This window comes from Sphaerodactylus townsendi, linkage group LG09 (genome assembly GCF_021028975.2).
Source record: "Sphaerodactylus townsendi isolate TG3544 linkage group LG09, MPM_Stown_v2.3, whole genome shotgun sequence".
Taxonomy (NCBI): domain Eukaryota; kingdom Metazoa; phylum Chordata; class Lepidosauria; order Squamata; family Sphaerodactylidae; genus Sphaerodactylus; species Sphaerodactylus townsendi.
In genome coordinates this window covers 29313466-29457644 of record NC_059433.1, presented here as the reverse complement: position 1 = coordinate 29457644, position 144179 = coordinate 29313466, and the positions used below count along the sequence as shown (strand labels likewise).

The following is a 144179-nucleotide window of genomic DNA, read 5'->3' as shown; positions in this document are numbered from 1 at the left end:
GGCATACATTGAAAATACTGGGGGGGGGGGGAGAGAGAGAATTAGGACTAATAAAAGGAAACACTTCTTCACGCAACGTGTGATTGGTGTTTGGAATATGCTGCCACAGGAAGTGGTGATGGCCACTAACCTGGATAGCTTTAAAAGGGGCTTGGACAGATTTATGGAGGAGAAGTCGATCTATGGCTACCAATCTTGATCCTTTTTGATCTGAGATTGCAAATGCCTTAGCAGACCAGGTGCTCAGGAGCAGCAGCAGCAGAAGGCCATTGCTTTCACATCCTGCATGTGAGCTCCCAAAGGCATCTGGTGGGCCACTGTGAGTAGCAGAGAGCTGGACTAGATGGACGATGGACTCTGGTCTGACTCTTTCTTATGTTCATAATGAAGCACAATATTCTGTCTCAGGCAAAGATGTTAGTAGAGTTGTATATTCCTCTGCCACAGAACTGAACATGCCAGACCTTCTATGTTGCAGAATGCTCCACCTGGGCCCTTGTGCCTACCAACTCTGCCCCCCCCCCCCATCCGTTTGAAAGTTTCATTGAACTATAAACACTCTTATATCAAAGTACCATGTTCAATAATGCACAGAATAATGGTTTTGACAAAGGCAGTGTGTAAAAATGAATGATAATTCTCATATTCATTTGGGACTATATTGTAATGTGGAAGCTGACAATTTTATCAGCCAATGCACCTCAACTGACCACAGCAACATCATTTTCTGAAACAGTATAGTATACTACTTTATTTGGCTTAGCAATTTATAATTACACATTTTACTAAAAATGCAGAAGGCAGTACTATTGCAGTTTCAGAGTATCTGGTTATTAGTGAAGAGTTGTCTTCCTCAAGTTGCAAAAACATGCATTTTTAATTATTTGTATTCCCCATTTGCATATTTGATTACATGTGCTCTAGTCTGCATGTATATTCCTGCAAAATAAATAGGCTGATTGGAGAAGCTGTAGCCCCATGGAGACCTTTTTTCTAAAATCTAATAACTCAAATGGTAAGGCAAAAGTATTCATTTCTTTAGCAAGTACTTCCACACTTGAAATTATTTAGCCCTTGTGGTTTGAAGAATCGGAATTCTATTTTAACTCTTTTCCTGAAATGGTTTCAGCCAGAGGCACTAACAAATCCATTGATTTCCTCCCTGAATATAATTTATAGCCCACTTGAAAACAAGGAGAATCCTAACCTTGACTGCAAATATGCAAAGAGAAAAATCTGGAACGTTTTCATTCATTCATTCATTACCTTTATTAGGCATAGGATAGAACAACAATCAGACTAATAATAACAACAATAGAAAAGGTTATTAGGCAATCAACAGGAATGCGCAGTTGTTGATAAAGCTGTTGCCAAAAACTTTGCTATGTCTGCAGTTCTTTTAGTGCAGCAGTCATTCAAAAGCAGACGTAGCTTGTCTTGATCAGAAGTGGCAAGACACAAATTAATATGAAGTTCAACGTAGAGACTCCTGAGTTCTATGTGACGAGAATAATACAGGACTATATGAGCAATTGTTTCTACTTGGCCGAACATTGACAAGTCCTTTCTTGTAACGGGACCTGCAGGAATCTGCCGCGGAGAACTGCAGAGGGGAGGCCGTTTAGACGAGCTTGCATAAAGAAGCGTCTCAGTAATGGGGATGAGAGATTTTTGAAGTAGGCTGGAAGGGATCCATCAGGTGGAAGAAGTCCATAGCAAAACGATGAGCAAGGCCTGTTAGTTTCAGATATCAGTTTTTGTCTTAATCGAGAACTAAGAAGGGATGATTTATTATATTTTATCTTTCTTTTCAGCCAAAAATTGATTCTTACATCAGCTCATACGAATACAAATTCATACATGTGACAATTAAAAGGCCAATACAACTGTTCCTTGGGTGGAGTTTCCCTGAAGAGCAGGATCCAGCTGTCAGAATGCTGCTTCCCCCTCCTCCTGTGGGCCTCATCAAAAGAGTTTGGAAGGTGAAGAGTGGGGACTGTCAAGTGGAACTGGGTGGACTTTTGAATCTGTTAACCCCTTGAGTTGGATTTGGGAAGTACACTTCTTGTTCGTTTGGGTGCTGTGTGGTTTCCTGGCTGTATGGCCGTGTTCTAGCAGCATTCTCTCCTGACGTTTCGCCTGCATCTGTGGCTGGCATCTTCAGAGGATCCTCTGAAGATGCCAGCCACAGATGCTCTGAGAACGTCGAGGAAAGAAATACTGCGTAAATACTGCCTTCCCTTAAACAATACAGCATAAGTGATTCCGGCCGTGAAAGCCTTCGACAATACACTTCTTGTTGGATCAAGAGCTCAAATTTTTGCACAGAACTGTAGCCCAAACATCTGTGTGAAAATTCAGAATAATTCTCGAGACAACCGCTTTTTTGCTTTGGTTATGACAGCTGATTTTCAAACTTTCAATATAACTTCATTAATTTTGCATATTACATAAAGCTTTGGTTGCAGTAACTATTCCAGAGTTCTTAAAATAAAACCAAACAACCTTTTTCCTTTCTTTCAGTCTTTTATACTATGTTTGTTTCTTCTTCAGGAGGCAACATCAAGGGAATGCCTCAGCCTCTTTCCCTGGTTGTTGAAATTTTGGCCCGTGTGTGGGACAGGATGTTGGACTAGATTGGGCTGATCCAGCTGCACTCTTATGTTCTTCTCACTGTCTGCATGTTTTCTTCAAATGAATTTTGCTTCCAATTCTCTATATTTTGCAGTTTCTGGGAGGTTTCATGTAAAATAAAAATGACACCAATTTAAATCAGTGTAAATGTATAAAATCCTTTATAAAACTTCTGCTTCAGTTATTATTCCTGTGGCACTTCTAACTTGCACTAGTGTGCTACATAAGCCATTTATGAGAGATGCGAAGTCATAATCAAGTTCACAGTATATTTATTTATTTATCTGAAATAAATTTATATATTTATCCAAAAGCAAAAAACAGACCTGTTCTATAATGGGAATAAAAGGCAGGAAGATGGAAGGTGTACACAGCAATAGGGTAGTGGATGCTGAAATATATGCTTGGTCCACCTACTAAGTTGATTTTACATGCTTCTAAGTCCGTGAACTTTGAAGGATGTAATTCTGCTTAGGACCCCCGTTGAATTCCTACGGAGCAGTCTGATTTTGGATAAGCCACAAGCCCAGCACCGTTCACACAGCCTTCTAATGTGCATCTTGTCTCCTGTTTGTAGGTATGGGTGGTCTTCCACTAATTAAATGAATTATGCAAGCTCTTCCTAGTGTAGGCATCTCTGTAACATCCACTATAATGCAAGAAAGGAGCGGCTTGGACTTACCCTGGCCACCATTACTGGAGGGGAAAAAACAGCCTCCTGACATGGCTGCCTCCTTCCTGGCCTCGCGAGTTCCAATGGCTCGCGAGGCTTGCCCTGCCTGCTGCACAAGCACGTCAGGCAGCAGGCCGAGGGACGACAACGTCAGGTCTCTCTGATGTCATCGGGGGAGGCCAGGCCAGGCAGCCTATATAAGGCCAGGCCCCGACCTCTTACCTCCCCACTCTGCTGAGCCGGACGCTTTGAGGATTGAGGTTTGGGGTGAACAAGCAAAAGGTGGACATGCCCAGACATGGGCTTATATGGCTTATGCCCCTGGCAGCAAGGAGTCTTCAGGAAGTGGCAACTGCCCATCTGGAATCTCAGAAGCTGCTCCAACGTGTGTTAATTTTCCTCAGCAGGTGGGCTGGAGGAAAATTTAGGTGACTGGAAGGCAGCACTTGGGCTGCCCAGCACACAGATCAGACCCCCATGCTGCGCCTTATGCTTTGCTTTGTTCAATTTTACCACTCAAAATGATGTTGTTGTTGCTTGTTTAACTCAGGGTATAGTACTTAGGAGGGTTATCAGCAACTTCCCTCATGCAGCAAAAGGTTATGTATTTGGACCAAAGCTTGACAAGGATAATGTTAATGTACATTGTTTCCTCAAAATCGCTCAGGCACACCTCAATGTGGTGTGGGTGGAATAGACGCTAGCTGAAAATAGGCAGAAAAACTGTAGGTGATAGTATAGAGTTATAATAGCAGTCAGAACAACAGACTGAATCGTGAAGGTTATTAAGCAATAACGAAAATGTGTGGTGCTACTGTTCAGAAAAGAAGCCCCCACACTTCTTTAAAAGTCAGTTGTGTGTTTGTATGTTTAGCAGGCTTCCTCCTATGTGCTAAAATTTCTGTTCACAATGAACATTCACTTTACAGTTTAGAATATGATCCTATTCATCTACTATCCATTCTAGAATATATTGTGTTAGAGCAGGGGTAGGGAACCTGTGGCTCGAGAGCCGCATGCGGCTCTTCTGCCCTTGCACTGTGGCTCCACGAGCCGAGCTGCCGGCCCCATCCTTGCCCATCCTGCAGGCAGCAGGCAGGCGCACCAACTGCCCATGGCCGGCTGGGCTGCGCCGCAGGCTTCCCCTCTCGCCCGCCCCATTGGAGCGGGGTGGGCGCTTTCCTGGCGGCTGGCGAGGCTGAGCCACCGGCTTCATCGTTGCCCACCCTGCAGGCAGCAGGGCGGGCGCACCAGTTGCCCCTGGCCGGCTGGGCCGCACCGCGGGCTTCCCCTCTCGCCCGCCCCGTTTGAGCGGGGCAGGCACTTTCTTGGCGGCCGGCGAGGCTGAGCTGCTGGCCCCATCCTTGCCCGCCCTGCAGGCAGCAGGGCGGGCGCATCCATGAGCTTCTCAGAATGAGCCGAGTAAAAGGTAAAAAAACCCAATATATACAGTGTTATCTTTATTTTAAATGTCAAAAATTATTTGCGGCTCCAAGTGTTTTCTTTTCCTGTGAAAAACGGGTCCAAATGGCTCTTTGAGTGTTAAAGGTTCCCTACCCCTGTGTTAGAGAGTGTGCTGTTTGCTACTATTGTTTGCTACTATTGAGAGTCAGAGTGGTATAGTGGTTAAGAGCAGGTGGATTCTAATCTGGAGAACCGGGTTTGATTCCCCACTCCTCCACCTGTGTGGCAGAGGCTTATCTGATGAACCAGATGTGTTTCTGCACTCCTACATTCTGGCTGGGTGACCTTGAGCTAGTCACAGTTCTTCGGAACTCTCTCAGCCCCACCTGCTTCACAAAGTGTCTGTTGTGGGGAGAGGAAGGGAAAGGAGCTTGTAAGCCACCTTGAGACTTCTTATAGGAGAGAAACGTGGGATATAAATCCAAACTCTTCTTCTTCTTCTTCTTCACTCAAAGGACCGCTCTCCACAGCCATATCAGATTCAATAAACTTTTAACAGGGCAGTCTGTTGCACCCCTGGGCCCTGGCACCAAGCACAGCCCCCTCCTTTTGGGCACCTTTTTTATTCCATCTTTGATCTATTGTTGTTTTACTGATTACAGAAGGTCCATTGCTCCAGTGGTAGATATTCACTGTCATTAGGCGTATCCCCACTCATAGGGATCCCCCCTATGCTGCGCGCTGCTCTCAGCGTGCGGCATCCCTGGCGCACGCCCGGGCGTCCCCACGACCCCATGCTCTGCGCGGGGTCATCAAAAGGTGCCGTTTTCTCCAGCGCCAGGGATGCCGCACGCTGAGGGGGCGCGACAGCGGCAGCATTGGGGTGGCTTCGCTGTCGCCTCCCCTGTCGTGGGGAGTGCAGGGGGACCCCGCGCTACTTGAGGAGAGTAGCGCGGGGCTTAAGTTAAGTGGGGAAAGGCCCATTGTTTTCTGCCTGGAAAACCTGGGTTCTCAACATATTAGTCAGAGACAGCAACTACAAAATTAAGATCTGAGCATTTTGTTGAATCTCTGAGAATGTGTCCAATATGTTTTATATCTACATGCAGTTTAAGTGGAAGGCATGTCAAAGGCTGAGAAACTTGACACTAGGTTTTAGTAGCTTTTCTTCTAGTGCGTGGGTGGGATTCAGCAGGTTCGCACCACTTCGGCAGAACCGGTTGTTAAAATGGTGCATGTACACAACCAGTTGTTAAATTATTTGAATCCCACCACAGGAACCGGTTGTTAAATTATTTGAATCCCACCACTGGAGCCATTAGTAAATTGAAACTATTATTCATTATAAAGATATTATCTCAAATATCTGGCCCTGTCTCTGATAGAAATAAGTGGAAACGTGCAAGGACTTGTAAAAGGCATCTTGTTTCCCCCTCCCCACTATTTCCTCTTTCCCTTTCCTGAAAGCCCCCATATCTTCACCCCTTTTGTGGCTTCCTTCTTTCCTATGGTTACCAACCTTCAGGTGAGGCCTGGAGATCTCCTAGGTTCACAATAGATCTCCCAAATGCAGAGATTAGTTCCCCTTAAAGTTGCCAGTTCCAGGTTGAGAAAGTCCTGGAGATTTGGGGGTGGCGCCTTGAAAGGCGATGTTTTGGGAAGGAAATTACCTCAGCAGAGTACAATTCCATGGAATTTACCCTCCAGAGCAGCCATTTTTCCCAGGGGAGCTGATCTTTGTCATCCTGAGAGCAGCTGTAATTCTGGGGGATCTCAGAAGTTGGCAACCCTTGTTCCTCTGGAAGTAATGGCTGTTTTGGAGCCTGGAGTTTATAACATTATACCTTTCTGAGGACCCTGCCCTTCCCTGGCTCCACTCTCAAATCTCTAGGATTTTCCTAATGCGGAGTTAGCAATCCTGTCCCATTTAATAATCACCCCATCTTTATCTGCCCTTCTCTCCCCAATCCCTGGACCTTCTACCTAGGAAAACTGTAACCGAGTTGTATGGTGTCAGCTCCTGGACCAAGACCACTTGCATGGTAGGAACTCCTTGAAGACTTGCATGGGAGCATCTCACTTTCCCCTGGATTCTCCTTTCCACATTATTTCCTCTTTGCACCATCTCTAGGAATGTTTAAACGTGGAGTTGGCAACCCTAGTCAGCCCTGGCCCCAATGAGTTCTCCCTTAAAAGCTAAAGCAGGCTTGGAAATGGTGTAACACCCTCCCCGTACCTTTTACTCAGAGAAAGCAGGCTGGAATATTGTATTTGCCTAGCAATAGTCATTGAGGGAATCAGTTGCTTAAAGCTGTAGGCATTCATTTTATCATTGTCGGTCTTTTAACCACCCTTCCCCCCATGTTATTTTTTATATTTCAGATTTTACTGCAAGCCTGGACTGTTTTTCAGGTTTGTGGAAAGATCTGTCTTTCCCATTCACAGTCATCAGATTTAATTATCCTCAGATTTGACCAATATGGCTATTTGAATATTGGAGATGTTTGGGGTGACAGATGGTTTTTGCTTTAACTGTGTGTCAATTGACAATATGCTGTAGTGTGGGATATTTAATTACCTGAATTACCTGAGAGTGATTATAGAGTGCATGATTATCATTGGTGTGTATACCTCAAGATAGCAGAAAAAGTAATTATTTGAAATAGAAAGAAAATACCATAAACTACAGTTTTAAGTCGAAGGGCAGGAAAATTTTCATTGGCAAAAAGGAAGGAGAACAATCTAGTATTTAAATCATCGTTAACTTATATTTGAAGATTGTACTTGCGTTACTTTTTTTAGTACAGTGTGTGTAAAGTGTACGAAGACAAAAAATTGCATAGCCATCGAAGACAAAGGTTGAATGAGACTGCAGATAGTTACAGAGAAAAAAATTAATTGGACGTCTTAAATTAGCATTAGAACAAATGTTGATGATTTTGTAAGTTGAACTTGTAATAAGCAGACTTCTTTGTGACAGTAGAAATCTGGGGAGAGGAAGGCAGCAGACATAATAAAGTAGAATAACAATGAATAAAATAAATTTGTGAAATCAGCTGCATCGCACTAAAGGAGAGGCGGTGAATTTTTGATGAAAACTTTTTTAAAATGCTCCTTGAACTAGAAAAGACATTCATGTCACTAAAGCCATTGATCGGGTTTCCTTGGCCGCCTTTTCTGCACAAATAAGAGATGGGAACAGGGTAGAGACACAGCAGCAACGACCTGATTTTCTAAGGTGACTAGTGTGTCAAATAGCATTCCCTAGCAGCAAACTTGGCTTTTCAAGGGGAGTGTAGTCCCATCCAACACAGGGGAGATCTGAAGTCTGTGGTCTGCCTTTCCACTAACCTATAGCACCTCGGACTTGTCAGGATTAAGTTTCAACTTTTTCACCCTTATCCAGATTGTTACTGACTCCAAGCACTGATTTACAACAACAACGACTTCCTAGGAATTAGGTGAGAAAAAAGGTAGAACTGGACATCACTTGTTGATTGGTGACACCACAGCCTCCCAGATAAAATGAGAATCACCATAACATGGTGCCCTAGTCCCGAGAGGCAGCCCAGTAGGATATCTTGGTCAACGGTATTGAAGGCTGCTGAGTGATTCAGCAGAATTAGCAGGCTCATATTCTCCCTGTCTGGTTCTCGGTGGGGGCCATCAACCGAGGCAACCAAACCAGTTTCTGTTCCAAATCCTGACCTAAACCCAGACTGAAATGGGTCCAGAAAATTAGCCTCTTCCAAGAACTCCTGGAGCTGAGATGCAACCACCTGCTCTGGCACTTTGCCCAAGAATGGAATGGAAGACTGGCTAGAAGTGCTCCAACATAGTAGGACTCAGGGAGGGTTTTTCAGAATAGGTCTAATCACTGCCTTCGTGACCACAGGTGGTACAACTCTGGCTTTCAAGTAAGCATTAGCCATTCCCCTTACCCTCTTGAACACACCCTTCTGGTGGCTTTTGTCAGTCAGGAAAGGCAATGGTCAAGGACACAGACGGTAGGTTTCGCCGATCTACACTCTCGCGTGCCACAAGCTGAAAGTTATCCATATAAATTGAACAAGCAGATTCCAGAGGTATATAAACAAACATGCATCCATGTCAGCATCTAATCCAGAGTGGATCTGGGTCCACAAAGTAAGAAGCAAATTGATCACAATGAGATGTAAGAGCCTCTGAACCACACAGACTAGCTCTGCTGGACAATTACATGTAGTTTGGTCAGCCTCAATTTGAGTTTTCTGAGGTGATGAAACTCTTAAACATATTCAGGAAATCATCAGGCGCCATGAAGCGCCTGGACTCAAATGATCACCGTTTCAAACAGTTATTATTTTTATGTACTTACCAAATTCCTCAACTTTTTATTTTAAAACAAGTGAGGGAACCTAGTGAATTGCAGTGAGCAAAAGCCGTCCCCCCCCCCTTACCACTTCCTCCCCATCCTTGCCACTGACTCTCCTCTCGCTTTGCTGTTGCCTCCTCCTCTTCCCTCTTGTCCTGGCTGCCTCCTTGAAAACCCTGTGAAAATTCTTGAGCTTCACATCTCTGTGTATTGTGGTTGTTATGGCAACACAAAATAGAATCTAAACCTTGGACAGTTCGCTATTTTTTATATATTACTGGTAATTATTCGAGGGAGGGGATACCCCCAATATGGGTTTTTAAAAAACAAAGTTAAAAAAATTGAACCCCCATGTTTGCAGAACCTTTATTCATTTTTGTGGTTTGTTCTATCCTGTGTTTTGTTTTGTTTTTACTTTTTGCACAGGGACACCAATCACAGTTACAGATAGGCATATTCAAAGTGATTTACCAAAGAATAAACAATTGCATTGAAGGCATCAATCCAAGCAAACAATAGCAGAAAAATATTGTTACAAAAACAAATCAGATTTGAGTTCTGCAAGATACCGATTCAGTCACTGGTGCCACAAATGCATGTTAGAAATTTGCATGATTCAGTATGCACAGATGTCTCATTGATTTTTCAGTTACGGTTCCCAATTCAGCTAGACAGCACAAATAGTATCTATGGAAAAAACAAACATTGTTAATATAATGCCATTGGAGACTGTTTAAACTTCATTATTTGTTGACCTTCTCTGCAATACAGGAGAGTCCCTTTCTCATGCAGTAGCTGAGGTTTTATCCTTTTATCTGTTACACATAAATATTATATTGATTTGTTAGGAACCAAATTTAGGCAGAGAGCTTCCAGTTGAAGTTAGTAACTACAGCATATTCTTTGGAGGTGTGGTTGGGAGGGAGTTTATTTTGCATTCTTGTCAAATTTTAGACAAATGGCACCAGCAGGAATACATGATAACTCTAGGCTGTAATTTGCAAAAGATCCTTAGTGGAATTATGGTTTAATCACTGCAGTCTCACACTTTATTAAGATGCGAGCTGCAACTAGGGTAACCAGTCCTAGCTTCGGAAATTCCCAGAGATTTAGGGGTGAAGCCTGAAGATAACAGAATTTGGGGAGGGGCAGGCCTTCAACAGGAATGATTCCATAGAGTCCACCCACCGAAGTTGCCCATTCCTCCAAGGAACTGTTCTTTGTTGTCTGGAAATCAGTTGCAGATCCTGGAGATCTCCAGCAACCATCTGGAAATTTACAGCACTAGCTGCAGCCCAGATAGTTTAATCCTAAATGTATCCAGCATAATTTCCCCTCCTGCATATCTTGCAGATAAAGACATGTCTGCCCCTTCTTCGCCCATTTTCTGCTTATCTCCATTCAAAACTTTTCCTTTGTTAATTCTCCTCTCTGAGAGCATTTGGGCAAATTCCTTCTTTATTTCCTTCTTTATTTCCTTGTGCATAATTCTGTGAGTGCCAATTAACATCCAAATTATTTGCTTATTAGCCTGTTATTGAAAATATTCCATTTTGTAGTCTGTGGCTTACCTGGAAAGGTTTATTAGAATTCTCTGTCTCCCCACTCTCCTTCATAATAGCTTCCCCCCACTCTCCTTCTTGCTTTTATCCAATGTTTGTTTCACACTTTGAATCTCTCAAAGCTCTTATGACTATCGTTTATCACTACAAAAATGCCCCCATAAGCACTACAGACTAGCACTGTACTGTATGAGTTACATGGATTTTAAAAAATGCAGGAAAGCAACTGCATCCTTTGTTTAAAGGCAGATGTTTCTGCTGGCACTGTGTGTACCACCTTCCCAATATGGGCCAAACTAGACTTTTTTTAAGTTCCACATAGTCACACAGCAGCTCTGGGGAATGGCCCATTTGGACTTGGAAAGAAGTTTCATGGGAGAAAGAGTTTCTGCCTCCCCCCTCTCCCACTACCATTTTTTCTTTACCAAAAAAATGCTAGGGGAGTGATTTTCCCTGGCACTTTTTGCTCCACATAGACTATTCTGGCCACTCAGAGCAACAAAAATAGGAAAATCCTCCCCCCCCCCTCCAAATGCTGTTATGATATGAAAAATAGTTGGGGGGGGGGTGAAGGCAGGATTCTTTCCTCCTTCTGCAGCAGTGTTTTGACCCTAAATGAACTCTGTTTTCCTTTAAACCCGAGTCCAGGTAACCTGGACCCAACTGCTTAAAAAGAGCAAGGCTCTAGTTTGGCTTTAGGTGTTGCTAGCATCAGAGCAGAAGGAGGTTTGGAGTTCTTTTATAATCATACTGCATTTCAGGGAAGATGGAGGAGCACAACACTTGCAGGCAATTTGCTCCTGAATAAAGTTATTCATCTACATATCTGACGTTTGTATTTCAATTTAAGCCCAGTCAGCTGCCCACTTGAAGTGAGGCATTCAGATAGGAGTGCCAGTCTTCAGGTGAGAACTGGGGATACCCTGGAGTCACAACTCACCTCCAGACTACAGAAACCAGCTCCCCTGAAGAAAATGGATGCTTAGGAGGGTGGAATCGAGGGCATTGTGCCCCACTGAGGCCCCTGTCCCCCACAGGTTCCATCACCAAACATCCAGGAGTTTCTCAGTCTGAATCTGGCACCCTTACCCCATCCCTGCTGCTGGCCAAGGGGGACCTGACAACCCTATGTTCAGAATCTGAAATATAACAAGAATAAAAACTGGATAACTTGATACCACACAACTAGGCCTGACTGCTTGCAACTGTTCAACAGAAGCAAGTGTGGCATAGCAGTTAGAGCTTCAGAGTAGGATCTTGGGAGACCCTGGTTGCTGAGGGAGCTCATTGGGAGCCATCTCGCTGAGGGAGCTCACTGGGTGATTTGGGGCCAGTCACATACTTTCAGAATAACCTACCTCATAAGGTTGCTGCAAGGATTGAAAAGGAGGAGAGGAGGAGAGGATAATAATGTAATCTGTGTTGGTGTCCACTGTGGAGACAGGTGGGGCACACATGAAGTAAATAAGTAACATATAGCTGAAGATGGGAGGCAGATAAAAGGTGGGTTGAGGAATGGGTGAGGAGAGAAGGAGGCAGGGAAAAAAGAAAGGATATGTGGGCTGCCAGGAAGACGGAAAAAGGGGGAAATGATGGGAGGGGGTACAGGAGAAAATGAGGTGCTACTTTGCAAGCCCTTCAGGGCTCTTTACCATGCAAGTGTGCCTGGCCTAGTGATCATTCAGCACCACACAACTGGGATACAGTTTTTCTAGGTAGATGCTGCTTGGGAGGAGGAAAGCTTAAGACTGTGGCGTTTTCCCCACGGCCAGCATATCCTGGGATAAGGAGGTGAAACATTCCGGTTTGGCCATAGCTTCCGCATGGCTTCCAGGTCTAACTCAGGCCCACCTCACGAGATTTCCCCTATCCCGCGCCTTTCAAAAAACAATAAAATTGGCTGTTCTTTTTTTAAAAAAACGTGCGATCCTGCTCCACCTTGCCACCTTCAGCCAATCAGAACGACGGAAAAATGGGACAGTTCGCGCATGCGCAGCAATGTCAGCAAGGAAAATGTAACTAAACTGGGGGCTATGCAAGTTCTTCCTTCTGGCCTGAACACACTGATGGGCTGCCGTGCAGAGGGAGAAACCAAGATAGAAACATTCCAGTACGTATGATCCCTGTTTTCCCCTGGGATATTTTGTCTGTCTGGAAAATGCCTGAGAGGCAGATAAAGGTTGGTTGACTGTTGGGCAGGAAGGAGTGAAAGAAGGAGGAATAGGGGAGGGGCTATTGGGATTTTCAGGAAAGGAACAAGGAAATGGTGGTGGAAAGGGAAATGAGATGCCCTTATAAGTCCTTTTGGGTTCCCCTTGTACCACGTATTAGTGAAACCACAAACAGCTCCAAAATAGTTAGTAAATAGTGAGGAAGTCTACACTAGGTAAGAGGAGTTCCTGAAGAAAATTAAAAAGAGCACGATTGGTAAAATGGTAAAAGTGAACTCAAAGCTTTGAAAAGGATGGAACTTTTAAAAATATCCACTGATTTTCTCTGTGCCTCCCTAGTTAATTAACAGGCAACATAATGTGATTGTATGTAGTCACAGGGGTCCGTAATTTGGAATGAAAAACTAAAATTACTTAACCATGTCTTGCGTGGGTGGAGCCTTCTGCGGATTTGCTCCAGTCAGCTTTCTCACTGGTGAAAAAGTGAGAAAGCAATTCCCTTCGACCAGCTAAAGAGGCTGTGCTGCAGATCATATGGGATAGAGGCTGTGGTAAGGAGACAAAAGCTGCTTGCATCTGGATCGATGTTTGCGAGCCAGCGTGGTGTAATGGTTAAGGGCAGATGGTGTAAGGAATCAGTACAGTGCAGACCAACAGTAACCGTAACAGTTCATTTATTGGTAGGCAATCATGATCTTCTACAGACAATGCGAAATCTGACCAAACTCCCCCCCAGCCGCTGCTTTTACGGGCGAAATCTTTCCCGTGAAAATCCCAATCCCAATCCAAAACAACCCAGCTTTCCCATCCCACCGTTTCCACCAAGATAGAGATTCACACAGAACAGAAGCCAAAGATGGCAAGCACGCAGCTATGTTGAGACAGAGATAAAGAGTGACCTGGGCACAACGCCCGGAAGAAGGAATGCAGACTCAAGGTTAACTTCGGGCTTGTCAAGAAACCGAAGCAACCTTACAGATGGCCTCTAATCTGGAGAATTGGGTTTGATTCCCTGCTCCTCCACATGAGCGACAGAATCTTATCTGGTGAACCAGATTTGTTTCCCCATTCCAACACATTTCTGCTGGGTGACCTTGGGCTAGTCACAGTTCTTCAGAACTCTCTCAGCCCCACCTGCTTCACAAGGTGTCATGGCAAGAGGAAGGGAAAAGGAGTTTGCGTCTCCTTACCAGGAGAGAAAGGGGGGATAAAAATCCCAACTTCTTTAGTTTCAGGCATTTACTCCAATACAGTTTCAATTATGCATTTATAAACAGGGAGAAAAACTGTGTTTTAGAACCGTTGAGAGGTTTTTACATTATGTAGTTTGCGATTATCTAGGCCACAGTAACTGAATGGATATAAATTCCTTTGAATCAATCTTTTTTTTTAAAGATTGCATATTAGACCTCAGGTACAGTGTATCTCTCAACAGCATCTGTTCAAAAGAATGGCTGGTTTTTGTTCAGAGCAGTTGAAAGCCCAGATTATTTTTTCCAATAATAATAGGTTTTTTTTAAAAAATAACACCAATTGATGGAACGAGAGGAATAAAAACCTTGGCAAGCCAGAAGCATGTTTAAGAACATAGTAGTTTTAATATATGTGGCAAGCCCTGCAGAACAATGCACGCTTTGTGAGCAATACCTTGTCCTTTGTACCATGAAAATAAATGCTTAGATGAAAAAAGTCATTTATAAAATAGTTAGGGTTTTTACCAAAAAAATCCTGACAGTTTCGAGTCTGTGACGGCATTTCAAAAAGTGTGTGGCAGGCAATTTGACAGAAAGTCGTGTGTCTCCAAAAACAGAAATGCTCGTCATATAGAGGACACTGACCCTCCATAATAAAGTCTTGTAACTTGTATGTGAAATGTGAATAATCGCTCCCTGTGCAATGAAAGGTCTTGATTAATTATTGAACCTGAAGATTTGCTTCTGAGCACATCCACTGCTCAGCCACTTCCCTATTTCAGGGGTCCCTGGAGAATATGTCATGCTGGTTTCCAATGCCCTGGTGTTATTGTTACATCAATTGCAATAAGCTCCTTGTCTGGAAATGCCCATTCAAAGCAGGTTCTTTTGACCTCTGTCCTCCTGATATTTTGCAGAAACACACTGGTGATTTGTTCTTACTTCTTATGCAAATTAGTAATTAGCCTTTGATTCCATCTCAACCCGTTATTCTAAGCGCTGTGGCTACATGTAGCCCAGGGGTAGGGAACCTGCGGCTCTCCAGATGTTCAGGAACTACAATTCCCATCAGCCCCTACCAGCATGGCCAATTGTGTGACAGAAAACTGATGGGAATTGGATTCCTAATTTTATCTGGAAAACACAGGTTCAACAACTACTTTGGGATAGGAATTTTTTTTTTAATGGGTTAAGCCATACAAAGCAAAACAGCAGGAGGCTGTGTTTACTGTACCATAAATCCACAGTACAAACTCACAATCACACAGTGCTCCAAAGTCTTGTCTTTATTCTTCTAGTTTTGAATACTTTCTAAAGCAGTGGTTCTCAACCTGTGGGTCGCGACCCCTTTGGGGGTTGAACGACCCTTTCACACGGGTCGCCTAAGACCATTGGAAAACGTGATGACATCATCGCACCAACCCCATCAGATACACTCCATAAAAATATGGGGGTCACCACAACATGAGGAACTGTATTAAAGGGTTACGGCATTAGGAAGGTTGAGAACCACTGCTTGAGAGCATATTTCTCAACAATTGGAACTCCTTCCAAATGGACCATCCATACTTAGCAGGGCTTGTTTTCAGCAGGTGGCCAGGCAAAGATCCTTGCAGGGGGTGCCAAATTTTTCTTGCTTCAAATGTCAAATAATGGCTTATACATACAAATGCAGCAAATGAAGCTTTTTCCACCCTGGAAATACAGTGATGGGAGAAAGTTTCACCTGCTTAATTTCTACATGCTGAGCTGCTATTAAAGCAAATGCACATGTTTCTATGACCCTGAGTCTCAGCATGAAAAAACGGAAAGTCAGCATGGCGTAGTGTTAAGTGCAGGTAGACTGTAATCTGGAGAACCGGGTTTGATTCCACACTGCTCCACATGGACTCTAATCTAGAGAACCGGGTTTGATTCCCCGCTCCTCCACATGAACGGTAGACTCTAAGGTTTGTTTTCCCACTCTTACACATGAAACCTGCTGGGTGACTTTGGGCTAGCTTTCTCCAAACACTCTCAGCCCCACTTACCACACAGGATGACTGTTGCAGGTAGAGGAAGGGAAGGCACTAGTAAGCTATTTTGAGACTCTTTACAGTTAAGAAAAGGGGGGGGGTATAAATTCAGACTCTTAGTTTTCAAGTTATATTTATTGCTGTAGATGACTGTTTATTTTAGTCTTCATTGATTCATCAGAGAACCATCTCAATACCAATTTACTTGGTAAGATAATGTGTATGTTCGTATGCATTTTTTTTTACTTTTTCTGGAACTATAAACATTGATCATGGGGCAGGACTGGGCTCAGTGGCAGAGCATCTATCTGCTTTGCATGTACAAGGTCACAGGTTCAATCACTGGCATCTCCAGTCCAAAGGAGCAGGTGATCCAGAAGATCTCTACTTGAGACCTTGGAGAGCGGCTGCTGGTCAGAATAAACAATATTAACCTTGATAAACCATAGGTGTCAAACTCGTGGCCCTCCATATGTTAGGACTACAGTTCCCATCATCCCCTGCCAGCATGCTGGCAGGGGATGATGGGGACTGTAGTCCATAACATATGGAGGACCACGAGTTTGACACCTGTGCACTAGTCTGACACAGTGTAAGGCAGCTTCATGTGTCTATGTGTGCTCATTATTAATGAATGCCAATTGATGTGGCTGGTAAAATGCTGATGCAGCTAGTAAAGTATACTTCAGTGTCACTGCACAATAATGAGGGGAGGAAAGGAAAGCACATGTTACCCGTAGCTATGGGCAGAGGACAGTCAAGATGTTTCAGTCAGTACCATGCAAGCTCACATTTGCTTGGCTGGCTAGCAGTTCTCTAATAATGACACTGCTAGCCAGGGAGCAGGTACATACTCACAAAGTGCAGACTCATCCACGTGTGCCATCGCCCTTGATTCCTCACAGTCGCCAGTAGGAACGGTCCCCCTCCCACTTCATTGTCTAACATCAAAGTATACCTGCCAGTGGGCAGACAAGTATATTGGTCACTGCTTCATAGCCTCACTGACCACCATGTTTGTTTCAAGAACAGACAAACAGGCATCCTTGAAAATGTCGTTGTTTTTTGGAACAGCTTTATAATTTCCCTGCAGCGAAAGAGCTATAAACAGTGGTGACTATTTCTCTTCTACATCACTCAGTGTTATGCTCAGGCACTTGTCCATTTATTTCCATATAAGTTTGAGCTCCCAAGTAACCCTTTTTTAAAAAAGGTAAGTTCTGTAGCAATTAATGGAACGTGGTTAGCAGAGCATATGTTAGCTGTGACACTTGATTGGAATGTGTTCCTGTGTTTCAAGGTCAGTCTCCATGTCTCTCTTCTTGAGGTTGCAAATACCCCTGCCCCCAAAAATAGTCTGCAGCGGGAAAGGGCAATTGGTGAAAATTGCTCACTTTTTCTGCTGGCAGGAGTGTCTTCGTGGCTGAGGAAACGGACCATAAAATTTAACTCATAGTGCAGCTGTATCTGGGAAATAATGTTCGTAGGTCATATTGAAGGTGGGTGATGTATGAGATTATTGTACCTACTTCTACTTGTAATCCAGGTGGAACCTTCTTGATGGAACTGTGAACTGAACTGGAGCTGTGAACTTTGTTTCCAAGATGAATGATGCACCCTCAATGCTATGTTTCTCCCTTTAGTTCATTCTGTGCTGTTTTGCTAACCAGCTATGAATTAATAATGTACAACAGAGTGACATGACAAACGCTTAAGGTGAATAATGAGGTTTCCTAGCTTATCCTCTTAACTGTCACTGATCATTTTAAACTACCAGATACTTTGTTTGAACTCCCTGTTGACTCTAGAGGGAACAGTTTGCATTCCATTTTATCTGTGTTCCATATCTGTGGCTATAAAATACAACACAATAGTTTGTGCTCTGAAAAGATGTGTTGTGTTTTATGGGAGTTTCACATTCAAGGTCATTGCTGCAAACACAGTAACTGAAGTGCCCTGTTTTATGGGAACATTAACTGTTCACAAGCCTTAGACTCTTTTTTGCAGGATGGTATCAGAAGATGACTTAAAAAAACACCTTATTAAGCACTTACTGTCCTAAGTAGTGGTTTAGAGGAATAAAATTGCTCTGAGGCAAAGGCTGTGAAAGCAAAGGCTGTCGTGGGTTTTCCAAATCGTGTGACTATGGTCTGGTAGTTTTAGCTCCTAAAGTATCACCCATATCTGTGGCTGGTATCTTCAGAATTATCTTCAGACATGCCTCTGAAGATGCCAGCCATAGATGTAGGTCAGTGATGGTGAACCTTTTAGAGACCGAGTGCCAGGGCGGAGCAAGGGGAAACTTCACCTGGGGCACATGTGCACCCCGCGCCCCTGCCATACCCCTGTCCTGTCCTGGAATGCCCCCAAACTCCACCGCCACACCCCCAGAATGCCCTTGCCACACCCCCACAGGGGCCCATGCCCAGTGCATCGCGCACCCCTCACCCTCTTGGTGCTATGCCACTGTTGATTGCCCAAACTGGGGCGACAGAATGTGTGCCCACAAAGAGGGCTCTGAGTGCCACCTCTGGCACGCGTGCCATAGGTTCGCCACCATTGATGTAGGTGAAACTTTAGGCGCTAAAGCTACCAGACCATGGTCTCGCAGCCCGGAGAACCCACAACAGCCGACAAAACCTCTGTCCCTGGTTTAGTAAAGCACCTCCTTATGTAGAGGCATAGTTCCATGAATTCAACTGACATGTATAGCAGTGCAAATACAACTGATTCATCTTTTGATGTAGAGAAGATTCCTGTCAGAGGCCACTCCCTGTGCCTAACCAAAAATGGATTGAAGCAATTACTGTAACTATTGGTTTCAGAGTTCTGATGAGGAAGGGAGACACAGATAAATGGATGCGATAGTAATTATCTCTTTAATTGCCTCGTGTGTCAATTGTCCTTATAGATCTCTTTAAAGAGCAGCAGAGGAGGTTTACTCTGGGGATTCAGTTGTATATCTTTACCCGTATGGTAACCATTTGTATCCTTCAGGATACAATTAGCATGTTAAATAAGTATGTGGAGCTGTGGGCGCCATGATTCATGGTAGTCAAAACAGTCTCTGAACAGATACCCTTGTATTACTTCTGGAGAGTTCATGGTTTTTATGTTGTTCAACGAGTGATAAAGGTTTAGTTTTTTTCCTCTTCAAATTGAGAAAAATTATCTGCTGAACTGTTATCTATAGCAATTCTACGGGTTTCACAATCAGTGTTTATTTACTGAATGGAGAAAATGAAAGCACTCCATCTTCAGTGCAAAGAAAGCCAGGGACAGAGGGTTGCAATTGGTGAGAGGACCTTTGCCCGCCAACCAATGGTATGTGGAGTCCCTCAGGGAGCATTCCTCTTGCCAATGTTATTTAACATCTATGTGCGTCCCCTTCCTGGATTAATCCAGAGGTTTGGGTTAGGGTGTCATTAATATGCAGATGACACCCGACAGTTTCTGTTAATAGACGGCCACCCAGACTCCACCCCAGATACTCTGCCTGTTGTCTGGGGGCTGTGGTGAATTGGTTGAGGGAAAGCTGATTGAAACTGAATCTAGTGAGGTTCTGTGGCTGCAGTGGCAGAGGGCAGGTTTGTCAGTTGCTGGCTCTGGACACAAACCATAAAGACCCTAAGTGTGTACCTGGAGGCCCAGGTGATACACATGGCTCAATGGCCTTTTGTCATCTATGCTGTATGAAGCAGCTGATGTTTTACCTTTCCCAGGCTGACCTCTCACAGTAATCCATACAACAGTTCCCTCTTGGTTAACTACTGCCACTTGTTCTACACAGGGCTTCCCTTGGGCTTGATCCAGAAACTCCAGCTGTTCCAAAATGCAGCAGCTCAGGTCCTTACGGGAACCCCATAGCATGCGTATGTACAACTACGTCAACTGCATTGCTCTACGTGGAGTACCAGATCAAGTTCAAGGTTTGGGGTTTAACCTTCAAAGCCCAAATGGACTGGGACCTGCATATCTACAGGATTGCCTCTTTTGCTATGTCCCTCAAAGGCTGTTAAATTCAGCAAACAAAAATCTGCTGGTGATTCCGAGTCCAAGGGACATCCAGTTTGCCTCAGCCACGGCCATCTTGGCCCTGACCCTTGCCTGGTGTAGCACTTTGTCCGGACGACCTGTGCCCTGTGGGATCTGATGCAGTTCCTCAGGGCCTGTAAGATGGAGCTGTTCCACCAGGCATATGGTTGGGGCAACTATGTTGATACATCTATGGTCCCCACCTCCCCTCCCTATTTTCCCTCCCCTTTCCCCCTCCCCTTTTCCCTTCCTTTTTTTCCTTCAGACAATTTCCTCTTTTCTTCCCTCCCCCTGTTTGCTGATACTTCTGAAGGGTGGCCTCAAAAATCAACGATCCAATGGGAGAGGGAGAGATTTAGCCACCTATAGTCTAATGGCTGTGACAGTTTTAAGTTTTAGATTTAGATACACTTTAGAGCAGTGATGGCGAACCTCTGGCACCCGGAGCCCTCTCTGTGGGCATGCGCACACAGAGTTTGTCATGTGGGGGTGGAAAATCACCAACCAACCAAACCCCCCCCCACACACACACACACATCTAGGCTGACCTGGGCCACTGAGCACAAGGTGCGGGCACTACGGTGAGCAGGGAGGACTCAGCTGGCGTGCCTGGTGCCTGTGCTCCGGGTGGCTGTTGCCTGAAGTGGGGCAGAGGAGGCAGAGATGCTAGAGAGGCACAGAGCGGTGTGCGCGGGACTTGCTGGAGGCTAGAGCAGGCTGGCTCCTTCTCAAGCGGGTGGGGCAGAGGAAGAGGGAGCCAACCGTTTTTTTCTAAACTAAAACCTCAGCATTCAGGTTAAATTGCCAGGTTGGCACTTTGTGATAAATAAGTGGGGTTTGGGTTGCAATTTGGGCACTCAGTCTCAAAAAGGTTCGCCATCACTGCTTTAGAGTGTGACTTTTAGTGTATTTATTGTTGACTTGTATAGTATTAATGAAGGTTGTAAGTTGCCCTGAGCGTTCCATGGAAGGGCAATTAAGAAATAAATAGATAAATAAGAATTTTTAAGAAAGAAATAGAATCTCAAGATTCTATTATCATTTGTTAGGTGTCTTGATACTGTGACAAAAGCATGGTCCTGATTATGAAGTGGAACAGTAAGACTGAAAGAAACCAAAATCTCATCCAGTCCAGTCTACTCTGATGCTGGACCATCCATACCTTAATGCCCCCAAACTGGTCAAGTCATAAAATATCAACTAGTACGAATAGAGACTGTAAACATTCTTTTCCACTGTGGGTCAAATAGATACAGAAAATTCATATAAGGCAAAAACACTGTTAGTAGCAGAACAAAATCTGACAAGCATTTTCCAAAGTATAAGCTTTCATGAGTCAAAGCTTACTTTGTGAATTGCCAGATGCTAACATGGCTAATTACCTGAAACTGTTAGCAGTACTGCATGTTTCACAGGCTATAATACTTTGTTTGATAAAATAAAATATTCACAGCTCAAGATGTGGGCACCACATTTGCCTTCAATGATTTACTTATTGTCCAAAGCTTAAATTTTGGAGCAAGAGGCCAGAATGTGATTTTCCCCTCCTTTCTCAGTTCATCTGGAACAAGCATTGAGATGTTTTTAAATACTAAAATATTCTGGCAAAGGTTTCGTTGGAAAGCATGATGTGGTGAATGTGTTAAGCCATACAAAGCATTGCTGCAGGGGGGTACGTTTATTGTACCATAAATCCACAGTACAAACTCATAATCAGACAGTTCTCCGAAGTCTTATCTTTATTTCTTCTAGTTTTGAATACTCTCTAGAGCAAATCTCTCAACAGTTGGAGCTCCTTCCAAATGGACCATCCATACTTAGCAGGGCTCCCTCATCCTTGTTTTCAGCAGGTGAGCATGAAAAGATCCTTGTAAAGGTTGCCGGCTTTTTCATTGGCTTAGATCTTAAATAATGGCTTATACATACACATATAGCAAGTGAAGGTTTTTCCACCCTGCAAATAAAGTGATGGGGGGAAATTTCACCTTCTTAATTTCTACATGCCAAGCTGCTGTTAAAGCAAATGCATATGTTTCCATGACCCTGTGTCTCAACACAAAAGAACTCAGAGACAGTGCAGTGGTTAAGAACAAGGTGGACTATCATCTGGAGAACTGGGTTTGATTCCCCACTTCTCCACATGAGCAGCAGATTCTAATGTGGTGAACCAGGTTTGTTTCCCCAATCCTACACAGGAAGCCTGCTTGGTGACCTTGGGCTAGTCCAGGGGTAGGGAACCTGCGGCTCTCCAGATGTTCAGGAACTACAATTCCCATCAGCCTCTGTCAGCATGGCCAATTGGCCATGCTGGTAGGGGCTGATGGGAATTGTAGTTCCTGAACATCTGGAGAGCCGCAGGTTCCCTACCCCTGGGCTAGTCAAAGGTTTTTTGGAGGGGGGTGGCAAATGGTCATCCACTTTCCCTTAAAACCATCTTTTTCTTTTGTAGCTGAAATTACATGGCTTGCCTGTGTTAACTAAAGGTGTGTGTGGGGGGGCTGCTGCTGGGAGGGATGTCTTACTGAGCAGGTAGATATCACACTTTAGAAAGGCTAACACCATCACCTCAAAATCTGAGAGCTCCAGCTCATCTAGCAAAACAACTTCTGAGGGATTTTCATCCTTTAGGGTTCTCTATTGGCCTACCTGAAGGAGGAGAGTGGGATGGTCCCTAGTTTCCCACTGGAAATAGAGCCAGTGGGGTAACTGGACACCGGTACTCTATAAAAGGAAATTCTCCAAATCATTGTACTTCATTTTTCCTTGATAAGCTCTGGAAGAATTAGAAGAACTGGATCATAGTTCTCATCATACCAACCGTAAGGTATCTGGGATGATCGCTTCTTAGCTGATACATTGTGTTATCTTTTTTCACCTTTGTGGGTTCTGATTGAATCTGCTTACTTTCATTTTGATTTGCACTTAATTCAGCCACACACACACCCCTTCATCCTTTTCCCCTCTGTAGTAAATAAAATTTATTGTTGTTTTTCTTTTGAGCTCAGCACATTTCTAAAGACACCTCAGCTATCATAAAGAGTAGAGAGGAGTTACCCTTCAGTCAAGATAGGGCCTGTCTTGTGATAATAATGTGACTGAGCTCACCTGGATTTGGTCCCAGTAGCTCCTTGAGTAATTCACACAATAAAGCAAAATAAAGTTTTATTAAGGAAGTTTTACAAGTGCTAAGAACAGTCGTACACTTCAGTGTCAGTGGAATGCAATAAAAGAACAAAGCTGACTGGATGTCCTACTTACTGGAATCTCAATACGGTGCAGATGATGCATAAGGCAAAGGCAGTGGTGGGATTCTAATAATTTAACAATTGGTTGTTTACAAGCGCCATTTTAACAACTGGTTCTGCTGAAGTGGTGCGAACCTGCTGAATCCCACCACTGGGCAAAGGGTTTCCAAAGTATAGTACAAATACCTTCCTTCAGCAAGGGAGGTGTCAATCGGTCGCTGAGGGGTAGCCCCGACCCTCTCCCCGGCCTTGGGCGCCGGACAGAGGGGTAAGGGGAAAGTTAATGAGGATAAGGGATTCTTCTGTCTCGCTCCATTTATGGGGAAAGCTGACCATAACTTCCTGACTCGATTAACCAATTGTAGGACAGTATTGACAGAACTGTCCAGGGTAAGAGCAGTCTCTCCCTTCCAAATTAGATTCACAGCTGAAATACATACGTTAATTAGTTTGCAAACCCTCCTTGAAGAGTAGCTGCTGAGTGGGAGGAGTGAGCTTACACCTGCAAAGCGTCACAACTCCTGCCCTTAAGCTGGAGGATTCCTTTGGATGGTCTCTCTCGCTTGACACCTTCCATCCCCTTTTTCCTCGAGTGCTCAGGAACCGCTGTCCAAGGTCCTGCAGCAAGCGGACAGGTATAGCCAGGGACATCTGGGCCCATTATGCTTGTGAACGCTTACCATGGGGCTTTTCGCTGCACAGTGAGGTTGTAGTGGGGTCTCCCTCCAAGGAGGCACTCACTTCCTACTGCGCAGCTTGCTTGCTAGAGTTTTCAGGGCCTCTTTACTCTGCCTATCAACTTACACTTAAAGGCACACAGTCACAAGATTGCTGGCTTTGTTAAAGCTCTTTAATATACTATTCCATCAATATTGTTGTTATTGCAGTTATTTCAATATTCCATCCTGAGCTCTTTTATATAGTATTCTATTGATATTGCTGTTATTGCAGTTATATCAATATTCTAGTCCCTTTCCAAAAATAATCCCCCCAAAATGAAATAGGCAAAGCAGTTCCCTGGACCACACTCTGCTGAAGAAGGGGACTATGCCCTAGAACTGATATTCTTCCCCCCCACACACACACACACATTCTTACTGCTATTGCTGCTGCCATGGGAGGAGAGAGAGGCTTTTTATTTCGATATTCCTGCATTAGATTTACCCAAACATTCACTCTCTGACACCCTGTAGTGGGTGGGGGGAGATTCACTATCCCTAGAAAAGGGAGAGACTGAGTGCACAGGAATATTGGTGTATGGTGGAAACAAGCATTCTCTGTTAATTATTGTATTGAGATTTTGATTTGAGAATGTAGAGAACAGTGTGTGTTATCTAAGTCCGTGTGGTTGATCTTGTTTTTTTTGACTTCCACTTGTTGGCAGAACTAGGAAGCAGGAAGGAGCCGGCGACATGGAAGGGGGTGAAGCTTATGAGGCCCTGACAGTGCGAGGGGGTAGGAAGGGTGAAGCTAGGTAGGCTGGCTGTGGGTAATGGGAAAATGTCTGGGGCAAAGCTGTGCTCACTGACAAGTCTGCCCTGCTCTGGCGGCGAAGCAAATTAAAGTCATGCTAGAAGTGGTGTCACTTGCCGTGGAGAGAATGGAAAGTGAAAGCAGGGCTCAAGAAAATGCATCTGTACAAGAAATCTTACCATGATGGACGTTCACCCCAGCAGTGCCACAGACATCTTGTACATAATCAGCCCTGATCTGGTTAGGATCAGCTGGTGGCAGCAACCCTTTCTACCACAGATTTTTGAGCAGTTCCTAGTTCTTTTTTACTCTGTGCTTGAACTGAGGGCCATGATTAATATATTCTCTATTTGATAATTCTGAGCTGTATTCACAGAACATTGAGATTCTGCCCTTTTCTATAAGATACAGTAACAGAGGAAAAATTCTCAAAAGAGAAATGGTGAGCAAGAAAATGAGAAGAGTTTTGTTTTGCTTTAAGAAAAATTCTAACTCATGTTCTATCATTTTTTTTAGGCTAGCCTTTCATATCCCTCAGAAAGGAAGAATCTACTATTTCATTGATTAGGCTGGGCACCCCCATGAATGTGACAGATGTATCAGGAAATGGCACTTCTCCCTGGGCCTGCAGATCCCGAGTTTACCTCATATTCTTACAACAACTTGGACACACTTTGCGAAGTGCAAACCAAGAAAGGATTATTCTACAAAAAAGCCAGACTTCTGCATCCCGGGGAAGACTTGTGTTGCCTAGCCCATCGAGAGGATCAAACAAGGTATGTGATTATCAATGTAGGTGGCATCAAGTACAAGATTCCCTGGACCACGTTGGAGAATTGCCCCTTGGCCAGGCTTGGAAAACTAAAATCGTGCAACAATTACGATGAAATCATGGACATCTGTGATGATTACGATGTCAGCTGCAATGAGTTTTTTTTCGACCGCAACCCTTGTGCCTTCAGGACCATCATGACTTTTTTGACAGCCGGGAAGCTGAGACTCCTCAGGGAAATGTGTGCTCTGTCTTTCCAAGATGAACTGATTTACTGGGGAATAGAAGAACAACATTTGGAGTGGTGTTGCCAGAAGAGACTGCGACTGAAAGAGGAAGAGATGGCTGAGGCTGCATTGTATGAAGGAGAAATGGTATCTAATGAAGAGCCGCCATGTGCCTTTGAGGATAGCAGCCGTATGAGTCTGTGCATGAGAAAGCTCAGGGATATGGTGGAGAATCCTCATTCGGGGATCCCAGGAAAGCTCTTTGCTTTCATATCTGTATCATTTGTCATCATCACTGCAGTTAGTCTCTGCATTAGTACCATGCCCGATCTCAGAGCAGAAGAAGATCGGGTAAGTACAAACTTAATGAAAACAACATTTACTCAACTCTGTCTCTTAATTCCAGAAATATGCATACAAGAAGATTTTTTTTGTTACTAGCACCCATTCATTTTGAGTCTGTTGCTGAAAAATTGCATGAGAAGCTGGTGGGGTTTACACCACATCTTCTGCTTATGTTCTGACTGTCCCTGCTGAATGCATTGATTCCCACTCCTTTCATATGAAAGTGAATATCATTCTAGAACAGGGGTAGGGAACCTGCGGCTCTCCAGATGTTCAGGAACTACAATTCCCATCAGCCCCTACCAGCATGGCCAATTGGCCATGCTGACAGAGGCTGATGGGAATTGTAGTTCCTGAACATCTGGAGAGCCGCAGGTTCCCTACCCCTGTTCTAGAAGTACCAATTTCCTTGTAATTTACTGTTGACAGATCTCACTCAGTATTCTGTATCCTGACCATTGCACGAATTCTTTCCTTTCTTTATCATTGTTTTAATGTTTTAATCTGGCTCCAGAAGCAGTCACCTATTTATTATAGTCAATTTACTAACTATGCTGCTTCTTTATTTTTGGGAAAGGGAGAAGGACCTTGGCTTTGATGGAGCATTTTTTGTGGAGGGGGGGGGGATAATTTTCACCAATTTTCTGTGTCCTGCTACAAACCTCTTTCACACACACTCACTATTCCTGGAGGCTCCCAGTTCCCCAGAAGTAGCATTTAAAGGAACAGCGTGGAGGTTCAGTGGAATCCTAGAGTGGTGCCCCAACACAATGACATCATTTTGGGGTTTGCACCAGAATTGACACCACACTGTCAGAGCAATGGCATTTCACATGTTTCTGCTCCCTCAAACCTCCCGAGGATAGCTTGAGTTTTAGTGGGAGGAGAAGTTACACTGCATAGATAGAAATCCTGCCAATCCATGCTACTTACTTGTGGATGTAAACTGGGATGTGTTTGACAAGCCTGATAGATCATTACTTTGCAAAAAAAAATTCCAGAATTTCTTGCTGTTTGCACTTCACATCCAAACTATTGGTGTAACTATCGGAGGGCCCATATTTGCACATATTTATCAAATTACACAATTCACTTTTTAATTAATTTGATCCAGGTCTCTAGGACCCAACTTGCTTTCCCTGCAGCCATACGGTAGCAGCAAGGAACGTTTTTAAAGCCTGGTCTGGGGGCAGCTGCGGAGTTATGCAAATAACTCTCCACCAGGGCTGTTTTGTCTTGGAAAATCTTAGGGGTGGGAGAGTCAGGAGCCCCTCCCTCTCTGCAGAACCAAGCCTAAGGACCTGCAGGCTTTAAAAATAACTTGAACCAAACTAATTTAAAAGGGAAGGTATTTGGTTTACTGTGTTACAGCTATGTCAGACCTCGGGTCTGGAAACAACGGAAACTGTAGATTTGTTCTAAAGCCTTTATTTCAGAGCATAGGTAACATTGTCAAAGAGGAATCTGGCGATTCACACACAAACCGACCACCTATATCCTGTTGCCTTCTCCCACCAAGCCAAGCGGCTCTTACTGTCCCTCTACAAACTACAAAGCATTTACTACAAAGCATTGGGAGCCTGGGAACAGTTCACACCTCCCTTTGATAAGATCTGTGTCCGGGAGGTCCTGGGGCGCTGAGGGGAAGACACCAGACTTTCACCCCATATCAGGGCATGGTAAACCCCCCCCCCCCCCCCCCCCGCTCTGCCTGCCATCTGTCACTGACAGGCTCAGTCCTGACAAGCTATTAAAATGTGCTGTTTGCATGGCAGACTAAAAGCTAGATCAAAAAACATGTTCAGTGGTGGTTTGGGGTTAACTCTTGAGCATTCACAAGGTAGAAATCTATATTTATTTTGTAAAGTTGTAAACTTTTTCGCAGATAACGGTGATGAAGTGTCATTCTACTGCACTTTGTATCTTCCAAGATCTACAATAGCCTGTGTGTATTGCAGCAGATACATTGCAGTTCAGTGTAACCTTGTGGTTGATTTTGTTGACAAAAAGAGAAAAGTGTAATAGAGATTATTATCCTTATTATTAAGTTTTGTTTAATATCACACCTGCCAGTTCTTTAGCTGGTTGTTGGCCGTTCATTACAAGTCTGGTGTCTTCCCCTCAGCCCTGCCCAGAGGCTAGGACATTATAATGTATTGACATAGTATTCGTGCGGATCCCAGCAGGGCTGCCTTTTGAATCTGACAGATGTTGATTTTGAAGGTGTTTCAGGTGCCGTCCTAGTGTTTTCAGAATGGTGCCCAGGGTGCTGATTACCACTGGAACAATCTCAGCTGGTTTGTGCCACAGTTGCTGAATCTCAATCTGCAAACCATGATATTCAGTGACCTTCTCATGTTCTTTTTTCCCGACCCTGCTATCGCTAGGTATTGTTATGTCAATGATGGTCACTTTCTTGTCCTTGATCACTGTGATGTCCAGTGTGTTATGAACCAACCCTTTATCCATTTTGATTCACAATTATTATTTATTATTATTATTATTACATTTATAGGCCATCATTCCCTTACAGGCTCAGGGCAGTTTCTGCCAATACGTATATTCAGTATCAATATGAATACAATGAAACAGAAGTTAAAAACAATGTCATTATCAAAAAAATGTACTTAAGCCCTGCGGCAACTAGCACTTACCATTAAAAACCTGTTTTCTGAGCTGCAAAATAGGATGGAAGAGATGGAAAGAAAGAGGAGAGGGAGGGAGGCCATTAAATGGTGCACAGTTGCTGTCTCAACCATAAGCCTGGAGGAATAGCTCTGTCTTATAGATCCTGTGACAGTGTATCAGCTCCTGCAAGGCCTGGGTCTCATCAGAGCGTTTCATCAGACTGGGGCCAGGGCCAAAAATGTCCTGGCCCCGGTTGAGGCCAGCTGGATCTCTTTCAGGCCAGGGACCACCAGCAAGTTGTTATTCGCCAACTGCAGTGTTCTTCAGGAGATGTGGCCTGAAAAAAACACAGAAACATAATCTTTTTCCCTGAAGCCTTTTTTCCCCAGTTTCTTTGGCAGAAAAAATGGAAATGTTGGGTAGTACTGCAGAAACAACAACCCCCTCCTATAAAACATTTTCTCCATCAGAAGTAGAATTCTTTTAAAGACAAGGTGGGCATGCCATAGACATATACAGCTCTTAAATCCAAGATGCATTTCTGCATCTTGAAGAATTCATAGTCTTCAGGAGGTGATCATACAGGGCTTTCAATGCTTCTCAACTGTTTCAAGAGCTCTATGGTGCTTTTGATCTGACTTTTCCCTTGAACTTTTCATGTATGCCCACAGATTTCTGGAAACTTTACATGTCTACTTTGCAGATTTGTATAGAATACAGAGCACGGTTTAGAATAAGACCCAGGGGGTTGCTATATGATAACTATTTCTCTAGGAACAGATTCTTTGCTATAGCAATTGGGCTGGTCTGTTTTATGTGGATATTGAACTTAGATTTTAGCATTTACTGATGGAAATGATGATTGGAGTGCCATGATATGTCACATCATTATCTAAGAGGTCAAGGCAGTGCAATCTACGGGAGATTGTTGTAGCACCGAGGACAGTGCCACCATGGCATCACCTCCAAAAGGGTTTCAGGCAACGCAGGACATCAGAAAAACACTAGAAATTCTCAGCTGCCCCACAAAGCCAATGGACTGTGCCACACCAGCCAAACGGAGCATTCCCACGCCCCTGGAATGCACTCAGTAGTGGCAGAGGAGTACAGGCACCGTGGCAGCTTCTGCATTTGGCTGCTGCAGAGCCGTGCAGCACCCTGCTGGCAGAGCTGATGCCCCTCCCTCAGACATATTTGTCCCTTGCACCAGCATGTGAGGCACCCATGCTGGCGTACCGTCACACCACTTCTACAGCCCTTTCATCTCCCCACCCCTCTAAATCTTCCACTTCTTTACAAAATAGTTTCTTATATTAAGTATATTTAGATTTTCATGATAGCATGGCACATTTTAAAGGGATTGGTCTTATTTTCAGCATCCTTTCTATTTTCTGCAGAAAAGTACTTATTTTTAAGAAAAAAAGATTACTATTACAATCACAATCACACAATCACAATAACCTTTATTGGCATTAGATATTAGACAGTGGTTATACACTATTATGAAATTATTAAATTATTAAATTTAAAATCATATGTTACATCTATGGATTTTGCTTTCCAACTTGACAGTTCATTTGTAAAAATATAAAATGGATTAAAAGGGTTTAGCCATTCAATTCAAAGACAAATTTGTAAAACAGATACCATTTGACTATATTTAAGGTCCAACGCCAGGAAATATCTGGCACTTCCCAATTTAGTTCTATTTGCTAAAAGGATATATCCACTCCTCAGGCTCTGGAGAATTACTAATTAAAACAACAGGATAATTAAATTTTCCTAATATTAAATTAAGTAAATAAATAACATTGAGCCTTTACATATGCATTTTATAATAACCCGAGGTGCCATGGCTGAAGAATATTACTCATTTATTACCCAGTTTTCCCTGCTCCGTGAAGCCGCTGTCGACAGGACCTTAGCTGCTGTTAGACCTACTACCTGTCCTCTGGATCTGTGCCCGTCTTGGCTTGTGAAAGCCTGCCGAGCGGAGCTACGGCCCCATCTGTTGAGCATTGTCAACAACTCCCTTGAGCAAGGAGTTTTCCCGGATGGGCTGAAGGAGGCAGTGGTCCACCCACTCTTAAAAAGACCATCATTAGATCCTGGAGATCTGGCCAATTACCGCTCCGTCTCGAATCTTTCGTTTCTGGGGAAGGTAATTGAGAGAGTGGTGTTGGAGCAGCTTCAAGGTTTCCCTGGATGGGCGCGCCGGCTTTTGACGGCCCTTCAGTCCAGCTTCCGTGCTGGGCATGGGGACGAGAAGACTGTTCGTCGCCCGTCACAGACCGCGCTCCGTATGCAGCTTGACCAAACGGATCGGCGCTGCTGGTATTGTTAGACCTTACGCAGCGTTTGATGTGCAGTGGAAACCCGCGACCTTTTTTGGCCCACCGCCCTGGCTGCCTCTGGAGTCGCGAGGGCATTGTCCTTCAATGGATTGCCCTGCCACCACCGTTTCTCGAGCCCGGACTCAGCAGAAGAGTGAGTGCGGGGCTGAGGCCTCCAGGAAGTTCCAGCTTCCATTGCGGTGGTACCCCCAGGGGCATTGCTATCCCGCTGTTATTTAACATCTACATCGCGACCCCTTGCTCCAGCTGAATTACGGAGTTTTGGGCTGTCCCTGTCATCCAGTATGCAGATGACACTCAGCTCCCATTCTGTTGATGGAGGGAACAGCTACACCGCCCCTCGCGGCTCTACAGCATTGTTTGGAGGCGGTTGCTGGTTGGTTGCGACAGAGCAGGTTAAAGCTGGGAATCCATCGAAGAGCGGAGATCCTCTGGCTGGGCGGAGAGGGATGTTTCCAGCCGCCCGGTGTGGGAGGGTCACATTGACACCGACCCCCTCCGTGTCACGCCAACCTGGGGTCCACCTGGATTCGTCTCTATCAATGGAGACCCAGGTGGCCCTATATAACACGGGTTGCTTTTTTCCACCTCCGTCAGGCCCAGTGGTTGGCCCCCTTCCTCTCCCAGACCGACCTGGCCACAGTGATCCCTGCAACGGTCATCTCCAGATTAGACCATTGTAGCACTTAAGCTCTCACGTGGAGCCTTCCCTTGCGTTTGATTGGGAGGGTTTTAAAACTGGTCCAAAGAAATGCAGCTGCGCGTTTGCTTTCGCCAGGTATTGCCATCTGGGATCACATCCAGCCTGTGCTTCACGCCAGCTGCATTGGCTTCCAGTAGAGTTCTGAATCATCTTCAAAGGGTGTTGGTACTGACCTTTAAAGCCTTACGCCATAGCCTGGGACCTTCGTATCTTAGGGACCGCATCACCCCACCGCGTCCCAACCGCGGCCTCTTACGGCTCAGCAGGGAGGCCAATCTACTGATGGTCCCCTGGCCCCTTGATGATACGGCTGGCCTCACACCTTGCGGGCCAGGAACGCTACAGCCCTGGCCCCAGCCTGGTGGAGGCAGCTCTTCCACCAGCTGTCCGGGCCCCTCTTGAGGGACCTTATGGAATTTCATAGGGCCTGTAAAGGGGCGAACTGTTCCGCCAGGCTTTTGGAGGTACCAGCCATTGATGGTGCCCCAATGGCCATACATCTGGGCCTTATCATCCTGGGATTGCTGTCCTTCCCTCCGGCAAGAGGGTTTGAAATTGAGACTGCGGACGCCATTCTATGAATTAGTTTAACTATTATAGTTAGTTTCCTATTTTACTGCTGCTTTTAAAGGTTTTAGTTGTTTTTAGCTGTACACGGTGGTTACTGTGTTGTACACCGCCCAGAGCCCCTAGGGGATGGGGCGGTCTAGAAATCTGAAAAATAAATAAATAAATAAATAAATTTATATATAGTTTATGTTTGCATGATAACTGATTTCATTCAACTTTGCGTTCAGTATCTTTGGCTGAAAAATTATCATATTGAATTTCAATGCAAAAAGTTCCATTCATAAAGTTACACATCTCTTAGGTACATGACCTTTAACAAGTAGCTGGCTAATCTCCCAAGCATATCAGTTAATATTGAATTGGTTTTACAACGGTTGTGTTCTTTCTCCTTCAAAGTGAAATTCCCATTGTCCCATTTCCGAGCATCTCCTTTCTAAAATAACAATAATCTTCTCCATAGCCTCTGAGACTTTTGCCTGTAGATCTTTACCTTAAACCCTTATTACTAAACAGATGACAACTGAAGATGAATTATGGCAGAACTTAAGATCAGATATGGCTTTTTGGAAAATGCCCCATAACTGTACGTTTGGAGGCTCATCATTCACATGTAAGCAGAAGACTTTAATTTTCCACATCAGCAACCACTTGACAGAAGAGGTGAACCATCACTGTCAACAACACTTTCTTCATAATCTATAGTATTGTGGTAGGACTGCTTAGATCCATTCCTATCTGTTTTCAGGTCTGGTTACAGAAATGAAAAGTCTTTGGTCGCCTTGGTGGATGGCATGGACAGGGGGATACTGTTAATTCTCTTGGACATCTTGGTGGCTTTTGGTACCATCAGTTGTGGTATCCTTCTTGATCCCCTTTTGGGACTGAAACTGGGAGGCAGTGCTCTGGGGTGGTTCTTGTTCCATCCTGAGGGTAGTTTTCAGAGTGTGGTGCTAGGGGACTGCTCTGCCCTTCGCTTCTATCCTGTGGGTTCTCTAAGGTTCCATTTTGCTCCCATGCATTTCAAAATCTATGTAGAGCTGCAGGGAGAGGCCATCCAGAGATTTGGGCTGAGTGTCCACCAAGGTGCCGCTGATAGGGAAACCATGGACACTGGAAACAGCTCCCTGGAGATAGTTTTTGAATGGATGAGAGCTAGCAAGCTGAAACTCAGTGCTGACAAAATGGAAATCCTACTGATGTGCGGGGGTGGAGGGACTGGTCTAAAAAATAGGCTATCCCCTGTTCTGGAGGTGGTTGCACATCCTCTGAAGGAACAAGTTCATAGCTGGGGGTTGCTGCTAGACCTGAGCCTTCTCTTGGATGCACATACAGCACTAGTGGCCAGAATGCCTTTAACAGCTGCATGCTTCGATAATATCTAGATTAGATTATTGCAATGTGCTGTATATGGGGCTCCCCTTGAAAACTACCCCAAAGCCACAATTGGTACAGAATGCTGTGGCCAGAGTGCTGACCAGATTGGGTTGTAGGAACCATATCACTCCAGTCTTCCTCCCAGAGGCGTAGCTATAAGGGGACAGGGTGGGGACTGGTGCACTGGGTGCGCACTGGTGAGTCACGTGGGGGCATAAAATCACCTCCCAGACCCCTCCCCCTTTTCCCACCCTGCCCAGCAAAGGCCACTGCTGGGCCAGCCTCACATCCCTGCCCCAGCATAGCTATAAGGGGATGGGGTGGGGAGGGCCAGAGAACCCCATCCCCTTATAGCTACGCCTCGCGTCCGTGCCAGCCAAGTAAGTGGGGGTGGGAGGCAGTGCAGGGATCCATGGGGAGGGGGTTGGAAAATTTTGAGTCTGCTCCAGGCTCCATTTTGCCCAGCTACGCCTCTGCTTGCTCCACATATACTGCCTTCCATTTTCCCTTCAGGCTCAATTCAATATGCTGTTGTTGACTTTTAAAATCTTTTATGGCCTGGGACCACCTTATTCCATATAAACCTATCCATATACTCAGAAGTTCTGCTTCAGTTGCCTCCACCCTCTGAGGCTAGTTTGTTGGTAACCTGAGAAAGGGCTTTCTTGGTTATGGCACCAAAACTTTGGAACTTCGAAGAATAGATTCATCTTCTTGCCTCTATGGTTGTCTTCCACCTGCAAGTGAAGATATTTTTATTTCATTTGGCACTGTACATATGCTAACTATAGACCCCTTTAAATCACCCGGGCCAAATTTCTGAGAGCCATTCTTGCAGTCTCCCACTATGTTCCTAATGCAGCTTTGAATCTAGAAGGTTTAATTTCTCCAGAAGCTCTTGCATGGATACAGAGGATGAAATTAGTTTTCTCTTCTGTGGGTCTTTCACTGTTGACACTGACACCTTTGAGTCAAAATGGAAAAGGTCCTTTCAGAGAAACTATGAACCATTGGATATTCTCCCAGCAGTTTAATAGCCTTGGGTTATTCCAAAGCCAAATCTGAAATCAAGTCAAGAATTTGGGACACTGACTTCCAACACTGTTTAAGTTCTGCTGCAAAATACCTTCGCTTCAGGGGCAAGGCATTGGTGTTGCCAAACTATTTAGCTAATTTATTGATTCCAAAACACAGGATAGCTTTCACTTTGACCTAGCATGGTTTAAAAGGGACATATGACATCACAGGAAGTTCATAAACAGATTGGTGGGGGAGCTTCTCCCCTTTTAGGTTTCCTCTTGCAAAGACAGACTGGCATTGGGGTGGGGGCAACTTACATCCCCAGTAGCTAGCTGTACCCCCTGGGAAGGCTACCCTCCCCACTAGCAGCCCTGTATGCCTCAATGGCGCCACAGCTCTTTCTCTTTATGTCTTAAATGTGCGTTCATTTTGAGTCTTTTTAAATTCAGCCATGATACTGATATAAGCAAGTGCAAAAATAAAAATTGTTTTATTTTATTTTATTTTATTGGATTTATATCCTCCCCTCCCCAACAAAGCCAGGCTCAGGGCGGCCTACAATACGTTTAGAACAATTCACACACACATAAAAATTTACTAAACATATTTATCTAAAACAACCCAAGATGAAGAAGAAGAAGAAGAAGAAGAAGAAGAAGAAGAAGAGGAGGAGGAGGAGGAGGAGGAGGAGGAGGAGGAGGAGGAGGAGTTTGGATTTATATCCCCCCTTTCTCTCCTGCAGGAGACTCAAAGGGGCTTAACAATCTCCTTGCCCTTCCCGCCTCACAACAAACACCCTGTGAGGTAGGTTGGGCTGAGAGAGCTCCAAGAAGCTGTGACTAGCCCAAGGTCACCCAGCTGGCGTGTGTGGGAGTGTACAGGCTAATCTGAATTCCCCAGATAAGCCTCCACAGTTCAGGCGGCAGAGCTGGGAATCAAACCCGGTTCCTCCAGATTAGATACACGAGCTCTTAACCTCCTACGCCACTGTTGCTCCCATATTTATACCCGTAAGTAGCCTACAAAAACCATCTGGCCCAGCTCACATAAAAACTTTTATTACAGTCATCTAAGCATGGATGAAGTCGGGTGTGTATGTGTGTAAAAAGGGGGTCCTGTGACTCCACCAATGATGCCAGGACCCTCTGTTGAAAATCCTGATTGTTTAAGGCATATGCAGAAGAAAATAAATTGATTCCACAATTATGATAGTGCAGCAGGAGAGCAAACATGCAGAAGAACTGTGCCCAAACAGCTCCCAGTGCTTGTAGATCAGCTGCCAAGAAAATCAGGAGTAGGTCAAGCATGAGGAAAAGCCCTTAGTCATGAAGATGTTTCACATCAAAGTGGAGCCAGGTAATGGGTGGTTGATTTCCTTCAGAGGAATCTTCCATCAAAGATGCTGTATACCCTCATTTGACTATCTCAGTGCTCTCAGACGACAACTACTTTTGACCTTAATTTTTTGGGGCAGACAATGTTTTATTAATCAGTGAATTGCTGCAAAGTTATTTCAGAGTGTTATCAAAAATTAATATAACCATTGGTGAAATTAAATCTAAGCTGGCAATATTTAAGAAATTGTATGACTCTCCCATAGTATAAGTTAGCTCAAAAGAAGAAGGTAGATGCTTAGGAGATTCACCCCATTATCACATCATAAAAGGTTTGGTATACTAGCAACAACAATATTATTTATCTGGGGGCAGTTTTTTATAGTTTTATTTTTTATAGTGGTATAAGTCTCTTAGGAATCCCCTAGCATTTTCAACATTTTCACTATCAAATGACCGTATTCCAAGGTGGAGGTCAAAATTTCAGTACAGAGCATGTGATAACCTTTGCTTCAACCAAGTTGCCTTCAATTATTTCAGGATGTCATGACTTAACTTTTACAGAAAAATGTGTGTTACATGTATATTTATGAACAGGATGGTCACTCAGTAAATGAGGAAAGTTATAGATTAGTTGGCAAGCAAGTTGATAGCAAGGTATCTAATGCTTGGTTTTCACAAAATAAGGATCTTGATGGTAAAAATACGGTGCAATATCATTTAACAGAGAACTAAGTGATTGGATGGGAGGAATCTTAAAGCTATGGTAGTGATGAATATGGTAACTCCATCCCAAGAGATTCAGGGCGGATAAGATAAAATTATTGATCTGATTTATCCCCAGGATAGGACAGATTTTTCCAACTCCTTTACTACCTAAATCTAAACTAACCTAAGCCTAAATTCAAGTAGATGATGTTTTAGATCTATTCTTCTATGTAACTGGTAATTTTATGCCTGATAAAGTTCCACTGTTTGCATGAATAGTATCAAAAGCAATATTTTTGTTTGAATGTTCAAATATTGTAAGGAAATTAAACCTTACACCCATCACCTATTTGGTTTCAATATTATGGTACTTCATTTTGCCATGTCTGATTCAAGCACCTGTATGTTTTTTAAAAAACTTTTGTGGGGGGATCATGTTCTATTGCTTTGTTAGGTAACAACAACTTTCCTCCATTTTACTATTTATAAATACTTTATCAAAGGGGAAGGATTAGACTTTTCTGCAGAGAAAAAAAGGAAAAAAGGAATGGGAACGCCATGTTCAAAAACCATGTGGAATCGGAGCTGTAATAAGGAGAGAAAATGAGATTGCATTAAAAAGCTGGCTAGATCCAGTCATTGAATTGTGGTCTATTAGATGAACCTCCTTTATGTTTAGTATTACACTTCAGGTTGCTTTTTGATTGCAATAGAAAGACATTGGACTCAGTCCAGCCCGTCATGGGCACAGTTCCCCACGTACATAAATAATCCATAAAATAACATAGCCCTGTTTTCCCCCTTCCCCTTCCTCCCTCAACAGATAGAATCATACATGGTCACAATATGGTCCATTGCTGAAATGCGAATGTGTGTACCTCTCTCTCTCTGCTCAGTCCAGGAGTTTTTAGCTTGTATTCCTTGACTGAGCCTAGAGGAAAGGGCTGGATGCGGGCAGTAGTCACGCTCTGTCATTCTGTTTTCTGTAATGGCCTTGTGAACAGAGTAGTTATGCATGAATGCCACATAGGGAAAGAAAATAGGGCATGCATACAGATGCTTTGCCTGCATTAGGACTGTAACGCTGAAGACTCTTCACCTTCACAGAACCACTTGAGTTTAACAACATATTTTGTCATAGAGAGTAACATGTAGGATATGTTTTCTCCAATCTAGCACAACTGTAAATTTCCTAAAAATATGCTTTCAATACTACTACTCAGCCTAATGAATGTCAGCTTCTTTTGCTTCTATTGGTTGCTGTTATGCACATTCAAAGGTGCAAGAGGAATCCTTGGAAAAGGCTGTCTTTTTTTCAGAGTTACCTCTGTGCTTATTCTAGGAGGCTGATTGACTGTTTTGTAGACTCCCTAGCCATTATTCAGTTGCTCATCCAGAGATATATGGACTGCAGCTCCACCCACCCACCTCTCTCTCTGCTGTGGGCCATATAACATTTGGTTTTCACAAGAAGCACAGTGTGGAAGGGCACAAATCAGTAGGTATATTCACAGCGTGCAAAGAGTAACAGTGCACCCTAAGCAAAGTTACAATTTTCTAAGCCCCTTGATTTTGGTGGATTTAGACTCTGCTTAGGATGGCACTGGTATAATTTTGACTGATGTCAGCTATAGAAGGTCAAACATTGGGTCTCAACTGAATGAAATGAATCGCCTTAAAATCTCATTAATTTGGGAATCCTTAGATCCCTCCTGTTGAAATCTGTGGGACTTTAGAAGATGTGTATGTGTAGTTGAATCGTGCCTTATATTTTCTCAGCATAAATCATTCTGGCAGCTTGCAGCGTTATACTGGTGATATTGTGATATGTCTTTTGAGGTTCACAAAGCAGCAGTCTTGTTCATGGTTGATAACTAAGAATGAAAGGTTTATTTGTCACACCAAGAACAAAACACTTTGATAGCTACAAAGCATCCAGCTTACTAATGTTCCTAGGGAACGGATAAGCAGGGAAACAATAATGTAGACCAGTTACCAGTCTAGAAGCTAGAGCATGATATATGAACAAAAGCGTATGTGAAATAATGTAGAAATTAATATCTTGCAAAGCAATTGAGAGAGACAGAAAGGTGGTCCCAACAGGAATTAGCCTTCCAAGAGAATGTAACCCTATATGAGTAATAAATACACAACGATATATCTGTTACCAAAACATGTATATCTCCAGCCAGCTTTTCAGTAGTGACAATTGGAAAAAGAGTTCCCCAAAATACCATGCTACACATTATGGAGCCTGCAGGGACAAAAGTAGGGTTGTCAGCTCCAGGTTGGCAAATACCTAGGCCGTTTCCGCGACTGACCTCCCCTCTGTCGCCTCCCGCGCCGGCAAGAATTCGCTCACTTGGCGTGGAGGCGAGATAATACGCTCGCGATGCACGCATGCGGGTGGCTCCTCAGCAGAGGCCGACAAAAAGCGGCAGAGGCGGCTCCGCGACGGAGCCGCTTTCTTCGTGCCTTATTCATACCGTCGCCTGTTGACAAAGAAGTTCTCTTCCCCTACCCTGTCCCACTCACCTTGTCCCGTCATTAGCCTGCTGGCGGACTGAAGCCCATACGCTGCCCCTCCCGACCTCCAGGGGTCGGAGGGACAGCTGATATGGGCCCGAGGGAGCTTCGGCGGCACCAGTAGGCGGCCTACAGGGACAAGGTGAGTGGAAGACGGGCTGAGAGACAGCGTGTTGTTGGCCCGGTCGGTCGCGGTTCGCGACTGCGCCGCCGAGGAAGATCGCCTTTCCCAACAACAACCCTTTAAAGGGTTGTTGTTTAAAGGGTTTAAAGGGTTGTTTAAAGGGTTTAAAGGGTTGTTGTTTAAAGGGTTGTTGTTTAAAGGGTTGTTGTTTAAAGGGGTTGTTGTTTTAGGCCTGGACCCTGCCTTGCCACAGGGGGAGGGGGAGCGGTCAGGTGGGCGCATTGCCCAAGTGCTGCAGCAGTCGACCACTGTCTGTGCGAACAGCGGCCTGGGGGCGGCGTTTTTACCGCCCCCAGGCCGTCGTTTTTGGCCCATGCGGAAAGGGCCCTAGAGATTTTGGAGGTGGAGGCTGTAGAGAGTGGGGTTTGGGAAGGGGGGAGACTTCAATGGGGTATAATTCCATAGATTCTACCTTTTAAAATAGCCATTTTCACCTGAAAATCAGTTGTAATAGTGGGAGTCTCAAGCCACCACCTGGAGGTTGGCAGCCCCAGGAAAAAAGACATTAAGAGGAGGGACATGGTAAGGAGAAGAATTCAATGACAATGAGTGTAAAAGTTGCACAAATCCAACCCACAAAGAGCCACAGTGGAAACATAGGCTGATTCCGCATGGGCCAAAAACAGTGGTGTGAAAACGGTGTGAAAACAGTATAAACCCTTTTACACCGTTTTAAGAACATAAGAACATAAGAACTAGCCTGCTGGATCAGACCAGAGTCCATCTAGTCCAGCATTCTGCTACTCGCAGTGGCCCACCAGGTGCCTTTGGGAGCTCACATGCAGGATGTGAAAGCAATGGCCTTCTGCTGCTGCTGCTCCTGAGCACCTGGTCTGCTAAGGCATTAGCAATCTGAGATCAAGGAGGATCAAGATTGGTAGCCATAGATTGACTTCTCCTCCATAAATCTGTCCAAGCCCTTTTTAAAGCTATCCAGGTTTTAAACCCTTTTACACCATTTTCACATCATTTTCACACTGCTGTTTTTGGCCCATGCGGAATCAGCCATAGATACTTAAACGATGTGGTTTATAAATCCAGATCCTTGCAAAGCCTAATATATTATCATGTAATCATTATACTGTTGAATATATCGTCTTAGCCTAAACTCTGGGTGACATGATGAGCACTAACAAAATGTTAGAAAGCTGAATAAAGATACAGATGTTATTTTGTGTGTGTGTGTGGGGGGTTGTTACACATATATGTAACTTGTTGCTAAAATTGGCCACTGTGTTAGGATGACTGGGAAATAGCAAATGACATCCTAATGTTTATAAAAGTGTAAGGAGGGATCCAGGAAATTATGGGTCAGTTAGCCTAACATTTATTGTAGGTGAACTATTAGAAATAGTTATTGAGGAGAGAATCATTAGGGAAATCAAGGAATAAACTCTGCTGAGGTAAAAGCAACATGGCATCTGCAGAGGGAAACTTTGCCTCTTGGAGTTCTTTGAGCAGGTCAACAAGCATGTGGATAAGGGTGATCCAGTAATCATCATATAGTTGGACCTCCAAAAGGGTTTTTGGCAAGGTACTTCACCAAAGATGCCTAAGTACCATATATACTCGAGTATAAGACAACCCGAATATAATCTGAGGCACCTACGGTAAGTTTAGCAGTCATGGGATATGAGGTCTAGTCTTCTCATGGATTAAAAGTTCACTAAGTGCTAGGAAGCAGAATGTAGGATTAAATTGATAGTTCTCACAATGGAGGGAAGTGAGCGGGGTCCCACAAGGATCACTACTGACACTGGTGCTATTCAATGCTATTCAATATTGAGACTGGATCTATTCAATGAGACAAATTGAAGCAATAATAAGGCAAACCTCAGCCCTTGTAAAGCAGCCTGCTAACAACTCTCTTGCTTCCCTTGGGTGAACAACAATGGCTTGCTTTCAGCAGGTGTGAAATAATACCTTTGGTACTGAATGGCCAATATCAGAGGAAACAGAGGCCCTTTCCGCACAGACCTTTAAAAACGTTTTGAGGCAAGAAGTAAAACATATCCTCCATGGAGTTCCCCATTGTTTTTACCACCAAATGTTTTATTTGCAGACTAGAACCTTTTAAATGAACGTCCTTTTAAAACACTTCCTTGGTTGAAACATTTTCAAAACATCTTCAGTTGCCTGTGCCATCCCCATACTTCCTTGCTGGCAACATTTTCTGAGCTCACCCTGTTCCCCTTCACCTGTTTATTTGCACTATTTATGTTGGGTTTTTTATTTGCGGAGGGCGGGGGGTTATCTTCGTTGCAGTGAGTATTTGACGTGCAGAGAATCACAGCCTGAGGCTGTGAGGTACTGAAGCATTGATTCAACATCTACCTCAAAAAAAAAGAGAGGAAAAAAATCATGTAGTGGCGACCATGGTTTGTTGCAAGGGACCTACATCATGGTAAAGGGTGGGGATTGAAAATAAGAACATTAGAACAAGCTAGCTGGATCAGACCAAAGTCCATCTAGTCCAGCTCTCTGCTACCTGCAGTGGCCCACCAGGTTTTAGGAAATGTTTTAGGAAAATGTTTTGGGAATTGTTTTAGGTGATTTGTGCAGAAAGGGACACACTTACCTCCCTGTTGTTGTTGTTGTTGTTGTTGTTGTTGTTGTTGTTGTTGTTGTTGTTGTTGTTGTTGTTTTAACTCAAATTAGTTTATAATTTTAATTCATGAGTTTTGGGGGTGAGGTTAATGATTTGGCCTTGACTGCTTGCGTTTTTCCAAGAAGTCTAGGAATTAAGGGAGAAGAGCAAGAATGTTAAAGCCAGAGATGTGAGCTGATTTATGGAAGAAACTCAGCCTTTAACATGCAGCATTCTTTTACTTCTTACCCCAGTTAAAGAGGATATACAAACCAATAGTTCGTTGGACATGCAATTAAAATATTATATGTCCATACAACTCCTCATTCTCATTTTTTTTAAATAATCCAAGAAGCAATGGACTTTATAAAATATCAGCTTCATGTACTTTGGTTACTGCTGTGCAAAGCTAGGAAGGAAAACACTTTGCTGTTATTCTGCTCCATGTTGCAAAGTGAAGAACTTTCGCAATGAAGGAAATGTAATAGGAATTTTAACTCAGTAGTCTTGAACCGGAGATCACATTAGAGAAGAGTCTTATAAATAATGAAATTAATCTTCATAGTTCATACTGTTAGACCTTTTCAAAATTTATACATTTTTGTCCCCCTTTTCCTCATTCCTGTTTTTACTGCAGCAAACGTTAGAGATGAACATAAAGTTTTTTGTTCATTTATTTGTTTAGTTTGGGGGATTTAAAAGCCTTATTTTGCAAAACTAGCACAGCATATACCTTATTTTACACTCAGATAGCAATTCCAGCATAATGGCTTCTAAGTATATTTACTTTGATATATATAATTTCCATGAAACTAAATGTAATTAAGTAAAAGAAAGAGTTCAGAGAATCATTTTCAGATGCAAAAACAGCCAAGTGCAAATGATTCATATCCTGTAAGCCTTATAACACTGGACTGCAATTAGCTGATCGTCCCCTGCTATTTTTGGAACGAAGCACTTATTTACTTTTAATGAAAAAGTGATGCATAAAAGAGGCGGTAGTGATTTCCTTTGGCACATTCCAGCCTAAGGGGACAGGCTATCTCGGACTTCGTTGATCTCATGTTCTTTGAGTAACAGATGTGCTCTATCATGCTGTATCCAGAGCTATTAATAACAGTTCCCCATCCTGCTGTGAAATACTTTTCTGAATGAACATCTTATTGAGAGCGCAACATTTTCTATCCTCTTTCTTATTTAGAAAAACATGGTAAACAGAAGCTCTTTTGAATGGGCTGGCTATAATATTTTGAATGTATGTGAACCGAGTAGTTCCATTCTCAATGTTCTTATCAGAAAAACTGCAATGGATGTCAGTGGAACTATTAATAAATAAGTTTGCTTAGATTCATAACTTATATAAGGATACTGAACAAACATTAAAGATACAGTCCTAGAGGCATTTATATAGGTGTTAAATGCCATTGATGTCCGTGGAGTTTGCTTCTAGTTAAAATTGAATATTCAACATCCTGAGCACAGCCAACACCATAGGTGTAACAGCAGTGGCGTAGCACCAAGGAGAAGGGAGGGTGCAACACACCAGGCGCGCACCAGTGCAGGAGTGTGGCAGGGGCATTCCGGGGCGGGGCGGGGCGGGGGCATGGCAGGGATGCAGTGGGCACGCTTGCCCCGGGTGCAGTTCCCCCTTGCTCCAGCCCTGTGCAACAGAATTCAATCATGACCACAATGTGCCAGTTGAAACAATACACAGACATGCAGCCTTAAGACCATGAAAAATTCTAACTAATTTTAACATTCGCTGTACTCTCATCCATGTTCTACTATGGCTAACCACACAAGTTTTTTATTTTATGCTTGTATTGATGTGCTTGGTTTCTGGCCCATTCAATTTTTTTCTTCAGCTAGGGGAAGAATATGACTTTGATTGATGGGATAATTCCTTCTGTTGGGATAAGAAACAGGGATGAATTGCAGCTTCCTGGGGCCATCAGAAGGAGGCACTCCCTTCTTCCTTTGGGGTTGGAAGACTTCAGGAGCACATAATAACAGGCAACGTAAAAGAATTCATGGAAAACTGCAACAAGTTAAATGTCTCTGCACCACAGGCATAAACAGTTTAACTATGTGCAGAAGCTAGTTTGCAGACAATAGATTAGCAGACTATAATTTAGAGTTACAATGAAGATAAGTGAATGGGATGCCATTGAAATGGTAAAGGACACAACATTTCTTGGTTAACAATGGGGATGATTCCATCCATCCTTTAAAGGGGGTGAGACGGATCCCCACGTATTAAGTCAGATGTTACATTCCCATTCAAAGGAAGAGGAGATCTTTGGCTGATAGGATATCTAAAAATAGTATACCCACTTTAGATGCATTGACTGTAAATAAAGAAGTGCTACAACTACCTAAAAAGAACATAACAGCCAAGATAACGGAGTCAGTCATATAGTGCCTAACCGGTGTCGATAGAAATGCTCATGTAGCTGTTTTGTGAACTGTCTTTGATGGAGGCAGTGGTGTGAAATGCTGCTGACATAGTTGTATATCTGATGGAATGTGTTAGAACGCTCTCTGGAGCTGCCTTCTCTTTATTCCATTTGCAATACTGATGTATTCTTGAAACTACCTGCTGAAGGATGCCTTGGAAACTTTCCTTCCCTTTTATGGAGGAGTGAAACCCTGCAGATAAAAAAATCTGTTTTCATTTAACTGGCAGTCCTGTGTGTACCGATGTGCAAGTCTCGGCTGTGCCAGGTCCTTTCTATCTGATGATATCACAGCATGAGGGAAGATTGAGCTCTTGAGCCCTGTGCAAGGTGAAATATGCTTTCGGCAGGAAAGTCTGATGAGTTCTTAAAATTACTGCATCCTTGCGGAAAGTACAAATGTTGCTTTCCCTTCTCCATTTTATTCTCACAACAGCAACCCTGGCTGGACTATGAGAGAGTAACTGCCCCAAGGTCACTCAGTGAGCTTCTGTTGCAGAGTGAGGATTTGAACCTGAGTTTCTTAGATCCTGGACTGACACTCTAACCCCTGTACCAAGCTAGCCCTAATTAAAATTATTGGGGCCTAGTTTTGAGATGTTCTTAGAGAAGGTGACAGCTGCCAGGAAGCTTCAGGAGGGTAGCCAGGGTGGTCTGCAGTAGAAGAACAAGAACTGAGTGGTAGCTCCTTAAAGATCCACTAGATTTCTAGGGCATAAACTTTCAAGAGTGAAAGCTTGTATCAGATATTTAATAAAGAGAGCGTTGACTGTTGAAAGTTTATGTCCTGGAATTCCTGTTGCTCTTTTTGGTGCTTTTGGCCATGAATCTTGATTTACCAGAAAGAAAACCTTTAGGGATCTACATCTTAATCGGAATCCCATGCATGATGGAGGTCAATAATCAACATGTGGTCTTCTATATGCCTAAGTCAAAGGAATGACCATAAGTCTAATGTTCTATCTGCCAGTTCCATCTTGTATAGCCTCTGAAGCAAATAGCAGTGCAAACTTAATAAAGGAATGACTGTAGACCAGTGGTTCTCAACCTGTGGGTCGGGACCCCTTTGGGGGTCGAATGACCCTTTCACAGGGGTCGCCTAAGACTCTCTGCATCAGTGTTCTCCATCTGTAAAATGGATAAATGTTAGGTTTGGGGGTCACCACAACATGAGGAACTGTATTAAAGGAACTGTATTAAAGGGTATTAGGAAGGTTGAGAACCACTGCTGTAGACATATGCATTTTTATCTACATGGATTTCATGTGACAGTTACAGCAGTTGGGTATGGAAAATCTTAGCTAAATAATATGCCTCAAAGTAGTCAAGAAAGTTGTGTTTTTAGTTGCAAGCTCACTTCTAAGTCTAGGCAGAAATACTACAGAGCTGACAGCCATATGTTCTTTCCCAGCTTTGCCTGCCTTCTCACGTCTTTGCTTTTTTCTTTTGTCAGTCTTTGGCAGAGGTTACAGCTCTCTAGTTGGGATGTAGCTATTGCTAATGGCTAAGCAAGCAAAAAACAACAACACAGTTGTACAGCCACACAAAATCCCAAAACAACAAAATCTGTTCATACCGTTTTTTTGTAAGACCAACCAAATAGACAGTGTGCAAGCTTTTGAGGACGCTAGAAGCGTTCATCGAACTGAATGTTATGAAATTTTAAGAAGGGTGAGAAGTAGATTCTTCCAGTCATGATGTTACGACTTGATCTTGCACTTATCTTTTGTCAGCTGCATGCAAGCAAGTAGCTTAAGATTACTAGTGGTATTAGATTACACCTCATTCCCTGGGAAAACAGTATTCATCTATATATATATATAAATCTATCAGTGCATTTTTCTGCTGACAGGTCATCTCCCAAACTACTGGACCGATTGCTTTGAAATTTTCACACAACGTCGCATTTGCGTGCGGCCAGGCTTCCATACTGTTTCCACACCTCCTGTTGTGTACATGTCACAACTGTGCCAGTTATTGTGTACATGCCTCACCTGTGATAGTTGGAGCCACAGTTCTGTTCCGCAACAGCGCCATCTGCTGGCCATAAAAGCAACACCCTCTGATACAAGGGAACCAACCATGCCTTCCTTGAAAATCACTGCCTTATGGAGTGAAAGGAATGGGGCCCGCCATCTGGACATGACCCACCCACCCTAGCAGAGGAAGGGGAAGGTGAGGGAGGGTCCGGGGGTTTGCTGGACCAAACGCTCTGAAATTTGAACACAACGTACCTCATGCCTCCCAGCGTGTTTTATGCTAGATAATTCGCCTGCAAGGGAAGGGAGTGAAAGGGACAGGACCAGCCACCTGCACAAGGCCCACCCACCCTAACAGAGGAAGGAAAACGTTAGGGAGGGAGCAGCCGGGTTACCATGCAAGGGAACGGGAGAGAGGGAGGGGAACGAGGGGCCCCTTGCCCCTCCCCTGCAAGCATTGTCAATGACACATGTGCGAACTGTTCGCTTCCCCTTTTCTTTTTTTTCCACTTCACCAGACTCAGCCACAGCAACACGTGGCCAGGCCCGCTAGTTTCATATAATACACTGCTGTTTCACTGCAATCAGGGTTCCTTCGCAACTTGCACCATGAATCTGGACCTGAGCTGGTAGTTGACAGTACTGTCGTTTACCACCGTCCAACCACCTTTGTTCATCAATTGTGTTACCATAGATTTGCTAGAATTACCATAGATTTGCTAGAATTTTTTTTTACTGAAGGTGAGGGGATGATTAAAAGCAGCACAAGTAAACCACTCACAAACAGTAAAAGAATATATTCAGCAATTGTTTAGCAACTAACCTTGAAGCCACTTCTACTTTCTTCCTTTCCCTTGGAGTGGATCTCACAGAGCATTTCACACAGATGGATTTCAGCCCATGGATCCTGGGTTTCTTAGCCCCCCACCGCCACCCAACCTTTGTCACAACCCAAAATGTTGTTAACAGGGGGATAGGGGAGACAGCATTTCACTGGGCATTTTGGGCTGCAACAAGAAAGGAGAGTTGAGAAAATCAGGCAGAAATCCTTCAGTCAGTGAAAACATTCCATAGGATCCACCCCAATATCTGGTTAGGAGAGAGAAAGAGAGCACTGGTATATGATGTGACATGGGGTATAAATAGCAAAAGTGGCAATATCTGTAGTATTAATATTTTTATTTAAAATATTTAATTCTACATTTCCAAGAATCAAGTCAACTAATATAATGAAAAAGGAAACATTCCAACAATAAAAATCAACACAACAAAAGTAGTAAAAGTATTTTTAGCAACATAAGCATGAAGTTGCTGAGAGTGGGAAAGGTTTTTTTTTTCTTCCACTAGCAGGCACAATCAGAAAGAATACAAATATTGTCAGATCTTTTGTGCATAATAGGAACAGATTGAGCTAATACTCTGTTACAGTGGACCAGTGGCATAGCTCCAAGGGGACGAGGGGGTGCACAATGCACTGGGCACGTGCCGGTATGGGAGCAGGTGCGGGTGGGCGGGGCATGGCAGGAGCACAGGGCACATATGTGTCCTGGGCACAGTTTCCCCTTGCTCCGGCCCTGCAGTGGACACATGACTGTATCATGTCATGTCTAGATTGACAGTGATTGGAAGCTATTTTATTCTCCAAAGCCTCCCATTGTACTTACTACGAGAAACCATATTTTGAGACATCAGCAACTTTTCTGTGTAAATGTGCTCTGTTGTGCTCTCAAGATCACTGCTTTGCAGGACCCAGTACGCTTTTCCCCCAGAATGGATTAAGATCATTCTTTGTTGCCACATCCATCCTTTATGCTGTTTGCTCTTGTGCTCTTGTTGAGATGGAGAACATCCAATGGCTTAAAACATTATGAGCAGCATTAAACATGTGCTGATTGGCAGATAGCAGAACAGAAATATTAGAAATGAATTTTTCTGAGAAAATTGCTTTAAGGCTGTAACAAAAGGCTGTAAAAAGTATGACCTACAATTATTTAAAATGTCATCAGTATACAAATGCTGGCCCATAATATTTCTGAGTGGATATATTGGCTTGGATCCCATGGACCATTTCTGCCAATGGAAGCATTTCTGTCAGTGGAACTTCCTCACCTTTCCACCCTCCCCCACACACACTGTAAAGTGAGAAAGAAGTCTTGCCCTGCTGATGGAAATTAGATATTTATGCCCCACCTTTCTATCCAGTGGAGAGCCAAAGTGACTGACAACATCACTTTCTCCTTCTCCATTTTAGCCTCACAAAAATCCTGTGAGATAATGCTGGAAGAGTGTGAGTGGCCCAAAGTCAATCTTACAAAAAAGAGCTGAAACAAAAATCAAAACCAAAAAAACAGAGAAACACAAAGAAACAATACCATATAGATATACAAAATTCCTGAGATGAAAAGTAAAAAGGCTGGGAAACCTGTTCCTGATATTATGGATGCATCATAAAAAAAACGCAACCCTGTGTACATTTCAAAAGCAGAAGTAGTAAAAATAGCATACATGTTTAAGTAAACACAAAATGTTGTTGACTTACAAAGCATAAATAAAAGACTAAATGCATTTCAACAGTCCACTTCCTTGGGGGTCCTAACATAAACAGCAACACATAACGATAAAACATCACAAACAATGCAAGGAATGTATTTGACAGGGCCATGGCTGGTCTGTATTAATGTAAAAATCTGAAGAATATACCGGTAGTTGAAAACTTTTAAAATACATGATATATATATTTCTAAACAAAAATTATTAGCCAATCAAATCAATTAATAACCTCATCCTGGAGGCATTATATATTGTGAACCACATTGCTTCAAATTCTTCTTTGTATAATATTGTGCACATATAAATTAATAAATAAATTAACACATAATTCAATTAAAATGATTACAAGTTAAATGTATACAGATACATGAGAATATATATAAATTCAGACCTGTCGTGGCTTGAAAAGACATACAATCATCTTTCTTTCCCAACCCAAAGTTCAGCAAAAACTCTTAACACAGCCCACTTAATTAAATGTAAACAATTAAATTAAAAACTCTAACACAGTACTCTTAATTACTCTTAAATTATAGTACTCTTAATTACTTTTAACACAGCCCTCTTAATTGAAGTACTTTTAAGTACTCTTAATTACCTCCACAGGAACATCTGTGGTAGCTCATAGGATTGAGTATATTAAAGGAGGGTAGTCTCTTTATTTCCTTACATTTAAGCTGAGGTCTTAACAAGAGCGACCTATCAGTGTTCCTAGCTTTATGTAGGGCCTGCTTCAGAATTCTAGATGAATAGCTCCTCATTTTAAATTCTTCCATCAGTACATGGGCTTGTCTTTAAAAGTCTGTGATATCGCTACAGTTTCACATAGCCTCAACGACTGGGAATAAGTTCAGTTCCATTTCAGATGTTGAGGAAGAGAACTATCACAAGCCAACAGAGAATTAACATATGTAGGCTTCTTATAAAGATCAGGGCATATAGAGAATCCATCCCAACCAGTTCAAACATCCAAAAATCAAATTTGGTGATAAAATTAAATATTCTTGGATAGATTTGTGGACCTAACTAACCTATTCTCCAAATTGTATTAACAATTCTTCAAAACCCTTTCAAATCGTACCCTTTCAAATCCCTGTCACAAAAAAAACCTGTTGTCCAATATTTTATGGCCTGATTAACTATATTCAAAAAAATCTATAACGTTCCTCAACTGTGATCTAGTCTAAGGAATAAGAGCCTTCCAAAAGTGATCCACATTAGAAGCTAGAGGCTCAAGGATAGAGCTACACACTGAAACAATGGGTCTGCCTGGTATAGGGATAACATCTGGGTATGAATCTTGGGTAACAGGTAAAAGTGAGGTATCTTTCTGTCAGATCCCAGAAGGAATTCATACGTACATGGGGAGATATATCCTCCCAGTTACACCTCTTCTAGGATGTTAATAATGTCCTTCTTGATCAACTGATCAGGATTGGATGTGAACTTGGAATAATGTGAAGTATTTCTCAATTATCTTGACACTTCCTTCAAATAGTCACCTTTATCAAAAACAAAATGGCACCTCCCCCTTATCAGCAGGTTTTTAAATGATATTGTCACATGCACAAAGAGTCACCTTTTCCTGTCTGTTTAAATTATGTTGAACAGGTACTTTCTGATCTGCCAAACCATAGATGTTCCTAATAACAAAATTTTCAAACCCTGCACCCTAGGATTATTGGGAGTTGGATTAAAAGTAGATTTAGGTCAAAATGTATTTCTGCAATTTTATAAAGATGCCTCTTCCCCCTTGAAAAAAAATCAGCCAACTTGATCTTTCTAAACATTCATGGAAATTCTACCATATAATTGAACAGATTATGTGTAGGAGTAGGGACAGAAGACAAGCCATTCTGAAGTACTGAAAAGTCATAGTCTTGTGAATTCCACCTTAGATTAACTACTATTGAGTTTTTAAGATCTTTTTGTGATTTTCTGAAGGCCATGTCATCTCTTGTTTCCCAAATTTCTTTTCCTTGTGGGTTCCTAAAAAAGAACAGATTGAGAATCCGAATTCCTGTTTCCAGTGTCCAATCTAGAGCCAAAGCTTCTGTCCTTATAGAGCAGGGGTAGGGAACCTGCGGCTCTCCAGATGTTCAGGAACTACAATTCCCATCAGCCCCTACCAGCATGGCCAATTGGCCATTTTCTTCATACTCCCTAAAGTCCCTCTAAAACTTCTTGAATTGTATTTCTTTAAGGGCAAACTTACTTTCTCCATTTCCTTATCTAACATAGCTGGTTTTCCCTGAAACAGCATATTCTCCAAATTCACCATCAAATCTTTAAGATCTGACAGCTCATAACTCACCTACTTAATTTCTTCCATGGAGGTTTCAATTAACAAAGTCATTATGTCCATGGAGCATTTATTTAAAATAGCAAGCCATTTAGTTTTAAAACATCCATGTTGAGAAAACATCACTGGGTCCTTTCTTATTCTTAAACTACTAAAAATTTTGCAATTCTTACAATATTTTCAAAGGACTCCTGCGTGTGACTCTATTTTCACTTTTTCAATATTTGAACGCTTATATTTATCCCAAATATTTGAATAATCCTAACAAAATTAAATATTGGCCTTGACTTAATAGCTTTGTTAATTGAAACTTCCATGGAAGGGAATAAGAAATTAAGAAATTGAATTATGAATATTCAGATCTTAAGGATAATTAAAAGGTACATATAGAGGATAAGTTGTTTCACGAAAAATTAGCTAGTGGACCAAAGTCACCCAGTGAGTTTCTGTGGCACCTGGGAGGATTTGAACCTGGGTCTTTCAGAGCTGCTTCAGTACTCTGAACATACTGCATGGTACCCCAGAAAATATACCAACACTCCTTTCTTCAGCAATACAATACCACTATACCAGTGATGGTGAACCTTTTCGAGACCGAATGCCCAATTGCAACCTAAAACCCACTTATTTATCACAAAGTGCCCCGTGTTGGTAATTTAACCTGAATACTGAGGTTTTAGTTTAGAAAAAATGGTTGGCTTTAAGGCATGCGTTACTCAGGAGTAAGCTTAGTGAAGCAACCATGCAATGCTTCAAATGGGTAAATCACGATCCTAGGAGGATTTACTCAGAAGCAAGTCCCGTTGCCAGCAACCGAGCTTACTCCCAGGTAAAGGATCATGCCCAGGCCAGCCTAGATATGTGTGTGTGTGTGGGGGTGTGATTTTCCACCCCCCCCACATGATGAACTCTGTGCGCGAGTGCCCACAGAGAGGGCTCTGAGTGCCACCTCTGGCACCCGTGCTATAGGTTCGCCACCACCGCACTATACCATGCTAGCTCTCAAATCCTTTTGTGAATAGAAACACTCTGTGGGATCCAATCCATTATGTTCAGTAACATGTACCCACTATGTTTTGCCTATTCTCAAGTGTGAGTACACAAACAATCACATTTATCACATTGTACACTCATCTTCCAGTTATGAGGAAAGCAGCATGACAGACTGGGCACCTTTTCTGCCTGCGGATCTACTGGGGACAGAGCCGTTAAGCCCATGTAGAAAAATATGGCACTGTGCACTTATTTTTTAAAGAGACGTGTAAAAGGAAGACAGTAATTCTGGTATCCGTCAATACAGGCTCAGTGGATTATTCCCCAATAGTATTTCTTCATGGGAAATTGTAAAATGGATGCTTTGGTCACTACTCTGCCTTTCCTCCACCAGTACTAACTTGTTGCAGGAGGGAATTATAGGTGATATAGCTCCCTGCCTCATTCCTCTCTACTCCCTCTGCTGCCTTGAGCTCCTCTTCACTGGCGGACAATTCACTTGGCTTCTGTATTTGCAGCAGTGTCTTTTGAAGCATTGGCCCCTTCCGCACATGCAGAATAATGCACTTTCAATCCACTTTCAATGCACTTTGAAGCTGGGTTTTTCTGTGCAAAATCCACTTTCAAACAATTGTGAAGGTGGATTGAAGTGCGGAAGGGGCCATTGTTTCCCACTGGATTTCTGCAAGTGCGGAAGGGGCCATTGTTTCCCACTGGATTGGGACTTAAATGTGGGTTGTGAAACCTCTGAAACTGTGTCACAGGCGAACCCTCTGTATTGGCAGTTGCTGCCTTTTGCACCCTTCTCTTTCATTCTTCCTTACCAACTTCTGACATTCTCATCCCCCCTCCCCGCTTTGTGTCAGTCATGGGGGGAGGGGAAGCTGCCCACCAAGTAGTAATTTCACTTAGTAGTTGAAAGAAAGGAGGAAGGTTGGAGAGTAGGTGGGAGCTGTTGAGTATGCCATGGCAAAACCATACATGTGTATGTATGGGCTCTGGCTTAGTACTGCTCCTTCAGCAGCCTCTTTCCTCTCTACCAGCAGGGGGGAACCTACTGCTCCAACCCCCTTGCCACCAGCCTCTTCACCACCACCTGCCATCTTCACGTATCTCCTCAACTCAACTCCTCCCTCCAACTGCACCTCCTCAAACTCCAGCGCTGTCCCAGCTGGCTAAGGAGGAGAAAGAGAATGAGATGACCTCCTGCTTACCTGGCTGCAGTTCATGGAGGGGGAATCCTTTGGGTAATGCTTGTTGGATTCTTAAAAGCACCTAGTTGGGCTCTATAGAAAATGAAATGCTGGAATGGGTGGACATGAAGGTCATAGTTTGCCTAGCATGCGTATGCACACACGCACGCGTGCACAAATCCCTTAGGCCATCCCTGGATGGGTCACCATACAAAGTAAATTTGGACTTGTAGGCCACGATTTCACAAAGTTTGGGAACGACTCCTTTAAAGGCATTGACTTCTACTTTTGCCAGTCAGTCTCGTTCCTTAATTTCTGCTCTGTGGTTACAGCATAGCAGAAGAATGTGAAGGTCTATTCAACATGACAGTGATTCTTTGGGGCGTCTCTGCACTGCTGCCCCAGTCCCAGTGCTGACCTCCCATCATCCATTACCGGGGTCTTTCTCTGTGTGTAACTGACATATCGTTGTATCAATGCACCAATAACTGATTTAAATAAAGGAAACCTCAAACAAAGTGCCGATTTCGGTGGGACCAAAAAAATGTGGACTTCTCAAGCATACAGCAGCCATAACAGCTTTGTTGCAATTTATACCAGAATATCAGAATAAAAATGGTTTGACAAAGATTACGAAAATACTGGAAAACCACAGGAGGTGTATGGAAACACCGTGATGCTATGAGGAAGCAAAATGCTTCCCAATGGTAGTTGTTCCAGGGCAAAAAAGTTGCATGTAAGAACGCCATGACTGAGGTACAATAGTGCAGTGAAATGAATTGTTTGATAGGTTCCAGGAATACTCTATGCATGCAAGATTTTAAAACGACCCTCCTCCCAATCTGAATATAGTCTCTTGAAGAATTCTGACATAGGGCTTCGTTAAGCTTCCATCTGTGCCTATTAGTAATCTTTCTTGCTCATCCACAGAGTCCTTCTCTTTCCCCTAATGGGATATAGATAAATTAGGCTTTCAACTGATTAAAGGTTTTTAGCCAATTAGGTGCCTTGCTTTTATCACTGGAGACAATCTACGTACATTTATCTATTGCAAAAAAAAATCAATACTTTTTGAAAATCCTGAATGAAAGTCACCATTTATCTACGCATAAAGTTTTAAAAATAATTAAGAGTTAAAAATAATTAAAAGTCCTTTGTATGTTCAACAACTGTGATGCTCACCTTTCCCTGGCTTGCTTATATTTGTGCATTTAATTAGTGAGCGATATGTGAAAGAAAATAATTTTAATAGCGCTGTACTTCTGCAAATATTTTAAACATTATCAGTCTCAAGAATTGGGTATAGCCTCTTCACAGTTTCTAGCTATTTCCAAAAGACTTTGGCTTGGATCATATTATGCTGTTTGTTCCAGCAGTAGCAACTCCTCTGACAGAATGGTTTTTCCCATTTGTGGAGGTGGAGAGAGAGATTTTTTGCCAATTTCCTCCTCCTCTAGCTGTTGACTTCTAGTCAGCCCTCTACACTGTTCCTTCTGGCTAACCATCTCAAAGAAGCATGACTTTAGGGGCCAAAGTAGAGGGGTGGGGTTTTCAGGAAAGTTGCCTTCTTCTAGGATAACTCTGATGCTGTTGCCTGGGATCCAAACTTCTGTGGTTGGGATGTGCAGGTTTTCTTTACAAAAGTTCACAATGAAACCTCAGTAAGAGCCTATTTTTCATGGTTGTCTTAGCATGTGGCAGCCATTATTTTCAGTCAGCTGATATTACCTCCAATTGCGTTATTAGAAGTTGGGATAGCAGTGGTAACAGCATACCCAAGAACAGAAAGTAAGATGAAAATTAAGCATCACTAGAATCAGACTAAATTATGGAGCATGTATTTACTGGTGCAACCATCTTGTTTACCCATTGCCTGAATTCTAGTTCCCACAAGACCACTCTTGGGGTTCCCATGGATATTCGCTCCTCATCATCCTGTACCAGTTCCTTTTGGTCTTTTCATTGGACCTTTGCTCAGTTCTAGAACACACTATTGCTTCTGTTGACAGTTTGTGGAAGTAGCTCTACTATCAGTTGAACCAATTATCTTAGAACATGACATGTTCTACAGCAGTGATCTTAGAACATGATATGTTCTACAGCAATAGGCATAGTGAAGCGGGAAATCATATATTCTGCCTTTTGGTCGTAAGAGGAACGGTGAGGTAAAAGTGAAGCTGATAGATACTTGAATATATTTAATACTTATGTGTGGCTTGTAATTTGGATAAAGCAATCTATGCAACAGGACCACCAAGGGCAAGGGTATTGCTTTTTGCAAAACCAACAGAAGTCGCAGATTTTGCACAAAAAAAACCCTGAAAGTTAGAAAAGGGACACAGGAAATACCCTCCCCCTAAAATTAAATAAATGATATCTGCACCTGGGAATTCCACAGGGTTCACAGAAAACACATGTACTGGCATATCAAAAAGAAAAATCAGTTCATTTGATACCCACTATTTCAGGTGCCATTTTGGGTTGCTAAGGCAAGCCAAGAAATCAGTGTTGAAGCTCTCTTTTCATGTAGTGTTCTGTAAAATAATGTGCCTTCTTGCAAGCATTAGGGAAGCCACTAGGCACACAATCCTTGGAGAAGAATACTAATCCCTTCTGCAACACTGTTTACACCTGGGAGAAATGCAGCCAGCCACAGGAGCAGAGCAAGTGGGGGAATGAGGTTTTCCTTCCTTTTCAGCCAGGTCTGAAACTTTTTAAAAAATGTCTAATTCTGTGGATTGACCATGAAATCTAATAAGAGAATTTTTTTTAGGTCATTACTATTTGCTTGGCAAATAGTGCCTCAAGATCTACTGTAAGGTTATTGGGTGTGTCTTACTGTATATGTTTACAACCTATATTTCTGTAGTCTTTTCCATCTCAGCAATACATTGGTTATATTAAGAATATAAGAATCACCTTGCTGATTCAGACCTGGGTCTATTTAGTAGTGCTCTGTCTCTAATAGTAGCCAGCTTCATGTCCCTGGAAAACTTAAGGGTAGGTACAAAATGACAGAGTGACTTCCTGTTGTTTTATTTAGCTTCCTGTAATCAAACATTTATGTTCTGTGAATGTGGAGTTCTTGCTCTTAATTGTGATGGGCAATCACATCTCACAGATTCATCCTCCATGCATTTATCTAATTTTTTTCCAAAAAGTCCTGTTCTGCTTGAATGTCTGCTTCCCACACTATTACTGACTCATCCTCTGCCATAGTTGCAGGGGGTTAGAGGAAGTACTGAGGATTAAATACTGGCTTTTTAAAATATCTGAGTCAAAGCTTTTCCCCAACAGTCTGAAAAGGGAATGGATTAGTCTCATGAAAGATGCTTGCCATTTGTAGTAGCAAAAACAAAAAGAGAGCCAAATGCTAGGCATGGACTCAAATGACACTGGCTTTGCTTTTTAAAAAATTTCTCAGCAGCTTCCTTGGCAATGCAGTAGCTTCTAGAAGAGAGGTTGTGATTGGCCTTGTTTCAGCAAAACTGTAAATCTTGATCTGGCAATTAAACTGTTGTTCTGAATATTACTTGGTTAATAGTCTGGACATAAATTACGAGAAATCTAAGGGTGTTTTTTTTCATTAAAACCTGGAAACGCAGTAAATGGAAAATACATAGTCATAAATTGGAGCAGGTTAAACAATTTAAATATCTAGTAATTCTGTTCCAGTATAACACATTCTGGACTATTCATTGTAGGTCAGCAAAAGCCATTGCTAATGCATGTTCCTCAGCGATTACCCATTTTTTCTATAACAGGCGCAACCAATATATTCCCGCAGCCTTGAAATTCTTTAACACTAAAACAGGTGCTCATTTATCATATGGAATCCCTCTATGGATTGCAGCAGTTAATCGTTCCCTTGATTGTGTCCAATCCAAATTCTTGAATAAAATCATGGGGATACTGAGATGTGTTTTCTGATAGTTCCAAGCTGATCCTCCTATTGAATAGCTCCATCTTAGAAATGTGTGAGAGTGTAGCTAAATTTCTGCAGGAAGCCATTAAACCCCATCTTCCAAAGAAAGGGTGCTAAATTTTGCTCTGGTCCTTTCTACAGTTGTATTAGCTCTTTTCTTTTTAACTCCATGCAGTGTTGTATTGCACAATGCCATTTATTTTACATCTCTGTATATTTTAAATTAGTGTCTATTATGTATTACTTTACATCCTAGATGCCAATAAAGGCATTGGATTGGATTGGATTGTAAGCCTTGATGAAAGATTTTGCTAAGGAATGGGACATTTTCCCAGCCTGGGTCCTCTGACTGTCCAACTCATAGGTATTTTCCCCACGGCCAGTATATCCTGGGGTAAGGAAATGAACCATCCCAGTTTGGGCCATTAATTCCACATGGCTTACGGGTCAGGCCTGCCCTGCGAGATTTCCCTTATTCTGTGCCTTTCAAAAAAACTATTAAATTGGGGGTTCTTTAGGAGGGGAAAAGGTGCTGATCCCACTCCCATGCAAACATCGCAGGAGATGGACCAGTTTATTTTTCCTGCCTTGCTGGCTGCAGCCAATCAGAATGGTGGAAAAACGGGACAGTGCGCGCATGCATGGCAACATCAGTGAGGAAAATGAAAGTGAATTGGGGGCCGTGTGTAATCACCTGGAGTTCTTCCTCCCGGCCTGAACACGCTGCCGGGCTGCCGTGCGGAGGGAGGAACCAAGATGGAAACATCTCTATATGTATGATCCCAGTTTTCCCCCAGGATGTTTTGGCCAAGGGGAAAATGCCATAGACTCCAGGATCCCTGTCTTATGAAAGGACATATAAGCCCATTATACATGGAACACTTGCCTTGAGGCTCTTCGCTGCACAGTGGACTTCTAGTGGGGTCTCCTCATATTTCTCTGTTTACACATGAGGAGGCAGCCCAAAGCCTGCAGCACAGTTTGTCTGCTGAATTTGGCACATTTTTGGATACAAATCTGGTGATTGGGGCTGTGAATAGGGAGGACAGATCTTTCTACAAACCTGAAAGGGGCTTCAGATTTACCAAAAAATCTGAAATTTAAAAAAAATACAGTGAGGGATTAAAAGATCTGAAAATGATAAAAGGGAGCACCTGTAACTTTAAGCAATGGATTCCCTTACTCCAGGACTTGGTGTAAGGTGTGAGGTATACAATAAATAAACTTTGCTCAGTGGAATGTTAGGGTAGGATTAGGATCTACCCTAGTAAATCCAGAATTTTATAGATCAGTTTAAAGATGTATAAGTAAACAGAAGTTATTTTATCTCACCCATGGGTAAAGAATTGTTATCATATAATCGCAGCATATGGACTCTTCCGTTCAGTCTGATTTCCTGAACACAAGCCCATTTTCCTTCTTCCAGAGCTTGAACAATGGTACAATATGTCATGAAATACATAAATGAAGAAAAGAAGGTGGCCACACCAAGGCAAAACAAAGGCAAGGAACAGTGTAGGAGATGAATTCTTTAATATCAAAAATCTGTTTCCCTCTGCGCCATATATTTTCTTGCCTTCATGAGAAATATAAAGGCAAATTACTCATGCTTGCCCTAATAGTCTGCATCTAGCCCGTACTTTGGTGTAATGCATTCATTAAAAGCAGAGCTAGATTTAAGTCCAGTAGCACCTCAGAGACCAACAAGATTTGGAGGGATGGAGGTGGGGATATAAGTTTTCAAAAATCAAAATTCTGGAGCTTATGCCCCCCCTCCCCCCCAATCTCTGAGTCTGCCACTGGACTCAAATTTAATTCTTCTACTGCAGACGAACACAGCTATCCTTCTGATACTGTCTTTAATCATTCACCCATGGGACTGTGGGCTCACACAGTGTTTTGTTTAAACTGGGTACCACCCGGGTAAAAAAACCTCTGCCAAGTGCAGAGCTGCTTTGCAAGGTAGAAGCCCAATTTCAGTGAGTCACTGGGCAGGTACAAAGTCCTTTGGCTGAGTGCTTTTAACCCATGCTACGCATTTAAATCAAGCCTCTGTTCCCTTGACAGAGGTGGTTAACATTTACAAGGAGTTTAATACCAGAAAGATAATACCAAAAAAGCCAAAATTAATGGTTCTGTGGCTGTATTTGGAAGTGGAATAAAGGAGGAAAAGCCTGTCATGTTTTTATTGTTGCTCACCAGTTGAAGTGTTGAGAAAGTATGCTTGTAAGTGAAAAAGGTGATAAAATCATCTTGTCCTATTAAGGAACAGACAGTCACTCTTTGTTGTGGTTTTTCTGGTCGTGGTCTGGTAGACCTTGTTCCTAACGTTTCACCTGCATCTGTGGCTGGCATCTTCAGAGGTGCATCACAGAGAGAAGTGTGTTATACATTGTGTCCAGTGTGAAGGGAATGTTTAGTGGGGTATATATTGTCCATGTCCCGGGGTGGGGAACCAATCAGTAAGTGTTTTGGGTGGGACTTGTAGCAATATATACCCCACTAAACATTCCCTTCTCACAAGACACAGTGTGTAACAGACTTCTCTCTGTGATACACCTCTGAAGATGCCAGCCACAGATGCAGGCAAAAGGTTAGGAATAAGATCTACCAGACCACGGCCACGCAGCCCGGAAAACCCACAACAGCCACTTGAATCCAGCCATGAAAGCCATTGACAAGACAATCACCCATTAAACAATTTTCTATCCCTAAAGGCTTAGCTCTAACGTAGGTATTTAGATATAGAAATGGGAAAATAGTTTCAGAGAATTGCTTTGTTTGCTTTTCATACAAAAAGAACTTATCCGTTTGCAATCTGTTCTATATGGCATGCGATCTCAATTTATTCTCACAAAGAATGGGGATCCACGTGGGGGTTTCAAACACTAATGTGGAAGTCGTGCTCATGATGTCTCTTTGTTGATTTGGCAAGGTTATAACACCTATCAGTGGGATTTTGATCTGATCAGTAGAAACAGCTACTGTAATGACATAGAAAGGACTGAGGAGTGTCTGAACATCTATTTTTGTCAGGTTTTTCTAAAATTATTGTCCCCAGATTCAGCGCAGAGAATGTGGGACACAAAGGAGTTGAAATGGCTTCTCAAGGAAGAGGCTTCTAGTAATATGTCCCCCGATGCCACGGCATCGCACTCAGTTTCTGTTTTGGGTTTCTAATTATGGATTTTAATACAAAGCAAATGACTTGTGTGCGAAATCGAAACAAACTGACATTAAATGGGCATGTCTTCATGCGCTCAAAAATACTTCTGCTAGCTTGCTAAATGTCTGCTCTGCCTTCCCCTCAGGGTGAATGTTCCCAGAAGTGCCGCGACATCTTTGTGTTGGAGACTGTCTGTGTGGCCTGGTTTTCCTTTGAGTTTGTCTTGCGCTCCATCCAGGCAGAGAGCAAGTGCGCCTTCTTGAAGACCCCACTCAACATTATAGACATTTTGGCTATCTTACCTTTCTACATCTCTTTGTTTGTGGACATGGCCTCTTCCAAAAACAACAGCAAGCCTGGGGGGAGCGGAGTTGGAAATAAGTATCTGGAGAGAGTGGGTCTGGTCCTCCGATTTTTGCGAGCCCTGCGTATCCTGTACGTCATGCGGTTGGCGCGGCATTCCTTGGGGCTGCAGACTCTGGGACTTACCGTGCGCCGCTGCACACGGGAATTCGGACTCCTCCTCCTTTTCCTTTGTGTTGCTATGGCGCTTTTTTCCCCATTGGTTTACCTGGCAGAGAGTGAAATGGGAGCCAAGCATGAATTCACTAGCGTTCCTAGCAGTTATTGGTGGGCTGTAATATCCATGACAACTGTTGGTTACGGCGACATGGTGCCTCGTAGCATTCCAGGACAAGTGGTAGCCCTGAGTAGTATCTTGAGTGGCATTTTGCTGATGGCTTTTCCCGTCACTTCCATATTTCACACTTTTTCCCGGTCGTACACAGAGCTTAAAGAGCAGCAGCAGCGAGCTGCAACTCAACAGTTTCATCAGGTAGAAGAAAGCACCCAAATCAATAATGACGACAACACTCAGGGAGAAGGAGCCTCAGGGCCACAAGGGCTTAATGAAGAGATGCTCCAGACTGACACTGAACAGGGAACAAAGAGTTATTGACGTCAACCAAATGAAAATCTTGCAGCAACACTATTGGAAAAGTAGGCATGGATATGGAGATATCGGAATTGCCTAAATCAGAGGAGTTCTGAACCACAGTGAAGGAGAAAGGCCTGCCTCTGGAGCAATGGCGTAAATGACAGCTGAACAAGATGCTGAGGACAATTCAGTTTCATCTTTCTTAGAACACAGAGACATTTCAGCACCAACATGTTGCTGCTTGGTCTTTTTTTTTAAAAAAAAGCGGCTAAGACACATTTCCACTGTACGGGTGTAGTGAGACATAATAAAATTGCTAAAGAAGATGTTTATTTTTTACTAACAGGCCCAAATTCAGGGTGAAGTACGTGTTATTGACTGCAAAAACATTGGCAGCAAAGGAGAGATTGCACAAGAATACTTTCCCCCAAACCCTGTACCACTGATGGGTCCGTGGTGTTACCCTTCCAAACTGTGTGCTGAACAGGGAAAGAATTCACTTATGTCAAGGGTTATGTTATCGGCAAATGCCCTGCAAGTCCATCTCTAGTTTACTTTTCTGTTTTATTGCCTTTCTGTTTATTAAAGAAAAAAAGCCCAAACTACTATTTTGGCTGCCTGGTTACAGGTGCTTTAGCTTTTTATGCATTACTTAGTGAACATGCATATTTGTTCCACAATAAGCTTTTCCTAGTTTGGATGGTAGACCTAAACAGTGTTTCCTTTGCTCAGATCTGGATGAACATTATTTTCAAAATATCATTCTTTTCTTTCAATATGTCTGGTATCTTGTAGCATCCCATACCCAAAATTTTCAAAGGGGGGGCATTTCTAAGGGAGCTCAGTGGCTGGGTAAAGGAGGTAAAATGTTCTACCTAGCCCCAGAACCAAAAGGCAAAATTGTGTCTCTCCAACAGCAAACAGAGATGTTGGCCATAGGTGGAAAGGTTGTGACCAGCAGGTAAGAAGGCATCAGCTGCTTCTGTGCTCACAAAGAAATGCTGAATTGCATAGTATGTTACATAATGCAGAGATAACAGGAAGGACAAAAGGGATTACAACTGACCCACCTGACTCTGGGACAGGGAGAAGAAGATGTTGACGCTGAACTGTGCATAAACCAGAAAGAAACCTACTACACCACTGCTACTGGCATTAAAGAATGAAGTGTCAATTTTTAATACAGTGTTTTAAATAGTGAATAAGTGTACAGTAACAAAAATGAACAAAGTCACATTCAGCAGGCTCAACAATCCCACATAAATAGCACAATAAATATAGACAAACAAAACCTGTATCAACATGGTGGAGCAGTCCCTTCAAGAAGGAACTGAGTCCTACATTACTGTCAGGTAAAGTCCTTTGATCTTTGTGTTGTAAAGATCCACTGGCCATAGCCAGTGTGAATTCTTCCAAAAAGCCAGAAAGCAACAGAAGTCGGGGCTCCCGGTGACTGCCTGTTTCACATAAAGCTTGATCACTTTGTAGTGACACACAATGTCTGCCTTTTATTAGGATATCCAAGCTGAGCATCTAACAACAGAGAGCATTTAGATAAGTAGAAAACTTTCTTCTACGATAAATAATAACTAATATGCCCATATGAATAATTGTAACATTGTGGTTTTGTATATTTTGAATGCTGCTTTGTTCTTTTTTGTTATAGTACACTTATTCCACTTAGATGTACAATTTTCAAACACTGTATTAAAATTTGACACTTCCTTAATGCCAGCAGCAGTGATGTAGTAGGTTTCTTTCTAGTTTAGGCTTAGTTCCGCTAAACCTTCGCATTTATTCTATTTTGGAACCTGAACTTTGGACAGTAAAAAGGCACTCAAAGGAGAAACACAAGTTACCTTCGCTTCCTTGATCCTTTTGTGTTATGCAACAAATCATGCTGCTCCACAGATGTAGACCAAAGTCTCCACACAGCTTCTAGTCTGCTGGGTGCAAGAGCCAGGTATTTAAAGCAAAGAAACTAATGGGGGGAACTTCCCCATGGACTCCATGACTCAACATGGGAGCACCAGCAAATTACCTGCGCTGGGCAAGAGGAACAGGAAGGGAAAAGCAGCAGGGGTGAAGGCAGCACTGTGATCCATTCAGCTGTTTTCTTTCTACATTCAGGTAGGAATTTGTTCCAGCAAACAACTGTAGTAAGCACCCTTCCATCTTTCCTAAACAAGTGCTTTTTATCTGAGCAAAACTTAAAAGCCACCGTCAGCAGAGCAGAAATCTGTTGTTCAGGTTACCTTTAAATGGTCAGGGAAATTAATGAGGGAACAACTTAAATTCAGACCATATTTAAACAAGCAGCACTCTTAAATTCAGGTTTGGGGGTTAGCTGCCAAAATACTGACTTTTTAAAAAACCATTTTGCTTTTGTCCATCAATGGATCCTTTTGAACATGGCTTACAATTGCTATTTTCTTCTTATTACTTGTTCCAAAACATTTGAAAATAAAACTGACCATATAAATCTTAAGACATAAAATTGAAATCTTGTTTCTTGTTTTACTGATTTCAAGCAATTCTGCATCATATATACCACCACCATAATCCATGTGTTCTCCCTGCTCTGTCTTCTGAGTGGTTGCTGCTTTAGCTTAATATGTAATTGACAGCATTTATTAATTACATTTATATGCTTCCTTTCTTTCATCAGAAAACTCAAGGAAAGAGTACATGAGGGGTCCCAGGAGATCTCACATCCAGTCACTGACACAAACCTGCTTAGCACCAGTAAAATACATGGACTGTTACCACAGTGCCTCCATTTTCTTCCTGACCCTTCCATAATTAGTGTGGAGACATGCTGTATTTTGTTTTAAATTAAAGCAAGTAAACAAATTTCCGGCCATCAAAACAAACACACAAACCACACATGGGTTAGTACCGTTAGCTGGGAATGCACAGGTGGTTTCTGGATAATCCTGGGTGGGAAGGACAATTAGCTAAATTGATAATAAAGCGGTAATTAAATCAAGGAACACCAGATCTCAGCAATGAACATTTTGACACAACAGACTCTGTCACTATACTATATCCAATTAGTTTGTCCAGGAGTTGTGCTACCTGTGTTCAAGATCCTACCTTCATTCTGGTTTGAATAACCTGCCCCCTTCTCTGGCTTTACAATCCCTTTCTAGTCAGCTCAATTTTTATTTATTTAGTTAAGCAACCACCCCACCATTCCTGAATGCCCAGCACTTACCCCTACCCCTTCCGTTCCCAAGCCACCAACATTTTTGCCCTAAAACTGGGAACAGAATTTCCCCCCCAAAGCATGCATTGTGTCTGCTCCAAGGCTACCCTTTTCTTATGAGTTACTGAATTCACAATATGTGGCTCTCTTCTTTTCCCTCAGGATTATTAGCTACCTTTGCCCCAGTACTGAACTTTTTTCAATCAGCAGCTATATCTCATCACCCTTCTCTTTCCTTTCCTCCTTCTCTGCTCTGCCCAAGTGGGAAAAAGTTGTTCACCACTTGATATTGTTACTATTGCTGATTTCCCTGCCCTAAGATTGTACCATTTCCTTTAGGGTCAAACTAGAGATGATGGCATTTTTGTTGCTGACATGAAGATGGTGAAGCCACTTTAAAGGGATTTTAAAATGCCCCCAACAGCATACAGGAGGGCTAAGTTGCTTGTTTCCCCATTTCTTATCAAACTGGCCATTCCCACAAATGTTTTGGCATTTGGTAAGAAATGGGAAGTGGAAACAAGTTTACTATGCTGGGCACCCAGTTGGGATTGGGCCCTCGTGGCATTTTAAAATCACTTCAAAATGTCAAGTTGGCAGTGGCATCCTTGTGGTGGCCACAAGGACACTGTCAAGTCTTTTTCTGGCCTTGAATAAACTCATTTCTGATTTCACCCTTAGTGGGTTTGAGTATTTTTTCCAAACTTTTACTGGCACACACACACACACACACACACACACACACACATCCCACATGCTACTGTGTTGGCTATTGGCTAGGATAGAGAATTTCTTCCAGCCAGTGGTAAAGCCAAAACCTAATCAAGGATAACGGAACAGCACTAGTTTCCTTATTTGACTTTAATACCTTAGAAAATTGTAACTCAGATTAGGATTTCACTGCTGGTGTGGCAGTAGGCTTCAGCTGCAGAAAGACATCATATTCATCCAGACATATGTCTAGACTACGTGTGTACGCTGACGACAAACAGTAGCAGAGTCTACTATGTCATCTGATGTACATATCCCAATGTTCTGTGGAAGACAATCTTTGGCTGAAAAAAGTTCTAACATATGGTTTTAGAAGCAACTTCTGCTACAACTTGAAATCAGCACAACATACTAACATAATATGTGTACATTTTTAAAAAACCTAGCCCTCTTGTGTTTCCTCTGCTGATCATTTCATATGGGGTAGTATCTGATGAAGTCTACTAACAATTGTGTGGAGCCTCAAAACATCAGTACTACATATCTATCTGGGATTACTGGTTCATGTGACTAGATTGAGCTGACTCTCATGATAAGATGTGGGTTACCAACCCTGGAGGTCTTCCTGAATTACCAGACAAAAAGAGGTAACTTCCCCCTGAGGAGATAGCAGTTTTACAGGGCAACTGTGTTGTTTCACAGCCCCAGTAAACTCTCTCCCAAAATTGCCAAGAATTTACCAAGCAAGCATTGGCAGCCCTGGGCTTAATATGAAAAGTTATAGACAAAGAGTTATGCTGTTCCATTTAACTTTCAACCTCTCCGATATTTTATTTATTTCATTTAGTGGATTTCTATCCCACCCTTCAAATACATCCCTGGGAGGGTTACACAATATAAAAAAGGATTCAAAACATTTCTATAAAAACATCGTCATAAACATATAAATGATCTCTTAAAAACAATCAAAACTAGTATCCAAAAACCCACCCTCTCCCTAACCCCCAGGTGCAGGTGGAGGGCAAGATCCAAAAAGTCAGTGGTTTGTGGGTAGTTGACATAAATCAGTCCAATGCCCAGGTGAAAATGGAGGTCTTAACCAGGGCTGTTTCCGCACGGGCGGATAACAGCAACCCAGGGACGATAAAAACTGCATCCCTGGGGAGGGGTTCGCATGGCCGACGCTGCTGCAACCCTCGAGCGGCGCAAAGGCGCTGCTTCCGAACCTCGCTCCCTGAGCGAGGTTTTTCAGAAGCAGTGTCTTCCAACCGCTGCCATGCAAAATGGAAGGTGCCATCCCCCCCCCTCCCGCACCGTTGCAGAATGCCGTACCTCTCCTTCTGGCTTCCGGCGCATTGCAGAGGCCAGGGGACACGCCCCCCTGGCCTGCAACTCCAGAACTGCCACTCCAGCCTGTGGGGGAAGGGTGTCCCCTGGCCTCTGCGACACGCTGGAAGCCAGGAGGAGAGGTACAGTGGCCACCGCCTGCCGCCCTGCGAGGACCGCCTGTGCGAACGGTCCCGGGGGGGGGGTGTCGGCATTGTTTATTGCCTGTCAGACCTCTAATGGCAGGGCATTCCATAAAGTGGGGCCTATCACAGAGAAATGCCTCTGCGCAGCCCCCACCCCTCACCTCAGTGAAACTCCGTGGGCTCCAAACACATTCTGCGTGAAATTGGTGCTTTGAGTCACCAACGAACTACATGTGTCCCCTGCTGAGCTCTGAGTGGCCTCAATTAGCATGATCAGATCAGGCAAACTGTGTCCTGAAAGTTAAACAACTTCCTTGGTGCCAAACCATATGCCAATCAAATGTTCCTACCCTCATTTTCATTTTTGGGACTGTTGTGAATTTACTGGTCAACACGGAAGCACCATCTGTACACTTCCAGAAAAAGCGATTAATATTTCTGTTGACACTACCTACAGCTTCTTGCATCTTTCAAACACATTTGCAGAACATTAACTTTGACCGTCCATCTGTCTATGCGATTATACATGCTGTCTTCTCTTGAAATTCAGTCAAGATATAATTATGTCTCGGAGCAACAAGCTTGCCTTGCTTTTAGCTTTGGAAGAATCACCATCCACCACTTCTATTTCAGGTAACTGTAGGCTTTCGTATTTTTGTGTTTCCACCAGGCACTTGCTGCTGGAGAAATCTAATAAAATATTATAATTTCCACAGTAAAATAGCATCAGCTGGCGCTTTAATCCATTTACTACTATGCCAGCGGGAGCCTTAGATAATGGCAGTTAGCACAAGCAGAGCTGTCTCGGTTGCATTTGCTGTCCTAGATAAATGAAATGTCATTTTTCTACTTTACACCCCCAAAAAATTGTTGGCTGGATTAAAGACAATACTGTGGCATTTGGTAAAAGTCAAGGGAAATGAAACAACAGGCCAAGCTGGTGTACAAGCCGATTTCATATGGAACCTTTTGAATCTTTAGATTATCGGTCTTTCGGAGAGCAAATCATCAAGCACAGAGTCTAGGATTGGCTCAGGTTTTAGACCTTAGCAACACATAAATTAGGAAGGGACTGTAGAGGGATTCTAAACCATGAGTGCAAATGAATTTAATCCAGGATTGAATTGCTGGAGATTTGGCCCATGTAGCCAAGTAGAAACTCCCCCCCCCCCCCAACGCACACACACACAATTTCTTTTTACTGCAGTAGCATTCTTACATATACGTTCTGCTATACAAGACAGGCAGATGCTTTAAAACATCTTCAATTTTTTCCAGGTGCACCAATAATTTTATATGTTTTTGTTGTTGTCCGGTGACCTGAGTGCTGAGAAAGACAGCCAGGCCTACTGATTTAAAGAGGCTTTAAACATGACTGACTGGATCAAGTTCAACTTGTTGATCAGAGATATTCAAATCAAATACCTTTACTGACATGCAGAAAATAAGTTAGGATTGATTGTGTTAAAACTACAAAATTAAAAAGTAAAAGTTCAATAAATGAACAGCCAATTTCAAGTTTTTTCACAGGCCTTCATTTTTAGCACCAGTGAGAAATTTAGCAACAGAGCCAGTAAGTACTGAGTCTTTGTCCGACAGAAGAAAAGTTAGTTGCTTTTTTTTAACATAAAGATGTCTTGGTTTTGCTGGTGTGATTAATTTCTCTTGCAGGTCATTATAAAGCTGACATGAAAGAGTAGGTGGGAAATTGAATTTGGGGTTTCCCCTCCACGGGAGCAGAGTATTTCAGAGGGAGGAACACGGAGGAATTTTTCAGAGAGGACAGACAATGGAAAAGAGTTCAGTTTAGCCAACATGAAGTCATGTCTATAAGTCAACAGCAGACAAATAAGATAGAGTAGTAGTATGGTTAAACTGTATACCTAGATATTGGGGAGAACAAATTTTTGGTTCATGAGGGAATACAGTTACTATTTCATGATCTTGCATGCTTAGTGTTATTGCTCTCAAGATGCTAGCTTGGTCAGGCTATATCAAAAGATCAAGGTCAACACCAATGGATCGAATCATACGTAGAATTTTTCTGTGCCAACTGGATTGATAAGTATCTTCTAACATGGAAAAGAGTAAACTCAGAGGCTGAGAATTAAAAAGCACATGCAGCCAGTATTTGATGGTGGTTATCCAGGCATTTGCTTCCACAAGAGATTGCTTGTTTTCTGCGCAAATGGTAACCAACACATCTGGGCATTCTCACTATTTGTCAAAGAAAATGAGTCTCTGGATGTTCGATTGTGCTACTATATGCATGAATCCACACAGGAATGCTGTAAAGAGGTTGTGGGACGACTTTCACTCTACAGATGGTCATAATGGCAGGGAAAAGTTGGTTTCCTTGATGGAAACAAAATTTTGTAATTTGCCAAAGCTAGGCAAAGCTAGGTTAACAACTCGGGCTCTTTGGAGTGTCCAGCTAAAATTACAATTAAAGTTCAGTCCCAAGTACTTGAACTTTTTAACTTGCCCAATCTCTGTATCCTCAACTTCCCATTTGAAGCACTTCCACCTCTTTGAGAAGACCATCTTTTTAGATTTATCAAAATTAATAGTGAGAAAACTAAGTTGTGAATGCATGAAGGTAGCATTTGAGGCCATCACTGGTACAAGGAAAAAGTAGGGCATCGTCTGCATAGAGAAGTACGGGGACATTTTATTTTTCCATTTTGGGAGAATGGCAGGGCTAAGGCATTGATACAGAGATGGAATAGATGAGGGGGTAGAACACAGCCTTGTTTGACTTCCAGGGATATTCAAGATCTGGTAGTGAAGACCCATTTACCTTCCATAGTTCCATGCTTGGGACTGTCCTCATCCAGCCCCCCTTCCCAAAATCTTTTCTGAAGGATTTCACTATCATTAATGCTGCTGCTAAAGAAGAAGGATGTTTCAGGACCTAGGAAAGATTCATTTACCTTAAGGGGACCGTCGGAGATTGCATCGTCCCTAATCCTGGGATTGAGCCCTTCTAAATTAAAATTATATCTATTTATTTAGACTGAACGCTTTGGAGATGGAAATATATTTGAAAAAAACAACAGTTTTGAACACACAAGATAGTGCAAGATATAAATCAAATGAATACTTTTTTAAATTTATGGAGAACAGCAGAGCAGTGATGTAGCAATTCTTTTCTTTGCTACATAAACTAGTGGACTACATTTATTAAACAGAATGTGCCTTAAAAGAATCAGTTACTTTTACCAAATTGGCCAATTTGTTGCTTGAATTAACATGAGAACTGATGTGGTTCAATGAAGAGATTTTCAATCTTGGTTCAAAGCACTGCTCAGGCTTACACAATGTCTTAAGCAGAAGCGTAGCTCCAAGGGAATGGGGGGGGGGCGCAACGCACCGGGGTGTGGCGAGGGCATTCTGGGGGAATGGTGGAGCATTCCAGGGCAGGGCAGAGGCCGCACTAGCACACCGGGCACTTTTCCCCCTTGCTACGCCTCTGGTTTTAGCCAAAGAACTTGGCTTCAGCGATCCATATGCAAAATACATATTTAAAGTACCAGATTTTAAAAGCGGTCTGCAAATAATAAAGAAGTAACTTTGGTGTTTTGGACAGACTGAGCAGTGCAGAAGGGGACATGATGCTGTTGAAGATGTGAAGATTCTGTAATACCTGCCATAAATCGAGGCCAAACATTTAAAGACCTACTGTCCTGGAAACCTTAGCGTAAATTCTGGTTTGTCTCTATGTAAATATGAAGGAGCATGCACATACACACGCGCACGCACACACACGGATATCCTCAATTTTGTAAAAAAAGTGACTCTGATTTCTACTAACATTCTACAATTATTTCAACCTCCACTTCCTTCCCATCTTACAATGAAAGAACAAAAACAAATAATAAAAGAGGTGCATAATTGATCCATTTATTTTTTAAAAAAATCATTGTAACTGATAAACAGAGTGCAACTGTCATCAAAATATACCATACATTCAACAAAGATGCAGTTAAAATTATTGACATCTAAACTGCGATGATCACTATTAACAGAGATTTCTTTTACACATTAAAAAAAATGTAACTTTAAAAGGGATCAGCTGGCTGCCGAGGTGCCATTTAGATATTCTTCCAACACAGCTACTGCTTATCCAACAGCAACTCCACTTGGTTGGGAGAATATTTAAATGACAAATAGGAGTCCTTTCCACTGAATCAACATCCAATGGGAATGCCAACTCTGTGAGAAAAGCCTCAGCAAGTCAGACCCAGTCACACAGTTGGGATATTTAAACATTCTCCCGGCTATATAGGAGATGGATACAAAACTGCCCACATGATTGAGAATCTTCTAAAAGGCACCTTAGATATCTGCGATCTCACTGGAGTTAAATGATGTTGATCAATGGCATATGTCTTAAAAGAGGTATTTGACTCTTCCCCTAAATCTTTTGCAATCTTAAAATCAGTGAAGTTTGCTGCCATGAGCCCCAGCTTTTTCAATGCTGCACAATAAAAGTACCTTTCTGTCACAAACCTACTCTCTTTTCACCTGGCATTTGCAGCAATTCTGGGAAGGACATGTATCCATAGAGCCTGCATTCTGGATAATCAACATGTAAGAACCTGCCCACAACATCCAAGAAGAAGGAAGAAAAACGGAAAGAGGGGATACTATTAATTTTACCTCAGATAATACTTGTTTTTACACAAAGAGGCATCAGAGATATATGCATTTTCACAGGCAAAGCAAATGCATACACACTAGCTTAATTATTTTCACTCCCTTTTCAAAGATAAATGGCGGGAGCAAGGAGGCCATTTCATAAAATAGAAACCCCAGCATTGCAAGCTATTGTAAGAAATCTTGTAGAAATACAGTCCTCGTTACAGCTGCATACCAGGGAAACAGAACCATGGTGGAAACTTACAATTTAGAAAAGAAATGCCCAGATGCTCCTACAGCCAGAACATCTGTGCAAAAGGAAAGCAATGGAACATTCGTATTCTGCCATGCCACGCAACATTAGCTTGGTAAGGTCACTTCAGGCATAAGGAAATAAGCAAAGGAGCCAAAGGTCAACCATCATGGTCAAAGGTCAACCATCGTGCTTCACACCAAGCTCTCAATGAACCAGCTTTCCTGAGATTTGGTTTATTTGCCAGTTACAGGCAGGGAAAGAGCCGCTACCTGCTGCTGCAGAGCAGGAGATGCCCACCCTTCATTGTAAGACAGGCTGATCTCCTTTTTATCCAGCTGCCATATTGGCAAAATTTGCCCCTTGGACATGGCGGATTTCACTTGTAGAAGAGGAAGCCCAGCCAGCGTGAGGTTTTTCTGTACTTGACAAATGAAACGTCTGGAAAGAAAATCTATTAAAATGCAGAAGGCAAACGATTCTTTGCAAACAAAAGCTCCTGATAGGTTTTCTCATTGCACTGCAGTGATGAAATCTTGCTGTCTCTTTGGCAGAGAGAGGAATTTGGCGCAGCCAAATGCATCAGGCAGGGAAGAGGTCCAGCTGAGGGCAGTTCAGCTTTTAGTAGATCAGAGCTGCAGGTGCACAAAGTAAAATATCCTTTGGACCAGTTACAAATAATAAGAACAGCCATTCAGCAGATATCTACTGCTGACCTAAATTGCCATCCTGTAGCGGAATTTCTGGAGCAGTGAAGAATATACATTTCTGGGCCACCACAGATTTCTTTGAAGATGATGGAATACTTCCTGAAGCGGAACACAACTGAAAAGTCAGCTTGCATCTTAGAAGGTCAGAGCAAGCTCTTCTTGGAAACTAGCCAAACAGCTTCAAAATTCAACTCTGCGGTTCTTGAGTTTTCAAGTCCAAAGTTGCAGAAAGCGACATGCAGACCTCTGAAAGGATGCTTTACACACGCACCCTCCCTGTCCCTCATATGCGCCACACACAATTCATATGTGGTCCCCCTGCTACTGTTTCATTCTCACCTTCTTAGGGAGTCTTCGTGGACTTCCTTAAGCGACGGGCATAGGAATACAACAATCGGCTACTGCAAAAGTTTTGTCCAAGAGCACAAAATGACCTGATTTGGCCTTAAATAATATGTAAAGAAATGTCAAGGTTCAGCTTCCTTTTTAGAAAAAGAAGAGGCCAGCCCTATATAAAAATTCCTCAAAATGGCCACCTTCTCCATTACCCTGCTCTCTCTTTCTCAGAACCAGGTAGTGTTTCCTAGTTTAAGATGCACTTATACTGACAATATTCCCAATGCAGCCAATGCCTCACTGGTATGAGCCATTTCACTGTGCCTATATTGAAGAGTCGTAAGCTATGTAACTTTGCTGTTTTTTATCTGATATAAATATTCTGGCACAAGGAGTGTACATAAGGCCTAAACTACAAATTGTATTTCTTTCCATCTTTGTCACTTTTATATAGTCCCTGTCATAAACCTTACTTTTAACACTGTTTGCTAGACATTATTCCCTCAGCCCTCTATTTCAGAAAAAAGAGTACTACCACGTGATGTTAAACTTCTTCCTTCCCTCCGTTCTTACGTCACCAAGTTAACATCTAATTTATACTTCTGATTTTACCACACACCGCATCTGACTAATTGTGAACTATCTCCCGGTCACACTGGTCCAGCAGTGTACATGGGAATGTTCTTATCAATACGTTTATAACTGATAAAATAGGATTCTTTCTGCCATTCACTACTCCTCTTTTCCCAGCTCCAGTCTCTTCCCACCCCAGTAACTCACCCATCTTTGATCAATTGCACCCACCATTTTAAAAGCCAGCTTCGTATTTATACTGTTGATGAATACATCCCCTTCGTCAGCTCTATCAGAAATACTTAACAGATATTCCAAAAGCTCTAAACATACCCATATTTTATATAAATAGATAAAAGGTTCAGACAAAATATTCTCTGATTCTTATGGCTGAACTGTTCTTTTTAAATAGCAACGAAAACACAAAAATCCAGCCTTTGCGAGTATGCTTGTGCGCATACATACATGCACATACTTATAGATACAGGCAATTAAAACTCATAGTTATATACATAGATACAAAAATGACACCCCTCACTGGAACTCCAAAGGGAAAAATCCACTCCAATGGGCTTGCAACCCAAGGAACACCAGTGCTTCGAAATAATGCCAGATATGATACCCTTTCCATGTATTCTTCTTCTTCTTCTTCCAGCCCTTTAGAAATGCAGTATTTAAAAGCTGAAGCTGAAACACTGGTTCCGAACTCTGCTGACTTACAGACGCCTCCACCTTGTGTTTCAAAGAGCCTTTGTACTGGCTGGGTGTGTTGGGTGTGAAGTTGGCTTCTGGGGGTAGCAGCTGAAGAAGTAAACCTGCATCAGGATGGCCATATCCACAAAGACCTGGAGAAGTCCACAAATGGAGAACTGGAAAGGAGCTTGGTTGAGAAGGAAGTACACAGTCTTGAAAGTGTCGCCACTGGTCCACATCAGTACCATCTTCACACTGAAAGGAACAAGAAAGAAAAGCATTTTTTAAGAGAGGAGAAGAAATGGAAAATTAAAAATAAAATCATCTGGGTAACAAAAGAACTGTTGCACTGTGACTATCAAGCCAAATGAATGCCAGCGCCCATAAAGAAAAACGCTCATCACAAACCTTTATGATCTCCTATGTAATGTGTGCTAACTCTCTTAACACAAACCAAAGTACAAGTGGTTGCAGTTCATTTCTGAGCATGGTCCATTGCTGTCTGAACCCTGTGGAATGGACTGCCAGAAGATATGCGAAGAGACCCATTATAGACAGTCTGCCTTTCGGAAGCATTGGTATAACCAAGTTGTAATTGACATTTAATTAAGCCTTCCTGTTCAGCCACCACCACTGTCATGCCCCTAGAAAAGCTCTTATTATTTTCTTTATTAAGTCTCAGTTGTCCCTATAGTTACAATGGGTTTAGTTATTTCGTATAGTGTTCTAAGGGAGGGAACTATAGTTAGACCCTGTCCCTTTAAGAAATCCCCCTAGAGACAGTCTTCCTTTCATTACCCAGTAGTCCCCCTGTTTAGCTCAGTCTGAGGTGCCAGTGGAGTTGGAAGGCTGCATTATCTCTTACGTCTATGGTGCATAGTCTATGGTGTATAGTCCATAGAACATTAAGTTTAAGCTGTTAACACAAAGTAGAATCCAGATAAAGGACAATGAAGGAACCAAGAGAAAGCACAAAGTGGACTTTCTTGGAAAAATTTAAGAAAGAATAAAAGTCTCAAGCTTCAAGTTGTTCCAGTCAAGTTGTTCCAGTCAAGCAAGTACTGGAAAGAGTTAGGGTCTCAATTCTTCTAAACAATAAACTTTGGGGGGGGGGGGGGAACCGTTACACCTTGCTTATGAGTCTCCCACTCTGTTCTGGCCAAATACAGGGCACCTAAGACTGTTTTACTTGGGGAACAGAACAACCACTATGCTTTACATTAGTTTACAGCCAGTACCAAACCACCAGAAAATAGCATCATGCATACATAGGAAAGAAATAAGATAGGTGCCTCTAACTGTGCAAGTTACAATATGGCTTATTCCTTGTCAATCTTCTTTGTAATCTCTAAGCACACTATTATTCTGGTTTCCCTCCAATTTATGTGTGAGGATAAAACGAACAGAGTCTAAGACAGAATTTATAATATAAAAGCAAACAGATGTTTTCATTAATGCAATCTCCATAGTGTCATTTTGTAAGTGGCTGCAAGTGTCTTACTGTATTATAAATGGATAGACTTTTAATGGAATGGTAAGGAGTGCCCAGTAAAAGCTTTGGACTGTAATAACCTAAAAAGATAATAATACTTAAAAAGATATTATGCAATATGTATGGAGAGACAGCTATAACTGAATTAATGCATGTGACAAAATAAGGCCACAAGACCCAACCACCATCTAACCAAAATGAGAGCAAAGGGCAGCAGAGACATAAACTAAACATGTCCAGTTTATATTCTGGTCAGCAAAGAGCTATGAAGAACGGAACAATTCTAAGCATGGTTACTCAGAAAAAGAGCCACCGAGTCCCACAGACCCTAATCCTTTGTAACGTTGCTCACAATCAATGCTCCCTGTAAGCCACGCAGTCACACAGACACCACATTGGTGCTGCACAGATTGGGCAGCCATCTGGCAGGGAGAGCTCTCACAGGTGGCAAAGTTCCACTCGGTCGTATGGAACTTCCGCCCAGAGGTGGGGAACAGTTAGAGGGCCTATTGCTCACAATCACGGCTAAAGCACAGCAGCCAACCCCGAGCTTAATGAAGACTGCAAAGATATCTGCTACTTATCTATACATTTCCAAAGGCTTCATGGCAAATCTTTGGCAGAGGGAGCAGCAATTTCTGATTCCCGCTGCAGAGACTCCAAGAAACAAAATGTTGGGGAGCTCGATGGACTGCAGTGGGAGTGGAACACCCTCTTTCACATGTATGTACATATATGGCAGAGGGAGCAGCAATTTCTGATTCCCACCTCCCTCTGCAGAGACTCCAAGAAACAAAATGTTGGGGAGCTCGATGGACTGCAGTGGGAGTGGAACACCCTCTTCCACACGTATGTACATATATCTATCTGCTGCAAGAACTGCAACCAAACATAGTGATCAAAAGGTGCACATAAATTTCTGACCAAAGAAAGCTTCCAGTGCTGTATATATCAAGCATTTCCCAACATCATAACAGGAAACTCTTGCTTGCGGCTGACTCCTGAATATACTTTCAAACTTCATGTGCACACTGGAGATATGGACTGAGAGACAGAGCATAATCTGCAAGCCAGAGGTCCACAACGTCCACAGCGCCCAGTGACAGTTTTCTTGGTGCCCACCAAGTATTTTTAGAAAGCAGGCAGTGCCAAGTGGGACTTCTGCCCAGCAATCATTGTGATTGCCACTGAAGGTCTGATCTGCTGTGCAGATTTTTTTTTAATCTTGCTTTGGCAGGAGCTGCCACTCCAGCATGAGACTTTTACTGTGTGACTAAAGAAAAGTGGCAGCAGCCATTTTGTTCTGGCTCTGCTTGCTCAGCAAGCATTTTATGGCAGCCATTTTGCGACTGCGCCCACCATGATGTATCAGACTTCCAAATGTGTCTGCTGGCACAAAAAGTTGGGGACCTCGGCTCTAAGATAAAAAGAAAATTGTTTTAAAATAATGGCATGTATCCAAGCACACAGTTCCAAAGACTTAAGGGCACTTAAAGTGAGGCCATGCCTTCATCCATTCAGTCTTTTGAAATTCTGTTCCTGACCCCCAGGAACAACAGAGGCAAGCAGATGGGGAATCAACAGATCATCACACTTCTCGTAAGAAATCTTAAGTTTAATTAAATCTTCAGATTGTGTGAATGAATGGGTAAAACACACTATTCATCGCCTGCCCCTGACAACAGACTTCGGCGACAAAACTCTTTACATTGCTCTCACTGCTCTGCTCAAATGTTGTTTTCAAAATGTCGCATGCAAACCCTTGCTCAGCCCTGCTGCAAAAAGAAAAAGCAAAGGTTGCCAGATGGTTTTGGAAAGACCTACATTTTTTACAGCAGGTTGAGATTGCCTGTCCTCGTTTAGCAATCTTTTGTGTTTCCAAGCCCATTTCAAAAGGGAGAAAGAGACAGAAGCAAAACAGTTGCGACAGTCCCAATTTAACAAAGTGCATCTTGTCCGGAGGGCAAGGAAAAAACCCAGAAGCTCATCCGCTACAATTAACGACACTGGAAAATTTCTGCTTCATGTACGCTCCCATTTACAAAATTATTGTCTCTTCACTGCACTACCTTCAGACTAACGGAACTTTTGGCACATTGTCAAGGAAAGCGCTGACCAGCTTTACATGCACCAGGTTCTTTCTCCTGCTCAGTCTTTTCAAAGTTGCATACAGGAGAAGGAGGAGAACTCCTCCTAATACAGGACAGCTTTCCATAAAGTCCGAGGGCTGCTCAGTATTAATCTTTTTTTTTAGTAGAATGAAACCCCCAGAGAGACAGGAAGCTAGAAGTAGCACACAATCTGCCTGGAAGGAAGGAAGCAAATTCATGGCCAGATAAGAAGGATTTCATTATGCAAAGGTTATTTTTCCCATTTCAAGCAGCTGTTCTGCAGGAACAGTTTCCCTCTCAGTTCAGGAAAAGGGGAAGAGATATACAACAACATAACGGTTTCATGAAAGATACAGGAGGCATTTTAACAAGCAGGAAATATGCTAAGGAGACTCTGAGATCCCAGCCAAAGACCTCAGCTAACTTCAATAAAAAGTAGGGCCACCATTCTAAAAGTCACAGTTTAGCTCCCGAACATTGTGGCACTGGTAGTGTGCATAGAACATACACAAGGCTGTACTGATGATACATTTCAACAGGGAAATTTTTGACATCCAAGTAAAAGCATAAGCATAAGCATTTATTGTCATTGTGCACGCACAACGAAATTTACAGCAGCATTCCTCGATGCACACAATTTCAGACTCATACCCCATCCTCACTTTCCCCTTCCTCCACCCATCCCTACACAGCCCCAAACACATCAACACAAAGCCGCGGAGTTTAGCATAGCCACAGCTCTAGAGTAGAAGCTGTCTCTAAGCCTCTTTGTCCTAGTTTTGATAGACCTGTATCGTCTGCCGGATGGTAACAGTTCAAAAAGAGAGTGTGCTGGATGAGACGGGTCTCTCAGAATATTTTGGGCTTTCTTTAGGCTTCGGGAATTATAAAAGCTTCTGGATTCTTTAGATTCTGGAAGGGGCTCACCTTTTGAAGAATCTGTAAGTCACAGAATGTAGTTTCACTTAAAAGAATGAAAAGAGCTTCACGGCACATTAAAGACTAACACGTTTATTGTGGCATCAGCTTTTGTGAGGTTAAGTCCCCTTTGTCAGAGGTGAGGGCCCATGCCCACTAAAGTGTACATTACAGTAAATTTGCTAGTTTTTAGAAGCCACAGAGTTTCCCCTTTTGTTTTAGCTTCCACATACTAACTTGGCAATCCCTCTAGAATAAGTTTTATTATAAAGAAAGGAAAGCCTCGTTCATGGTTAATATCAAGGCAGGTTCTGACTCTTGGCAGCTGCCGACAACTGGAACTATGCACAGTTGGCCTTCACAGGCTACAGAATGACCACCCTGTTTTAATGCAGAAACACAAAGCAAATGTTGAGTGCAAAATTACTTAAATCCAGGGTAAACTGGATTTAAATCACAATTTAAATCACTAGTTAGCAAGATTTGATTTCAATCATAGTTTTCTACACAGAGGCGTATCTGGACAAACTGGAGCCCAGTGACAAAACCTGAGTTTGGTGCGCCCTGAGTTTGGTGAGCACTCCACTAGGGGGCGCCCGGGGACATAGGGTACCCCATGTTCCCTAGGCAAATACGTCACTGTTTCTACATAAAGACTCATTTTTACTGGTATAATCTTAATATTTAAAACCAGGTGACAGTTTCATTTTTTAAAATAATATCTGCCTTGCCTGTAGCTAGAGGAACTTCAAAATATTCTCAAATTTGGTCTTTTTAATGGCATGCTGCCAGTATAGATTTTCTCCTCCAGGGAGAGAATGGTCCTTTCTATACAAGAAACTTACAGTGTTTTCAAGATGGAAATAAAATGTTTCCTCTGTGGAGGTCCGCACTGTTTTTCACCCATCGTTCTGAAAATGTTTCCAAGCAACTTTTTCTACATTTTTTTAAAAAAACAACAACTTTACAATGATTTATTGGACTGAAACATTTCCAAGCTGTCTTCTCTCACTTTGCTGTCATATTTATGGCCCCTTCCGCAGAGCAAGAGTACAGTGGGTTGCAGTCAAGATAAAGCAGCCTGCTGTCCAGTCGGTGCGTTCGCATGCCTCCGTGCAGGCAGCGAACAGAACCCACAGAAGCAATGCGGGTTGCCGTCGTGCCTTTGCACAGAGGTGCATTATTTTAAAACCTACCTCCCACTACGGAGGAATGCACAGCTGGACCCCCACAGCCATGCTGATGCATGTTACGACCCTGTGCACCTGTGTGGCTATACAGATGCCCGGCAGGGAAGAAAAGAAAAATGGAACACGCAGCCACATTATGAACCCCTCCTGCCCAGCTGTTCACTCAGAACCGGCTACAACCTGGGCTATTTAAAAAGAATTGTGGATAGTGCGATTCTTGAAAAACCTGATGTGGGGAGGGAACACAGGGAGTCTCCCCCCAAAATGGGTTTTATACTGTCATTAACCCATTAACCCATTTATTGACCTGTGCAGAAGGAACCTATGTTTTATTTTTCCCGCAGCCATTTTTCACACCTCTGTGATGTTGCCCAACTTCCTCCTGGCGCCACTTTTTCACATCCCTGACTTCACTCCTTTCCTCCTCCCCTCTTTATTTTTCTCAATCCTGTGGGGTTTTTTGGTTGTTGCTTGATGGAATCTACAATGCATCAGTTAAGATGGAGCCACGGAGAATCGAAGCCAAGAATCAATGAAGTGTCATTTCTACGAATAGTCCAAAATAATTTTCTTAAACCCCTTATGGCAGCCATGAGACAGTTGGGGAAGGTGAGTGAAGACAAACATCATGGTAAAGGGGTGGGGATTGTAAACTTCTGGAATCATTCTAGGTGACTTGTTCAGAAAGGGTTAATCATATAATAAACCCTTACCCAGACTATATGCACAAAACTCCCAAGACTTGTGGAATATTCTGCTTCACTTTCATTTTTACTGCTTGCCCCTCCATCCTCACACTTGTGCCGATTTAGTCCACTCAAAGCAATAATTGAACTTCTTGAAAATTAGCACTTAAAGAGGGAAAGGGTTGATTCTGTGTAAATAGATTTGCAAAGGGAAAATGGGATAAAGGTCTTTTTTGCAACTCTGTGTGTTTTATTTTATAACATTTGTACTGTGAAGAAGAGGCATGTTATCTCTGCAGACACAAATTCACAGTTCTGAGAACTGCAAAAACCATGCATGAGTGATAAGATCTTCTAGGTGGAAAAACTGCTCAAAATAATCTTACAGAAATCTCTGGAAGAGCATGGTAGTTTGAATGGATTGCTGGAATTCATTTACCCCCCAAAATTAAACATTGCATGAATATACATTCTCATGCTACATAATTCAAAATTAATCCCTGTTAACCCTTGGATTATAATGCATTAAATAGAATAACCCTTGGATTTTAATGCATCAAATAGAAAACTATTTAAACATCTTTAGATAATTTTTTTCCTCAAAAGGCCTTTTAAAAATCTGATTTAAATTAAAAAATCGTATTATTTTAAAAATAATTTTTTGTCATCCAACTTGCTTAAATCCCATAACATTTACCCAACAGCCTATGTGCTCTTAATGTACACAAATCCTTACACTATAGGGACCTTTCCCCACAGAATCTATATTTCTGTTGTAAAGTTAATACATTTTGCTGTAGATGTTCAGTGGACTTGCATAGCCCACATATTTTGGGTCACCTAAGGAGCTACCAATTAGAGAACTGTTAACAGCTTCATAGATGTAAGGAAAACAAATGAAGTGTGATACGGAAGTGTGGTGAACCACCCTGCAACATGGCTAGTTAGCTAGCACGAGGGGCAAGAGGAACATAAGGTTCTGCAACTACGTATACGCCAGAGGTAACGAAGGAAACAGGAGCTGATCCGAAAAAGATGTTATTGCCAGGGGCTCAAGAAACAAAAATAGCACTTCCCAGCGATGTAATTCACTACCATGGTATCTAGTGACAACACGCCTCCCTAACGCGAGTGTCTTTCTTATAGTTGAGCTTTTCAAATTGCTAGTTTAAACAATGGTATGCAAATGCAATGTTCCAGCTATGCAATGCATAAAACGGCATTTACCGCAAATAAAGGATTTTCCAGCAGTAATGACATGTAAATTGAAAATATGACAGAATGAATATTTTTGATGCTCTGGCAATTGGTGCTGAGGGGGAGCCCTTTGCCCCCCTCACTTCAGATTAGACTCCTCCTTACTCAAGAGTTTTGAAAACATAGTACACAATATCTAGGGTACTCAAGTACTGGTAACAAACATTAAACAAAGGAAACGCATTTTCTTTCTTATACTTTGGCCTTGTTATATTGCGAAGCAGATTAAAGACAATGTTAACTGGCACGACAAGCGAGTTTTACACTTGAGAGATTCCTAAAGGTTTCTCAGACATGCTTGGATTTTCTAGACCTAACCAAGAAATAACAGACACTCATTCAAGGGCTTCTACAGAGATCGGGGGGGGGGGGCGGACGGACGGGGGGACACTTTATTGCATGGCTTTCCCTTTTTTCCTAAGCATTTAACACATTTTCCCAATGAGGTGTTGGGGGTGGGAGAGCTTGCTTACACAGCCCCTCCTGCAAGCATGCCAACCACAACAATCATAATCTCCAGACCTGATCTCAACTGCGGTTGATCCAGAACACAGTGGTAAGGCTGGTGACGACAGCTGGACATTGGGAACATGTCTGGTCCATTCTGAAAGACCTTTACTGGCTTCCTCTTGATCTTCAGGAACAATTCAAAATATTGGTTTCTTACCTTTGCAGAGGTGTAGCTAAGAAAAAATGGAGCCCGGGGCAAAATCTGAGTTTGATGCCCCCACCCCCCGTGTAGGCAACTGCCCTCCCCCATCACAGCCAAACAACATTTTTTTTTGCACCAGGTCATTTCAAAGTCACCATCACATTATAGAACATGCCCCAACTCACAAATCTGAACACAGCAATGGTCCTGCGATCCATGGGCAGGGAGGCATGCTGGGGATGAGGGGGAGGCTGGGGATGAGGGGGAGGCTGGGAGAACTTGCTCTGTCCTGCATCCTGTGATCTATGGGCAGGGAAGTGTTCTGGGGATGGGCGGGGGAGGCTGGGAGAGCTTGCTCTGCCTATGGATCCTGTGATTCATGGGCAGGGAGGCATACTGGGAATGGGTGGGAGGCTGAGAGAGCCAGGGGAGAGCCAGTGATGGGCCTTTACAAGCCATGGACCAGGGGAGAGCCAGTGATGTACCTTTCCCCCCGAATCTGTGCTGGTGGGCCAGAGAGACGGCAAGCACGCCCATGGCTGGAGGCCAGCTAACGAGTGCGAGCCTAATCCTGGGCTTGGCTCAGGCGGCATGCACACGTTACGTCAAGGCCCAGCCACTTCCAGGAAGGAGGAGGGGCGTGGCTGGGCCTCATACTTCCTGGAAGTGTGGGGGCAATTTTTCCACCCCCCCATGTGACTCCCACAGGGGAACCCGGGGCATTTGTCCCCGGATGTCCCTGTGGCAGCTACAGCACTGTGCCTTTGAAGCCTAACTTGGCCTTAGACAAAGAACCTGAGAGGGAACCAGAACAAGACCTTCTCCACTGCAGCACCCCAATTTTATCCCATTACCTCTCTCCTGGCTTCTCTTTCAAGTTTTAGACATATTTTTATTCTCCTGGACCTGTGGTCAGAGGTCCTGCCCTCCCCAGATCACTGTCTGACTATTACGTTTCCAAGTTTCCTGTTACTTGGTTTGTTGCTAACTACCATATAAATGTCCTTATTCAGTTTGTGGATTATTTTTAGGATGTTTGGATAGTTTTGTCCATTATGGTTTTATTATATGATGCTAGCATAAATGTATTTTAATATACATTTCTACAGCATCCTTATCTTATGCCTTCGTGACTAGGGAGATAACTTCCCCACTTCATTTTGTTACCTCTTCATTTACACTTACTTCTTTACTTCCAATTGTACCATTTGAAAGTATGCTCTAAGTCATGAACACTGGCAAGTCTGAACTTTCGGGGCCTATTGCTTTGTGCAGTTTTTAAAACTGCTGAAAAATAAAATCTGTGGAGGTTTTATGTTCTCCTTATCCAGCGAGGAGACAGGGGGTTACAATTCCTTTTACAGTGTCAAAACCAGCAGAAAGACTACCTTCTCTGTAGCAAATCACTCTGCAGGAATAGGAGAATCTTGTCATTAGCTTCAGATCAGGCTTCGCATGAAGAATATAATTTCCCCCTGTAGTCTTACACTAAAGCTTTATAAACAAAGTTGTTCTTTCAAGTAGCTGCATAGTTACATGAAAAATGTGCCCCGTCCTTGCTCTCTCTGAGAGAACTAGGAAACACATTCTACTATTTGATTTCATTTTCCGACTTGATCAAATAGAAGACTGTCCTCAAACAACGATATGCGGCACAGCATTCATGAATGTTAGCACATGACTCAAGGAACTTGACCTCAGCTGATGTTCCAGCAACCTTCTACATTCTGTTCCACCATATCAATTACCTAGTGTTGTCATTGTTTTATTTAGCCAAACGAAAATATTTCAAATGGGAACAAGCAAACTCAAGAGTGGACTTATAGTGCTGCAAAGCCAACCAGAAGAGGAATAGTTCATGAGGAAAGGCCATTCACAAAAGCAAATTCAAAAGGTGATAAGAGCAGTGAGAAACTAGCAATATAAACTAAAATGTTAGTTCCAAAGCCAGGTTGTACCTTTTAATGACCAACTCGATTTGATCCATATTCCTGTATTTAAAAGGGCATCTTTAACAGGAGGTAGAGGCATAACTCAAGGAAGGGTCAGATGTAACGCCAAACTACAGTTTGTTCACATAGTGCTGAACTTGGTGCACATGGGCTCCCTTTTCTCCACTGTCACCCTGCCAATCTAGGATTGCAAACCAGATTCAAGCCAGACTGGAATCCTGATGTAGATGGGATGTGCAAACTACCACTTGCCAACAAGAATGTAATGACAAAGTACGGCAACTTGGGGCTAAAATGGAAGTCACTGATAACCTGGAAACTGCTCCAAGCCATGGTTTACTGAAATATCTAAACTATTGCAGTGTGCCTCTGCCACAGTAGTATTCTACAACATAACAAAATGGATTCCATCCAATAGAGCAATCACCTAGTCTGGAAGGGGCATAGTCTTTTGCTAGACATAAGAAGTATGGATGCAATACCAAGCAGGAGAAGATTACTGAAAGATTAAGTTATTGCATGCTATTCACTACACTTGAAAAATGCCCATGGCTCTTCAACCAAAAAGGCCTGTCCGTTATTTAAAGCATGGTAGTCACTTTCTCAACAGATTATAACATCAGTAAAGCTGAACTATATATGCCCAGCTTGCTAGAGTGAGTATTCATTTAAGGGTTTTAGGAGCTTCTCTCCCATACTCAGATTGCCTTTAGTTTTTCAACAACAACAAAATGTGGGGATTTGCCTCTCTTTGCAGCTATAAACACTACAGCAGCAAACATTTTCTGAATGCATAGTTAACTAAAAGGCAAAGGAACTCCACTGGGTCAGGTTTGTGAGCCCAGAATACAGGCAAAATGGCATTATCCTTGGTTCCAAATTGGATGCCATAGGAATGACAAAGATAAAGACAAAATTGTTTCTACAAAAGAGCGATGGAAACATGAGTTTACAAACATGCCATCTCCAGCACTTCTACCTATCCCATCCCAAACAGATAAGCAAGCCTGCCTTTCTCCTCAGGTGGGTCATTACTCCAATATGTGTTATATCTCACTGTGTAAAATGTTCATTTTTGCAGTCTCCGCTCCAAACATTTACTGACTAATAAAATTCACAGTGGATTTTCTCCTTTTATTAGTGTCATCCGTCTGTGGTCCAACTGCTTATGCTACGTTGCCCTGTTCCAGAACAAGTCATTTTACCCTCTGTTCTGCAAACTTCCATGACACCTATTACTTGAGCTTTTCTGCTTATTCAAGGTATCGGCTACACAGTTACTCCCCATCTAAAGTCAAACATTCAGAGACACTCACAAGCAGAGAAAGGCAAAAAAGACAGTCAAGAATTATACAGTGATTCCCTTTCTCAAATTACAGAGTGGTGTGGCTACACAAACCAGTAACAAATAATGTTTAAAAACTGACTACCTCGCTCCTCTGGTTGCAATTACATCCTTGCCATAAGCCGCAGAGACCATTACCGATATTATTCCTGTACAGTCACTAGATGTCAAAATATTAAAGGTCTTTCTCCATATATGAACACAGATGAAGATGCCTTACATTGGTACATCAGGATTAGTATTGTCTACTCCAGGTGTGTCCAACTCTGGCCCTCCAAATGTTCATGGACTACGATTCCCATCAGTCCCTGCCTGCATGTTTAAAAACTATTTTGCAAGTTTATTTCACCATTATTGTTTGCCACCTTAATTTTTAAACGGTGCAAGCACCAGGTCATTACTGAACCACCGGGTGACGTCACATCATGACGTTTACTAGCCAGACTGTGTTTATGGGGTGGTTTGCCATTGCCTTCCCCAGTCCTCTACACTTTACCCCCAGCAAGTTGGGTATTCATTTTACCAGCCAAAGAAGGACGGAAGGCGGAGTCAACCTTGTGCTGACTACCTGAAAGTGATTTTAGTCGGGATCCAACTCATCTTGTGAATAGAGAGCTTTTGACTGCAGTACTGTAGCTTATAACTCGGCACAACAGGGCTCCTGCCATCTTAATTTAAGGGCTTTTCTCCAATTCATATTTATGTTTTGATGTAGCAACTGTAGGATAATATTACCATTATAAAAGGTAGACTTGTATCCAGCAATGCTTTGTGGCAGAGGAAAATATAAAGGAGTGAAACCCAAGGCATCATTAGCAATCTAATAGCAATAAAGAATTATGACTGGCATCTTGGCAATTCACATTCCAAATCTCCAAGTATCATTCTTGCTAAAGAGATACCGTTCAAAGCACGGGTAGCTCATAAACCCTTCCCATCAGATGATTTCATTTTGCACATTAAAATATGGACTGTCTGAATAAGCCAGCTTTACTGCCTCTTCAAAAGCTGAGAGTGTAAATGTTGGTCAGCCATTAGGAGCTCTAAATTTAAAATTCATTCCAGCATGCCTATGTGTACAACCTCTGGAAGGAATGTCTTATGTCATTTTGTAGCAATCTCGGTGGCATTACTGCAGCGCTGACAACTTCAAGAGTAAGCAATATGGACAGCCTTCATCTATATAGGAAAAAATAAGTTCACTACAATTGGGAAGGAAGAGCTCCAGGGGGCTATTTTGGGAACTTCGGCATGAAGCAGAAACTGTATCCCTGAGCGAATGGATAACGTAATCCCAATGGTTTCTTGCATCCAACTATGTAGGGGGCAGAGAAGAACACCCATCAACAGTAAGATATGATGAGGTTTCAGAGAAAGAGGATCCAGAGTGAACTCTATGCTGCGTGCTTCAAACAAATACAGCATCATCTTGGAATGTGCTGCTTGCAGCTCAACCTTTAAAAAAGGAACAACCGCTTCATGTAGCAAAAGGCGCAGGCGTGCGAGTGCATCCAGGACCGAAGTGCATAAAAGCATCTTTCTGGAAGGCACAAAAGAATTACGTAAAAAGCAGATGGTTTAAATGTACTCATACCCTTGACACCTGCCTCAAAGTTTAGCCTCTCTCACTGATCCTCGTAAGCCACACCCGATTCTGTTCTTTCAGAGTGTGTACAAATTATTCATATAGAACACATGTGATTGTGGAATGCCTCCCAAGTGTCGCACAGGGTCCTGTTTTTGGCCGTGGATGTGCCTTCAGAAACCACTGTTTTAGAAAGAGTGGCTATGTTAAACGTGTCTCGATCAGCTCTGCCAAAAGAGAGGAAACCCTGCTGGGATTTCTTTTTCAAGCAGTGGAGAATCCCTCCTCTCAAACACAAGATGCAAATAGACGAGGAAGCTGACTTGAAAAACAGTGGAGGCGCTGCTTTTCATTTCATTGTGAGCCAGGTTTATCAGGACACTTGCACAACCATCAGAAAAACCTTGTGCCTTTTTCATTTCAGGCTACAGAGAGTGACAAAACCAAAAACCTCCAACTCCTGCTCACCTGCACTGAATGGAAGAACAAAGGCTTTGTTCTTACACACACAATTTTAAGTTCCTCATTTACCCACCCCAAAACCAGCCCCAGACATTAAACACTAACTCTTTCTTCTATTTGTTCTTACTATGGGGACCAGAAAGGGCATACCTGCCTAGCAGACTTCCCCAAGGAAGGCCTTACAGGATGGATAGCACAGGGCACCAATGAAGAATATCAGATTATTCCTCTCAATAAACAAATTCTGCTGAGCCAGTGAAATCTCTACACATGTTCTGGTTTGGAATCTCTCCTGGCCACCCTCAGTTGAAGCATGGAACTTACAGGCTTTTCTTCTTTACTTTAATTCTCCGTTCCTGAACTTCATGAAGCAAACATACCAGCTCGTCGTTAACCTTTATTCTCAGGCAGTTCTGCTTTTTCCTCCCTCCCCAGTAGGGCCTCCAGTCAGTGGTGGGATTCAAATAATTTAACAACTGGTTCTGGTGATGGAATTTAAATAATTTAACAACTGGTTGTTCGCAAGCACCATTTTAACAACCGGTTCTGCCGAAGTGGTGTGAACCTGCTGAATCCCACCACTGCCTCCAGTCCAAACAAACAGGACCCAGCCTTTTTGACTGACATCTGAATTGGCCTTCCTCAGCCCTCTCCATTCCCCAGCTGAAGTGCAAAAATATAAACTCCTTCCCTTGGGAGCAGGCTTCTTTAGGATGCTAACATTGCCCCAGGAATAAAGGAAGTTTTAAAGGGCTGCAAATTTATTTGTTTATTCGTTTGTTTGTTTGTCTGACTGACTGACTGACTGACTGACAGCATCATATCTCAGCAAGTATATCTAGTAGAGACTGGACAGACTGTCGAGGTGGGGGGGGGGACCAGGGGTGCAGATGGAATATCTGACTGAACCAGGTGTGGGTTAGGGGCAGGCAGATAGGCAGCTCAATAAAGAGAGCTCCTATGTAGGCCATAACATGAGTGAATATGGACAGAGTAAACAAAGCACTGGAAGTCAGACCACTCTCCTCAGCCAGAATTACAGCCCAAAAAAACATAGCAGAGAACAGTTGAAATAGGAGGGGCTCTTGAATAGGAGAGCCATCTAAAACAGTAGTTAAGCAGTCCATCCACAAGAGAAAGGGAATACGGACCCCTTGCAATTCAAGCACCTTCTATGAACTCTTGAATGGAGTGCACACACAAGCCCTCGAAACATGTCACTATATCTATTAAAATCTTAGGGGCATACAGGGGTGTGTGGGCATGTGTGCTGGTTCCACCCCTGAATACACATAAATGATGGCTCATGTACATAGATTGTATATGCAAGGGCTTTCTCCTTGTGCCTGGGAATGCTGCATTTTCAAACATTCCTGATCACAAACACAGAGTCCACATACATAGGTTGACTGTGTGAGCAGACTCTGTGCTCACAAACCAGTGATCATGTGTAGAAGAGATCAGGGCCAGCGTGTTTATCCCTGTTCCCCACTACACTGTTGTGCATAAAGTTGTGCGTAGAGGGGCTATGACTTGAACAGATTTCTAAAACTGTCAATAAATATTTCATTTCAGCAGTTTCTCTGGCAATGTTTGAATCTGCATGAGTCACGTGAGAGTTGCCAATCAAAGAAAAAGGCACCCATGTGATTTAAGTTTCCAGCAGCAACCACACTGACAACCACACTAACAAAAGAAGCAGGCCTTAAGGTTGCAAAAGGGTTGATACTACAAAATGATTTTTTAAAACTATTTGTGTTATGGTCTGCATCCTACAGCATGTGTGGCTTCTCACACAGGGCATGTAGTGGAACTCACTCAAGTGGAGATGTGTCACAGCACTTCCACATGGATGATACATGTATGCAAGGAACAAGGTTATTGTATGGCATTTGCTTTTTTTTTTCCAAGGAACTGGCATCAAGGCAATCTTGGCAGTCTACAGATTTTCTGAATAGAGGTTTTGATTTACACAGTTATGATTCCATAGGGCTGGATCTAAAGGGGGTGAGGGTGGCATGTTATGCCCCCACAGAGGCTTTTGTTATTTCCCCATTAAGGTTTAGTTTCCCCATAGTTAGCATGGTTTTAGTTCATTGTTAAGTCTTCTATGGGAGGGTATTTAGTTAGCCCCTGTCCGTTTAAGACATTTCCCAATAGGCAGCTTCCTTTCTTTACCCAGCAATCCCCTGTTTTATTTCTAGCCAGTCAGTCAGAGTGAGGTGTTAAGGGTAGTTGGATACCAGAATATCCATGATGTCCATATGATTATATGGTGGTCCACAGAGAAGTCAAGCCATGCTGACAGAGGCTGATGGGAATTGTAGTTCCTGAACTGTAGTTCCCTACCCCTGAACTAGACAAAGAATGAAAGAACTGAAAGGAAGCAAGACACAATGGACTTTCTTGAAAGCAACCAAGAGAAGACACAGCCTACAGCTTCAAACCTGCTCAAGACAAGCAAGTACTCTTAGATAGACCCAAGGGAGGAGTTAGGGTCTTGTTTCTCTCAAGTAATAAACCCACTGTAAGAACTGTTGAACCTGGCTTGTGTCTCCCCCACTCCATCCTAGCCAAGTACAGGGCACCTCAAACAGATTCACTTGGGGGGCAGAACATGGCAGGTGCTCCAGAGAGTGGGCAGAGAGGAGGTGGTGGCAAGGTTGGGGAAGGCTCAATTGCCCAGATTAGATGGCTTGTTCTGCAGTGCGTGCACTCCGTTCCGGCTGCTAGGAGGTGGGGGAGGCTCAACTGCCCAGCAGAGATAGATCCTTCTGCAGTTTGTGCTCTCATTCCCTCAATTAGGTTGCTGCTAGGAGGTAGGGGAGACCCAACTGCAAAGAAGAGATGGCTTGTTCTGCAGCATGGATACCCCCTCCCCTGATTAGGCTGCTGCTAGGCCAGAAGGGGTCTGCAACCTGCAGATCTCCAGATGTTCATGGACTACAATTCCCATCAGCCCCTGCCAGCATGGTCAATTGGCCATGCTGGCAGAGGCTGATGGGATTTGTAGTCCATGAACATCTGGAGAGCTGCAGGTTGCAGACCCTGTAGAGGATGGGGTAGGCTGAATTGCCCAGAAGAGCTGGCTTAAAGGCACATGAAGTATGATTGGTGTTTCCCAAGTTATGTGTAATGTATTTTTTAAAAAATGGTTGGGAAAGGCTGGGCTAAACAATTTTCTCCTTCAGATAGTTTTTAATGTGTGTAGACGAATTGAGGGAATATTCAAGCATTATAGATCAAATGTAAAAGTGTAATTATTTATTAATAGTTCATAGAGGTCAACATAATTTATTCTATTGTCTAAAAGAACTGGATTATACACACATAAATCAAGAAAAAATAGGTATATATGGGGGGGGGCATAATTTTGTACTTTGATCCACTTTTAAAAATGCAGATCTGGCACTATGATTCCATAATGGCAGGTGGGACGACTGTTATTTGTGAACCAGATTAATGACAAAGGACATCCTGACAACACTGTACGCTGACTTCCAAGCAATGGTACACATAAATACTCATGATTCCCTGTTTATTTCTTTTTTTTAATTCACAGCAGCAACTCACAACCACTGAGCCCAATAACATTCTGTGCGTATTCTGGAATTCTACAAACAAGTTAATAAGAGAGATTATTATGGCTTTAGGGGATAATTCTTGCCGGCTAAGGGTTATAACAGAACCCACTATTATTAATATAAATTTCTTTAATCCTTTTTCCTGCAATCCCCTCTGGAAAATATGAATTTATAGTAGCAATAAAATATTTAAACCCCTCATTCAATTTCGCTAAGATCATGTCAGTGATTTATATCTTCATTTTATTAAACTAGCTCAGTGATCTGCCTTTGTTATTTAAATATTAGGAGAATTTCAATTACTGTAGTTACTATGGAAGCCATCCCACCCTTGTAAATACAAATATGCATTAAAGGTCTCTTAGTGTAGCTCTAAAACTCTTTATGGCCTGAACCAATTGCCTTAAAATACGTTTTGTACAAGTACCAGTGCAAATCTTGTTAGAGAAGTTAATTTTCATGCTTTAATCACATCCTTCAGCTCGGGAAAGCCTCTTGCACACTAAGAAAATACCAGAGATATCTATAACTCATGTGGCAGCTCTCCTCTATCCTTTTTATGTTCTTCCATGGCTGTCACTGAAAGTGAGCTGTTTCCTATCAAGAACTACTTTCGAGCTACCGAAAGTCCTGTGCTTCACAACACAGGCAAGAAAAAACAAGTCCCCTTGCTTCATTTATAATCTAGTGTTTAATGGCAGGGAGACCTGCATATGTGCAATCCTAGAATGCTGCCATTCTTCTTTATATACAATGAAAGGGGGAGTTAAAGCTGAATTATATCAAGCCAAAGAGCAATTGCTGCAACTCTTATCTATTTAACATGCTTTATTATGCCACCTTTTCACCAGATCAGGGTATGCAAGACAACAAACATGAAAAATAATACATTTAAACAAAACTTAATCAAAATTATAATTAAAATATAAAAACAAACAATACAAGATGGAGGACCAGTAACCATTATTAGGGAGTATGCCAGATGAAGCAAAAAAGTATTTTCCTGCTGGCAAAAGACACCAACAGAAGGAGACAGACAAATCTCCCTGGAAGAGAGTTCCAAAGTTTTGTTGCCAAGGCAGAGAAGACCCTTGCTTAGATTAGCTTCCATATAGCTGGGACAACCAAAGCAGTCCCCCCCCCCCTGCCCAATGATGGCCAAACTGTACAAGCAGGTTTATACTGGAAGAAGAGCTTGGATTTATACTCCCCCTTTCTCTCCTGGAAAGAGACTCAAATGGCTTACAAACTTTTTTTCCCTTCTCCCCACAACAGACACCTTATGAAGTAGGCAGGGCTGAGAGAGTTCAGAGAGAACTGTGACTAGCCCAAAGTCAAGGTGACTAGCCCAAGGTTTCATGTGTAAGACTGAGAAAACAAATCCAGCTCATCAGGTAAGAGTTTGCTGTTCATGTGAAGTGGGGAATAAAACCTGGTTCTCCAGATTAGAGACCACCTGCTCTTAACCATTACACCCTGTGACCCTCTCAACACTCTGGCTGCAGGATTCTGTACCAGCTGTAGCTTCTGGACAGTCAAGATCAGCTCCACATAGAGCACATCTATATTAGCTGTTATCAGGGCATGCATCACATTCACATGATCTTTTCTGTCCATGAAGGACAGCTGCTGGCTCACAAACCTTTAGGGATTCAGAGGTGATATAACAGAGCTATCATTTGCCAAAGAATACTTTACACTTGTTTGGGCCTTGTCATGGGGTCTAATCAAAATGGTACTGCAAATTTTCACTAGCATTTTTGCTGAGACAGACTATCCTATACAAGTACTTGAATGTATGTATGATTTGCATCAGGAAAATGGTCCAAGTAGGGAAAAATTACATAATCCCTTCCATGGACCTGATCCAAATGGGGGGTGAGGGGGAATCTGAGAACGCCATCACTTAAAAAGCCAGTGTGGTATAACAGAGTATATGAATATATGCTACAACTGTTGGTTGACCTTTGACACCCAACTCTCTCTCTCTCAGCCAAACCTTCCTTTCAGAGCTGTAAGAAGGATGAAATATACTTATGCTGCCCTGAGCTCATTGGAAAATGAACAGGATAAACATCTAGTACGTAAATAAAGGGGGAGATCCTCCTCACAGATTTCCTATGTCACCTGTGGTTCTGCTCAAGTTGTGAACAGAAATTAAAAACCTTCTCAGGAAGCAGTTCTGCACTAATACTAGATCCTGTATAAATTTCACAGAACTTCCTGCAGGTCGGTTTTGCACTTAGCATTTAACAAAATTGGAAAGATACATTTTAAATGGCCACTGTGGTATTCCAGGCTGGCAATGAAAGAAAAGAAAGCAGAGCCATAGTGCAGAAGAACTTTCAAAAGCATACATAATCTCTTCTTGCTGAAATGCATGCCCCTTCCCTTCTTGGAAGTATAACTGAAAAAAAAAACACAAGGATTTCTACTGAAAGTCTGCAACATTCACTCCTGCTTCAGAAGATAATTTTCTAGCAGAAAATTGAAGAAAAGAAACTATTCTAAAAGGGTTGACATTTTCCATTTTTCTCCCATTTTGTGCTGACCAGATGAGCAACAAAAGCAGACGTTTCAGCCATTCGATTTTCTTGCAAGTACTGCCAAGAAGCATTAAAGCTCTCTTCCCCATGACTCATCAGCTTCTGCCTGTGCACCTAATTCATAACCATGATCCATTCATCAGCACCATTACAGCATTTAGTGATTAAGTGGGACCTTTTGTATTTCCTCTTTAGAAGGAAAGGCCTGAAGTGATAGGGGGAAAAAATAAATGGAAAGTCCCTCAGCTTGCATTAACCTTTGTAATGTGCAAGATTTGACTTTTTAAACAACAGATAAAATATTTCTCGATGGACACATTTCTATGCTCATATTCTCCAGAATAGATTAGCAGTAATCTCAGAGTGTCAGAAGAGTCTACGTAGGCACACGAGAGACCACCAGAACACTAATGATAATGCACTCACAAAATACGTCTCTCACCTCAACATAAGAAATAGAATGTGATTTTAAATATTGCTATCCAGTTCTTTGACAGGGAGAAGGCCTGATCCAATCAAACTAGATTTAGAAAGAATGAATATGGGCCATGAGCCTTTTAGAGAAGGGCGGTGCATAAATCCAATAATAAGTACACAAACAAACAAATAAAAGAATCATCTCTTTAAATCATATCAGCTAATGGCTGCTGCTTTTATCAACTTATTAAATATTAGTCTTAAATGCGCTACGAGACTCTTGTCTATGTTATCATTACGTTTCCTGTTAAGGTTGCCAGCTCCTACTTGGGAAATAACGGGAGATTTTGGGGGTGGAGCCTGAGAAGAGGGGGATTTGGGGAGGGGTGGGACTTCAGTGGGGTATGATGTCATAGAGTCCACCTTCCAAAGCAGCCATTTTCTCCAGGTGAACCAATCTCTGTTGCCCGGAGATCGGTTGTAATAACAGGAGATTGGCAACCCTATTCCCTGTACGTATAAGGAAATTGAGAAGGAATCCTTTAACAAAGCTGGTTAAATAGCTGGAGTAGTGCAGTATTTCTAGTTCAGTTACTAGGTCAAAGGGCACCTCCACCAAAGAACCATAACCCTCAAAGCCACTGGTCTAAATACGGTTACACTTATGGAGTCCTGATAAAACCTTTAAACAGAAAAAACTGAGATGTTTAGTAGAATCTTCTCCAGTGATCTTGTTGTAGGGATGAAGGATGACGTGATGTCCAGGGAGCAGGAGAAGCAACTAAGCAAATTTCTCAAGAGGTAAAGTAGGAATGGGACTGAAAACGTAATATAAACACTGGTAACTCTGGGGTGTAGGAGTTATGGAAAGATGTTGAAATCTGATCTCACTGTCCAAGGAATGCTATTATTTGCAGTCTTCTAATTTGGCCCAAACTTTTTTGGTGTTTGGTCTGAAAAAGCTTCTGCTTCCTTTATACCTGCATATTAGATAAATTATTGGTTTCCCTTGGAATGGAGTATGAGTTTGGATATTCATTCTCAGGTCTCTTGTAATTGGGTTATTGATTATCAACTGTGGGAATCAGAGAATTTCAGCATTCCTTTAACTCCAGGATACTCAGCCAGCTGTGAACACTATTGTCGCCTTACACAATTCTATGAAGCACCTGTGATCCTTTCCTTAGATGATATATTCTTCCATTATGGTAACATCCAAGAACTTTGAAATGATGCATGTATCTCTTGGATTTTTTAAATCAGATGATGTAAAAGATATTAAAAATCATCTGATCATTAATCATAAATTGAATTCCTTTTATGAAACAATTAGCTACTATTAAAATAATCATTTATAAGTAGTAAAGACTGCTGCATTTCAGGAATCCTGAATTAAACAGAAAATCATTCTCTCCTTGATAGACATTGTTAATGTACTATTTTAGGAGGTCGTGTACTTGGAAGTCAAGATTAGAATGGTCATTAATAGATTTAGACCTGCACTGCCTGGATTTTTTTTTTTTTTGCTGTACAACGTCTTTTCAGCAGAACAGAGCTGTATATTACTATTAAGTGGCAAGATGGAAAAAGTCTGAAGATACAATGAGCCTCTGCAGATTAACAGCCCAATTCGTGGGGGGAGGGGGGAATCATTGTGGAATCAGTGCAGGGTTGTGAGAGAAGCAGTGGCGTAGGAGGTTAAGAGCTCGTGTATCTAATCAGGAGGAACCGGGTTTGATTCCCAGCTCTGCCGCCTGAGCTGTGGAGGCTTATCTGGGGAATGCAGATTAGCCTGGGCACTCCCACACACGCCAGCTGGGTGACCTTGGGCTAGTCACAGTTCTTCTGAGCTCTCTCAGCCCCACCTACCTCACAGGGTGTTTGTTGTGAGGGGGGAAGGGCAAGGAGATTGTCAGCCCCTTTGAGTCTCCTGCAGGAGAGAAAGGGGGGATATAAATCCAAACTCCTCCTCCTCCTCCTCCTCCTCCTCCTTCTTGATGCCTTGACAGCCGTAAAGGGCAAATATGCTGGCAGGGTAGGTGAATACATGGGCGGTGAGGCGCTGCATGGATTCTCAGCAAATGAATCCGGAAGTCCAAGTTTTGATGGCACACATCAGGTCCAAAATCTCATGCCAGTGGGGGTGAGGGGTGTCCAGGGGTATTCTCAGAGGCAGAGCTGACTATAGTTGGCCTCCAAGGGCATTCAACCCAGGAATGCCTCCCCCCACATGATGGCAGACTGGCAACACTAAAAAGTATGTCATAACTCTGTTGCTTCAATGGGGTTTTTGGGTGGTGGAACTTTTCCTATGTTTTCACCCTTTCAGCACCTCCCAGAATTCCTTTGGAGATGACTATGCTGTGCTGTGCTGTGCTGTTGTGGCGCCATCCTCAGCCACCTCACACTCCCCCCCGCCCGGATTGGGCTTTCCAAATCTGTTACAACCCAATATAAACATGGACATTTTAAAAACTGCTTACAACGTTAAATAGTCATGCTAACCAATGTTTGCTGGATGAGGACTGTTGTGTCAAAAAAAATGCCTTGCAACATCAGGCCAAAAAGCCATTTACTTCAGTGCACCATCTACAACAGGGACCAGACAGGAACCTTTGAGGATATGACATATTGAGGATATGGCATATGTTGACATCCCGTGTCAGATATCCCTCCCATCTTCTCATCAAGCAACCTACTGTCTCTGAACATGGTAAATTCATTTCTTTCTTCTTTATGTGACTAACAACAGTGACTAACGACTTTATGTGACTAACAACAATTTTCTGCATTTTGCACCAAGATATATTTTCTTTTGTTCATTCTGAGTCTACCGGAAATAAATTTAACTGGTTCCAGCAATTTAAAATAAAGGGGAAATGTTTTTATTCACCAAATTTGTAACTGTCTACTGGGTATCTCCCTACCCTACCCTCAACTTTCTTTCCCCTTCCAAAATAAGTGACTGCGCCTCAGGGACAGCAAAAATGCCATCCCTGGGGAAGCGTTCGTTTTTGAAAAGTGGCTGCCACTTTTCCCATCGCCTCCACTGACCTTCCTGTCCAGCGTCACTCTGGACGGCTGCAGAGACCCACCCATGTGCCCTCCGATCCCTGGAGGACAGAGGGCAGCGTGGGCAGGTCCCTGCAGCCCTCCAGAACGACGCTGGACAGGAAGGTCAGTGGAAGGGGCCAACCCAGAGGCGGCTCCGTGCGGACCCACCTCTCCAGCTGGGGAGCAAGTTGGGGCCTCTCACACGATAGCGTGCGAACGACCTCCGAGCCTCCACCAGCACAATTCATGCCGGTGGAGCTGCATTTCTGCCGCCGTGCGGAAACAGCCATAAACACGTCTTTTATCCAGTTAGAAATGTCTGAAAGCTTCTTGTTTATGCTATGCAAACATGGACTGCCAAATTAAAAGGTTTAGTCAGTGGGATCTATACACAACTTATATCAGTACAGCCCCAGTACATATTAACACAGTATCAAATTTTAAAACTATTTCTTTGATGCTTTCAAAGCTATCTTAGTGCTTCATTGAGAGCTGTAAAAACAGATAACTTTATTAGACTTGCTTGTAAAGCCTAGTTTCAAATATAATATTGAGTTTATGTTTCCCTCTCCTGTTTTCAAAACATGTATTTTTATAAAGGAAGCAATGTTTTATTTACACAGAGAGACCTATGGAGGTACCAGAATTCCATTCAAACAGGTAAAATCCAGTGAGTGATATATTCACAATGGGAGGTAGGATATAGATGTTAGAGAGCAATCACAAAAGAACCTCCTATATGTTGTAACTATGGAAAAGGAACCACAGGAGAGAAGAAACCACTGGGGGAGGAATAAATGGAAGGAAGGAAGGGCAATCAGAGGATACAATGAAGAGAATGAAGGAAATTTTGCTGATGTAAGCACCATTGTAGCATCAGGACCTACCCCCCACCCTCCACACACAGACAAATGCTGAAAGGGCTTTCTTTTCCATTTGGGCAGATGTTGCTGTATGCCAGGACTGAATGTGTTTGTGGTAAACAGGTGACAGGAAGCCATACACGGAGACCCATCTGACTCCTCATATGCAAAGGTGAGTGACAACTGTCTGACAGCGTCTGAGTTCTGGGAAACCTGCCCTATTGGAGATGACTTTGAGCGGAGAAGTGGTACAAGGGAGGGTGAACAAGGCTCCCCGTTGTCAGTTTCCTCACTCCACCCCCTCTTCAAGTGTTTCCCTTCCCTTGCAGAACTTCAAAGGTATGGTGAGAGAGTTAGAGAAAGTGCTTGGGGATGAGATTTGGAGCTGCAAACCTGTGTATGGAAAAGGGATGCATCTATATCGCCCCTGTTTCTACACTCCCAGTTGCCCTGACCAGAACCAGTATCCTCTGCTCTACAAATGACCATTACAATACAATTACATGTTGGTATATAACATGGACATTTGGACTCGGAAATTTATTGTGAGCCATTTCTGTAAAGCAACACTGTAAAGCAATACTTCAGCTTATTAAGAGAAAGCCAGCAGATTTTACTATGCTGAGCCAATGGATGTAAAAATCACAGGATTTCTAACATTCAGTCCAGGCAGAGAAGAAGAAAAATGTTGGTCTATTCTATGGCATATTCTGACCCCATGGACAGACCTGGTGAAGCTTGCAGGATGACCTTGGCCTGCTCAGTTCCTTTCAGCCTGACCTACCTTACAGGGTTATTGTGAGCATAAAGTGGAGGAAGAGAAAACCATGTATGCTGTCCTTGGAGAAGGGGCAGGATAAAAACGAACGAGTTCAGAAAGGAATGTGCCTGAATGCATGGCCCACTGTGCTGATCAGAAGGGCCCATTTTTAATAAATCAAAGCAAAAATAAAAAATAATTGTTCCTTCTGACACTGACATTACATTAAAGGGGCCAGCTCCTACAAACACTTTCCCAAACCAGAGGTGTTCGGTTGTAATGCTCTTCAACTGCTAACATCAATAGAGATGAAAATTTTTCTGCTAAAAAGACCTGCATGTTCTTTTGCTGCATAGAGGAACAAGCTGGGCTGCTTTCATTAAACAGTACATATGGATAAGTGAGAAGGGTGTTAACTTAGGTCCCAACAGTGTTATGAAGGAAAGGGAAGCATAAAGTTACCCAGCAGTGAGTTACTGAATGACAAAATTAAGACGTTGCACTTGAAAGGGAGAGCCAAGTTACAGCAACCACAGAACTGAGGGCCGGCTGTGAAAATCCCCATTTCTCCCTGCTGCCAATGACAGAATAGATGCAAAATAAACATTTCAAGGGCAACATGGAATTCGTTCAGTTTTATGGGGACTACCAAACTTTTAAAAGACATGGCTTTGGGGGAGAGAGAGGACAGGCAGCCAAAAATCATTACTTCAAAAACGTCTCTCTCACTGGAAAAGAACTGTAATTAAGTATAATGAAACCTAGCAAGAAAAAGAACAATTCCATCAGAAATGCTTTCTATTTAAAAAAGAGCAGCAAAGCAAATTCATAGATCGACAGCACCCAGTGCTTCCCAAACACCATGTGCATCTTTTCTTCAGCTGTTTCATACACAACACATTCTGTACCTGGAAAACTCTTCAGAGTACAAAAAAAGTATGCTTGGCTGTCTACATGAGGTGTGTGTGCTGTTTCATATGCCGAAGGGCCTTTCCGTGGAAGAAATGTGCCATGTTTGAAACAGCCCACGCAACTCCACAAAGACTTATCCAACTCATAGTCATGGTGGGATGGGCTGCAAGCAGAGGCGTACCTAGGCAAACTGGAGCCTTGGGCAAAACCTGAGTTTGATGCCCCCCCCCATGGGCGGCCACCCTCCCCCACCGTGACCAAACAATGATTTTTTTCCGCCAGGTTGTTTCAAAGTCACCATCACATTATAGAACATCCCCCAACTCACAAATCTGAACACAACAATGGGCCATGCCACACAGCAGAAATAATTTTTGGAAAACATTTTCAAAATGCTTTCAAAATGTTTTATTACTGCTATGAAAACATTTTGTGGTGTTGTATCCAGTCTCCCCAACTGGGGGAAACAGCATCACTTTCAATGTTATTTAAACTGGGGACCCCAGATTCTCCCTTTAAGGTGGATTTAAAAGGAGAATCTGGGCTCCCTAGTTTAAATAAGTGATGCTGGAATCCACCCCCAAACAGCATCATTTTCAATGGTGTTTAAACTAGGGAGCCCAGATTCTCCTTTTAAAACCACCTTAAAGGGAGAATCTGGGGTCCCCAGTTTAAACAACATTGAAAGTGATGCTATTTTGGGGTGGATTCTCCCCCACCCTGAAACAGCATCCCTTTCAATGTTAAAGCTGGGGACCTCAGATTCTCCCTTTAAATCCATGCCAAAGGGGGTGGATTTAATAATAATAATAATAATAATAATAATAATAATAATAATAATAATAATAATAATAATAATAATAATAATAATAATAATAATAATAACAACAACTTTTATTAGGCATTGAGAGAATAAAAGAAAGAAAGAAAACAAGCATTGGCAGGAAGGGAGTAGATTTAAAAAGAGAATCTGGGGAAATTTAGAGGGTGCCTGTTGTCAGGAGTGCAATTATTAAGATAGCAGCACCAAAATTTCAGAGTATCTTCATGAGACCCTACTAATGATACCACCCAGGAGTCCAAAGTTATGGACCCTCAAAGGTGTAGCCCCCATTTTCTATTAGCTCCCATTGGAAACAATGGGGGATGGGGCACTCCCTTTGGGAGTCCATAACTTTGGACTCCCTAAACCAAACCTCACCAAACCCGGGTCATATAATCAGAAGAGTCTCCCAAAAAATCAGTGAAATTTTGGTGCTGCTAGCCTAAAGTCTGTGCCCCCTGCAGGCCAAAAACGGAAAAAACACTGAAAATACAAAATCCCCACAAACGAACCTGCAAATTTGTCGCCCACCACAAGGTGGCGTCCTGGGCAGCTGCCCATTTGCCCAATGGGAGGAACACCCCTGGCTGCAAGTGTCTCTTGGTAGGGGCACAATACTGCAGCTTCTTAGGAAATGAACACTGTACACACAAGTAGCAAAACGGATATAAACAATCATCGCCTGCCACCACCTGCACAACACTTGCAAGCTTTTTTCTACAAAGCACTTTCCATATGAGAGAGATTGGCCAAGTTCGAAAGACTCTTGTGTGTGTGATGGTGATCACTAGATAGTTCTTTTTTAGAAAGTCAAAGGAATGCTGCCCTACAAATATAGGCGGCGGGGAAGGGGGGGGGGTAGCAGTTGCCCGGCTGGAAGATTTAGAGCGAGAACGTGATTTTGAAAGGCAGATGCGCAATGCCATGCATCTTGGAATACCGCATTTGTCAGAGTTTCTGATGACATCAAGGACAGAAGCTATATACGAGGCATGATTAATCAGTGTCCAAGTCAAACAGGAAAATGTGAAAAAAGTCTTTCAGCAATCTCCACCGGTGACCCCAGATAACTGAGATTTAACTATAGGCTGGATGCCCATCTTATAAAATCCATCATGCTTCCCATTGTTCAAACCCTCTCACACACCCAGTTTTGTGGGTATAATGTAACAAACTCAACAGAAAAGAGGATAACCACTGCAGTCTAGATGCTGAGCGAAACTACTCAGAGCAAGCACTAAAATGAACAGTGTGATTTAACGAACAACTAAAGAGGAGAAGAAGAAGAAGAGGAGGAGTTTGGATTTATATACCTCCTTTCTCTCCTGCAAGAAGACTCAAGGAGGCTTACAAGTTCCTTTCCCTTCCTCTCCTCACAACAGTTGCCTTATGAGGTAGGTGGGGCTGACATTAGCCCAAGGTCACCCAGCAGGAATGTAGGAGTGGGGAAAAATCTGGTTCACCAGATAAGCCTCTGCCACTCGGGTGGAGGAATGGGGAATCAAACCCAGTTCTCCAGATTAGAATCCACCTGCTCTTAACCACTACATCACGCTGGCTCTCACGTGCAATAACAGTGCAATGTAATACAGAACACCAAGTAGCATTTTAAAGTTCCCTATCTACAATGCTATAAACAACAATAGAGAGTCTCAGCACAAGCATAATAAGCAACTATCGTCAGAAATACTGATGCCAAGGTCCAGGGTATGCTCAGCATCAAAACTCCAAGAGTAACAGTCAAAGTTGTAGTCCCATGGCTTTATGGGTAAATTAATGTAGGAATGTGTTCTGCAGTAGAATCACGTTGCTTCTTCATCAGCAAATCATAACTTAAATCTCGCCATAGTCTCTTTCAGGGTAAGTGAAAGACACCAGCTTTAATGTATCCCCGTTGACCGCCCAAGCTGTACGTATCATTTTGTGTTTCTGCAACTTATATCATTTGTGCAAAGTAAGCATACGGGTTTGGTTTCTGTTTTTGTTTTGCTTAACTGATTCAATTTATGCTAGTCATGGAGAGGGATGGTAAACTTCCAGCGCAAACTGAATGATGAAAATTCCTCTCAGCCTTCCAGCTCTTAAGAAAAACCCAGGAGACATCATGTTCATGTCTGCAGGCAGTGGCCATTTGGAAGCAACTGTCTCCACTGTGAAGGGACATTTGGCTTGGAACTTTGAAGTCATTTATGACCAGCCCCATCTCCCTTGGCAGCCATTATGGGGAGGCATCCATCACACTGTCTCAGAATTCTAGAAGTGTCCTCGGGCTCAACAAGGTTAAATTCTACTGTGCTAGTCACTTGCCTTTATTTTATTCTTTTAAACCAAATATAAAATTCTCAAGATGCTTAATTCCGCATCTAATAAACTCTGGTGCGGAATATAAAACACAAAGCTCAGAATTTATCACACTTCCTAGCCCAGGAAATCCTTTTCAAAGTACTCACGCACCCATAATCCTATTACTATATAATGTTCTGCTTGGCTCTCCTCAGCTTCTCAAACTTTCTCAACCGTCAAGACTCCCACACTGGAAACATGGGGTCAAATCCCATGGGACACTTATTGTGCAAGCGAAAAAACAATGAAATACCATCTCAAGTGGTCCTTGAGTTAAGTCAATTTGACTGTGTCAAGCTCTGCATTTTTGCTTGATCAAGGTATAGTGTTAGGTATACTTCCATCAAAAACAAAAATCCCAGTAATTACCCTCTTTGATCAGCTCACATTGCACCTCCAAACTAGGGGGTTTGTCTTTTGATTTTTGTGCTCAGCAACACTGATGGAACCTGGAAAACCAGTCCTTGGACCAGAGGCGTAGCTCCGGTGCACATTCTAATTTTCTGCCCCCATGGCCCCCCACGGTGTGCCCATTTCCCACACTTACCTTAGTTCCTTTCCTTTTTCAGAACTTTTTCAGGCTGCACAAGGCCTGTTCACAGTAAAAATGGCCTGATGGGAACTATACTTCCCAGGAGACCTTCTGAGCCCCCCAGGCGTGCGCCCGGTGCACAGCGCATTCCCCCCCCCGCCCCCTTGTAGCTCTGCGACTGCCTTGGACCTACAGCAGCTGGTGTGCGGTATCTTGTACAAACATAACTCCATTAAGTAAAACATCTCTTCCACTACTGCATGAGAAGGATCCAACACACTGACTTCTCCCATTCTTTTTTTATGAATGCACTAGAAAAAACAAAAAATATATACACATATATCTAAAGAAAAGGGGGGAAATCATACACAATAAACAGAATAATCGACAATGAATCATAAAAGGCAAGTGGATAAATCCTGTCACCTATTTTCTCATTCCAGAATGTAATAAACAGTGTCCAGTGTTTATTACATTTATCAGTCTTTTTTAGTGTTCTTTCCGATTCTCTGATAATATGCTAGTCTTCTCAATAAAGCAGGTCACCAAACTGTTATTAAACCATTCATTTAGAGAAAGTGGGCTCTACCTTTGGTGAAATTACCCATTTTAATCAGAGTCGTTCTTAGATTCTTGAGGAGGAAAACAACAACAAAATGAATACAGCCAAAATTTCACTGAAACGCTTTAGTCACAGACGCACAATCTTACCTCATTCCTTCAGTTGACCTATTCTGATAGTTACGGTAGAGCTGCGGGATGCCCAGCATGGCTTCAGTGAACACAGCAAGGAAGCCCAATGTTTCCACAAAGATAATGGAGTCGAGAGAAAGGTAAGTAATGTATCCTGTTACTCCAGTGAAAGCCAGAACACACTGTACATAATCTGTAAACTTGCTCCAGTGCCAGAAATAGATCAAGTCAAAATCTGAAAGACAATATTTATAAATAATAAACAAAAGTGATAGTTTTATCAGATTGGTTACTTGCAAAAACAGAAGGAAATGACTCCAAATACCTGTTACGGTACATTGAAAGCATAGCATTATACAGCTCGTGTCAATTAGCAAAAACAATGAGAAATATCAGTGGTAAACCAAAAAAATTCCAATGTATTGCAGTATTTAAAACTGAATATATAATCACAGCATATAACAAGGCAGGAGAATGAGGCCTGTGAAAATTTCACCATACTTCCAAAAGCTACTTATAACAAACTGAAACCGTGTCTGAGAAAAAGAAAGCAGCAAAAGGGTTGGAACAGAAACAAAGCTGAGGGCATGCAGCAATAAAACATAGCCAACAAAACTGAATCTTAAATCTCAAGACTGATTCACACGATTATTCTCTGCTAAGTCAGTTTCATCAGTAACTGTGGAAACACTCAATATTCCTACCTTGTAAATAGTTAAAGATGTGACCCAATCTGTCCTTTTGGGCACTGTGTGAAGGAGGAATTAAATAATTGGCTTTACAAAAATATGTATATTCTTGATGTGAGTATTGCTTCATTTAATACCAGGGTAATTTATAGGGAGGAAAAATAAATCATTTCAAAGTCTTGCTATAAATGATTGAATGAATAATCAACTGTGCAATTGTACAGCTGTATTTTCTAAAAACAGATGTTTATTTGGTACATAATGAAATTTTGGTTACATTTAGGACATCAACTCTACCCTTCTCCCAATATCAAATAATTAATGTCAATTCCCCTCCAAAAAAATTCTGCCATTACTCCCTAATTTTACTGTCCTTTCCCCTCAGATGGCCAACTAGTGTTTCATATTATCATATACCTTCAAAAGTTCTGCAAAGCAGAGTTCTACATAAGTCACACTGGTCAAATAACTAGTTCCAAATGCCTCGGCAAAGTTATACATGAAAGTATTAAAAGGACAGAACAATCCTGTGTTGCTTCCAAAACAATGTGAATGCCTAATCTCCTTTAAAACTGCTAACTTCGTTAGATTGGGGCTATCGCTTGTTAATATTCTGTTATATAGCCATGGCTTTCTCCAAAAATGTTTGGAGACTCTAGGTCTAGGGTCCCACTTAAAATTTCTGCAGGCACAAGAAAGGAGGCAATTTTATGATTCCTCCTTCTCACAGAAGTCCAAAGCAACCCTCCCCAAGCTGCTCTGGGCAAATAGGGACAGAATGAGGAGAGGATCAGAGGTCCCCAGCAAGAATCAACACAATTGCCCCTCCTTGCACCAACAGAAATCCTAGAGAGTATCCAAGGCTAGATGAATACGTATAATTCAGATGTGCACAAAGATTGTGAACGGCCTGTTAAAGTATGATGCAGATTTTTAACATAAAGCATTTGAAAGCAAAGTTAGGTCACTCCAACACTTTAAGTTCTACATTTTAAAATTATAACACATTGAAAAGCAAGGAAAAAGCAAATAATAAAATAATGTGGTCTCAGTAAAATTTATTTATTTTATTTAAAGGAAGATAACAGATTACTAACGTTGTAACCTAACTATAATCGCAGTTCTCCTTATGCCTTCATTTCTACCTTTTCCTTCCAAGGAAGCCTCAAAATACCTCAAGGCAAAGTCTGGGTGCACAACAATGAGAGCCAGTGTGGTATACAGATCAGAATATTGGGTCTATGTTCTGGGAGACTCAGCTTCAATGGATGAAGCTGGGCTCAACCTAACTTTCCTCACAGGGCTATAATAAAAATAAAACAGGAATGGAGAACAATGCAGGTAGCCTTGAGTCCCCTCTGGAGAGAGAGGTGGGGTTCAAATGTAGCAAAATTAATAAAATTAGTAAAAATGTTTTCTGAACAGAAGAAAGCTGTAGTACAGCAGCATCCCTGGCTGACCAAAAGCCAAACAATCTGTCCCCAAGGATTTAAAACTGGATTCACTAATTTACTTAGACTGTTTTATCCAATTTTCTCACAGATAATCAAATAAGCTTCCAACAAAATGCCTCAGAGTATTAATAAAATATTTTGCTGCTGATTCATATTAAACTCTTCTCTTGCTGCTCAGTGCATTTTTCTTCATGTCTTCCTTCGTCCAGTGATTTTACTGCAAACTTCCCATGTGGCTGTTTGACTCCTCCGACAAAACCCCTGTAAATGGCTTCCCACCAGATCAAGGCAGTTATGATTAAAACAATACTGGCTGGACAGGGAATGGCGCAGAATTAGTTCCGCTGTTGACAATCTGGCAGGTGGGAAGACATTACTTATCACCTCCTTTCCTTCCCATGATCAGAAACGTGTAGGAAAGGAACAAATTCAAGGCCAAAACAGATTTGTTTTTGTTTTTCCTGAAGGTAAGGATGGATAGGCAGAGAAAATCGGGGGGGGGGGGGTGTTGTTCCTGAGAGGCTTGCTTTGTCGTGGCCAGCAAGCTATCAGAGACACTGCCCTTTTCCCCGTGAAAGTGGCCCAGCAGCACAATGGGTTGTCCCACTGATTTTGCTGCGGTAAGTCTACACCAGTAAATGAGGGTATATTCCTGGGCTGAAAGGGCTCAGGAAACTGACGAAAGCTGGCCCCGCCCCAGGAACAACCTCTTTGGTGCTGGCACAGGCTCCTGCGCTGAAGCAGCACTTCCGCCATGGTTGCACTGCCACCCAGGTTCCTCAGCACTAACCTAAGCGACTCTTATGTTGGCATAAGTGGCATTTACACAATTACCACACCGCCTACTACGCAGATTCAGCCCTCCCGCCTCAGGATTGCACTGTAAATCCCAAGGACAACTGTAGTTTGGATGTAAACCTTAATGTTTAGTTGCTAACAGCTGTTAACGCAGGGGAAAGCATCATTTACAGATCAAGTGTCATATCTGCTAAACAGATCAGGAAGCTGTACTGCAGTACCACATCACAAATACCAGAAAGGGTTTTCAGTCAGCTCATTAAAACTGAAGCGGCTTTATTCTTTTTCCCCTTGAAGTCCTATGCAGATGGATGTTAACTTTTATAGAACGACCATAATGGAACTCCCCACCCTGTAAGAGGCTGGTTAACAGCTGGCTAGATGCTCTAATGATATTTCAGAAAGCAACATGGTAAACTCTGTGTGCTTGTAATCGAAAACCAGGCTTGAGGGGTCTGGTGAAGCACCAGTTTAATTGTTGACAAGCGGTCTGTGTTTGCGGCACTCATCAAATACTGAGGCAGTTACTGCAGTACTTTCATTGCCCAAAAAGGAAGAAGCATTAATGAAAAAAGTGAGACATGACACACAATGAGCTTTACACCTATCTTAGGTGTCCTCGTGTATGATCCATGTTTGAGAAGCTGATTAAGGCTTCGCTCCTTCTACTGGAAAGAGAATTTTAGCACCAGAAACTTTTGGGAGGTCTGATCCTATCATAGAATGTTGCTTATTCTTCTCTTCTCCAGCAGTTTATTCCCCCTGTCTCAATGGTGAAACAAGACTGCAATTTCCCATCAAAAAAAGTCTGCCGCATCCAAGCATCATTTGCAGACATCATGTTTCTATAGCACCTAACTGCACTGGATTTTATACATAAGACAATTACCCATCCGCACTCTGGCACGCAGTGCGACCGGAAGCACTTTGGGGCAAGAAATCTTGTCCTGATGTGCTTCCTCTTTGGGGTGTGCAGAGAGAGAAGGTAAGATTTCTTCTCCTGGCATGCTTCCTCTTTCCCCTCGTATGCTTCTCACTTTCTGTGGGGAAAGCGAGAGCACTTCTGGCACCGCTCCAGAGTGGGGCGAAGGCAGGGAGGATGGGGTGGGTAATTAACCATAGTGAAGCAAAACTTGCCTATTAGCTGTTGATAGCCCTGCCCTCCATCAGTCATCTAACCCATTTTTTAAACCGTCCATGTTTGCAGTCAAATCTACATCTACTGGAAGTGAATTCTACAACGTAAAACAGTCTTTACAATTGTTTATTTATTTATTGCTTTCTGTAGAAAGTCATTTTCCTTACAGGCCATTGACAAACGTACCATTCCTTACTTGTCCGCTTGATTTTCTTAAGGCTTTCTATCTCAAAAATTTCTCAGGACTAAATGTTAACACCCCTCAAAAAAAAACTGTCCTGAAATTAGCAACATCGCCACTAATTTTTCAGTTTCACTCTATTATGTACTCCAGTTTCTGTGGGCCACTTTTAGCACTATATTCTGTGGTTCCAAGTGGTGGTTTTAGACAGATTCACAACATAATTCTGCATGAGGTTAGCTGTAGCTTTTCAGGCTCAATCTACAATTGGTAATCTGGACCAATTTGGATTTTTTTGGGCTCAATCTAGAACAGGTGAATGGGTAATCTGGACACCCGCAAGAGAATGACAATTTCTATTCCAAATTAAAATATCAAGATAACCAACGGATTTTTTTAAAAAAACCCATAATACTAAAAGTGATCAATGTTACTAGAAATTTGATATAGTGCACTGATGAACTGGTTTCAGGAAGTGCAATGAAAAAAGCAGATAATCTTTCATACCTGTTTTGTTTTGAAAAACCAACCCAAAATGGAGAAATGCAAAACAATCTGATTACCAGCTGTGTAAAATGGGCAAGTTAACAATGGCTGTGCTTATTCTTTCCAATGCCATCTCTTTCACACAGCACAAAGGGGAAAATGGTAATGGAGTAAAGAGGAACATCAAATAACTAAGGTCAATTCCAAACGTCCCTTTGAAGAATGACACACCAGGTACAGTTGCTGTACACCAGCATTTATTACAAGCCTCTAATGGTACAATTATACCCTCTCAAATACATAGGTGCAGAAGATTACCAGTAGCTAGTTAGCTCAATCTTGCACTGTGGCTTGACCAGTAGCTAGTTAGCTCAACCTTTCACTGTGGCTTGACATCCAATCCTAGGATACAATACACAAAGCAATGAAAACCTTCACACTAATGCTTGGTAAGGACTTGTATATTTTAGGAAACACCTTATTAAATATTAGACAAGCCACAGCAATTAGGAATTTCCAGATTATCATTCTGCAAACCAGTCTCTGCCTTGTGCAAAATAAGGGCATTGAGACTTGGAAAATCAGACAGCTCAGAAGGCACGTCTTCACTGCAGGACTGAACTCATATTTATCTGATGCCTTTAAATCTCTGTGAATGGCGGGTAGCTTTGTGCTATCACAGAGTTCTCAAGGTTAAGGCAGTGCTGGCACAGTACTCATCACTGTCAGGTGTAAAATAATTGGGTAGCAGGGAAGAGTGTATTAGGAGGGTTAGATTAGGGGAAAGGAGGGGGCCTGTATGATAGCATAATTAATATCGCAGCAGGAGGAAATGAACTTTGTGCTCTCTAATAAACTTTAAACAAAATTTAGGTGCTTCAAATGCTTTTGTACAGATTGCCATAAACCCCTATCAGCTCCAATGGACAGCATTTTTGCAACTGCATGTCTGCAAACACACTTTGGTAGCAGGAAGGACTAAATAAGTAGCTGCTCCAGGAAACCATAACCGTATTCTGGAAGTCCTGTCCCCATTTTTGGATCTGCAATTGTGTTCACATACACACCCCTTTGTTCAAACTAGAGCACCACAGGATACAGCAACTAAACATGCACTTTTAGGGAAGATTCATGATTTATCAAGTCCATGTGAATGGTTTCTGGGTTTTCAGACTCAAATCCCAGGTAAGTGAGAACCTGATTCAAATTAAGGACATGACATGGAGGGGGAAGGATTTTGAGAAGGATCAATAGCAATCAATTTTTTAAAAAATAAAAAAATTGGATTTCTTTGCATCAGATTTTTTAAAATTTAAATGCTTTTCAAGGAAAAATCTATCTAAAATATTTAAATAGTTTTCAGCTTAAGATATATTATAGTCCAAAGGTTATTCATCATAAAAAAGGATTATTTTTAATTATGTAGCATGAAACTATATATTCATGCCATGTTTAAAAAAAAATTGGTAAACAAATTCCATTAATCCAGTCACAATAGTGGATTCTGCACAGCATATGTATTTGAAGTTCATTCATAATGATTGCAACTCATTATAAATATGCTGTGTGGAAACCACTAGTCATGCTCTTCAAGAGGTTTCTGTGAGATTGTTTGGGGTAATTTGCCATTACTACTTTATAGCAGAGGTGTAGCTCCAAGGGAACGGGGGGAGGGGGCGCAACGCACCAGGCATGTGCCCCTGTGGGGACGTGGTGAGGGCTTTCTGGGGGGACGGGGGCATTCTGGGGTGGGATAGGGGTGGACAGTGGCATGGCAGGGGCAGAAGACGCACCAGTGCACCAGGCACTTTCCCACCTTGCTACGCCTCTGCTTTATAGTAGTAAACAAATTGCAACAACAATTAATCTGTCTTCTAGTGTCCACTGCTAGCTCTCTGAAAGTGACCCTGGAGACTTTCTTAAGGTGAAAGATCTGCAGGACTAGGATGCTGGAAACAGGAAGCCTGAGCCATCATTCTGGCTCTCGTCTCCTAGGTCTCTAAACTTTTCACGTTATCTGTTACTTACCAAGGATGAGTTCTAGTAGAGTTTTTTTCATTTACAAAAGTCAAACCAGTTATCCAGCTTGTGCTTTAGACAAACTATGCTTCAAATTAAGCCCTGTTAACCAAACATGAAGAAAACCATTCTTTCTTTCTCAATAAAACTAGCCGACAAACCGGTATCTTTCTAAAGGATTCCAAATGAAAGAGTTCATTTTTAACTTTTACTGACAGTCTAATTAATTATCCAGTTTTTTATAAACTGTCAGGTCACGCCTGATGGAAACCATGTGGCGTTTTCAGGGCAAGCGCCTGGTCTGCCATTACCTGCGTCTACACAGCAACCCTAGTATTTCTTGGTAGTCTCCCATCTAAATACTAACCAGAACAGACCTTCCTTAGCTTGTGAGACCTGATGAGATCGGGTGAACCTGAGTAATCCAGATCAGGGCAACAAGTTCTGTGAGGACCATGTAATTCATAACCACCTTGTTAAAGAAAATGAAAAGCAAAGTACAGCAGCTATAAATGGCAAACAGCGTTTTTAAAAAGAATAAGCAAAATTTCACTAATTAGGCAAAAAAACTGGACTACGAATTATGCATCAATTTATTATGCTTGTTACACATGCTGCTTTTGCTTCAGGGTGGGGAGAAGGAATCACCACAGATGTATTTATTATTAGAAAGATGTATGCAAAAGACATATGTCTATTGTACACTGGATTTTAATTAGGTACAGTTCCCTGCATAATGAGTTGCATATTGTTTTATTATGACATTTTTCACAGCAAGCTATCTAGAACTATAAAAACTGTGAAAATACAGAAGCCAGGCAACACCACAAAGAGCAAGGAAGTGCAGAGGCAAGATAAATTGCTCAGTGTTTACTGTCAGGCTTTAAGCATGGGAGGTCTGGAATATCTGTAGAGTGAACAAAAGATCTAAAAGATCAGCCACTGAGGCCTTCCAGTCATTATCCGTCTGAGAGCTTCTCCTGCTCCCCTGGGAAGAGAGCAGAGTGCCCAGACTTCGTAGTACGATGTTCTGCATACAGAACAGCCCACAGTAGACCGATAAAAGTAGACTGAGTCTGAACCTTTAAACTTCTTGGTGATGTTTCAATTTACATAATAGCAGGTACCTGGCCTGCTCTTCACCGGGGCTATTCTTACAGCAGCTGATAGTGGCTTTCCTGCATTAGCAACTTTTCATTTCCCTGGTGCATCTTTTTTGCTTGGACAATTCCAGTTCCAGTGACCTTTCCCCCCACAGATATTGTTTGGCTCAGGACTCCTTGGGGAACTGCTGCTGCTTTTCCCCCCTCCAAAAAGGATTGTGAATTGTTTGCAAGTGGATCTTTCCCAAACACTTGGACACCACTGCAGCAAGTTTTTCCCCCCTGGAAGGCTGCTGATTGACAGCAGATACTGTTAAGAAAACACTTATTTCTGCTTCCATACTTTGTACGCTGTGCACAATATAAAATAGCATCTTCCTGAACAAGCAGGCTATGAAGCTCCGCTGTTAACCCAGTTAAAAGCTGGCTTTTCCCATAGGATTCCTGTCACTGGATATAAGCCCCTCTCCGCATTGCAAGCTCCACATTTAATTGGGCTTCATTTAAATTGTCACTTAGACTGGGACGAGTAGGGGAAACTCTTATCAAATAGGCTTCTCAGATCATGCAAATAAAAATGCAGAGGTTCCCCTCCTCCGTGCTTGCCATTACGTTCTGTATTTCAGAACAGTATCCTCATATAGGCCGTTTAAGTGTTTGAAGAGCAGTTTGCAGGAACCACATTCAGCACAACGAAGCAGCAGGCACAATACCTTGGCACCTCCCTCTAAAAACACTGCCAGGTACAATGCTGCCCTCTGTTCCCTCCACTCATTCATGTCTGCAAGGTACTTGCTGATTCCAGGCCCTTCCGAGTGAATGGTACATTTCTTCTCGGGCAATAAGACTTTTGCCATCTTGAGGTCGCTGCCGCCAAGTGTAACGTGCTTGTTAAAGAACACGCTTCAGTAAAAGGTTTCCAGATAGTCTCCAGCATGGATCTTAAAAACAGTTACTGCAGTTAAAGCAGTCAGAATACAGAACAATTAGAACCAATACAGAATCTGTCCAAGGACTCAGATATGCAACAGCAGATATGCAACAATCCACTGGTCGAGACAGTTATGTAACTATTACATATCTTTGACATTCTAGGACCCTCCAAGTTCTGTTTGCCTCTGTTCTTTAAAGGGTGTTAATACGAGATGATTTTCAAATGCTCTTCTTCCACTTACAGGCTCGTAGTAGTTCACAGTCCACAATAAATAGCAGTGTCCTATCCCAAACTGAGCTCTGCTTCCAAAGGCTTTTTAAATGGGAAAAGCATTTCTTCTCCACAGACACAAACACCAGCAATGTACTAACACTCCAGTTCCAAAGCAGTAGTAAAAGGCAGAAAGGAGGGGTGGGGGGTAACGGAGAAATTATCATTTTGGATCTCAGCCCCATGTTTATCAGCTTCTTAAAGTTTAGAACAATTGCATACTCACACATGTTTAACAATGTATAAAATGAATCTATATACACACATTTTGCATGAACTTAGTGTGTTTCCGTGTGTATGGTCAGTGATATACTGACAGTACTGAAGTCCGTCAGGGCCAAAAGACACAACAGCCCCAAAGGTCTGCCCCAAAGATGTGCAAAACAGGGAGTCTAAGGTTGCCTTGGCAACTGGTACATCCCTAGCAAGGGGTAGTGCGGTTCTTATAGCAGCAAGCCGAGGCCTAAACCACTGTGGTAGGCAATGTGGCAATATTACTTCTGGTGTGGACCAGAAGTGACATCATCACACCAGTGGCACCATAGGAACACTCTGTTTTACTTGTTGACACTTTAAAATACTGATGGGTTTTATTGCTACTGGTTTAATTTACTGCAATATTTTGATTTTTAATGTGTTGTTATTGTTTTATTTATTTTAAATATTCATCGGTACATCTTTCTCCTGACCATGTAGGACCCTATTAGCCATCTTCAGCAGATCCTCAGGCACACAGAACCTAAATCTTTCAAATAAATACATATACTTAATAAACAGCCCTTCCTCTACAGCCTGAATCAATACAGTCCAACAAAGGTTCCGCTGGATGTATAATCTTCCTGTCAGACCTATTCATTTTTGGGGGGTGGGCTTGGGTCATTAGAGAAGGTCTCTGTCTCATTAAATATGTGTGTGCATATTTGCACAAAAATTGGGGGAAAACCTACAGGATATTTTTTTTCTGACACCGCAATTTTTTTCCTGTTTAACTTATATAGCCTGACAACTATAGTTTGAAAACCTATCAGCACCCTCAAGTGGGTAGATTTAGCAACTGCATTTTTAGCCATTTAAAAATACTTATGGAAATAAACTTTCTAATGAAAGACAGTTCATTTACAGACCCAAATAATATTCCCCATAATTATCTCTTCATTTTAAAAAATGACCTTTTGAAGTGTGGGTCTTTGCACCATCAATATATATATAATGCATGTAGAACTAATTATTTCAATGGTTCCAGAATGCAAACAAATAGAAATCAGACCTTGTGAATTAGACAAAAAGTTTATTTAAGTTCAACAACCTATTTCCTACAGTGGTCAACTTGATCCATCTAATATATTTTTATTCTCACCTTCCTTCAAAGAGCTCAGAAAACGAACCTGGGGGTTTTTTGCCCCATTTTATCCTCACAACCCAGAAAGGTAGGGCATACAATGTTTAACTGGCCCAAGTTCTCTCAGTAAGCTTCATGGAAGTGTGGGAATTTGAACCAATGCCTCCCAGTTTCTAGACCAGGGGTCTGCAACCTGTGGCTCCGGAGCCGCATGCGGCTCTTTCAGCCTTATACTGCGGCTCCTCGTGGCCTGGAGGTTGGAGGGTAGCGTGGGTGTGTCCCTCCAGCCCTCCAGAGCAGCACTGGAAGGAAAGGTGAGTCGAGGGGCCGAACCAGAGGTGGCTCCATGCGTGAGGGCGCTGCTTTTCGCGTCCCCTCCACTCACCTCTCCTTCCAGCGCTGCTCTGGAGGGCTGTAAGGACATGCCCACGCTACCCTCTGACCCCAGGAGGTTGGAGGGTAGCATGGGCGTGTCCCTCCAGAGCAGCCGCCACCCCACCTCTGCTATCCCCGCAGCCGCCGTTCCCCCTCTGCCCCTGTCGCCTGCTCCATCGGGCAGAGGGGGTTTCTCTGCCTGGCGCTGCCGCCTCCCGCAGTGCGAGAGGCAGTGGCACCAGACAGGTCGCAGCTGCCATTCCCCCCCTCTGCCCCATCCCCCCCTCTGTCCCCCTCTAACCCTAACCCTGCTCGGTGCCTCTGCCTCCCAGTGCTGGAAGGAAAGGTGAGTGGAGGGGCCAAACCGGAGGTGGCTCCGTAGATCTTCAGGGTTGTGGAAAACGGGTCCAAATGGCTCTATGGGTGATAAAGGTTGCTGACCCCTGTTCTAGAGCAACATTCTAAAGCTATCATGCTGGCTTTCCGGGAAGCCAACAAACAAGGTGCGAAGACCAAGTACCTTGTACTATTGCTCCCCATCAGCTGGAGATTCCTTTTAGCTATCATGGCTACAAGTGGATATAATTGATAGGCCTATCTGCCATGACTTTGTCTAATCTCATTTCAAAGTAGTGGCCAATACTATGTATTTTGGCAGTGAAGTTATGGAACTTTTTCATGTGTGCATGAGAACTCCTAAGAGACGCTAAAAGACGTTGTGGTTTATTAAACACTTCACTTGAATGCTCTGTGTGATTGAAGCTTTTCCCCAAATCAGGATGGTGGCATGTAGAATGCACATGACTACTTTGGGAGGGTAGCCTCTATGGCAGGGGTCTGCAACCTACGGCTCTCCAGCTGTTCATGGACTACAATTCCCATCAGCCCCTGCCAGCATGGCCAAGTGGCAGGGCTGATGGGAATTGTAGTCCATGAACATCTGGAGAGCCGTAGGTTGCAGACCCCTGCTCTATGGCATCATATCACTGCTGAAGTCGATGCCCTTCTCAAACCCCACCCTCCTGCCAAAACCTCCAGGGAATGTATCAACCCAGAGATGGCAACATGAACACTGCAGAGATGAACATCTCTAGGTTCTGGCCGCTGAAGAGCTGCCATCTTTCAATGTAAACCACATTTTTAAAAGAGGCCCAGCCTTGCTCACTACAGAACATTTGTGGTCCTCCTTTGCTTTAGTAAAAGCATCCTCTGACAACATAACAGCCACGGGGTTTCCACCTGGCAGGTTTCCCTGTAGCTTCCCTGCTAGAGTGCCAGCTTCCCCGGTGGGGAATCTCCTACCTTTTGAAGGCAGGATTAGATGGGACCAAAACAGTACAATTCACATTAATTTCTGAGAAACAATAACTAAATTAACATGCAGAACTGGGAGATGGCTGATCACTTCAGTAGATAAAAATAGAGGACTCAAAGGAAACTGTCACAGAAAGTAGAGTGAAGACTTTTGACTGACAGAAAGTATAAGAGGCTTCACGTAGCTGAGGTTTTTTGAAGGGACAGATGTTTCCTTTTAAAGCACATCCTTACCCTTTAAAGCTACAATACGTGTGTATATCCTATAAAACACATATTTGGGCTACCACCAAAACATTCTTGAGCATGCTGGTGATCCATACTTACAATGCAATCCTAAGAACACTTTCCTGGAAGTAAGCCCCATTAGATAGACCCTAGTAGACGTCTTAGTAAACCTGCTTAGCATTGCTGCCTTAGTAATGTTTGAATTGCTCTGCCCTGAACTATATGCATTGTTCACAAGCCTGAGTACATGTCAACTGAGGGGCCAACTAATGCTGAGCATGATAATGCCAAATACAGTTGGACTGGTGCATGGAGAAGAGGCATATAAGGCTATTACCCATGTGCAGATTACTAGCATAGATGAGGACAATGAGATAAGTGAATTAACAATTACTTCTGACATATGCGTAGTCAAATTGCAATTGACATTTGGTGACCCCAGCAAGGTGCTTTCAAAGTAAGTGAGAGGCAAAAGTGCTTTGTCATTGCCCTCTTCTGCAAGGCCTTCCTTGGGAGTCTCCTATCAAAGGATCAACCCTGCTTAGCTTCTGATATCTGATAAGACTGGGCTATACCAAACCACCTTCCCTCCATTCCTTACTAGAAGCACTTTCTTAATGGAGCAGCTTCTCAAAATGTAGAGGCTCATGTTTTAAAGCCCCTTGGTGACTATCCAAGCAACAAATCAAGACTACCCCAGCAGTGCTTGGCCATCACGGTAAGTGTTTAACTCACCTTAGATGCTAATTCCAACAGATAACTATCACTGAAAGTATTACCTGGACTCTGAAGGTAACACACACACACAGACAATGTTATACATAAATAGCTCTAAGTATTGGATGGAACTAACTTGTCAACTAATTTAAGACAAACCCCTTTTGGGGTTTTTTGTCTGTTGTTAATGGAAAAGTCCTTAAAAATATCTGGAAAAATCCTAGTTTGGCACTTGAATAAACACTGTGACAAACAAGCAGAAAACCACACTACTCGTATGGGAAGGAAAGACCATTTGCCCCAGCTGCTTCTCAGTTTCTCTACTGTCCCCATTCCTGCTTTCTCTCCATTTTCTTGCCACCTCTCACCAGTTTCTTCATTTTTTTATGCTGAGGTGTCCAGGTAGCTAAGCAACCCCAGACTGCCATCCAATGTTCCCCAAACATCTCTATTGGTATTCCTCATTTTGGTAGTTTTACACCTTTCCAACAGGGAAGAAAAGGTTTGGGACCTAGGTATCCCCAGGTCTGCAGAAACATCATGCATGTCTGTACCTGGCCCATTGTGTGGGTTTTTGCATCTGCACTTTAGAGGCCAGGTTCAGAATCAGACATCCAATTTCTGGATTCTAAAATAGGATTAATGTTTTTCCTCTGGCATGTCTGAGCTAGGATTTGATAGAGCTTGTGCTGTGATTTTAAAAACACCTGGAATGATTAGATGGAGTCATCTATCAGATGCCAAATCAATTTGCTCTCCGTTGTATTTGGGTTTTACTCCTTCAAGACCATTTGACAGTAATGAGTCTCTAGACTTTCACCATCTCTTCTCCCTGTCTCTCTTTACAGCATTATCTATTACTGATCTTTTGGGGAGATGTTCCGACATAGCATGTGGCCAAGGGATTTGCTCCTGTGGTCTTGAGGTGCCTGAAACTCTGTCACATTTTTTCCCTCTCATGCAAATTCTATGGCAATTTAAGAAGTTCTCTGAAAGAACCCCTACCATTTTTCAACTTTTTCCAGCCGTTTGAAGAATTATCACTTAATCTTCTGTCTGTAAATGAATATCACAGTTCTCTGGCAGTTTGCCAAATATATCTTGACTGCATTAAAAATTCAAGCTACAACCACTGACAGATTAAATATCCAATGATTCTGTGACTATTTTAAATAATTTTTAGTTTGCTACCTGTAAATATGTATTTAATGTTTTTCCCAAAATGACGAATGTTCCTTCTCTAATGTATTTTAATTATTATATTATTTTGCTTTTAAACCTATGTGTTATATAGACTTCCTTGAATAAATGAAATGGTTGATATAATATGGTTAATATGTGTGCCAGCAGCAGTGTGCAGTATGTTTCTTGATTCAAGGAATGACACTTTTAGGATGAACCTGAAACATCTCTCAAATAGTCCTTGCACTGAGATCAATTAAATAATTGGTTACAATCAAGAAATTGAATCAATTTTAAAAAGGAATTACTGAACAGTTCCATAGAAAATTAACAGGAAGCTTTAGCTGGAACAAAGTACACTTGAAATAAAGTTTATTTGCCATTTTTGCATCTGAAGGCCGATATAAATTCATTGCCATTTGAAAAACAAAAAGCTATACATCCATTAGCATAAGAAATGTAGACAGCCAGGTTTTTTTTGGGGGGGGGGGAGTTCCAGATAAAAGCTTTCTACTAATGTGAGGGGAGCCATCAATTATATTAAGTAGTTTTCTGGAAGGCTGACAAAAATGCTCAGAGAGCACAAGAGATTCTGGTTCAAAGGTAACAGCTTCAATATCTGCTCCCACCTGTCAGGTTCACTATAGTTCATTCGCATAAAACCTGGGCAACAGTCATTCTAATATCAGAACCAGCCCTCTATGAAAACTCTATAGAATCATCCCAAATCCACACCTGAAAAATCCCTATTCTCAACATGGCTACTTGAAGCAGAAGTGTAGAGCTCAGCGATGAAGACGAGTGTTGCCAATTGACAATGCAAGCTGAAATGTGATAACAGGAAAAGACTTAGGGAAACCACTGGTGGTGATAGAGAAGAATTCTCAATTACAACAAACACGTCAGTTATTTACAGTTATTTTCTGCAAAAGATCAGGGAGGAGCGGGAAGATGTCATCTTGGTGGCTCCCTAGTGGCCCAGGCGTCCATGGTTCACCAACATTTTACAGATGTCGGCACACAAACCCCTGCGTCTCCCACCTCACCAGGATCTATTACAACGGGGTCCCATTTTCCACCTGGATCCAGAGGGATTGAACTTGACCGCCTGGAGGTTGAAAGGCGACAATTAGAGTCTCAGGGATCACTTGTGTACGTTTCAGCTCACTTGTGCAAGTTTCAGGTAAATAAAATAGGCAGTGGCATCCAAGAATCAGATGGCAGTAGGCAAGATACACCATCCTCATATTAGTGATGATGGAGCCTTAACATCCCCTTTCCCCCTTCCATATTTGTTAACATTAATTAGATGTCTATAACTATGTAAATAACTGTGACGTGTTTGTTGTAATTGAGAATTCTTCTCTATCACCACCAGTGGCTTCCCCAAGTTTTTTCCTGTTCATTTCAGCTTGCATTGTCAATTGGCAACACTCATCTTCACCTCTGAGCTCTACACTTCTGCTTCAAGTAGCCATGTTGAGAATTCACTGAAACCAGAACTGTTGCTCTTTTTTGTGTATGTGTGTTTAAGAGGTAAAATTTAGTTGTCTATGGATTGTGGGAACATGTCTTCCCTGTGCACTTATTTTATTTTTTATTCTACTGTGCGCACAGGTACATTAAAACCACAGAACCCAAGTTGGAGTGACCCCAATTAACATTGTAGCTACACAAGCTGGCAAACATAATATTGGTACACAAGCAAGGACCTTGTAAGAAACTGTAGGAATGAGGGAAATAATATGCAAATCCCAGTACTACACTATCCTCAAATCTCCACTTTCAGGATTTTATACATCCCCTCAACTTGCTCTCCATCTCTTGTATATGCTCAGTCATCATTATACCATTTGGAGGAGGTAATATGAAAAAGTAATATTTTCTGTATATCTAGGGAGTTCTCTAAGTAGTCAAAAATCCCTACCTTGTCTGTGACTGGCTTGGTTTCATTGTTTTCTTGATTGGCACAGAGGCATTAGATACACATGCACACGTGCACACACACACACAATATATATATATATAATGTATGACCTCTACAATTAATTTTGACCACATAATTAATTTTGACCACACAGATTTTTTTAAAACCAAAACTCAATGTTTTTATCACATAGAAAGGTCAGTGTTTACATTTATTTTGCAATCTCATTAAATTTCCAAAAAGAATCCGGGGGAGGGCGGTCTATAATACTACAACTAATAAATAAGTAAATAAGTAAATAAATATAGACATAAATAGAATATTTCATACAGATAATTAACTTCTGTAGGTGTGCCATAAATTATCCATCAGCAAGTACTGAAAAATACATAATGTAATGAATGAATAAACCACTAGCATATTTAGTTTGCGTACTTATAATTTCCTTTCAAGTACCCAAATGAAAAATCCTTCTAACCCTGAAGATGTTAATACAGGGCAGTTTTAGCCATGCACCATAAATAAGACAAGAAGGGAGAATGTAAAAATAAAATTGAACAATCTCAACTAATTTTACATTCTTTAGGTTAGAACACTTTTGTACATTAAGTTCATGCAAAGTACTGCAAAGCACTGATGACAGCAAGCATAAATAACACTGATGTAGAGATTTAGCGAAACAATTTTTTTTTGAAAAAAGATGCAATGAAAAATGATGCTTTATCAAACAGAAAAATAAATGTGCCCACTGGGGAAATGCTATTTCCTCACATTCAGAAACAACACATCACTAAAGTGCATTTTAATGCATTCTGCAGTGAAGCCAGAGAAGTACAACTTTCTTAAGGAACTGAAACTGCTAACTACAATAAGTAATAACAAAACTTCCAGAGTTGATGTCTCTTATTAAAGCCCTAATGCATCTTTTGGAGCAAAAATTAATATAAGACCCTGTCTTATTTTCGGGGAAACACGGTAAATTCTTTCCATTTGAATTTTTGGCTACTTCAACTCTTACTATAGATTCAAATAAACTCATTGGCCTAGTTCTTACATTAATTTTATGGTGAGGATGCCAAACAAAAATTCACACTTGCCTGCTGCAGCTCTGAATCACAAGGATATTAGTCCCATTCATCCCATGCCATTCATCAGAGTTGGTGGTGTTGGTATGGGAAATAGTCATGTGATCTGGCTGACCCATGAGTTACGGGATTTAATTACATTACCATTGTGAAAAGGAATGTGGCTGACAAGAGCATTTTGGGTTTTGCTTTGTTTTCCAGCAGCCACACCACAGAAGTGATGTATAAACCAAGCATGGCCATTTGAAAAGAACAACTAGCCATCTATCACAGATTCAAGAAACATCGAATGGTCTGAATGTTGCTCCATCAGTAGCTGAACCCTAGCAATTACAGCTATAAACCTACAAAGTACTGAATTATAAAATTAACTATAGAAATCCCCTGACAAAGGAAATATATTCTTTAAGTGGGCAAGAGAAGATTCACCTTTCCTACTTTCTCAGTTTTAAACAACATGTAAGTTTCTGACATCAAGATACCTAACCTATGGTTCTCTGGCAGAGGCACTGAAAGAGACGATGCAGATGGTATTTAAAAGTGATCACATCTTATGAATCAGTTCATATTTATCCAGGCAACTGCAAGAGAACTTTCTAAAAACTTAAGTCTGTGAAATAATGAAGAGCTGCTTGAGGAATAAAAGAATGCATCTTTTTTTCAGTCAGTGGTGAAACTGAAGTAAAATGTTGGTGTTAGGAGAAACGTAGTACAAGTGTGGTTTTAGTAGAAATGACAACCATGCACAAGTAAGTAAAAGAAAGGTACAGACAAGAAGAATGGATGGTGTTCCAAACGGCAACCTCATGCAGCGTGGGCTTGTAAAGTACGTACCCAGAAAGGATCTCTTTGGAGGTGTTTTGATTTCTTCATCCTTACTATCTGCAGCTACATTCAAAAATTGAAGAGAAAGGAAAGACAAAACAGACTTGTTGGACTTCATACCGCAGCAGATCTTTTAATGGACTGAAACAACAGGTTCATGTTAGTATCTCTTGTGATTAGTCATGCTAGAGGTTTTTTAGTTTCTGCATTAACCAGCGTTCTCCTGGATTTTGAAACTAGATGTAAGTGTGATATCACTGTATATCACCTCAAAATATATGAAAATCAAATGACAACAAGGAATAGGATTCTTCAGGAAATGTTAATGCAATTAAACTAGGTTGTTCTTTTTCACTTCCCTCACTACAAAGAAACGCTGAAAGAAATTTTTGTTGTAAAGGTTTCTAGAAGTTACAGCAATTTGAGAGAAGTCAAAGTTTATCAAAATGCCACCCACCTTGCTGTCCACAAAGTGGCAATACACAATGTGAAAACCCACCACTGTATTAACAAAACAGACTTCTCTTTGGAAAGCCCACAATCCAATTATCTGCATGGGTCCTATCCAGAGATGCTCACTGCCTGCCTATTTTCAGGATAGCTCATAGTAGTCAGGATCTGACATACCTGGATATTAACTTCTTCAGAGGCTGCAAGACATTGAGCTTTATTTCATTTTTCTTCTGCAAATGTCAGGTATCATTTTAAAAACCACAAATAGTCTTAACAGTGCTCCAAAAGGGGAGAGGGGAGTAGTCCATCATCCTAATCCAGGTGGGTCTCTACTCCACACTTACAAGGTTATAAATCCCTGGACAAGTAACCATACAAGGACTATGAAGAGACAATAGGTACAGTGCAGGGAAAGTAAAACTTTTGAAACTCCTTCAGTTTTAGTGTGAGACAGTTCAATATGCATGTTATTCTTACAGTAATTGTATCAGAGAACTTAAAATCAGTCTCTCCTCATATAATCTACATTTCAGTTTTTATCTTCAGTCCCTATCAGAGTCCACAACATTTTACAGGTCTTGGCTAGCATGTATAAATTACTTGGCAAAGGAAAGGTCAGTTTTTGCCAGGCAGCAAGGACTCTTAAAAGCACTGATAATCTCTCTGACATCTCTATCACTTAAGCTAAGCATAAAGAAAGAAAGAAATCACTTCCATTCAACAAGCTCTTTGAGGGTGCACAAGAACATAGGAGAGGGGAAGGGTCTGCTTTTGCTCAGCACAAATGAGAAACCTCTGTCCTCTACAATGTTGGGCAAACAAGTCAAGAGTCTAGGCATGTGAATCATGTGCTCAGGTGAATCATGTCATTTACATGGCACTTTCCCATCTTTGCCAGGCAAAGCAGCTGGATCCCTATCTGGCCCAGCCTGACTTAGTCACAGTGATCCATGCCATGGTTCCCTCTAGACTGGATTTCTGTAACTCGTTCTACGCAGGAGTTACCCTTGGGCTTGCTCCAGAAATGCCAACTGGTTGAGAATGCAGCAGCGAGGGTCCTTGCCTGTGGTGACCACATATTCAACCTGTGCTCCCCCAGCTGCTCTGGCTACAAGTGGAGTACTGGATCAAGTTCAAGGTACAAAGCCCTAAATGGTCTGCGACCAGTGTACTTATGGGACTGTGTGTCCCACTATGTCCCCCAAAGCAGCTTCGAACTACAAATGAAAATCTACCTGTGGTCCCTGGCCCGGGGAAGTCCTGCTGGCTTCAACCAGGGCCAGGTCTTTCTTAGCCCAGGCCTTGGCCAACTGTAACACTCTGCCGAGAGAGACCGGGGCCCTGCAGGACTTGATGCAGTTCTGCAGGCCTGCAAGACAGAGTTGTTCCACCAGGCATATAACTGAGGAAGCAACAGTTACCATAATTTGGCCTAGCCCTCCCTCCATTTTAGTGATGCTAGTTTGCTAGATCACAGATCTTATTGACTGTAAGTTTTCTTTGGTCTGCTAACTAGTCTGAGGAACTGAATTTGTTGCCATCTAGAAATTTGTATGATGAGTTTAAAGCTGTTATGACAGATTTTATAAGCTATTGGACAGCTATTTATTGAATGTTTAATTGTATTATTCAATTGTATGGAGAATTTTTTATTAGATATGTTGGAAATTACCTCAAGCTCACAAGGGGAAGGACCGTATAAAAACTGAATAATAAATAAATAAGCCACAGACAGACTTGTGGCCATCAATGGCACCTAGCAAGCACTTCTATGGACACCTTGGTCTAAGGCTGAACTTCTGGCATTATTTGCATTATCTGCCCTGTGGTTTAGTGCTTTGCTATATTTATTTACCTTTACTGTCTATGTCTTTGTCACAGCCATTGACAGATGGGTGACACTTGACATCAATTGACTTCCTCCTTCCAGCCTGTGTTCTGCTAACTGAGGAAAGCTTTTAAACCCAAGCACAGGGTTTAGTAAAGGCCAAACCTTAAAATAAAAAGCATTTGTCCACAGCATGAACAAGCAAGCAGTGAACTTTGCTTAAGCAATATACCAAGAGTGTCAGCTGTGACTAAGCCTCCCATTTACAGAAGAAAAACAGCCACCACACAGCGACACTCTAAAAAATTCCCTGACTCTATACAGTAAAATCCATACAGACAGCATTGAGTGTCACTCAGAGAAGACATCACGAAATTCCTAAACTCTGTCCTCCTCACTGCCCCCAAAATCTCCCAGCACTTGCAGAGGCAAAGCTGGAAAACCTCAATGACTTCTAAACTATAATTCTGGATTTGTGGATCTGAACTATCTAAGGCCCTTTCCGCACATGCGCGGAAACGAACCTCCACCGGCATGAATTGTACCGGTGGAGGCTTGGAGGCCGTTCGCACGCTAGCATGTGTTCGGCCCTGACTCCCCCCCCCAGTCGACCCCCTCCACTGACCTCGGTTTCCAGCGTCACTGTGGAGGGCTGCAGGGACCCGCCCACGCTGCCCTCTGAGCTCCAGGGGTCAGAGGACAGCGTGGGTGGGTCTCTGCAGCCCTCCAGAGCTACACTGGAAGACGAGGTCAGTGGAGGCAACGGGAAAAGTGGTGTCTTCCCAGTGGTGCGATTCGCACCGCACCGATGGGAAGCCGCCACTTTGCAAAAACCTTGCTCAACGAGCGAGGTTTACAGCAGCGGCTTCACGCCGCTCCCAGATGGCCAGGACGGCGCTGCTGTGATGCAGCGATTTGATGCGTTTTTGCTGTCCCTGGGTCGCTGTATTTCGCCCGTGCAGAAAGGGCCTAAGTTTCTGTTTAGCACAATCGAGCAAATCTTTTTCCATAAGTGGATGGAGACAACTTCTGAGCTACCCTTAACCCATGTAGCATTGTTTGGCTGGCCTGTGTGTAAAAATGCATTTTCTCTGGACGTAGTTTGATGATGGTGCAAATTTAATATTGGAAAATTGGGAGGAAGTGTGTTGCAAAGGCTGCTGTCATTGCAATTCTATCTCCTATATCTCATACGTCAAATGAGTTGCGACATTCAGTAGGTGAAAACCAATTTCATCACTTTTGAGTTTCCTAACTTTTCTCTACAGAGACACTGAAACAGAGCAAGATAATATATCTATAGGTACAAATCCTGAAAAATCAGGGGAAAGAAAAAAACATGTTAAAATTTTAGTCAGGTTTTTTTTACACATTTACAACTTATTCAAAATAGACTGACAGATCAATCTAGAAAAAAATGGGTCAAACTCAGAAGAGCTTTTCTTCTACTATCTCCTACCCCACCCTTGAGATAAAGTTGTCTATTTGTTTAGTATAAGGGAGGGGGAAATGCTATCTAACAATCATCACTTGAGGTTTTCCTTATTTGCACTGAGCCCAAATAAACCTAGTGGAATTTTAACACTAACACTGAATTCTCTCATATCACCTCGGGGGGTTACAATCTGCAAGTACAAAAAGAACCTTCCAGTAAACCTAATGGCCCTGTTGCAAGGATGGATCAATAAAAGGAATGCAATACAGACGGGTTCCAAAAATGAAAAACAGATAACATTCAATGAGACAATCACAATGGAAGGCTTGCTCTGACATTCACAAGCCACCATTTCTAAAGGAATAAAGATTTGGGGGGAAATGAACATAAAAATGAAACCGAGGGGGGGGGGGAGTTATAAAGAACAGGAGGGAAGCTGTCCACGTTTTAAGCTATAGAACGGAATTTCAGGAGACCCCAATTTATGTTCATGAAGTGTCAGAAATACACATTACGCAAACTAAGTAGTTTTGAGCTATGGATTTTGCACTGAGCTATGGATTCAGCAGCGCCTTCAGACCAAAGGGTTTTTTAGTAGGGTGGGGGACGTTTGATCTCAAAGTTAATCCCTCCAAAGCAGGAAGGATTTAAAAAATTCTGTATCTGGCAGCTGTCTGGGATTCAACCCTCTATTGACTGTGGTATTGCCTCTTTCCCCTGTTTCCTAGGGAGGGCCTACAGCTCAGTGGCAAAGCATCTGCTTGGCATGCCTAAATTCCAGGTTCCATCCCTGGCATCTCCAATTAAAAGGATCAGATAATAGGTGTTATGAAAGACCTCACACTGGGACTGTGGAGAGCTACTGTTCAGATATACAGAAGATAGGTCTTTTTTTCATTGAGTTTAAGAAAATTTACTTGCAGCTGTTTCAGCATGAAGACAGAGCTCTCCTTCACCTGGTTCTTGTGAAGGGTTAAACATGAGCATTTTTACACCAGGAGCTTGTAAAGTATACTTGTATTTGAAATTGACTAATGATTGACAAAGTGTATATTGTCAGAGTAGTGACTTTGTTTGAACTAGCAATTTAGGTGGGGTTGTATAGGCATGTAGATTGTATAACTACAAGGGGTAAGCGTCCCTGCTACGATAATTGCATTGATGTTTAAAGGGGCACGTTCCTGTTTGTTATCAGCATTGTGAAAGTTGTGTTTAACGTACACAGAGTTGTGGTGTTTATCGGTAATTTTGGGGTGTGTCAGTGATATAAAATATAAACTATATGAAGCCTAGTTTTACAGTTTTCAGTTGATTCAAAATAAGGCAGTTTCATGGGTTCAATACGGATACTATATTGTTGCTTTTGAAATTATTAGAAATCGGTTCTTTCTATTCAGCTGGGGGTATAAAGGTGCTTTTATACATATATCCCTTCTCCATAGCTCCTGTGGACAACCGCCTACAAAAGAATATGAGATAAGCAGACCTGTGGAAACATCTTAAGAATAAAGAACAAAATGTAAAAGGATGCTTGAGAATAGATAATGAGACAGCACAGACAATATATCCTATTATAAGGAAGCTTCCCCATGATAGAATAGCAAACAGGAAAAAAGGGTTGCATCAAAATCAATCCAGAAAACCAGAAGAGGGTTGAATTCCAAACTACTGCCAGATGAACTTATTAAATAGAATGGAAATGCCTCTAGACAAACACAGGTCTTCATCCAGGACAAGAATTCTAACCTCTCTCACACCTTTCTCCCTAAAAAGTGGGCTTCCCGGTATTTCTGCTCTGTTGAATAAATTACCCACACCATTTTTTTAGTTTTAACCTTGAGTTTTCCTTTACCTGTTACAGAAAAGAAATTGACAAAATCCAAACACTGTGAAATTTGAATGGAGTGTATGTTAAACATATATGAAGATACTCCGAATAGTAAGTTATTGTATCAAGAAAAAAATCAGAGAAAGCCTCAAATACATCGAAGGACAATCCAAGACAATGGCTTCTGCTTAGCATGAATACCATTTCTATTTAGTCAGTTTGTTAGATTAGAGTGAAGAGTTACAAAACGAATGTACTGCAAAGATATAGAAATATATTTATATATATATACGCAGCAGTGAAATGGAGTTTCAACTCCTTCCACTTAGGATCAATCTACTTGTTAGGACCACCCCACAGAAGCAGCATGAAATAGCTTCAGCCAGAGGCGTATGGCCCTAGGGACATGGGGTACCCCATGTCTCCAGGCGCACGTGTTTTGGTCACATGGGGGGCCTAATGGCGCCCCCCACGTGACCAAATGGGCAGCCCCTTTTCCCTGCCTGCAAGCCGGGCATGAGTTTCCCTCACGCCCGGCTTGTAGGCAGAGCAGGGGAGCTGGGCAGCCCCTCTTCCCTGCTTACAAGCTGGGCGCAAGTTTCCCTCGCACCCGGCTTCTAGGCAGAGAAGAGGGGCTGGAGCCCAACTCGCAAATGAGTGGGGCTTACTCACAAGTAAGTGGGGCTCCGCATGCAGGGGGGCGCCCAGAGGGGTTTTTGTCTCCCAGCACCATTTGGGACCAGTACACCTCTGGCTTCAGCAGGGTTGCTGCTCTTCTTGGTGTCAAGAAGCTCATCTTGTAAATCACCCAAATCATATAGAAAAACTGAATACCACTGGCAGATTTTCCTGATAAAGCTGACAGTAACACGAAAGCTATATGATCAACGGCAAGCATTGTGCCTGATGGGTGGAGCAGCCATCACACAAATGCTATTTCAAGTGGTTTCCACATGATGCCTGTAATGTATACACTGGATCTATGGTAGCAAATATAACATAATAAGCATGTGAATCTCCTAAGAGCTGGGGCCTGTATACAAAGATCCCCCTTCCACAGGCTTTGAAGAAGAAAAAAATCAGTCAGTTCAGCAATTACGCAAGTTCTTTGCCACAATGATACCTAAACAAATATTTAACTGTAGCAAAGCAGAAGAAAATAAAAATACAATCCATTTCTGTCAGATGTTTTGTATTTGATTATCACAAGGCCAATCTGACACAATACGCCAAAACATAATTTTAGCAAAAGAAGACAAGCTAAAGCTATAAGAGGAGAAAAAGAGAAGATCTTTGACTTCAACCAACCTGAGAAAGACCGCCGTTTTATATTCAGCTCATTTATCACACGTACTTCAGTGCATAATTTCAGCATGAGTAGCATTGTAATTATCATTATAATGCTCTGCAACAGGAGAGGGGACTCAAAATGCCTCCCAAACCTAGAAGACAAAAAAAGGGAATCTCAATATTGAACTGTACACCGAGGAACTTTTACCAATTTAAACATAAATAGTTACGTCTTTAAAGCCACACACATGTAGAACAGCATTTGAAATAAGACAACATGCCAATACAAAATCATCAAAATACTGAATAACCAATAACGATTTTTATATTCAATAATTTATTTTTAAATACCACTTTCTATCATATACAAATACAGATCATCACAATGCCAAGTTGCCAATCCATGTTATTCAGATGAATTTCATGGCTGACCAAAGTCTTGATGCAAAAGTTCAACCTTACTTCCTGAAATACAGAAAAAGATATGTACAATACCATCCACTTTCTCAGAAACACAGATAAACAAACGTTCCTCATATGAAACTTTATGACTCCAACAGGACAAGTCAGTGAGGGGAAGGCCTCCAGTGCATTAGACAAGAGCTGTGTTTACATACATTTTTATACCTTTTTATATCTATATATCTAACTCCAAACTCTGTCTTTCACCTGAGGATACTTAAATCTGAAGATGGGGGCACACTCACCTAGTAGATATTTTTTCAAACTTGGGGTAGTCCCCAAGTTGGCAAAAAAAACCCTGAAAACTAAAAAAAAGGGGGGAGGGTATATTCTAGGACAGTGGTGGCGAACCTATGGCACGGGTGCCAGAGGTGGCACTCAGAGCCCTCTCTGTGGGCACGCGTGCACAGAGTTCGTCATGTGATAATAGTGTAATTATTTCAGGGAGGTTATTAGCATTAAACCTAAGACCTAGTTTTGGGGAAGCAGTGTAGGTAACCCTGTTAAGCGCTGTTAAACCCTACTGATTTTCATGGGAAGAACGAAAGCATGATCCTTTACCTGGGAGTAAGCTCGGTTGCTGGCAATGGGTTTTGCTTCTGAGTAAACCCTCCTAGGGTCGTGATTCACCCGTTCAAAGTGTTGCACAGTTGCTTCAAAGCAAAGCCACCGACTACCACCAAGCTTACTCCTGAGTAATGCATGCCTCGGTGCCAACCGTTTTTTTCTAAACTAAAACCTCAGTAGTCAGGTTAAATTGCCGTGATGGCACTTTGCGATAAATAAGTGGGTTTTTGGTTGCAATTTGGGCACTCCGGCTTGAAAAGGTTCACCATCACTGTTCTAGGATTTACTGTTAGTGGACAGGGTCCAGCTACAGATGGAGGCCAGGACGCTTGGAATGGCCCCTGGCTCAGCCTCCACAAGATGCTTGGAGCAGCTCTTGGTTGCCAGGATGACTTTCCAGCTGTAGAAAAAGACAGCCAGGCTAGAAAGACCCTCAGATGCTGAGGAAGGAGCGAGACCTACTCCAGGGCTGCCAAAAGGCAGCTGCAGACCAGCTGAAAGGTGGCTGGGGATGGAGGAAGTAGTAGGAAAGATATTCAGCCTGAAAAGAGGCAGCTGAGCTCAGCTTGAAATGAGACAATAACATAATGCAGCACCCTCCAGGGACAGAGAAGCTGGGGCTGGAAGAGGTACAGAGAGGTGGCAGCAGTAAGGCAGGTGGGGAGGTAGAGTAAGCACCCACTATCTGCAATGAGAGCTGAACGAACTAAGCCTAAGAAGATAGTTGACCTCCACAGGACCATAGGTACTGTTGGGGAGGAGCCGTGGGAGGCAAGCAAGTGAGAGGTCCCCCTGGCATTGTTTGGAGACTATACAGGCAACGGGAGGCAGGCAGATGAGTAGGGGGAGTAGGAGAAATAGAATGACAATTTGTGTGGGTGTGAGAAGGACTGGCAGGGTGGATGAAATAGAAAAAAGAGAGACACACAGAAAGAAGGAATAACAGTTGGGGGGCAGATGACAGTGGAGAAAAAAAAACAGTAGCCATTGCTGAAATGACAAGGAGACAGAAACAGAAAAAAGGAACAGGATGTGTGTGTATGTTCACATGTTAATGTTGGTATACTGCTAAAGCCACCCCCAAATTTCACCTGAAATATGAGTACCCAAATCCCTTTTTCATTTATTCTAGTAGTTTGGAGAACTTATTTCTACTTAATCACCTTGGGAGGATTACTAAACTACTATTACTATACAAGACATCCATATAAAATCAAGATGAATATTTATTGAATAATATGAAAAGTCTTCAGAGGTGTATCACAGAGAAAAGTCTGTTTCACACTGTGTCTAAGGGAGAAGTGGACTGATAACCCCACCCGCAATACACTGCACTCAACCACACCTTTTCATAGCAAGTTTCACCCAAACACTTAATGATTGGTTCCCCACCGTGGGACATAGACAATATACCCCACTAAACTTTCCCTTCTCACATAGACACAGTGTGAAACAGACTTTTCTCTGTGATACACCTCTGAAGATGCCAGCCACAGATGCAGGCGAAACGTTAGGAACAAAATCCACCAGACCACGGCCACACAGCCCGGAAAACCCACCAGAACTAGTTGAATCCGGCCGTGAAAGCCTTCGACAATATACCAAAAATGTCTTTATGTATATGGAAATATTGAATTTAATGGATCCTTGGACTATACTTTTTTCTGAGACAGACATTAAATTTACTCAAGAATAAATATATGTTGGATTTCGAAAACTTTGTTTACAAACCTAGTGAAGACTGATAAATTACCAAAGACTTTAGCGGATCATAATCCACTATAAGTGACATGGTAATGGATCAAGCCTACAGAAAGAAGATGGAGATTAAATGCCAAATTTTTGCTGCAAGGAGAAATAGTGGAGAAATGTAAGAAAGGTTTAAGACCAGGGGTTTAAGACCGGCACCCAAAGAGCCATTTGGCCCCGGCTCCCCAAGCCCTACCCTTGCCCCGGCCTCCCCAAGCCCTGCCTTCAGCCAAGCAGGCGGGATAGACAGTGGCGGCGACACCAACAACAGCAAGTTGCACTTGGGACGCAGCGAGCGTGCCTCCTTCCCCACCCCCTCCTCCCTCCCTCCCTCCCTCCCTCCCTCTGGCGTCCTTTCCTTTCCTTCCCAGGCGCCAGACGTCGTTGGCGTCGCCGCTGCGGAGCCGCAGTATGAGGACGAAAGAGCCACATGCGGCTCTGTAGCTGAGGGTTGCCAACCCCTGGTTTAGACGAATTCTTTAACATTAATAGGACTGAAGGAATGTCTACTACTCCGATTTGGGAAAAAGCAAAGCTTATGTGAGAGGAAAACTAATACACATAGCTGTAGAGCAGAAGAAAGAAGAATGGAAAAAACAAACAATATTTTAGAAAAAATGACAACAAAAAGTTTCTGGATAAAAAATTTTTTGAAGGAGACTAAGCACTTAAAAACTGAACTGAATATGTTGGAAACTGAAGAAATGCAAAAAAAAAAATCTGAGATTTTTGAAACAGAGAAATTTTGAGCACAAGTGTAAACCAGGAAGATGTTTCGCTCATTATTTAAGGAAGGAAACTGAATGAAGACAATTACTGGTCATACAATACTATCTTCATGATGCATATGAAGGGCAACAAACCTAGCAATATTGGAACACTAGTAGTCAATGTCCTTTCGTGAGTCCAGCCAATTCAGCATATATATATTATCCTTAACTCCTTTATTTCAGATATACTACAATCCAATCATGCCTCCATATATTTTTGATCTTTATAAAATACTGCTGTTAAGACTAGACCTAGATTTGAACTTAGTCAACTAAGTAAGAGCAGTATTTGAACAACACGTGTTGCGGTAGGAGAGTTTAAAAACAGACAATAGCAATGTTAACAGCACTGGATAAACTGTAATCGCCACTGGGCTCCCCCCCCCCTCTTTTTTTAAAGAAAAGTGATCCGTACTTTATACATGCATTCCTCATTCAATGAGGAAGCCAAAGATGGCACTGCTTCTGGGAAATCACCACATACGCTTAATGCTCAAGAATGGGAAGCAGACTCCCCCCACCCCCATCTGCCTCAAGGATACCTCTGGCTGTATGTACAGGGATTGATTACAATAAGTCCATGAATAATGCAGACCCTTTTCACAGGGAACTGCTTATATGAAAACCCCTAACACATCAAGAACCAGGAAAATGCTGAGTTATTGCTGCACTTCAGTAAGGGACAGTCGTATGGAATGTTATCAGAATATGTTTGTTCGCGACCCTGAGCCCGGCTCTGGCCAGGGAGGGCAGGAGATTAAATCTAATAAAATACACTATCTAATATAGCACCATATTTCTCGCAGCAGTCTTGTCACTAAAAAGGCAACACATCAGTGACTCAGGACTGCACTCTTACAGCAACATCCCATGAATGTTTATTCTGCAGTAAGTGCCATCTGTATCAATGGGATTTACTTTCTAGAAAGTGCCTCAGGTTGCAGGGTTCTAGATCTACTCGTTCAACTATTTCTTTGTTGAGTTTCTTTCCAGCCAATGGTATTTGGTTGTATAATTAATACATTCCCCTCACTTCCTTGCTTCTTTAGTTTTCTTTTTCATAATTGTAAGAGTGCTACATTGGAAAGGAAAGAAATTTTAACCCACCTACCCCCCCTCCCCTATGCACATGCACCCTAGGCCAGGAGTCCCCAATCTTTTTGAGCCTGCAGTTGCCTTTTGATGCAGTGTGTTGGGTACAGACACAAAATGGCTGCCGCAGGGGGCAGAGTTAGCCATGAAAAGGCTGTCCAGGCTTAGATTGTGGTGGCAGCTGCTACCAAAGCAACATTTTTTTAAAAAACCTAAAAAGCCAATCAAATCTCCAGTGGCCAATCAGAAGCCTTGCTGGTCAAAAGCCTCACCTGGTTCCACCTACTCTCTAAAAGCATTTGGAGGGCACCAGAAGTGGTGCTGGGCATCAGGGTACCTACAGGCACCACACTGGGGGCTCCTGCCTCCAATCCCTTCCCAGTGCCCACTGAGAACTGGCATGTTCCCTTAACCCCTTCCCAGCATCTCTTAGTGCTATGTGGTTAGCACAGCACCTATGTTGCCTCTGGCTTCCATCAAGATACCTCTGCCCTACCCAGGGGTTTGCCAATTTGACCACTTGACCATTAGCTTACATGAATAGCCCTTTGCCAGACCACGCTGAACAATTAGTGCCTGCCATTTCATTCAAAGTCCCCAATGATCATTGGAAATCAGCTGTGAGAAAATGGGGGGACATGGAGTCACAACACAAAATAATGGAATGTAACTGCTTGGCAGCAAGTCAGCAACATCATCAGAATTCTCCATAAGAGCTGAGATAATGAATAGTGTTAATTGTAGAGAAAAGAGACCAGTGTGGAAACAACCCCATTAGGATTCCAGGTTTTAAATATGTAATGAGCTAATGCTGTCAGACCTATAGACTGCAGGACTGAACAGAAAGCAACAGCCGCCATCAGACTCTCCCTCAGGCAATACTGGAAGGAAGAATTTGGCGGCCACCAATCCTTTCAGAAAGTCAGACCCAGGATTTGCAATAAAATCCAATGTAATCAACAGCAAATGTTGGCTCATATCCAAGTTCCTGTTTCTGCATTGCATGAAGAGATACAATCGCCCTATCTAAATAGGCACCAGTGAACAGATGTGGGAAGTGTTTTTCTGTTTAAGATTTGTGGATCAGTCAATAAACAGTTTCTTTATAGTTATGAAAACTGATATGGAGAAGCCTCAGTAACATGTTGTAGGGAAAAGGGGGAAGAGAAGATTTACAGTGCTTTGCTTGATCTCAACATATCAGTTCTTGGTCAGAATGGAAATCGCTTGGGTCTATCCAGGGAGAAACTGAAAGAAGCAAGACAGAGATCAGAAGTTCACGGGCAAGGAAATAACGATTACCTGGCATCTCATTATTCCTAGGACCAGCATGTATTGGAAGATGAGTGAATACTGTCCTTTCTGCACATATTAAAAAGCTATTGCAAACCCAAGCACCACTTAATTTGAATTGCTCTCATGCACTAACGCCTTTCCATTTCACACTTAATGGCATTTGCCACTCTAAATACCCTTGCTACATGAAGTGTCAATCATCAATCTTGCCTGACTTGTCTACAGGTATCAAAGAACAACTTAAAAAGGAAGAGAGGGCCAGTTGAGCTCCAGGGCCTTAAGATCAGAAGACATCTGAGCGATGTTTAAAATGCAGAAAATTTGCCCAATGCTAGGTCAGAAGCATGGGATCTGTAGGGCATAGACGTTTTCCTCTGTGTGAAGACAGAAACTATAGAATAAAAGTGTTTGTCTGCCACAGAATTCCACACTGGAATGTACAGTTGTAAAAGATCATATTCCGTGCAGGAAGTCACACTACTCGAGGTGTTGCTGAGATTTTGGATAACTGTAAAACCATCAGAAAAGTTAAAAATGACAAACTGTTCTTCGAGCACCTCCTACAAGAAAAATTACATAACACTGCCCACTTTAAATGGCAAAAATTACATTCCAAGTAGTGAGATCAGCTTAAGCAAGTTTCTAATTAAAGTGTGAGAGTTTTGTGCCTTCTATTATTTGAGCTCTTTGGGCGTACACATTTTCAGCAGAACTGTGAAAATTAGATAAAATCTAAAAGCTGACCTGGCATAGCAATGGAAGTTTCCCTCAAGAAACAGGACAACAAATACCATTAGGCGCCAGAGATAAAAATGACAAGTGTTAGTACTGCTATAATACCAAGTTACACATCATAAGCAAAAACTGGATATAGGGTGAAAACATCGCAGTTTTAAGTACATTATAGTGAAACTTCTTCATATCATAAAATATTTTCAGACTAAAAATTTTAAATATATGCCACACTGACATGTCAGATGCCTAAAGAGTCATGATTTTTCATACAAATGTTTTTAGGCTCATTAAATAGTCTTAAAATACAAGATTAGCTTAGATCTATCATACCAGCTCTTATTTATTTTCAATAGCAAGTTATCACATATTAAAGTGTTAAAGTGCTAAGAGTATTCTCCATCCCACCCCATCTCTGCCCCTCTAAATCTAAACATAAGAACATGAAAATGATATAATCTGCTTTAACAAATGTATGCAACCAAATTATAGTAAGGCAAACTAAATACGTCAACATGATTACTGGAATGCAAACCTAAATAACCAGCCAACTTCATTCATCTCTATACTTTTGGTCTCCATCCTCTGGTGATCAATAACCGAAGGTCCTAGAAAGATCAAAACCAGCCCCCTCCAAAAGCATGAGCTAATTATCCAATGGTCAACTCTGAGACAACATGTGAGATGAAGCAGAGATGGTACGCTGGCAGTCCACTCTGATGTTAATTACAAGACTGTGGTGCACCAATCCTTTCTCAGATCTCTCTTTCCACAAAATGAACTGCTGCACAGGAACATTCAACCACAGTTCTTCAAGCGTACACAGTTCTATGAGGACACATTACTTCCATGAAAAATTCTTGTCAGAAAGATTTACCTTGCTAGCTCAAGAATGAAATCCTCCTTACCAAGTTGGTAGTAAGCCAGAAAGCTTCCAGATGCACCGTGGTTAAAAAGAGTGAGAAAGAGCCTTGTGTTTTCTTATGAGAATGCCTTGGCGCCTATGTCTACTGACTTGGATACCATCAATGAGGCACAGTTTAGAAGCAGATAGTAAAAGTGAGCATAGAGACATAAATACTAGAATGATATCCTCTCCTGGCATTCCAGCTTGAATCGAGAAATTCATCAATCTCCATTTGATCTGTCATAAGATAGGGCCAGTCCTTTTTCCCCCACCGCAAAAATAGAAAAGGGGGGGGCACAATTTGTTGCATGGAGCTGGCCACAATTAATGATGCCTGTTGTAAACTTGGTAGCACATGGACATGACTGTGCGTAATTGAGACCTATTGCCTGTGCTAAGATGAGCAGAAAATGTCCGGCTAGAATAATTAAAGTAGTAGTACTCATTAAGAGGATAATAGGTTACACAGTGATTGTACTTAAGGGTTTTCTAGATTAAGATTGTGTAGATGAGATGTAAGGGGACAGCTTCAGAGATTGATTGTGTTCTTTACACACTTAGCCTTCAAACATGAGCCAGAACTTTCACATTCTCTGGACACCAGCCACAATTGGAATAAAGCAAACCAAGAAACTATTTCAGGAACAGAAAGTAAAGCAATGTGAAATGAAGAACTATTAGAATAGAATAGAATAGAATAGAATAGAATAGAATCTTTATTGGCCAAGTGTGATTGGACACACAAGGAATTTGTCTCCGGTGCATATGCTCTCAGTGTACATAAAAGAAAATACATTTGTCAAGAATCATAAGGTACAGCACTTAATGATTGTCATATAGGTCTAGTAAGCAATCAGGAAACAATCAATAGTAATAAAAACATAAAATGTAAAATCATAAAATAAAATGAAATGTCAGCACAGGCTATAGTCATACAGTCATAATTGGGAGGAGATGGGTAATAGGAATGATGAAAAAAGTAGTGCAGTAATTATATAATAAATATATAATAAATAGTTTGACATTATCCCGAGGGAATTATTTGTTTAATAGGTGATGGCATTAGGGAAAAAACTGTTCTTATGTCTAGTTGTCTTGGTGTGCAGTGCTCGTTCTGCTTGGCGTTTAGAGGTAAGAGTTAGAAACAGTTTATGTCCAAGGATCACGAGGGGGTCAGTAAATATTTTCTACAGCCCTTTTTTTTTTGACCGTGCAGTATACAGGTCACATCAATGGAAGGCAGGTTAGCAGCAATTGTTTTTCTGCAGTTCTGATTATTCTCTGAAGTCTGTGTCGATCTTGTTAGGGTTGCAGGAACCAAACCACACAGTTATAGAGAGTGCAGATGACAGACTCAATGATTCCTCTGTAGAACTGTATCAGCTCCTTGGGCAGTTTGGAGCTTCCTGAGTTGGTATAGAAAAGAACATTCTTTGTTGTGCTTTTTTGGATGAATTTTTGATATTAGGTGACCATTTTAGGTCATAAGGATATGATGGAGCCTAGAAATTTAAAGGTCTCTACTGTTGATACTGTGTTGTCTAGTATTGTGAGAGGAGGTAGGATGGGAGGGTTTCTCCTGAAATCTACCACCATTTCTACGGTTTTAAGTGTGTTCAGTTCTAGATTGTTCCAGTGGCACCACGAGGCTAGTTGTTCAACCTCCCGTCTGTATGCGGTTTCATCGTTGTCTCGAATGAGACCAATCACTGTTGTATCATCTGCATACAGTATACAGTCTTCTAATATTCTGATAAGACTTACATGTATGTTCTGATGAATAAGTCACTTTCTGAAAAACTGACATGACAAACCAAACCTATAGTAGCTCATTTAGATACCAAGGAGGTATGATGCCATTTAATCTTGTAGGAATTTTATTTAAAAACCCCAACAGGCAACATAATTAATGTTTATACTGGGAACTAAAATAGATATACACTTGCAGGTACACACTGACTTTCAGCGGTGGAACAAGTAGTGTGCAACTGACATTGTACCAGACTCAAACCCAACCTCAGGCAGGGATCTTGTCAGATTATGGTAATGTAATTCACAAGGCTAATGCAAGAAGCTGGTAGTTAATGAATGTGCTCCACAAAGTACTACAGAAGAATAGCTTCCCAGGGCTGCTCATATTAAAAAGGCCTACAAAGATTGTAGCTTTATGCAGAAATTGACTTAGTACCTTCCCGTAGATATAAAGATATGATGAAATGTACACAATATTTTTCACTGCATGAATATCAGCGCAGACATTCCAAAAAGCCCCAGTTGATCACAGATGGAGGAAATTATGATCTATGCTTGATGTTAATAAATCTACAGAAAAACGTCTGTGAAGGAATTAAGATGAAATCTACACATTTCATAATCTCATGTCCATGTAAAAAGTTCATAGTTATCCCTTCCACATTGCTGGGGTTAGACATACAGCACCCCCGGCGATCTAGAAATTAGCATATGCGTTTTTTGAACCTCTATCCATATCAGAGAGTCTGAATTTTCTCTTTTTTATTTTAACTTTAAAAAAGAAATTGGGTATTAAAAGATAAAATTTTGATATACAATTTTAAACATATATTTCATGCATTACTGAGTTTCAAAATTTTTTCTCTGTTGTCTCCTGACCATTGCATGTCATCTGCGGCTTCTGAAAAACTCCCCCAAAATTCCCATTTAATTTCCTACGCTGGCCCGTAATATATCAAAACCACGATGGGTAAATCTGCGATGTGGAAGGGATAACTATAGTACTGGAAACATCCCCTAATTCCCACCTCATATCTTCATGCTCACTATTTTCAAGTATGGAGTATGCTTTGTGTTATGCTAAAACTTATGGTTCAGTTCTCCAAAACTGCTAGATGTATTGCTACAAACGGCTCCACAGCTAACTTCAAGACCCGTTTAGCAGAAAAGTTTTTATTCAGGCTTATCTTTCTTCTACCCAGCAGCTCAATGCTGCACAAATTCTCTAATACAACAGCATTAACGTGCCTTCATGTAATACCACAATTTTAAAGAAAAAAGAGATATTTCCCAACTATTTGGCTGCCCAAATCATCCTCACTAAGTTTAATATGAAATATGCTTAGCTTGTCTTTAAAGACGCAGAAACCTACAACAAACAAAACTCAGCAGCCCAAATCACTTTCATTTGTTCGCACTGGAGACAAATTTTGTGTATTTCGTTCATAGTATCTTCATGTCCATTTTCCACAAAAGCTAAAACAGAGAAAAATTCATATTTTTAGAAAAGCCAGTCAACTTACCAGAAAAGTATCCTTAAAATGTTTGCAACTAGTAATACTAAGCATACGTAGGTTGAGAAGCCCTCTGCATTCTGTGTCCTTTTAATATCCCGATACTGAGGAATGTAGGGCACCACACCTCCAAAAATCATGGCTGCCGATGCACCCCAGGATATCAGCTGCTGAACTGGAGCCACTAGCCATTCCAGGTCATCGGCTTCCATGATGGCCAGGAGAAAGTCCCTTAACATCAGGGCAGCTGCTGAAAATGGATCTCCCTTTGACTTCTTCAGGCTGGGATGCTTTTATTCATATCAACCTTCCCACAGCGTGCGTGTCATTCTTCAAACAACCCTAACAAAAGAAAGAGGAAATCAACTCACAAAAATAGCAAAGGCTCTCAGTACTTCCTAAGATTATAAACTAATTTCATCAGGTTAGTCAAATTACGAGGCTTTTAGGAAAATGAGCCCGAGTTAAGTCTTGCCTTAATGTATGCCATACCTACCATGTTATTGTTCAGTTTGTGAAAGAGTTTATCACCCCTAAGCAAATTTTTCTTAATACTCTACAAATCCCATGTGATTTTCAGTCATGAAATATAGATGGTTCATTCATTAGATTCCTGATTCCAGAATTTCTCAAACGTACCAAAGAATACTATATAGGTCCCCATGATACTATCCCCTTAACAATACAATTAACAAGAGATGTATAGTAGAAAGCGAGAGATTTTCCAATACTATTTACAACCATTTGCATCCACTTTCAGGGTCAGGATAATTGAGTGGGGTCACTAAGGAGAGTTGCAGTCTTCCAAATCTATTGACTTTTAAGGGTTTAACTCCATTTAAGGAAGTACTGTTACTCAACAGTAGTACAAACAAGATCATGTTTCACTGAAATGGTTCATTTGATGTAGACACCCTTCTACTGGAAACAGGATTAAGATTGTCGAAGGCTTCCAAGGCCAGAATTACTGGGGTGCTGTGTGGTTTCCGGGCTGTATGGCCGTGTTCTAGTAGCATTTTCTCCTGACATTTCACCTGCATTCCAGGGAAACACCCCAGGATTAATATTGCTTCACCCCAGGATTAATATTGCCTCAAGAATATCATTATGTTCTGAAATCTGAGTTGCAATCCAAATCCAAATCCAATTAACACAACCATCTTTTCCAAGACGAAGTTAACATGATGAGATTTTTGGTGAACGAACCTTGTCAATTATATTTTCAATTTGTCAACTGACACCTCTGAGGCCGTTCCACTTTTGAAGGTTTTTCAGAGAGTACTGTGTCATGACCTACCCATGATACTATTTGCAAGACCATTCACATGAGGAGAAACTTCACAGAAAAGTCATGGACTTCCAAACTGCAAAGTGTGTAAATCAAACACAAAATCTACTCGAGCTCATAGAGGTGGGTGAGCAGTTGAATGGGAACCCATGAAAAGAAGAGTTTGAATTCATACCCTGCCTTTCTGTCCTGTAAGAAGTCTCAAAGGGGTTTACAAACTCCTTTCCCTTTCTCTCTCCACAACAGGCACCTTGTGAGGCAGGTGGGGCTGAGAGAGTTCTGAACAAACTGTGACTGGCCCAAAGTCACCCAACAGGAACGTAGGAGTGCGGAAACACATCTAGTTCACCAGACAAGGGTCTGCCATTCAAGTGGAGGAGTGGGGGATCAAACCCAGTTCTCCAGATTAGAGCCCACTGCTCCTAATAGCTGCACCATGCTGCCTCTCTTACCAGCACTCTGAACGCCTGCCAGACATAAAAACAGAAAAGCAAGGAAAGAACAATGACTGAAAGAAAAAGAAAATACTGCCATGAGGAAGAAATAGCACCTGTGAAAATAGCCCCTATTCTGCTTTAGAATAGGGTCTGACAACCTCAAGTATGTCTAAGAACGCGCAGTGTGTCCAGATTCCACTCTGGGGAATCACCTTTCATATGTACAACTCTGGACCTACGAGTTTAACTGTGAACTCCTGGAAAAAGAAAGTGATGGAGCTATCCCACTTCGAGAAGACAATGCAGAACTTGTGCCCACCAGGATTGCAGTAAGCCACAAAGGCTTGCTAGGAGTTCCCCTTCTTCCTCTTCCTCCTCCCACCCTCCTTCCCCGGAAAGAAAGTGGCTTCACTTTTTCCCAAAGTAATTGATGCATGCTTTTGCAATGGCAAGCTGCAGCCCACGTCCTCCGTTCCCTTCATACTCATCCTTAGCAACTCCACCAAACTGCCCTCCTTCCCCCAGAGGAGAAAAACAAAGCCAGCCCAGGCCAGGAAGGGGGGTGGGGGGGGGATCTGGATTAATTTAGCGGCTCTCTCCCCTCACCTCTTCTTGGTGCCACTTCTCAGCACGAGTTCCCCTCCCGAGGGCCCCTTCCATCCACACCGCCGCATCCAGCTGCTTCCAGCTACGGGAGCGGCCGCAGCCCCCGCCGCCTCCCCAGATGCTCCTGCGGCTGCAGCGCCTCTTCCCGCCCTGCCGCTCCCACGACCGCCGCCTGCCCGAGCGACGGGTGACAATCGGCAGTGGAGCGTCCAGCAACAAGAGAGCCAGCCTTGCCTTTGTGACGTCACGGCAGCCAGCAGCGCCTCCGTCAATGGGAAGGACCGCCTGCTGTCCTCCGGGTCCTAGCGCGCGCCAGTTCGCCCACGCGCATGACCAGAGCAAAAAGGCGCAGCCACCGATTCGAGTTTTCTCTCTGCACAACCGAGGCCCATTTGGGCCGATATCTCCTATGAAAAAGTTGGGGGGGAATGCCAAAGAAGCATCCCCAAAAGTAACCTCTTCCATGAGCAGATTTTTAAAGTGCTTTTTAAAATTAAAAACACCAAAAATAATCACCAGCAACCACACTACTGATAGGTAGTGTTTTCTTTTTTAAATGTGAAGCAGTGGATGCTCCATGTAGCATATCATGACAAGGAAGATTTTTGAAAAAAAAATTTTTTTTAAGCTTCACAGATTTTCACCTTAACTTTATTGGCAAGGTGTGGAAAAAGTGGCAGTTACCGAAGTTTTGCAGCTTGATGAAAAAGGAATACATAGATCCAGGAGTTGTTCGTTCTGAATGAATGAATGAATAAGTGACATTCAGCTAGCCTAAGATATATGACTGTTTTCCCTCCTGAATGCATCCCCATCCCAGAGTCCTCTAGAACTGTGAACCATCCAGATTTTTGTATCTAACCATATATGCCCCCCCTTGCAGATTTTTTAAAAATCACACAGTGAGGTTACACAGTGCTAAGGTAGAAGATTCTGCAAACAGAGAGAAAACCCAGCTACCTAAAATGCTATAGCAACCTAAAACAACACCTGCCGATGAAGGTCAGGAAGGAAGGAAGGAGTGAGAAGATTGTACTGCAAGCACATTTGAGAACTACATACTATTTAATTTTATCTAATTTTAACATTGGTTTTCTGCTTCTGTTTTAATAATTTAAACATTTGGCAGCCATTTCCCACCATGCCTATTATCATAACTGGAATTCCTGTCAGCATTTCTAAAATATGTGTATTTTTTTCCCCAGATCCATATCAGGTTTGCTTTTTTTAAAAGACAAAACTGTCCTGGTTAATGGTAAATGAGCAGTCTTGGCAAAATGCAAATTCACATTTCTTATTCTACAGATTTAACCTTGAAGTCTCATCCTATGTATTTGAAAAACAGGCTAGCTGACATACAGGTTTCCTTCCAAGCAATTTTGTGTCCAATCATCTTATATAAATATCCTACCATGTGACTCTACGGAAACCTCAAGGAAGTTCACAACAAAATAGCAATCTTACTTACTGTGAAATGGATCCCATTCTATTAGTATCCCCAAGATAACATTTTCTGTGCCTTTTGCAGAACCAGCATTTTGTTTCCCCTCAAGATGAAAAATTAGAATCCTGCAGGAGCAGAGAGAGAACACTTCTCAATCCAACAGGCCCTATGAAGGCTCTTCAGACTATCAACTACAGCTGCACTAGCATCAGCAGTGCTGCACCGATTTGGCAAACAGCACGACTATTTGGGCAAACAGCACGAACATTTAAACTCCTGTCAGATTGTAGGCAATTCAG

The 144179-nt window shown here is 42.3% G+C and overlaps 2 protein-coding genes across 4 annotated transcripts; one reads left to right on the top strand and one right to left on the bottom strand.

The window, feature by feature from the left end:
• The first annotated feature begins 25346 nt into the window (after positions 1 to 25346).
• On the top strand, positions 25347 to 61916 carry KCNG2 (potassium voltage-gated channel modifier subfamily G member 2). The gene is made up of 2 exons (XM_048507144.1): positions 25347 to 26109; positions 60801 to 61916. Exons 1-2 carry the CDS (start codon positions 25354 to 25356, stop codon positions 61611 to 61613), a joined length of 1569 nt encoding a protein of 522 aa, XP_048363101.1. The 5' UTR covers positions 25347 to 25353; the 3' UTR covers positions 61614 to 61916.
• Positions 61917 to 70863: 8947 nt separating this feature from the next.
• Positions 70864 to 142658, bottom strand: SLC66A2 (solute carrier family 66 member 2). 3 transcript variants are annotated; one of them, XM_048508140.1, is made up of 6 exons: positions 142437 to 142658; positions 140115 to 140447; positions 129283 to 129416; positions 122440 to 122493; positions 104385 to 104601; positions 70864 to 74444 (listed from the first exon to the last, which is right to left on the bottom strand). In XM_048508140.1, exons 2-6 carry the CDS (start codon positions 140342 to 140344, stop codon positions 74237 to 74239), a joined length of 843 nt encoding a protein of 280 aa, XP_048364097.1. In that variant the 5' UTR covers positions 140345 to 140447; positions 142437 to 142658; the 3' UTR covers positions 70864 to 74236. The 3 variants fall into 3 exon arrangements, with proteins under 3 accessions (XP_048364097.1, XP_048364098.1, XP_048364099.1); XM_048508141.1 differs by lacking the exon at positions 122440 to 122493; XM_048508142.1 differs by lacking the exons at positions 70864 to 74444; positions 104385 to 104601 and adding an exon at positions 118978 to 119701.
• Positions 142659 to 144179: the final 1521 nt, after the last annotated feature.

Bases quoted from the DNA above. Each gene is read 5' to 3' on its own strand.
- KCNG2 (XM_048507144.1), top strand. From the start codon at position 25,354: ATGTATCAGGAAATGGCACTTCTCCCTGGGCCTGCAGATCCCGAGTTT. The intron at 26,110-60,800 runs GTAAGTACAAAC...CCTTCCCCTCAG, and splicing joins TCAGAGCAGAAGAAGATCGG to GGTGAATGTTCCCAGAAGTG.
- SLC66A2 (XM_048508140.1), bottom strand. From the start codon at position 140,344: ATGTTAAGGGACTTTCTCCTGGCCATCATGGAAGCCGATGACCTGGAA. The intron at 122,494-129,282 runs GTTGGTTGAAGT...TTTTGAATGTAG, and splicing joins AAAACGGCGGTCTTTCTCAG to CTGCAGATAGTAAGGATGAA. The intron at 74,445-104,384 runs GTAAGATTGTGC...TGTTCCTTTCAG, and splicing joins AGGTCAACTGAAGGAATGAG to TGTGAAGATGGTACTGATGT.